Source organism: Talpa europaea (genome assembly GCF_964194135.1).
Source record: "Talpa europaea genome assembly, chromosome: 11".
Classification (NCBI taxonomy): domain Eukaryota; kingdom Metazoa; phylum Chordata; class Mammalia; order Eulipotyphla; family Talpidae; genus Talpa; species Talpa europaea.
Window position 1 is genome coordinate 8459781 of NC_140078.1, and position 144179 is coordinate 8603959.

Consider the following 144179-nt stretch of genomic DNA (forward strand, 5'->3'; position numbering starts at 1 on the left):
CTGCTTGGGATTGTCACAGCCGGGTTTTGGAGACGGTGGAGGCCTCTCCCTACAGGACTTGGACGGCTTGTTTCTGATTTTGAATCGATGAACCCTTGCTGTGCACCTTCCAGCCAGCCGTGACCTGCATCAATCCCCTAAACCACGACAGCCAGCCGCGCTCTCCATATTACCCCCATTCTGAAAATGAGGAGACTGAGGCCGGAGGAGATCAAGGAGTCGTGGCCAGTGGGGACGGAGAAGGGGAAGCAAGAACTTCGGCCCTGGGGCAGCATGAAGTCATCACCCCACTTTTACTAAATCACTGCCCACTTTAATCACAATTGATTAATTATAATCGAAGCTCAAAAATGACTTTTCTGGAAGGCAATTGTAAAACAAGATGTGCTATCACAGAGGGACCAAATTGAATTGCCCTATGAGCAAATGGACCCTGCTTTTCCGCTTTAGAAAACTACCATCCACCAAGGCCCACGAGCTCTATCATGTCCGCAGAGATTTGCAGCTGTGCAGCCCTGGGGTGGGGTGACTCATTTTAATACTCAATTACACGTGGATTAATGCTGCTGGTGTGTCTGTTTCATCACATCACCAATTACCTGAAGTTCACATACTTCATCTTTCTTGCCCTTTTATCCAAGAGAACTATTGGTGAATTGTTAAGCTACCAGACAAATTGTCACTGCTCTGTGTGTGTGTAACAGGAGGCAACCCGGCTGTCTTTCACTGGTAAGAATTCAGAGTAAACACCATCGTTCTTTGAGCTCGCCCATAAGCAGCCCACAGGAGACTGCAATTATGCCCGTTTATAATTCTCCTACCTCTCCATCTAACCCTTGATTCATGATTGTGCACTTTTAGGCGTCGGGCATTAGAATAAATTAGACTATACAATTACGTGTAATTAAGGGGGGAATGGGTACCGTGCTGCAGAGATTAGCCTTGTTTTGCTGAAGTAAAGCATGTCTGTGTCAGCGCACTAGCCCAAGGAGGCAGCATGAAACACAATTAATGTTCTTTTGACTTAATGGGGGTTTATGGTGATGTTTTTCATTATCACAATATCTCAAGAAGCAGAAACAGTTTTTCTCCGGCACAATTGCATTTCTACCAGCATAGGCAGGTTGGGTCTAAATGAAAACTCAGCAGAAGTAACCGCCATGTATAATGTTATGGCTGATGCTGGGATTCGTATTTTAAAACCCATGCAAAACCATCCCCACACAGGAATTCAGAAGTTCGATCCCAAACCCTGAGGGTGATTCTGCAGCCTCTACTGCTTTTGTAGAAGCGAGTTACTGCCAAACGTGTGTGGTTTATTAAAGCCACCTGTGCCCCAGTCCTGTGGCACGTGTTCCCAGGCCTCCTGTCTGCAGCCCTGGTTCTACTTTGAACATTTCTCCTTCACACGCCAATTTGTTTGAGACATGTTAAAAGCTTGACTTTTACAACCCTCATAAAATCCCATCCACTCCAACCCAAATCCAGCCAGAAGTGCTCGGACAATCAGATTGCGTTTCAACCCCTTGATGGTGATAAACACAAAGCAGGAATTTTTTTAATTGTTGCACAGGAGTCAAGGAAATAGAACCACTTTGTGACTTTGCAAGGTAGCTAAACCAGATGGCGTTCTGCATGAAAGGGCCGCCAAGGAACTCTCAGAAGGAGGGACAGAGGCATGTAGGTGTCAAGAGAAAGGTCCCCTTGAGGTTAAATCAACAAGGGGGGAGGGAAGGGAGCCGCGTGAGGAGCCTGAAAGATCCGGTTATCCAGCTAGGACATCAGGGTTGAGAGACACAGAGGAAAAAGGCTGTCCCAGACCATGTGGCTGGGTGGGGTAGGGGCTGGAGAATCAGGGGCCTGAGAGTCCCTAGAATCCTGCTGAGGCCCCTTGCAGGCCCAGGCTGAGGACTGCTAAGGGGGGGGACCTCTGGGCCCCTTTTATCTCCCAGGCAGACACTGAGCTCCTAAACGGAGCTAGCTAGAGTCCCCATCTGCTTAGAAGAACCTCAAAAACTCAGGCCGAGGCCTCAGAGAGTTTGCTGTGAATTATGGGAAACACTTTGCAGACCCTCCGACGGACCTGTGACTGTCTGAGCTAGTGAATTATGTATGTCTGAACCTGAAACCCGATCCACAGCACCTGCCTACAGTGAACTCACACACATGTGCTTGCACACCCACACACCAGCACTCCCACACACAGGCCTGTGCACAGGCACCCGTCTGCACACACCCAGCTCCACACACTCACAGCATCTGTGTCTTTCTCAATAACAAAGAATCAGGGGCAAAATACAGACATTTCCATGTTTGGTCTTGGGACAGCAACAGTGGAAAGAATAAATATCCAAAAAAGATAATCAAATGACACCATCTCAGCCCCGCCTGCAGCCCCATATAGGGTAGGGGATCCTGAGCTGCCTCTCCATGACTCCGGTTCCCTAATAGAAGGATGGACTGAAAAATGGTTGGCAGGACCCATTTCAGGAAAGGTTCTTGAATTTGAGGCCTGGAGGAAGTATGGTTTTGAACTGTTTTGTGGTCGAAATTGGCCCCACCTCTGAAATAATCTCCAGAACCCAACATTTAAAAAAGGAGGCAAAGACATCTCATCCCCAGCAGCTTTACCTCTTTACCCTGCGGGGGGCCCCAGAGTCACCCACAAGGGTTCTGAGGACTCAGAAAATTGCTGCAGCAGGGAATACATGTCCCCAGTAAAGGCACAATCTCCAAATGAGTGAAAATCCCACTTGGAGACCGATGTTGCTCAAGACCCCTTTCCTTTTTAAGCATCGTTTTTCTTGAAAGCTGGTTAAGAGGATTACATGAGATAACTCGGTGGGGATGCTCAACTCTAGACCACAGGCTGGTGGAGCCTCTGAGTCCAACACCGGAGCCCCTAAGCCCGGTGGCTGGTCAGATCCAGATGCATTTTAAGTGAAAATCCACACTGGATCCTCAAGATTTCCTTCCGAGCAAAAGGAGGGCAGATCAGCAACTTCAGCCATGCCAAAGGCAGAGCCAGAATCTTAATTACCAAAGCAAATGCCAGGTTTTTCTGATTTACCCAGCTGGTAAATGGATCTGGGGGAAGTAAGAGGCATTATGGTGGGAGAGTGCAGAACCCCCAAAAGGGTCGGGACATCCATCAAATAAACAAGAGTGTTTTAGTATAAGCGTATCCTCATAATTTGCATTTTTATTTATTAAACGTGACAACCCTAAGCAACATGAAAGAAGATTATAGTCCAGACAAGAGGCGCTGGCTTGGAAAGGAACAGTGAGCTGGGGTTTAAGAGCATAAACCCAGGCACCAAAAATGTGGGGCCAAGCCTTGGGTCTACCGCTTCAAGTTGTGTGGCCCTGGGCCAGTTCCTTGGCCTCATTGTGACTGGCGCGCTACCTCTGCAACAGGGGTGTAATAATTCCTACTTTCCAAGATTGTTATTTGTTTTAGCAAGGCGCGGCTCTTGCAAGTGCCGAGTTTATTTCTCCTGAACAACTCAGCTGTGCTTTCTGCATCTACTAGTTGGTTCTCTGCGCCTCCTGCGCCCACCCCCGGCGCGCGCCGGCCTCCACCTCCCCGGCGGCGCCGGGGGCGCTGGAAACCGCGGTAGACAGCTCCACCTGGAGTCGAATTCCGCCCCTCTCGGGGGCGCGGGGTGCTCCTTTCTCTCCTGCTCCCGGGCCATTTCTGGGCAAAGGCAGCTATTTCCACTGGAGCTCAAGTTCATGTCTCGGGGAGCTTCCGGGGCGCGTGGGCAGATCCCGAGCGCGTGGGCCGAGCCCCCCGCGATCCGGCCCCGGGCGCCGGCGCGCGGCTCCACTTGGAGACGCCGGTAGCGGGAGCAGAGCGCGCGGCTCTCAGCGCGGGCGGTCGGGTGTTTGCAGACCCGGGCGAGTCTTGTGAAAGCAGATAAAAGAAAACATTTATTAACGTGTCACTGCCGGGGAGCGCCGCGCCGGAGCTGCCGCGCGCCCCGCGGAACACGCGGCGCCTCCCCGCTCCGGGGAGAAAAAGAGAGCGGCCAAGAGGCGAGGACGGGCTTCCCTCCAGCTCAGTGGCCCTGCTCCCGGGTCCTCCCGATTTTATTGCGATATTTGATTTATGAGCAATGCCCTCCCGTGTGTGTGCCACACACACGCGCACACACACACACACACACACACGCGCGCACACGCGCGCGACTCGGCTCGCGTCCCTCCCTCCAGCTCCCGGGCGAAGCCCACAGCTGTTTCAACTCTGCGCCTCGGGCGCGCGGGCGGGTGTGGGGTGAGTGTGCGTCCGGGCCCCGGCTGGGTGCGCGCTCGGCGCCGGGAGCGCGGCCAGGCGGGTCCCGAGGCGCCCGGCGAGCGAGCGCCGCCCGGACCCCGCTCTCCGCCGCCGCCCGTCCGGGGCCGGAGTTCGGGGCCAGCGCGGGGGGCCGGGGCCGCCGGGCCGGGCCGCGCGTCCACCCGGGCGGAGGTAAGGCGCGGGCGCTCGGCGGGGAGGGCGCGCGGGGGGCGAGCGGGGGTCCCCGCGGCCCCCGGCCTGGCGCTCCCCGCCCCGCGCGCGCCTCCCCCCACCCCGCGCGGGGGCCGGCGGGCGAGCGGGGGCCGGGCCGGCGGTGCCAAGGGGCCGGCTCCAGCCGCGCGCCGGCCGGGTCGCGCGATGTAAGAGCGGCCCGGGCGGGGCGCGGACCCGGACTTTGGCGCGGGCGGCGCGCCGGGGCGGGGGCCGGGGGCGGCGCGGGCCGCGGGGCGGGGGGCGGGAGGCGGCGGCGGGCGGGGGGCGGAGCAGCGGCGGCGCTCGCCGGGGATGCAGCGGCGTCGGCGGCGGCAGCAGCGCGGAGTCCCCTGCGCCCCGCGGCCCGGCCGGGCTGCGGCAAAGGCAGCGGCGCCCCGCGCGGGCTGAGACCGCCAGGGCCGTGCGCGCCGGTGAGTGGGGCGCGGGGGCCGGTGGGCGGGGCGGGGGCTCCCCGCGGCCGGAGCTGCCCGGGGTGAGCGCGGCGCCGAGCGCCGCCCAGGTGAGCCCGGCTGGTCCCGACCGCGCCGCGCCGGCCCCTGGAGCGCGGAGAGGGGACCCGCGCGGCTGGAGGAGGCGCCGGCCGCCCGCAGGGGGATGACCCGCTGGGCGCCGCGGCGGGCCGGGGCGCGCATGGGGCGCCGCGCCGAGCCCTGGAGGCCGGGGGTGGGGAGCGCGCCCGGGCCCGCCGGCCGCCCGGGAATGGCCTCGCTGACCCCTTTGAGTTTTAGACCCAGCGGACCGGCTGGAAGCCAGACCACGTGGGGCTTGTCTGGGCAGGACGCGGAAAAGTGGTGGACCGGATCCTCAGAGTGACTCCCAGAGAGCGAAAGGGCAAACAGGACTGAAAAGGCAAACTTCCTCCGGACCAGGTCCCAGCCCGTCCTCATCCCTTGCAGAGAGGCGCCGCGCGCCCCGGCGCCCGAGGCTTTTGGAAGTCGGACAGGGAAGCTGCAGCGGTTTCTAGGGGTGCGCTTTGTTTGCACCAGTGTAGCTCATTCATTAGTTCTGCAAGCACTGATGGGGCACCCCTTGGGCCAGGCACCCCTTGGGCCAGGTACCCCTTGGGCCAGGTACCCCTTATGCTCCAGGAAAGGCAGTGAACAGTATCTGGTTCCTGCCTCCCAGCTCTGTTCACTCTAAGGGCAGCCCGGCGAGGAGATGGGGGCTGAGAGTGGAACATGTTGTAAGGGGACGCCTGCAAAGCCCACTTTTGCACAGTGACCCCTCTCTGCGGCTCCCTGCCTGCCTGGACACTGAAGACCAGCTCCCTGCGCACAGTAGGACAGGCCAGGCCTTCCACTGAGCAACCCTCATCCTCCTCTTTCCCCATCCTGCCAGTTCTGATGCATTCCCTGCCCCCTCTCCTTTCTGGACAGTCCTGTTCTAATCACTTTTTGAGTTAAAAGTCAATATTTAATTAACCAAGTAATTACATTCAGCTTACGCTTGAATCTGGGTATTTGCACATCTGTGCATGTCGGGACACCCGCCCTCTGCCCCTCCATCTGTCCCCTGCCTCTTTCCCACAGTGCCACCCGCCCTTCCTCTGGGCCAGAGCTGGGAGCCTGCTCTCCAGAGGGTTCTCTGGACCCGAGAGAGGCAGGTAGGGTGGGCTTCCCCTGGAGGACTCCAGGGTCTCTCCCCGGGACAGGAAGTTTCTCTCATCTCCTACTTAATAGTGAGGGGATTTGACTGCAGCTCTGTGCCCCGCCCCCACCCCCCCATCACAGAACCACTGGAGGGTTTTAATTCAATTAAAGTCGTTGCCTATAGAAAGGGGGAGGGGCAGGCAGAAGCCCACTCACCTCCTCAGGGAGCTTCCGCAGCTTTGCTTGTCCCGAGTCCTGGAGGAGAAGCTTACAGACAGCCGGCTGGTGTGTAATTTAGTGTTCTAATAAGCAGCTCGAGTAAGGGCCACGGTGGTGGCTCCAGGATGCAGGTTGGACGTTTGCACAAGAAGGATCTGCCTCCCTCGGGCCAAGTTTGTGTACATAAATGCTCAGTGTCGGCATAACTGCCAAGGCTCTGGGGTGAGTGGATTTGGTCTTTGGGCTTTGTGTATACTTATTGGATTTTTTTTATTTGAATTTGTGGCTTTTTTTGAAACCCTAATAGCATGTTAAGTTTTCAGACTTAAGGGTAGAGTGATGAGTTGATTGTAAAAAGCCTGGACTTGGAGGACAGTGTGGCTTTGTGTGTATGAGAGACTGTGTGTGTGTGGTTGTCTGTGTATTTGTGATACCGGGGCAGACCGTGTCTGTATGTGTGCGGCTGTGTGTGTATATGTGTGAGAGTGTATGTGTGGCAACTGTATGTTACTGGGGCGGATGTGTGTGGTTATGCATGTGCACATGCCCCAACATATATGTGTGGGTTCCCTGCCCAACAGCTTCATTCACCTGCCGCCCCAAAACCTGGTCACACATCCTGATGCTTAAACTTCAGCTTTTGATGGGGGCGGAAAGTCCCTGTTGCAGGGGGTCTGTTTGATTTATGTTTGGACCCGCCTCAAGGGGGCAGCTCCTGGTCTCGGCAGGTAGCAGAATGGGGAAGATGTCACCCAACTCTGTCAGGTCTGTTCTTAACTTCTCCCCCTCACCAGAGCCATGTCCTACAGAGGAATATTGCAGTTCTGACCAGCTTGCCGCTCCCAGAAAGGGCTTCATCTCAGATGATGCAGAACATTATGTTGTGTTTTATGGGCCAAGCTCTGTTCTCCCATTGACATAATCTCTCATCTAGTCCGCCCAGGAGCCTGTGCAGTAGGCCCTGTGGCTATGTTAGAGATGAGGAAACTGACAAAGGGGGACTCGTGACTTGGGGACTGCTGGTCTGCGGTCGAGTCAGTGGTCCAGAGGCCTGGGGGCTCCAGATCCACTCTGCCCCCCCCCCCACCCGGCACTGTCCTCCCTCTGTGACCTTGGCCTTTTGTCTAAATGTGGGGAAAACACATGAGCAGCAGAAAAAAACATTTAGACAATAAAACTTTGAAAGGCAGAAGCCCCTCAGTAATCCCACTTCTGTCTAAAAACTTGTGTTATTTGGGGATGTCTTTAGTTTGTATTTTGGGTTTTTCTTGGGGGAGGGTCACCCAGAGGAAAACAAGGGTTGCCTGGCCACATCACCTCCTTGCAATCACGCACTCTCCTCTAGTCAAGACACAGAGGGACACATCAAATGGGCTGACAGGGAAAGCCATGAAGTCTGAGGGGAAGGTTTGCACCCCAGAAAAGTGCAATGGTGAGAGGTTAAACTCGCCTGGAAGTGAGCCCTCTTGTGGTTGTTGATGGAGCTGCACTGGCCTGTCCCTGGAGGGGCGGCCCCAGGGGGTCTGAGCACATGGTTTCAGGCCTGGGTAGTGGAGTGGACATGGAGTGTGGGGCCTTCTCCATGCTGACCGGTGGCCTAGGAAAGCCTCACCGGGTCCTGCCTTCCATGGGCCTCCTCATTTCGGGCCCTGGAGGTGGTGGTGGGGGAGATCTGCAGTGCCCCTCATCCGGATTCTAGGCGCTACCTAATTGGAAGATCATTAAGATCATTATAATTAATTGGCATCCTGATAAATGGCGTGATTGCCTAATTGGGGTGGTTGCTAAGGAACTAGGCCTCTCTTGGAGCCAAAGGGGAAGAGGCGGTGTGCTGGCCGCAGTTGGGCGTTAGGGTTGCAGACCCAGCCGTGAATGGTGGGAAGCGAGAGCAGCCTTTGCTCGCATCTGCTGGTGTTTACTGAGCAGCTGCTGTGTGCAATTCACAAATGGAATAGCAGTTATGGACATTTTCCTAGAAGGACTGGAAAGTAATCAGGATCCTTTTTCTTACAAGCAACAGAAAGGAGGGGGGGGGGCACACGGTGAATCTCAAACCAGCATCAGGAGAAAAGAAGGGACTTTGTGACTTTCACACCCCAGAAGCACCGAGGTAACCCTAGCTTTCTACACAGCTGGCATCAGGGCTCAGATTCGGTCGTGAGACTCTGTTCCCGCTCCCTGCTCTTCCTCACACGGGGCTGGCTTCTCTCTCCAGCTCATGGGGCGGCCGGCTCTGGCACTGTGGTCCCTGGGGCAGCATCCCTGACCCTTCCCAGCCTCAGTGTCCTCATCCAGCAAATGACCATGATCGTAGGACCTACCTCCTGGCTTGTGGCAAGGGATGACATGACATGTCACACACTGAGTGCTTAGCGAGGTGTCTGACACCAGGAAGCCCTCAGCAGACTCTGGCTGTTGCCATAATTAGGTGTAGAGCGGTCTTCCCATCCCTGACAGGAAAGAACATGCTTCTTCCTGCTCAGCCCCCCAGCCCCACGCGGCTCTGTGATTGGGTCATTTCGTATCTCATGCTCACTCCAGACCACCAATCCCTGGCCGACGAGATGAGCCGCTGCTGAGGGCGCAGAGCCCGCTCACTGGATCCACAGACCCACGAGCTGGGCCCCTCAGAGCCCTAGAGGACACAGATGGGGGCGCCCCGTGGAGGAGAAGCTTGGTCGCTGAGACCTGTGAAGAAGGGGACGTGAATGTGAGAGACAGCGGTCACCTGGACCTGTCTCCATCTTGGTCAGTCTGGGAGACCTTGGGAGCAGCTGCTGTGTGGATGCCTCCCTTCCCTGTCCGCTGGGGTCAGCAGACATCATGTCTGAAATGTGCAGCCTGACGTTGGGTCTGTGCTTTCTGTGGCCAAGGGCAATATTTGTCCAATCTCCACCGTGAGACTCATGTGGGGGTATTTGTTTTAAAATGCAAAGCCCAGGCCCTGCTGAATCAAACTCCCAGAGGGGCCCCCCACCCCGCCCGCTGCTGGGGAGTGAGCCATGTGCCAGGTGATTGTCCCACATCGGCAGGAGGTTTGGGAAAGTCTCTGGAGTGTGCGTAACTTACCTTCCTGCCTAAAGCAGGGGCTGCTGGAAGGGAAGGGAAATAAAGGCGCTCACAAATGGCTGCACGGTTTCAGCGGCCATTTCTCTGCTGCTTGGCTGCGTGTTTATTGAGCAGCTACAGGGCCAGGTGCTGTGTTAAGTGTTCGATTGAACAAGAGAGAACCCTGCCTTCAGGGAGCTTACATTCCAAAGGGAGTGCAGCAGATTATACGGGTTCTTTCAGAAAGTGACAAGCTCTACTAATGGCAACAATTAACAGATGATGGGAAATGACTACCTGATGGGGTCAGCACGGGGGCTGCTTGGAGCAGGTGGTGAGGGGAGGCATCCCTGTGGATAGGAGCCACACCCTGCAATTTAAGAATGAGCCAGTCCTGGGAAGGTCTGGGGAAAGAGCATTCCAGATAGAGGGAACAACAACGCAAAGGACTAGAAATAGAGGGGAGTAGCCTGTCCGAGACATTTATCCAAAGCAGGTGGAGATCCAGTGGGGTGGAAGGTGGTCAGTAGTAACCACGGGAGAAGGGAGATGAGGTCAGCAGGGAGAAGGATGAGCCATGGTAAGAAATTTAGATTTTATTTCAAATGCAACAGAAAACCATTGGACAGTTAAGCCAGGGAACAACCTACTGTGTGTTTCAAAAAGATCTCAGTGGTCCCTGGAGGGGAATGTGTTGCAGCTTCTCCATGGAAGGGGGCTGTGAGGGTGAGGGCTGTTGGTAGTCTGGGTGGAGCTGACATTGACCTGGCTGCTGGTGGTATCAATGGAGAGGGAGTGAAATGGGTGGATTAGGAGCGATTTCTAGATTGGATGTTCAAAAGGAGGCAAAGAACAGTGGCTCTCCACCAAGTCTGCTTTGCCACCCCCCACCCCTACCCCTTGCCTGGAGGACATTGTGCATTGTCTGGAAACACTGTTGGTTGTCACAGCTCGGGCGGAGGTGCTACTGGCATCTACTGGGTAGGGGTCTGGGTGTTTCTGAACAGGCCCTACACAGAATGATCCAGCCCCAGAGAGCCATAGTCCCGAGGATTCAGAGATGGTTGGACAACCTGGTGTGAGATGATTCCTGAATGGGGGGGACCAGGAGAGAAGGTTTGCTGAGAGGAGAGGGCTGTCTAGATCTAGTCGTGGAAAAACTGGGTTTGAGATGACCCTCGGCCCAGATGTCTGAAAGCCGCCCAGTGGGTGCTGGATATACCGGCCTGGAGCCAACTGGGGCTGGCAACCTAAATTTGGGTGTCAGCAGTGTATCCGTGTTATTTTAAGCCCTGGGACTGGATACGATTGTCTGGAGAGATGTATTTTGTTCTCTGGTGTGGTTTGTGCCCCCTCCACACCATGCCTGTCGTGAACCTATTTGATGAATATTTTTAGTACATCCCACATACCCAACTCTTTATGACGCTCCTGAGAAATTCCTGAAAGCTCAGACTGAGCCTTCCGTTGTCAATCGTCTCACTGCTGAACAATTAACAGACAGAACTAAATATCCATCCCTGCAACAGATGCTCTTGGGGAAATGCATAAGGTCATGCAGGACCTTGGGCTTTGCTGGCAACACTATGTCTCCTTGATAGAACAGCCATTGGCGTGGTCTTCGGAGTGTCATCTCCAGCCCAGGCCCAGACTTGGTGGAATTCCCTTTAACCAGAGACCATCACTGTTTCGAATTCTCCATGGTCTCTTAATATAATTTCAAAGCACATATTGCCGAGTGGCCCTGGCCTCTGGCATGTAGCTTCACCCCAGAAAAAGCTCAGCTCACTGCTTTGCACACCGAGGCCCTGCTCGCAACTTAGATAAATTAAATCCCAAACACAGAGTCATTACGAGCAGGTCTGTGTGTGAGTTGATGGTGAGTTCGTGCCCCTAGAGCCGTGAGCACGCCCTGAGGAGCAGTTGGCCAGGTGGAAGCCAGATGTGCTGGGAAGAATGTTGCCAACAGCCTTTCTTCTTGGCTCCCATTCAGAGCCCCAGCGGGTGGCTTGACCCACCTCAGTGGCCAAAAAAGGACTTTTTGAAAAAAGATTTCAAAAACTGTTAGCCCACAGAAGTTCGACAGATGTTCACACTCTGGTAGAAATCAGATCCCCCAAAAGCTGCGTTTTTGGCCTGGTGTAGAGACAGACATTGTCCACAGACTTCTAAATGCAGGGCATCTGTCTGGACAGTCCCGAGAGAAGGAAGGGTTTCTATGATTCTTAGCGGCTTGGAGTCCTCTAATAATTTGAATCAAGAGGTAATAGAATTCCTGGCTGAAAGTAACTTATGCAATAGAAACATTTCATTCTCACGTAATCAGTGGCAGCCAAAGCAGGAGAATCCGGTAGCCAATTTAACATACAGTGATGTCATCAGAGACTCAGTATTTTCTTATCTTCTGTTCCTGTTCTCAGTATGTCTTTGACCTTCTGGCTTCATGGTCTCAGGATGGCTGCTGCAGCTCCAGACATCACACCCCCATACAAAACGGGGCAAAAAAGCAGTGTCTTGTGTCTCTTCTAATCAGCAAAATCCTTCTGAAAACACCCCTCCCCAACAGACTTTGCTTTATGCTTCATTGGTCCGGCTTGGATTTTGTCCTCACCTTTAAATAGCAAACACTAGCAAAGAGAAATGGGCTTTTCATGCTTGACTTAGCTCAGCAGTCCCCAAAATGAACAGCTCTTCTTGCAGCAAGTATTTTGGCCACATTTGCCTGCAGTAAGCCCATAGATCACATACCTTATCTACATGTAATTTTTAATCTGTAAAATAAAGAAAAGTGATTCATAACTACACAGAGGTTTTGCAGCATGTAGGCACAGCTGGATTGGAAGACAGGGAAACAGTCAGACGCTTGCCGGCGTTGATTGCAGAAGTCTGACAGCCACAGTCACAGCTGGGTATAGGCAGATCTTGCGCTGCTCAGGTACAAGTGGTAGGTCCATCAACACTGATTTTCCAAAATAGTGACCAACTTTCCAGAATTTCCAAATGGAACAAATTGCGTTTGCAGAGTGCTGGTGTTGTGCTGCACCCATCCAGCCCACTCCTCACCCCATTCTCTGTACCTCTAAATTCCAGTTTGTCTTGGGGCCCACGTATCAGTGAGCTCACCCGACACTTGTCTTCTCCATCTGACTTAGTTCACTTTGCAGGATGCCCCGAAAGCCCTTCCATGTTGTTGCAAATGGCAAATGTTCCTTTTTTGTAACTGAATAATGTTCCATTTTATTTCTATAGTCATCTTTGTTCCTCCGTCAGTGGGCACTTAGGCTGTTGCTGTGTCTTGGCTGATGTGATGATGTTGCAGCGAACATAAGCCGGGAGGGACGGGAGGGGGGTGCAGGTGACCTTCAAGACAGTGAATAAATGTGCCCACAAGTAGAATTGCTGGATTCTATGTTTGCTCCGTTTTTAATTGAGGAATACTGTTTTCCGTAGTAGCTGCACCCATTCTTTTTAGCTCTCTCCTTTTGCACCTTAGCATCCTGCATGGCCTCTCCAGCTACTCTGTCCATGGGAAAGGCCTTTGGTCTCCCTCCTGCAGTAGAGGAAAGTCAGCCCAGAGAGGCAGCAGCAACCTAGAGCTCAATTCTCAGCCCCCTGTACTGACCAGCTAACCAGGTCCCCACTCCAACCCAACTCCTCTTTTAGGGCTCAGTGATGCCAACTCAGTAAGCGAGTGATCCTCGAGAACAGAGTCCTGAGCCTGGCCTGGGAGCCCAAGGTGGAGCTTGTCACTGTGGGTGCAGGCGCGGGAGGTGCTTGTGAGTAGAGGAGGAATTCCTAACAGCTCTTAAAAAGAGGAGCTCTTTAAAAACCCGGTGCCCAGGCCACACCCAAGCTAATTAAATCAGCCTCCCAGGGTGGGGCCCAGGGAATCAGGTTATTTTACAACTCCCAGGTGATTGCTGTGCGACTGAATTTCAGACTGCTGAAGCAGGGAGAGAAGGTGCTGGCTGGGGTGCCTTCTGGGCATTTCTGCAATGTTCCAAAATGGGGCATAGGTGGTGGCCTCTGCTTTCTACTAACACCCTCCCTCCCAAGGCCTTTGCACCAGTAATAAAGTCCAGGCTCCTTACCACATACTTTGCCTGCACCACCTGCCTCTGCCCCCAGCTCACTCCACTCCTCTAAGGCCAATCCCTGTAACCTCTTCTCTGTTCTTGGCCGCATCAAAGCTTGCTCCAACCTCAGGACTTTTGTACTTACTGTTCCCTCTGCCTGGGTCACCCTTCACAAATCAGCTTCTGATCCTTCAGATCTCAGGTCTAATGTCACCTCCATGGAATGCCCAAATAGCAATAAGGACCCCCCCCCATTTTATATTTCTAGTACTTACCATTCCCTGGAACTATCTCAATTTGCAGTCTATATTATATCCTAGGGGAATTGGCTCCAGGGTCCCCCTGCCAGATATTGAAATCTGCCTGTGCGTAGCCCGTTAGGTGAAGTGGCATAGTATTTGCATATAACCTGCACACATCCTCCCAGATACTTTAAATCACCTCCGGATTACTTCTACTAGATAATATCATGTACATGCCATGTAAATAGCTGTTGCACTGTATTGTTTAGAGAATAAAACAAGAGTCATTACGTACAGCCATCGTAGGCCTAACTGCGTAGTAGGGTTACAGATGGTCAGTGGGATATTGGTGAAGTCTGCTGGGCCGTGAATACAGAGGGCTGGTTGTGCCTACTTGCGTCCTCATCCTTCGTTTGTTTACCCTCACTAAAGCATCAGCCCCAGGGCTGCAAACACCTTGTCTGCCATGTTCGCTGCAGCATCCCAACCCCTAGCTCAAGCCCCGGTGGCCTGAGTTACTTCAGAAATACTTTTTGGAGGAAGGAGTCAGGAAGAAGGCTGGAATCTACCAGTGGGTGTGAATCTAGGCCTTGGGGATCTTTGCTTGAAGGTGACTGCTTGTAGCAGGGGAATCAGACTGCGTGTCACTTACAGAAAGCAAAGGCAGGAGCAGACTGGTCCCTGCTCCCTCCTGGCACCCAGCCCAGGGCAGGAGCTGGGCTTTGTGCTAACACAACTCGCAGAGGAGCAGCCCTCCCCCTCATGCCACGGCGGACACCTCAGCCCTGCCCTGCAGAAGGGCTGGCAGACGCTCCACTTGTGGCCAGCCTCAGGCCGCCTGGGATGGGAAAGTTAATCTGTGGGATCAGTGACATGACATTCTAACGAGGCTCCTGTGTCAGATTTCTGCATGTGCCCGGGGAGACAGCGCTCCCTCCTCCTGCCCTTGTCCGCTCTGCAAGGAGCTGTCTTAGCGCCTGCCTCTCTCCAGCCTCTCCCCAACCCACACTCCAAAGAGCTCACATTTACTGGCACTTTCTATGTGCAGGCAGCATAGCCCTGAGCTGCGGGCTGCCTTAGTCTGGTTGGTGCTGTGGCACTGGGCTGCCTTGTCAACTCTATTTCTCACACTTCTGGAGAGCTTGGAAGTCTAAGCTCAAGGGGCCGGAGATTCTGGTGAGCGCCCATGTCCTCATGCGGAGATGACCCTTCTCATTGTGTCCTCACATGGTAGAAGGGCCAGGGGGCTGTTTGGGGTTTCTTTTATAACGGTACTAATCCCATCATATGGGCTCTGCCCTCATGCCCTGATCCTTCCCACAGCCCCTCCTCCAGCTGCCCTCATATTGGAGTTTAGGTTTCAACACATGAATATATGGGGGGGGGGGCAAACATTCATTCTAATCCCCATTTTACAGATAAGGAAAGTGAGGTTCAAGGAAATGTCTCTTTGTTTGGCCATCGGTTAGAGCCGCTGGGTAACCAGGGCTGCTCGACTCTACAGTGCTTTGAACATTTTTAAAAGTGATCGGATTTTGAATGGTTGTGAGGTTTCACATTTTCAAAATTAGGCTTTGCAACTTCTGAGAAACAGGGAGATGTGGGCCAGATGCTGGGCTTCTGTGCCCCCTGAGAATGTATTCTCCAATTTGCCGCAGTCCCTCCTACTCCCTACTGTCTCAGGTAGCAACCAAGTTCATTTGCCATATCTCATTGCACTTGCTGTTCTTCTCATTGGGAAGTGCTATTTCTCTGCCCTTATGTCTCTTGAAAAGGGTCAGATGAGCCAGAGAGGAAGGAGCAGGTGGGGGATTTTGTTCTAGTCACCTCACTCCTGGGCATTTCCTGCCTGGCCCCCACGACATTTGCTGCAACTCTTTGTTCATATCAAAAGGCCACACTTCTGGGGACAATGCACTGCAGTTCTGTTTCTAGTAATAGCAAAGTCTAATATCCATGGGCTACTTGGTGACAAGTATTTGGTAATCCCAATGGGCCCTTTTCAGCTGGACCTGTTATTTCCATCTCATAAAGAAGGAAACTGAGGCAGAGACAGGAGCTCTCTAAGCATCCTGGTGATCAGTGTTCAGATCACTGACTGTTAAATCAAAGAATGAATGAGTGACATTCTCCCCAAGGTATTGTCTAATTAAAGCCAGTCCACCAGCCAAGTCCAGGGGTGGTTCTCGGTGGGCAGGACTCCACATTCCTCATTCTAGGAGGGTTCCTGCCCAGATCTTAAATGATATTGGATCTAATTGTGATTTCTTTTGAGCCTTGTGAGCATGCTCACCCAAAAGAGGAGGGGGATTTGAGGCTGGTTCCTGGATGGAAGAGCATGCAAGGTAATAAGGGAACCACCCGTGGGCACAAGAGTGCCCCTGGCTCCCATTCTCCAAGCCACCGTGCACCTGTGCCCCCATTGTGGCCGCCGGGGGCGGCGGCGGCGGTGAGACTGCCTTTCAGAGAAACTGCTCTGAGCGCAGAGCCCCTTTGCCCCACAGCTCTCCTCCCACTTCGGCGGACTATTTCCAGAAGCTAATTAGATTGCATAGCATGCCAGGGTTGGAAATGGACCTGTCATTCGAAATCCTCTCTCAACTCGCATCTCTAAATTTAGCGGATTATTTGGTAAAAGTTGATTTCGACTTCCTCCTCCGCCTATGAGTACCAGCTCCTCAAATGGTAAGCGTCGGGCTGTTTCCAAGGTGAGCTAATGAGAAGCTTGCCTGCGAAATAGCAGGGGCAAGATGGGAGAGGGTGGCGCTGTGGATTGGGTGGAAAGGGAAGAGATAATGGGATTAGAGTGGGCAGTCAGAATAGCCTTTTTTTCCTGTGTTTTTCTTGAAGGAAGCCACCATCTCCACAAACATAAATGCGTGTTCTGTAGGGAGAAACAGAGCTGAGACGTGCAAGGTTAGCATGGGGTGGAGGGCTGGATCACTGCCGTCCGCACCGGGAACCAGCCCACAATTAGGAATGAATAATGACTCTGTTCAGGTTCCACTTTATTGCTTTTGGCCAAAGGCCTTTTGTAGAAATAACTTTGTGACTTGCTGCCAGGGACCTTTTGTCCAGAGCTAAGACAAAAGAACAAAGAACAGAGGTGGGAATTTCTGTACCTGAGTACCATTTCCTCTGAACACCTAGGGAAGACAGCAGGTGTGGCCTGCCCGGGAGGCATGGACGGGGAAGGCCATGTCATCCTCTTCTGTGCCAGGCTGCTACTCTGGCCATACTGGTTTGTATCCTGTCCTCAGTCCTGCCACAGGGCCTTTGCACTTGCTTTTCCCCCTCTGCTTAGAAGGCATTTCCCCCAGAACTGACTTCTCACTCACCTTCCGGTCTCAGCTCAAGTGTCAACTCCTAGAGACCCGCACTAATTTCTATTCTGTCACTTGATGACTTCTTTCAGAGCCCTTAAGAATAGCTGAAATTCATCTTCATCAATTATCTGTGACCCCACCAGAATATCAGCTCCCTGAGGACAGAGACCTGGCCTGCCTTGTGCCCACAGATGTTCTCAGCATCCCACATAGCACCTGGCCCATAGTAGGTGCTCAATAGGTAGCTATCGTAGCTTTGAAGGCTGCAAGTAGACACCTGGCCAAACTCCATAGGGGTTTGGTTTGATCTGCTCAGTGTTTAAATGGCTTGAATGTTTTCACTTTGGAAACGGTGTCTCCAGTGTGGTCCTCTCCCTAATCCAGGCCACGTCACCCAAGTCCCCAGCCTGGCTTCTGTAAGTATTTGAGTTTGTGTCCCAGCTTTAGACAAAGACCACTGCAGACAGGTGTGTCTCTTCAAAGGTGACCAGATACCTTATGGGCCCAGGCCTGGGGCTATCCCACTGGGCTCCAGCAGACCCAGTCCCCTGGCTGGATCCAAGGGTGGCCCTCGGTGGAGCCCCAGGATCCTGCTCTGGATGGCCCTGCCCAGGCCTTAAATGTCATTGAATCACATCATGATCTCTTGTGTGACCTCAAGAAGGGAGCTCCATGAGCCCCTCCTCTGTGGTCTTCAATACCCCTGCTCCCTTGTATGAGTAAGCTCTGCACCCTGTGTGAGCGAGCCCTGAATCTCCAGTCATTGTTTGCTGGTCATGCTGCTGTCCCTTTGTGGCAGGTCTTGCCTGAGAGCTTTCTGCCCCAGCGCACATCTCACAAAGTCTGGAGACATTTTGGGTTGTCACAGTGGTTGCTAGGGGGTTGCAAAGAATGACCTAACCCCAAATAGCAAAGGTACCCAATTGAGACCCTGTTTATGGGCATGCAGTGAGCATTCCCTGTGGAGGGAGAAACCTTCTGCTTAAATAGATTTACTAAAATAACACAGAATGAGCTAAGAGAAATCTGGCCCCAAGGACAATGCTGGTGACGAGCAGAACCTTCGAGATCCTGATGTAGGGGTTGAGGGCACCCGGTTATGGTCAGCCATGGCTCCCTTCCCCTCAACCTGAATGTTTGCTTCACCCCAGAAGCTTCCATCCTGCCAGAAACATCCTGGGAGCTGCCTATAAAACCCCGGCAGCTGAGTCTGGGCCAGGGGAAGCTGTGCTGTCACAGCCCGCGTCTGACAGGTCGGGAGCTGTTCGCAGCTCTCCTGCCCAGCCAGCACGGCTAACGACGTCCCTCCCACACCTGGCCCGGGAGCCCTGGCCTGCACCCCGTTTTCAGGCTCACCACAGACAAGCCAGCCGGCCACACAATGAGAATGATTCCCTCACACGCAGACGCCAGCCCGGGATGGCAGCCTCCCGTCCCGGACAGCTTCCATGTGGACGGTGGCCCCGAGGTCACAGGTCAAAGGGCAGAGCCCGATGACAGGCATTTTCTCGCTTGCTTTTCCTCATGCCTGGAATACTGTGCACCTCTGTATCCGCAGGGCACACTGTTCACCTCTTTCGGGACCCTGCCTGGATGTCCCCCTCAGAGAAAGCTTTGCTGACCCCGCCATTAAAAAATGCAGCCTCCCCCCACCACTGCTTCCTGCCTCCCTCCCTCTCCCGAAGCCTCTTAGGACTCGTCACCTGGTGTGCCTGTTCTTTATTTTGGTGTCCAATCCATGAAAAATTAGTCACCTCTGGGCCCCCAAAACTTAAATAGGGCCCAACACATAGTAGGCAACAGACTAGAATTAGCACCCAGGCTGTGCCAGGGACTGGAGTCAGGAGGACACAGCCTTGCCCAGGGGGGAGCGACGACCCCCCAGAGAAGACACCCAAAGGGAAGTGCAAATACAGACTCCCAAGTTGTAAGGAGAGCTCTGAAGAGAAAAGGGCTGGGTGGAGGCGGCAGTCACAGAGGGAGGTCTGTTTCAGGGAGGGAGGCCCTGGAAGCCTCCTCCACCTGTCAGGCTCCACCCACCTGAAACTTCAGGGAACAGCACTGTTTTTCTTGGCAGAAGAGGAAACTGAGGCAGAATCAGGCTCAGAATTCCTGGCTCCCACACCCACGTTCCTTCCGCTTTTCCATACCACCTTTTGCTTATCAGTTGACAAATAAGGATGAGGAAAGTTTGCCTGAGATAAGGCAGAGAATTGGGCCTGAGCCCAGGTCAGGAGCCGGCAGGGCGCGCTGTGCAGTGTCTTGGATGCCACCTGGGTCAACACTGCCTCCAACCTGCTCTTCCATTTGGGCTCATTCAGCTGCAGGTGGCAGAGAAAGCAACTTGGGGGTGACTGAAAAAGAGATACTGATTCATGTTTCTAAAGAGTCACCAAGTTTGAGAAAGTTGACCTAAAAAGAAAGAGAACAGTGACACTAGTTGAAAGTCATCGATGAATCTCTTGGTGCCTGAAAGGAAGAACCTGGAGGTAAATCTCCTTCAGGCTTGGCTGGATCCAGGTGTCCAGTGTTGTCAAGGGGGAATGATATATTTGATTTCACAGCTCTGTTGTCTTCTTGTGTTGGCTTTGTTCCAGTTCCACGTGAGGCACAAGATGGTTCCTGAATCATCCCTCATGTTCACATTGGGACAGTCTGGAAAGAGGAGTTGCCTCTTCCTAGTCCAAAGTGACTGCACTGCTTTGGCCAATCACAAAGCCAAGCTGATTAGGGACCCTGATTGGCTCAAGTCTGGATCCAACTCTTCCCCATGGTCTAGCCTTGGAACACTTGGGCCTAATTTGAACTGAACGGACCAAGGATCAAGGAAAGAAGCACCCCCAAATGAAAACCAGGCACTGTTCTAGAAAGTGGGGTGACCAAAATCCAACAAATAACACTAGCCAAGTTGTACTGGGCACTCGCTGTGTACAGCTCTGTTCTGAGGCTTCCTGGGCATTAAGCTATGCCATCCTCACACTCTTATGCTATTATTGGCCCCCATTTAGCAGACGAAGACTCTGAGGCCTCCAGCAGTTACTAGCCCCAAGGCTAGTAGGTGGTGGAGCCTGGTGTCGCACCACGCATTTCCTTGCCTGTTCCTTGCTGCACTTTGCCCTTAGCTGTTGCCCATCTAGCTGCTCTTCTTTTTCCACTCTCATCATCAGCAACATGACAGTAGAGACTTTCATCTCTTTTTTTCTCTCTCTCACTGATCACAAAATAGTCCCAGGTACCTAGCAATGCTCTGATGTTGACCGTGTCACTGATCTGGCCTCAGGTGAGGCTGACACTCAGCTTCCTGGGATGTGCTTGTGTCGTTTCTGACCCTCCTGTGAGCTCTCACCACTGCCCTCCTGACAGTCGCCTGCGGTTGGCCCTTCCACAGGTAGCAGGAGGCTTTCAGCTCCAGCTCCTTAGAATTTCCATTCCATGAGGGCAGGGATTCGTCTTTATTCCCTCTATCAACAGGCCAAGAGCTGTGTCTGGCACACAGTCAGGCTTGGAGAATGTCCTTCTGCGTGCAAGTCATACAGGCAACTGGGTCCTTAAGCCCTCTCCAGCCCCCGCATAAAAGAAAGCTGGGGCCTGCTTTGTATCCTCTGTGCCTCCAGATCCTGACCCTTGTCTTGAAACCTGATCATCACTCCCTCCTCCTGCAGGACTCTTCTCATCTGCCCTTCTCTCAGAGCCGGCTGGGCTCTCAGCCTCCAGCTAGAATTCCAAGAACAGGCATGGAGAGCCGCCCCGCCAAGGCCCTGGAGGTGGTAGGAGAGGCTGCGTGAGGCTGGGCCCATAGGTTCTAAAAGTCCCATCCTTTCTTCGACAGTCCTGGAAAGGAGTCGAGAAGTCTGGGAAAAGCCTGGGGCCAGGAAGACGGGGAGACGTAAGCCAGGGGAGTGTAAGGTTTAACAGATGTGTGTGTGTCATCCCCTGTCTAGACAGCTTCTGGGCTTGCGAGCTTCAGGACCACACATCCCCACCTCCCACTCTGCCTGCTCCTTGCTGCTCAAGCCGTTTCTGTCGCCCGAAGCACCCTCTCCTTCACCCTCTTCTTCAGGCCTGCCCAAATCCCGTGGGTTCTTCAGAACTTTGCTCCTCTAAGGCTTCTCAAACTTTTCTTGGTGAAGACTCCTCCAGGCAGCCCTCCCTGACTTCCTGCAGGCCAGCAGTTTCCTCCTTCCTGTTTGTGCCACAAACTCAACCTCAGCCTCTTAGATCAATATCAGTTTCCAACTGCATCTCAGAGTCAAGAGACAGGGCTCTGTGGTCAGAACTTGTGAGCACAAATTTCAGTCATGCTGTTTGCTTGCTTTATCAGTCCCAGGCACCGCAGGAAACAGATGGTACCCTCCAATAAAAGTGTGAGCAGAATGTAGGAAAATGAATAACAGGTTCACGGGGCTGCTGACAGCAGAGAGCATTTCCTGGCGTTGGAGAGGGCCGACCGCCCAGGGGAGCCGCGACCTTCAGTACAGCAACAGAAAGATGTGGTCAGTTCCCAGCCACTGGGCAGGGAGGGTGCCTGGGATGTACCCCAGACTCTCCTTCCACTCTTCCTTCCCTTGGCGGCGTTCCCTTGGCCAAACCCAACCAGGAGCCAGCAAGAATAGAGCCCTTGATGCATCCTTCCCTGGGGTGCAGCGAAAGGAGAGTGGATCAGAGGGGTGGGTCAAGGCACTATATTCAGTACCCAAGTAGCATGACCTTGGGCAAATTCTAGAATCTCAACGTGCCTCAGCTTTCTCGTTTACAAATGGAGCACCCTAACTTATGTTGTTGTGAGGTGACATGAGTTAACACAGAATGGCGAGCTCACAGTAAGCACACCGTAAATGTTATTCTTCGCCACCACTCTTGGGGTGTTTACTGTGATGATCTGGGTGCTTCTTCTTGTGCATGACAAATCAGATGTGCTTATGTAACAAAGGGCACTTATTTGCGCCTATAACTGTTTACAAGGTGCAACGTGGTGGCTACCAGCATCCACTCTCAGGTGTCAAGGGGTGACCCTGGGCTGGGAAGTGCCCCCCACCCAGAGAAAGACAGCTAAAGTCTCTTCTGCAGCCGCCCAGCCTGCAGTTTCTTGCCTTTTTCTCATTGGCCATTGACTTGAGTCAAATGTCTATCTCTGGGGTAATCACTGGAGCTAGAGAGATGAAATGTTCTGATTGGCTCCGCCCGGCTCACATGCTCCAGCCTGCATTCAAACTGTTACCCCAGGGTAACAGTATCTTGAGAGTCTCCTGTGTCCCAAGCATTGTTTTAGGTGTCAAGGACACAGATATGAACAAAGCTGACAAAAAAACCATGCCTTTAGGGGGCTGATGTTCTAGTGGGAGGCCCACAAAGAAAGAAAGAAGTAAAATATCTAGTTGTCAGAGGGGAGAACCCCAAAAGAGAAGAGAGGAGATTACATTTTCAGCTGCAAAGGTGAAATTTGAGCAAAGATCAGGCGGAGGTGAGGAAGGGGCCCTGAAGATGTCTGGATGAAGACTCCAGAAGGAATAGCAAGTGCAAAGGTCCTGGGGTGGGGACATGCATGGCATGTGCAAGGAACATCAGGGGGCTCTTCTGTTTTAACAAAACCCTCTAGCTGCTTGATGGAAAGAGGGTGGATCAGGAAAACCTGTTTAGATCTCTTGTAATTTAGCCAGGATTCTCCTGTCACCTCACACTCTGCCTCCCTCAACATAGCCCATAAAGAAATATTTGTAAATGAAGACATAAGTCGACCACCGGCAGGGTCCCTGGGTCTGTTGCTGGTGCTCTAGCCCCACATAGGGGGCATCTCTGCTCACCCCATTTTCCCCATCTGATCAATGCCTTGTTCTGCCTGTGCCACTTCTTGCCCTCACACCCCATTAGCTTCTTGATGGATCCCCAACTCCTCTCGGCCACTCTGGGTGGATTGAGATCCTCAGAGGAGAACCACCATCTGGGTCTTTCCAGCCAGAGCTTGGTGAGGCCCCCAGCATTTCCTGAAGCCGTGGTTTGAGGGCTGGGGTCAGCAGTCACCCAGGGGCCCTCCCCACTCTGCAGAACTACAGAGAGTTCCAGAAGCAGGAGTGATGTTTCTGAACACTTGGGATCTTAGGCGTTTCCAGCATCTTACTGGGACAGGCCGCCTTTGCTCAGGATGAAAAGGAGCCAGGGGACCTGGAAGCAAATTGATGGGGGTGAGAGGAGGTGCACATGGGATGGACGGAATGTCGGTCGGCCAGTGCTGTGTGGACTCACCAGATGCCGTCTCGGTTCAGCCACTTTGAATCTTCTACCAAGGAGGGGGGGAAATGGAGGCAGAATCCCTTGTGTCATTTTTAATTGATTTCTTCAGCATCCGGACTGAGGCTGGCACAGGTCCAGGAGAAGCCAGAGCCGAGGGAATTCATCAAAGATCAGCCCACTGATGACTTGATCTGATGAAATAATTAGCTCCTGTTATTCTCCAGTCACTGGTCACAGAGCTTTGACTGCCGTCCAGAGGAAGAGCATCTTGGCTGGGGGAAGCGGGGGGGTGGGGGGTACAGCTGCCTGGAGCGTGGTGGGGCACGCTCAGCAGACCGGCAGGGGTGCCAGGAACGGAGTTTGGCTAACCATGTCTCCACCCCCCACCTGGCCTGGACTCCCGCCTCTCCTGCTTCCTCCATGTCATGTACCCAGAGCCAGAAAGGTCCTCAGGGGGTGCATGGCCACCTGCTGCTTCATTTGGCAAGTGAGGAAACGGGCTGGGGCGCTCTCAGCAACTTGCTCAGAGACCTGTCTGCAGGAGACTCTGGATGAGTGGGTGACTCGAGCCTGACAGGGTTCGAGCCCCTTCTCTGCTCCTTCTTTCGCCGTGTGATCATGGGTAGGGGTAACTCTTTCTACCTCGGCTCCTTCATCCAGAAAATGAATGTGATGCCAGCGGGTGGAGATGCAGATTAAATGAGCTAAAAGCAAAATGCACAGAGCCGGGGCGGGAGCATTGCAAGCTCTGGGTCCACGGCTGGGCTGTGGTATTCAGAACGGGGTCGTGTCTGGGGGAGGAGCTGCTGGTTGTGGGCCTCCCTAGGAAATTCCCTCCGCGCTGTTCAGTCCCTCTGCGTCTGTCTGAAGGAGCAGGAATGTGCCTTTCAGGGAGCCAGTGGGCGCGTTGGTTCAAGCACAGTTTCAAGTGCAAAGTGTTTCTCAAGGGGAGACACAGACTGATAAACAGCCCCGTGATGTGGGGTAATTCAGGGACCAATGTGATGGCTGGAGCTGCCCCCGTGTCAGCTCCCGGCCGCCGGCAGAAAGTCTCGGGCTGGTGCTGATGTGCTCCGACCCTCTCAGCCCCTGCCAACCCCCCTCCAAAGGACAGCCGCTGCCAAGGCGGGACAGGGTGCAGCTTGGAGCCGAGCGTCTGAACTGTGGGAGCTGCAGGACCGTGTCCGCAGCGACTTCGCTTGGTCGTCCTGATGGAAGGGCTGCCGGTTCCCCGTTTCCCTTGGTGAGAAGGTTTTCTTTTTAAAAAACACGTCTGTGTGTTTTTATTTTTAAATGAGGCCATTCAAAAAAGCACATGAAACAGATCGCAGCGGGCGGGGCCGGGAAGAAGCCAGGAGCTGTGAGGGGCTGCGAGGCGCTCACCCTGAGTTGGTGGGCCGGGGGCAGAGCTCAGACCCCATCTGAGCCGGTTCCTGGGCGATTTGGGGACAGTGATGAAGCCTCGTTGTTCTCCGCTGTCGATGGGGATGCTGGTCGCTGTGTGAGTGTGGCTGAGGGGATTCCTGCCGGCGGCACGGCACAGGGCTGGCTGCACTGAGCGTGACGATGGTCCCCCGGCGGCTGGCACGGTGAATGGGGTGTCCCAGTCAACCCACGTGGAGTCCGCATCTCGGCTCTCCCGGAACTGAGGCTCAGAGGTGCTCGGTTACTTGCCCAGGGCCACGCAGCAGGTCACTGCCGAGCCCATGGGGCAGCACCACGTGCGTGTGGCACAAAGCAGGTGCCGAGACTCCGTTTGCTGCCATGAGGTGGGAGCTTTAGCAGGAGATGGAGGAGGAGGCGCAGGGGGTGTTCCTGGCCTGTGGCATTCAGTTCCCGGTCAGCTCCCCTGCTCGCTGGCAAGCCTCCTCTCTGCACTCATGTCCCGTCAGAGGGCCCCGGGGAGGGGAGAGCCCGCCAAGGCCACTCCTGCCCTCAGCCTCCCCCGGAAAGTCGACGGAGATGGGGGAGGGAACACAAATTTCAGAGGTGGGGCAGAGGATTAAGGGAGCAAACTAGGAATGATCCAGCGCCCCAGAACTAGCTGAAGGGGTGAAAGGAGGGCGAGATGCCCTCAGATCTGCGGGGAAGTCAGAACCCATTGGACACAAGTAACAAAGGTGCTGGGAGCCACTCACGCAAGGAAGGGGACAGAAGAGGTAATAGCTGACTGTGTGCCGCCTCCTGCCCTGCAGCCACCCAGCAGGCTGCTTCCGACAGACCCGGCCAGAAGTCAGGGCCCTCATCTGCAGGCCCAGACTTCTGGGGCCCCAAGCCAGTGGGGCTGGATCAGGGAGAACCAACCAAGAGCAGCCCAGCCAGGATACTTCCTGGGGTCTTTTCAGTCACAGCATGCCCGAGAACTCAGAGTCCCGACTCCTCCTGGTGACTGGGGAGGGTTCCTGGGGCGAGCGAGGGAGGCCTCTGACCTCTAGACCCAGGTTGTGGTGCAGCCCTGCCCAGCCAGCCTCCCCAGTTCTGCAGAGCTCACAAGACCTTAACCAAACCTCCATCTCTAGTTATCCAAATATATGCCAGACATGCAAGTAGGCACTGGGGAAGGAGCACAAACCCAGTCTCTAAAGGGGAGAACTGGGCAGTCAATCAGGTAATTGCAGGTTGTGGTAGGGACTATGAGGGGAATAAAACCAGTTATAAAATCCCAAGAGTGTCAGCACCACCTTAGATAGGGAGGTCAGGGCAGGCCTCTCCGAGGAGGTGACCTGTGTGCCAAGACTTGGCGGAGGGGAGTTCACCCATCACCCAGAATCTGGGAAGAGATGACCCTGGAGTAGGAATGGACTTGACTTTTCCAAGCAGCAGAAAGCAGCTCATGTGGTTGGAGAGTGATTGAGAAGACCTGGGAGCGGTGGGCAGGGACTGGATCAGCAGGCTCTGGTGAGCCTGGTATGTTTTCCCTGAGCCTGGTGGAGCCAGCGGCGGGTCTGCCCAGGTGAATGACAGGATGAGGCTATAGTGAAGCCTTGCACTTATACAACCTGGAATAAGAGCCCCTGTAGTTTTGTGCCCTGAGTTCTGCTCTGGCCTCGCTGTAGGCCAAGCCCCCTGAGTGATCGGATGGATTCCCATTATAGGAAGATCCTGCTGGCTGTCCTGGGAAGAATGGGGCCTGGGGAGTCTCCCCTGTGGCACAGCGATTGAGCGCTGGGCTGCCAAGCTGCCCAAAGCCTCTGTAGCGCCAGTTCGATCCCCGGCCACCGGCGAGGGTCCCACATGGTGCTCAGACCTCTCCTGCCGCGCCTGCTGCTCCCCTCAGCAGTGTACTTCGTCTGTCTACCTGTTCTGCTCCCCGCTCTGGTGAATTCTCTCACCCTCCCGTGCTTCTGACTGTACCCAGTGCTTGTATAAATAAATAAATAAATCTTTAAAAAAAAAAAAAAAAAAGAATGGGGGCAGGGGGGAGACCCTCCCGCCTTAGGTGCTTTGCACTTGCCAGGAGAGGTGATGCGGCAGCACACCCCCTCTGAGCCCTGACATCAGGGTAGAGGCTGGGGTTCCCCGTGACACAGGGGCAGGCTTACTCCTTCAAGGTCACGGGGAAGGTGACTCAGCCCGTCTCCAGCAAACTTGGTTTCCTCCCAACAGATCTGCTCGCGCCCTTTCTCTTGCTCATTTTAAATAGATGAGACCCAAAGTCTATATCTGGACAGGACTTGAAGGCTCATTTCCCCAGGAAGTAGAAAAATGACCGCAGAGAGCAAAGAGCAGCGTGAGAGGGAGCGCTGCCCGAGCCAGGGGCCCATCCCGCTGCCCTCGGCCGCCACAGCTGTGACCGTCCGACCCCGGGGCGGGGCGACCTAGGTCGAGCGGAATCTAGCCCTCAACTTGGAAGCCCTCAATTTTCTCTTCTGTCATTTTGTTTAACTCCGCAACTGAAAACCAACATGAACAACGTGCCCAGCTATGGGATCCCTGGCCTGGAGGCCTTCAGGGCATCCCCGCTGGACAGAGGAGCCATCTGTGCCACATGTCCCCGTTCTCTTCACGAGGACACCGAGCGTCCTCCCTGGCTTACTGCTGAGGAAGAGGGGCTGGGGGGTGGGGGGCAGCCGGGCGGAGACCCAGGATGAGTAGCTCACCCAAGGCAGACACCACCGTCCTCCAGGTTCAGACCTACCCTGCACCCCACTTGACCTGAGAGCTTGACTGCATCCCGCCCACCCCTGCATCCCCCACTGCAGACAGGAGAGACCAGGAGAAGCCCCCACGCCGGCCTCCTGTCCTCTCTGTTGTCGGTGAACTGGGCCGACAGTTCCGAGCCTGGCTGGTCACTTGGTTCGGTCTCGTGCTGCCACCAACACAGCCGGGTGGCCCCGGGGAGACGGCCGTCTGCAGAGCTGGCCTCCAGAGCCTTTCCTCCCAGCCTGCCAGCTGAGCAGTTGCAAATACTTTTCTTGTAACTGTAGCCGAGTTTGGTCCCCCCGCTGCCATCACAGCCCTCTTCAGAGAGGCCCAAAGCCGCTAGGCGGTCATCACGCGTGTCCAAGCATTTGGGCAGCCTGTTCATAAAGTTGACCGGATTCTTTCCTCCTCTAGATCTGTGAGTAGAGCGGGAAGAGGGCAGAGAAACCAGATCCGAAAGGCCGCTTCAGATTCCTGCGTCCTGAGGGAAGCCCCGATCGGCTCAGACAGAACATGGCGCCCCCGGGCCTCCTGCTGTGCCTGCTGTCCCCGCTGCTTCTCTCCCTGCTGCACGGAGGCTCGGCCTTCCTATCCCACCACCGCCTGAAAGGCAGGTTCCAGCGGGACCGCAGGAACATCCGCCCCAACATCATCCTGGTGCTGACAGACGACCAAGACGTGGAGCTCGGTAAGCACCTGGGCGGGGAGAGTGGGGGTTTGGAGGTACAGCCTCAGCACCAGAGCCACTCAGCTCCCAGTGCACAGGGCCAGGCAGACCTGGAAAGGCCACTTCCGGTGACAGGGGTCCCCAACCTTCTCCCAATGCAGTGCTGTCCCTGGGTTTCTCCATCGTCTCAAGGAGAAGAGGCATTCAAACCAACTTATTCTTTTCATCCAGTTCCTCTTGAGCACCTACTGTGTGTCTGGCAATATTTTAGGGCCTGGGCCTTCTGTAATGAGTGAGACAGGCACCTTCCCCGCTTTCACGGAGCCTAAGGGAGTCAGATATGCAGCACATTTGCAAGTTCTGTAAGATCAATGCCAGAAAGGCCGCGGCTCTGGGGGAATGGCAGGGAACTCTGCTGGGTGGGAGTGCAGGCTACCGACGGCATTAATGATTTAATGGGGTGGACTCCTGCCCTCCAATCTTAACAGTTGCTGCTGGGCTCAGCCTTCCTTGGTGGCATCCAGGGACAAGGCATCGGCCCTCCGGGAAGTGACGTGAGCAGTTCCTAGACATGACGATGACGGAGGGTGAGCTTGGCCACCTCTGGTCCTGAGCATCGACCCTCGCAGTGCTGAGCTCCAGGGAGAGCAGGTGTGGACAGGTTTAGTTCATGGCCACCAATGACCAGGGGCCATAGCCACTATACTCAGGGCCTTCGCCAGCTCATGGCCTTGGCACCTTCCCTGGGTTCTCCTTGACCTTGTGAAGGTCAAGCCACCCCTGCACTACATACTTGACTCCCTATGAAAAGCCTCCTAGACTCCTCCACCTCCTAAGTCCGACCAGGGTCTTCTCCTCCTGAATTGTGGGGTCTTCACTTGCATGAGGCTTTTCTAACCATATTTTCACTCACAATAGGAGAGCCCACAATGCAGCCCCCCAAAATGAGGCCTCCTGAGTCCATCTCAGCAGCTTCCCCGAGTCCAACCCCACTTACATTTCCAGCTCCCCTGAAGGAGGGTCACTCTGAGTGTTGTTCCTTTTCCTCCTTGTCTTGTGTCTTCTCCAACTTCCATGCACTCATCTGCATAGGTTTTTTTCCTCCACATTAGACCAGTGCCCCCCCCCCGAAATATAACGTGAGCCACTAATGCAAGTACTTAAAATAAGTAATTTCAAGTTTTCTAGTAGCTGCATTTTTTTAAGTAAAAATAAACTGGTGAAATTAATTTTAAAAACACTTGAACTCATCACACCCAAATTATTTCCATCTCAACATGTAATCAATATAAAAATCATTAATGCAGGGCCTCCCCTGGTGGCACAGCGGTTGAGCGCTGGGCTGCGAGGCTGCCTGCAGCCTCTGCAGCACTGGTTCGGTCCCCGGCCACTGGCAAGGGTCCCACAAAAAAAAAAAAAATCATTAATGAAGTCTTTCTTTTCATTTCGCTTACTGTTTTTAGCGTCTGGTGTGTATTTTATACTCAGAACACACCTTAACTAAGACGAGCCACTGGAAAGTGTCTCGGTTGCCATGTGAGGCTTGTGGCTTCCTTATTAGACAACACAGCTTTATAGCTTTAGATGTTGATTTCTGTGCTCATCTTAGTACACCGTGCACTCTGAGGATCTGGGGTTAAGCCTTCAGGTGAGGGAAAGAGTATATGCAAAGGCCCCGAGGCAGAATCAGAACCCAGAGAAAGGCCAGAACCCAGGGAAAGGACATAGGATAGAGGACTGCAAGGACAGGATGGAGCCAGATCTTGGAACCTCTCGTAGGTTATGGGAAAGTTGATCAGATGAGTGGTGGGCTTTTAGCCACTTAAAAGGACAACTGGATATTATTTGGGGCAACGCATTTAAAGGTTTCTTGGGTAATGCACCTTGGCAACCAAATGTAAGACAGTGGTGAAGATGTACCTGTACATCGGTGCCCTTTTTGGATCCTGTCATAAAAATATGAATCAGTCTTTTAACTGCCAAGAAAAATTGATTTCTCTAAGTCCATGTCATTCCTAGTAATGATTCGTATTACTGATCACAAGTATAGATTTTTTCTCAGAGAGCTTATCAGCACAAAAAGAATTTGCAGCCAGGAAGCAATCAGAGCTCAGAGCTTTTATTGACAGTTTGACACATGTGATACCTATCTCCCGGGCAGCATTTAGCAGGAGCTGCGGTTGATAAACATGGAGAGTCTGCAGACTGGCCAGAGGGCCATGGGTTTTGTTTCTGGCAGAATTTTGCAGATGAGCGCATCACAGGCAGCCGCTGGACCTCAGAACCCCTCCGTCTTGCCTTGCGTGGTCCTCAAGCCATTTGGATCATAGTTATGCCTGGGAATTCTGAACCCCCTGGACAGGCATCCATGTGTTCAACAGATATTTATTAAGCATTGACTCTGTGCTGGGAACTGGAGACCCGAGAAAGGATGGGTCCAGGTAGAAAGCACAGGACAGCAGAGACGCCCAGCTGGAGTGGTATCTCGGGACAGAAAGAATATGAGGGAGTGGAGAGCAATGAGGCCAGAAGTGCCTGGGGCCAGTTCTGCACACCCGTGGAAGGTTCCAACAGGATCTCTCTGACTGATGTGTTGAAATTAGGTTGCAGGAGGTCAGAGCAGACTCAGGGCCCATCAGAAGGCCAGGGCTGTAATTGGGCAGGTGGTGATGGACCTTGGTCCAGCCAGAAGCAAGAGAATGGGGGAGACATTAGTGGTTGGATGTGGGGGTTAAGGAGAAGATCCTCAAGGGCAATTTCTAGATTTGGGGCCGGAATCCAGTTGAGTGAGTGAATACACGCTCTTAGGAACCTCACATTTTATTGCAGCCACGTTATCCAACTAAGCCTCGTGTCAGAATCTGCTTGTAAGTTTGTACCTGTGGCTCTTGAATAAAACCAACAGACTGTGCAAATATAAGGTGCTCTGAGCATGGTGAGGACTCTGGAGAAAGGAGAGGAGAAAAAACTCTAGCTCATTTTATTTATTTATTTTTTAAAGGTTTCTTAAACATTCCATTGCCTTTTTTTTTTTTTTAAGATTTATTTATTTATTTATACAAGCACTGGGTACAGTCAGAAGCACAGGGAGTGGTGAAAGAATTCACCAGAGCCAGAGCGGGGAGCAGAGCAGGCAGAAGGACCGAAGTACACTGCTGAGGGGAGCAGCGGGCGGCAGGAGAGGTCTGCACACCATGTGGGACCCTCCTCCGGTGGCCGGGAGCAGCCTGGAATCGAACCAGCGCTGCAGAGGCTGCGGGCAGCTTCGCAACCCAGCGCTCAACCGCTGCGCCACCGGGGAGGCCCAATCTAGCTCATTTTAAATGCATAGATTTTATGGATGGAGAGATGGAGGCCCACAGAAGTGAAGTGGCTTGTCCAAGGTCACACAGCTAGAACACGGCTAAACAAAATTTGAACCCCGTGCTCTCCACCCCGGCTCTTAACCACTCCCCTGGGATGGCTCTCAAGTTCTTTCTAGAGTCTTAGTGTGTATATTAGTTAGTTTCCACTGCTGTTGCCGGGAATGGCTTTATACACGCCTCTTTGCCTGCATGAGTGAGTGTTTCTGAAAGAGAAATTCCAGGAAGTGCTGTGGTGGGCTTGGAGCCCTTGTGTTCCGTGGCATCTGTCAGCAACCAGCCCGGAGCTCTCAGTTGCCCAGATCGGTGCCTGCAGTCACCCTTCTACTACCAAGCCAGCCCCTCCAACTGCAGAACCAGCCTTTAAAGAAGGCTATGCTTCTTTCCGGAGGTGAGGGCTGGGAAGGGGGGGCGGGCAGGGAGGTGATAGGCTTTTTATAAACCTCTAGACAGACCCAGATCAATAATGCATGTTCCCAAAAAGGCCAGCACATTATCTCACAGTCTGCTACAACTGGCACACAGAGGGTGGTCCTAAAAAATTTATCATCTGCTATTTTCTGCTCATCCATGCGGCAGTTCTGATGGTTCTCGGGGCTGGAGACTTCTCAACTAAGATCATTCCAGGCTTTCTTCCAGTCTCGGGGTGGAGAACAGCCGTCCATCCTAATTAGGGTCTGGTTGAGAGAATCAGTGCGGGACGCAGCCCAGAATCTGGGCTTGTCCTGGTTCCTCATTGCAAGGGGGATGGGGGGCTGTCTGTTCATCTCGCCTTTCCCTGTGTGCATTTGACACACCTCCCTGACACACCTGCAAGTGTCGAGTGCCCAGGGGTACTGGTTCCAGGGCACGCTGGTCAGTCAATGTCCTCAATACATTTTCAGAGTAATTGGAAAATCCCTGTGTCCTGATGACCGTGGGAGCAACAGGGGTTGAGGTCTTCTCTGCCAGGGGGGCAGGAGAGGGAGGAGCCACATCTTGTTTGGTCAGACAGGCCCTGGAGCCAGTGCCTGCTGCCAATTTACTCGTTTAATTCCATCCAGACAAACGTGGGGTAAGCCCCAAGGGCTCGGACAGGCTCCGAGACCCCGAGATGGGTTAGCCACGGTCCTTGCTGCAGCAAGGGAATTTTTGCAGCATACCAGGCCCATCTGCCTATCACTTGAGATTTTCTTTCACTGAACTTACTTTTTGAAGCTTGAACATTGTTTTAAAAGGAGGCTTTAAGTTATGACTCTAAAATGACAAAGCACTATGGGTGTCTTCGATCAAAGGTCACTGTAAAATCAAGTACACTGTGAACAGCATCAATTACTCTGAAGCTTTTCAATTTCATCAAGATGCTGTCTCCCACAAGACCAAGGCCGGGGTGTCTTTGTATACAGGGACAGGGGCAGTTTTGAGAGGGCAGTGAAGGTGCCCCAGCCCTCTAGAGACATCCTCTTAGCAGGAGGGGAGAAAAGGAAAGTGTGAGTCACAGTTTTTAAAGTTGGGGCCACACTTGGATGGGAACTATAAGGCGGTGACTCTTGTGTCTGGGGGTTCAGAAGAGAGACCCCAAATCCCAGAATTTCAGGCATTGCTCTTTATGACTCATTTTCCTGAGTGCCCACCCCAAGTACAGACATCAGTGGGGGTCATTGAGCAGAGGAGAAGCATCATGTGACCTAAGATTTAATATGATCCTTCTGGCACTTGTGTGGAGAACAGAGTGAAGGGCTGTATTAAGAGCAGGGCATCCAGTTGAGGAGTCTGCTGCAATGGACCAGGCAGGAGCCATGCCCAGTGAGGAGTCTACTGCAAAAGTCCCAGCACAAGATATCCCAGTGAGGGTCTACTGCAGTGGTCCAAGCATGAATGGATGGTGACCTAGACCAGAGTGGGGGAAAGGGTGGAACTAATAAGATGTGCTTACAGATCTGGTTTAGAATGAGAGACAGGAGTCAAGGATAGCAAGGTTTGGCATGAGCAACTCAAGGAGAGATTTTCTGTTTACAGAGATGGGGAGGCCTGTGGTCAGGAGCTCGGTTCTAGACCTGTAAGTTACAGACGCCTATGGAGCTGTCCAAGGACACCCGCTTTCAGAGTCCAGTTCAGGGGACAGGCCCAAGCCCAGATGTGCTGGCAGAGGGGGAGGGAGGAGCTGTATACAGACTGTGTGCCTGTTGGGCTTGCTGGATCCAAGACCCCCCCCCCAGGTTCCTAGAGGGGTCTGTGGTCCTGAAAGCTGCAGCCTGTGGGCTGGAGGGCTGCTTCATGGCAGATGCAGGCTTTTGAGAAAAAGGCCTGGGAGTGTTTCTGGCCAGGCTCTTGTTTTCCACTTTCCATCTGTGAGCGCAAGGAAACCACACCCTGCGCTGAGGACTGATATCCAGAAATCAGTTCAGAATTGCAGGCCTGGGCACTCTGGAGGCGCCAGATGGCTGGGAGCCCAGAACACGGTGCCCAGATCCCGGACACCAGATCAGTGGTAACTTCCAACCCAGCTTCTTTGAGATACCAACTCCTGACATTCCTAGCACCGCTCACTAGAGTTAGAAAAACATGTGGATGCAGGTTATCTCAGGAAGAAGAGAGGTTCGTTGGGACCCACCCTGGTGTTCAACTTGCCAAGCACATTCCTGCAAGATTTTTCTTTTCAATTCAGCAACACTTGGGAGATTTCTTAAATTCTGAAAGCTAAGTATATTGGGATTAGGTTTGGCTGCATGTGAAAGAAAACATAAAATAACAGTGGCTGAAACAAGATAGAATTCTGCTGCTCACGCACATAAAAATGTCTGGAAGTTGGCAACCCAGAGTGAGTGTGGTGGCTTCAAGGTTATCAGGGACACACGTTCCTTCTCTGCCTTTCTGTTTGACCATACCTATTATATACCTATTATATGTCTTTCTTCTTCAAGATCACCTCATGGTTCAGATTGGCTGCAGAAGCTCCAGCTATCAGAGCCACATTCCAGGCAGCAATGAAAGACTAAACAGAAGGGCAAAATGTTTGGACCTTCAAGTCAAGTCCTCTCCCTTTAAAGACCTCGCCCCAGATGTCACATACAGTATGGACAGAACTTAGTTACTGAGCCACATATCTCAGAAAGAAATGTGGGTTTAACTGTTTTTTGCTAATGGGTTAAATCACTCGCTCAAGGCTGGTTATTAGGAAATGGCAAAGTTGGGATTCTATCTCGGGCCTTCTGCCTCCAGAGCCCTTCCCAGCATGTGCCTATGTGACTTAGAATGTCCTAGAATTTCATAGTCAAAAGAAACCTCTTAAAATTGTCCAGGTGCTCAACTTTCACAGAGAGGAAAACAGGTGATTTCAGAGAGCAGGTGATTTATTAAGACAGCACTCGCTGATTCCTGGGTCTTGAAATTCAGTTCTTTGATGCTTAAAGTCTACAGGTGAGGGAGGGCCTGGTGGTCAGTCCAGAACAGAAGCTCTAGCAGCAAGCGCATGTGTGTGTGCAGCACATTTAGCAGTTGCACCATTCCATGTGTGGCTCTAAACACATGAGGGAGTCACTCAGGAAGGCTGGGACCTGGAGAAAGTGTGGGTCATGCCCCCTTCATCCTCAGCCTGCCCCCCAGGTAGCCCCCAAAAGAGGAGAAACCACATCAGAGGGCCCCTAGCAGTTGCCCCTAAGGGGAGAGCATAGCAGGTAATGTGGGGGCTGAAGCTGAGGGGGTTTCCTGCATCTCTAGGTCATCAAAGTAAAATCCATTTATCTCTCTGCTTGTCCCCCAAACCCAGGGCCTGGTTTTTGTGGGGTGACAGACAGGCCTGTAGACCATCCAGGGCCCAGGCTGAAAAGCACACCCGCCCCCATTTCCTAGCAACCTGTGGCCCTTCTTCATTCCATCTTTAACAGAAATGTGATACAAGCTATTTTACCACCTGCTTTTTTTTTAAATAGCAAAATAGTGACCATATATGAGTATATTGGTTTTAGGTGTACCACATAATGATCGAATATTTGTATATATTGTGGATGATCACCACAGTCATTCTAGTTACCATCATCACCACACAAATTTAGCTTTCAGGGTTTACCCTCTTGACCCACATCACCCTCTCCCCTCTGGCAACTACCATTCTGTTCTCTGGAGCTATGGGTTGTGTTTTGTCAGATTCCACTTACAATTGAAATCATGCAGTGTCTTTTCTCCATCATATTTTATAAAACATTCCCTCAAGATCCATCCATGTTGTCACAAACAGCAAAATTTCACCTTTTTTGTAGCTGAGTAGTATTCCGTTGTGTATCTATACAGTGATGTGTCCCTTAGCAGGGATATGTTTTGAGAAGTGCATTGTTTGGTGATTTCATTGTTGTGCAACTGTCGCAGGGTGTCAGTACAGGGAAGACCCTCAAAGTGATGTGACACTATGCCATGTTTCATCATCCACCCTTCCATGGCTGGACACTTTGGTTGTTTCCATATCTTGGTGATTGAATCCACTTCCTTCCTAACGCTTTGTTCTTAAAAATGACAACATGTGTCCAAGATAAATGACAAGGATCATGAGGAGGGGGGCAGAATTCGGGGGCCATAGCTCCCATCTAGAGGAATGACTGTGCTAGCACCAGCTGACCATGCCATGTGGGAATATACACCCAGTACAGACTGGTTTCCTGATTTTTCTCAGGAGAAGCCAGAGATTAAGATTTTAATAAAAAGTCCAATGTTGATTCTTCCATTAGGCCCAGTGGATACAGTACAGGAGTCTCGGGGCCTGTGAAAATGTCTTAAATCCTTTTAAAGTCAGAAGACAAGCTAAACTTTAAGGTTGAAGAAAATGTTTAAATATCTATGAATATATTCATTGTATGGCAATAGTCGTGAAAGATCACTTTTAATATTTCTTTACAAAGGAGGGGGCCCTGAAAGCAAAATTGCCTAAAGCGCCCAAAACTCAGAATGTAGTCCCAGAAAAATCTCCTACTTTGAAGAATGTGGGCCAATAATTGCATTCTTGATGCACTGGGAAAACACAACTCACTTGTGTGGGCAGGTCGACCCGGGGGCTGTCTGAGGGTGACCTTGCATCAAAGTCACTGTGGGCTCTGCAGATAGCAGAGAGTCCTTGCCCAAAGGCCTGCACTGAAACATTCCAGGCTTTATTATCTCCTCCCCAGATAAAAGGCAGAGGTGGGAAAGCAACATACAGAACCTTCGCGGAGTATCTGGGTTTTGGTTTGCGCTCTCCTCTCCCCACACCCCAAAGTATGTCACATGACACACATGGAACAATCTTATTTTAAAAGAGTCAAATAATCCAAAGCAAAGGTAGCCCTTTACTCCCCTTCCAGCGCTCAAACTGCTCACCCCAGGAGAATCCCCACGTACAGTGTTTTCCCCTCTGTGAACATGTCTCTTTGTTTACTCACACACGGTGCCAAGGGGAGCATGAAGAACAAGAGGATGGAGCCAGCTCAGCCCAGCCCAGAGAAAGCCTTGCTGAGGAGGCGGTATTTACAGTGAGGGAGCAAAGTCTAGGCGGAGTGCACAGCAGCACATGCAAAGGTCCTGAGGCAGGCGTGCACTTGGTGTGTTCAGGGAGCAGTGAGGAGGTCAAGGTGGCCACAGCAGAGGGAGAGCAGGGGACAGAGTTATAGGTTGTGGATGGTAGAATGAGCAGCAGATCCCATAGGCCCTTGTGGGCCAACGGGAGGACTTTTATTCTGAACAAGATGGTTAGTCTGTGTGAAGGTCTAAACCAAAGAATGTGATGGTGCGACTTAATGTTTTAAAAGAAACTCTTGGGGGCCTCCCCTGGTGGCGCAGGCGGTTGAGCGCTGCACTGTAAAGCTGTCCGCAGCCTCTGCAGCGCCGGTTCGATCCCAGCCAGGCAGCGAGGGGCCCACATGGCGCAGCAGACCTCTCCTGTCTCGCCCGCTGCTCCCCTCAGCAGTGAATTTCGTCAGTCTGCCTGTTCTGTTCCCCCCTCTGTCTCTGGTGAATCCTCTCACCCTCCCGCGCATCTGGCCTTGTATAAAATACAAGGTTCTTGTATAAAATAAATAAATAAATCTTTCTGAAAAATAAGTAAATAAAAGAACCTCTCAAACCAGCAAGCAGAGACATAGTGTGGAAACCAGCAGGTAGCTCAGGAGTCTGCTGCAGTCGTCCAGGCGGGAGGGAGGGCTCTGAGATAGGTTTCAGTCAAGACCTTGGGTTTACAGCTTTATTTTTCCCTCACATCCCACAATTTTTCCCAGAGAGGGTCCAGTGACACAGATTCAAATAATTTAGCTGTAATTTTAAGAAAACAAACATCAGAAGACTTTATTCCCGGTTAGCCATCAAAACCAGTGCCTTATGCTTCCCAAGCTGGGGGTCACAGGAGTTCATCTTGGGGCTCACAGCTTGCATCTGCTCCAGCTGACAATAGCCCCAAGGTCAGAAAACAGACAAGACCCACCTAAGCCCCAGGAATGGCAAAATTTGGGTCAGGTTTTGAATCTGTAAGTCCCTAGCACCACCTGCTGAGTCCCCACGGGTCACCACCGCCTTGACCCAGACCTTTAGAGCACATTAATCAGCATTTCCCAAAGTGCTTTTCCCCCGACACCGGTAATGCACAAGGTCATGTCCTGTGACGGGCCCACGCGCGTGGATTTTACTACTAATGAACTTATTTTGAGGTGCAGCCAAAAAGATAGCATTTGCATGTCACATCCAGAATTTCATGTCGGTACTTGGATTAAGTTTCATTTTTAAAATCACTTTAAAGGAAAATAGCAAGTAAAACAATAGCACAGGTAGGCACCGAGAGTCACCAGGCAGGTGGGCAGGTGAAGGGGGGCGGGGGGAGCCGCGAACTCGTGGCAGGCAGGTGGAATTCACAGAGAAAGGTGTCAGGGTGATGTCACCCCGGCCCCACGATGTAGGACGGTTTGGTCACGGAGAGAAAGCAGGTCTGTTTTTGTCTGTGTGTCCCCAGGCTTATGTTGGACAAAACAAGTTTGGGTTGGCCGGCCACACACCAGCTCGGGCTCCGTTTAAAATTTGGAAAACTGGCCTTTTTATTTCTGCGCAGCCACAGCTTCCAGGTTCTTCCCTCCCCTCGAGCTGTCCATCTGCAGCAGGGCACGGACGGGTGGGGAAATTAGATCATATGTTTTCGTATTCCAGATGTGGATTTATGGAGCCGCGTCACGATGGCAGTTTTAATAAAGCAGGTCACTGCCCCCGAGGGGAGGCCTGCCGTGCAGGGCGCCGCACACAGCTGCCTCTGCCATTTTGGGGCCTGGTTCAGCTCACTCTCCTAGCGGGCTGACGCCGCTGCCTTCTGCCAGCTTACGTGGGCAGGGGGAGGGCACCGGGCAGACGAGCCCAGGAGTTGCTGGTCAGGAGCCACTGGTCACTCCTTTCCTCTGAAGTGAGTAGAATGAGAGGGAAGCACCTGGAGACCCCCGTGTTGACCCCACTAAAAAGCAAGCTGTCTCCACAGACAGCTTGCTTTTTGCCAACCCAGCATTCGGCGCTGCTGACTGCAGGTGAATGATTCACCAGGTGGTCGCTGGTTGGGTGGAGGCCAGCTTTTCCTTTCCTAGGCCTCTAGAGACCCAGGCCAGCCGAGTTCTCATTACCAGCTACTTTGTCCTTCTAGTTTCTGAAGAGCGAACAAAGGGTTGAATCTGCTTGCAATGCCCTGGAATCATTTATTCCAGGAATATTTATTGAGCACCTGCTATGTGCAAGGCACCGTTCCAGGCCGTGGGACAGTGAGGCACAGTGAGGCACAGCCAAGGGCCCCACCCTCCTGGGGCTGGCATCTAGGCCCGCAGGGGGACAGCGGTGAGATAAGCAAGTAAATATGTAAAAGCAGATGGGGCATTAGATAAGATGCAGAGTTGAATATGTAAAACAAAAAAAGGGGTATGAGATATCTGGGGTGGGGTCATAGCATCTGGAAGGGTGATGGTTCCAAGCTTGGGCAGAGCTGGGGAACAGCATCCCAAGTAGGAGGAACAGCATGGGCAAAGGCTCAGAGAATGGATGAGCCTGGCAAATCTGAGAACAGACAAAGACCCCTTGGCTGCAAAGACTGGTCTTGGAGGGGGGTGTGGATAACCACAGGGACTTTGGCTCCTCCAAGTGGGAGCTTTGGAGGGTGCCAGGGAGCTCAATTTGGGGTGTATGGCCTTTGGGGTATCTGAGAAATAGCAAGTCACATCCTGGGGGGGGGGGAACAGTCAGGTTGTACCAAGCGCCAGCCCTCACCTTCCCAGACCTCCCTGTATCTGTGGCCACCTGCCCCACTGATGGCTTGTTTAAAAACCAACTGCAATTGTTTATTTTTTTAAAGAACAAGATTCCACTCCCCTGAATGAAAGAAGTGAGGATCAGCCGCCCTAAGTAGAAGGAATAAACCGTGCAATCAAATATAAGCTAGCACCGCTGCAGCCTCGCCCTCCCAAGAGATGCCGCTTCTCTCCCAGTTGACAAAGGGAGTTGGGTGTGAGGACTCGGCAGCACCAACCCAGGATGCTCTCCCGAGTGTAGCCAGAGGAGCAACCAGGGGCCACTGCCCACCACCAGTGTTCCTGCCTTTGGTCAGCACAACTAGGGAGCCCACACACTGGCCAGGACGGTTCTGAGCCTCCCTGAAGCCAGTCGGCCACCTGCATAGAGCCCTCTACGCCCTCCCCAGGTGTGTTGCCGCCCCTTCCCACCTGGCGGGAACTGTGTCCCAGACATGAAGTCCAGCTCCCACCTCTTCGTCAGACACCCCTGGGCTGGAGTCCTCACACCCCACTTCCCCGGCTGTTCAGCCCTAACCATCATGTAACTCCCTGTGCTCACGTCCCTTCCTGCTAAACGAGCCATCGGGAGGGTGAAGTAGAAGGCGTGCCGCAGGCCCCGTGCACAGCAGTGGCAGTCACTTTTGTTAATAATCATCGCGATTACTACTGACACCTGGCACTGCCCGTGACCCCAGGGAAAGGTTGGCGCTGTCTCAACTGCTAAGTTGTATGAGGAGTGAAAGGAGATGAAAGCCAAGGCCCTCAGGGAGCAGGCAGGCCTGTGGCTGGGCAGCGCTGGTGTAAGACTATAGGGAGTGCTGCGGAGTGTGGTAAACTGGAGAGCACATGAGCCGTGTAATGCTATTTTAAGTCAGATTTTTTCAAATCCACTTCACAGAAAATACATGCACATCTGTGGATGTAAACTAATAAGGGCTCCTGAGTTATAGAAAGCCAGAGAGGAAGATAAAATTTTGGTATTTTTTTTTTTATGTTTGTCAAGCGCCCACTATGTGTCGAGCATGGTATGAGGCTTGTGAACAGCAGTAAAGTAGGCCTAAATCCCTGGGAATGGGGCAGGCAGCACCCCAGTGGGTGAACTGGAAGTGACTTTAGTCTCAAGGCAGTTCTGGGGACAAGTATGGCAGGGAAGGGGGGCGATGAGGATGCTGACGGGAGGGACCAGGGCAGGCCTCTCTGAGATAATGGACATTTAATCAGTAACCGGAAGGAGGCTAGGGAGGCAGACTCCCAGGCCAAGCGCCTGCCTGAGGCAGAGGCCATGAGGTGGGAGGTCAGGGACTCACCTGGGTATTTTCATTTGTGGTACGGTTTCTAGGTGGAAGGAACTGACCTGGGGCCAGACCAGGCACGTTCTGCAGACTCCAGCCAGTTAGCGCTGGCTGGTTGTGGGGGGCCTTGAAAAGCCCACCTGCTCTGTCTCCAGCAGAGGGAAGCGTCACACCTGGCGGAAACCCTTTGTTGCCCAAAAGTTACAGCTGGGACCTTGGCTGCATATGGCTGTGATGACAGATGTCGGTGCAGTTCCAGGGCCTGACGATTCCTGTCCAGTTCTTTTTTTTTTTCTTTTTTCCTTTTTGTTCTTTTTTTTTTTCTATTATAAATTTTATTTTTATATTCCCCATACAATTGTGACCCCCTTATTTTGACCTCAATCCCTCCCCTCCCCGCCCCCCACCCCCCATAGGGTGTTTCTGGTTCATAGTTTTTTGTTGATTTTGATTTTCACTTTCTTATAGTTATTCATTTTCCTGGTCCCTTATTTAAGTTTTCTAGATTCCTGCTATGAGAGACCATCCAGTATTTTTCTTTTTCTTTCTGGCTTATTTCGCTGAGCATGATCCCTTCCAGCGCCATCCATGTTGCTGCAAATGGCATGTGTTTATCTTTTTTGAATGCTGAGTAATATTCCATGGTGTATATGTACCACATCTTCTTGATCCAGTCATCTATTTTTGGGCATTTGGGCTGTTTCCAAAGCTTAGCTATTGTAAACAGTGCTGCTCTAAACATAGGGGTGCAGGTGCTCTTTGGAATGGATGTTTCTGTGTCCTTTGGGTAAATACCTAGGAGTGGAATTGCTGGATCCTATGGAAGCTCTATGTTTAGTAGGTCCAGAAATCTCCACACAGCTCTCCATAGTGGTTGGGCTGTCCAGTTCTTAACAAAGCCAGCTCTTTCCTCCCGCCACTGCTCGTGACCTAGGCCGAGGGGCTCAGGAAACACACCTGACTCCTGGAAAGTATTCCTTATAAAACTGCCTCAATGCTGGGCTCCAAAGGGCAGGCTTGGTGCCATTTCCTTCATTCAGTGAATTTTTACCAAGTTTCAATTCTATATGGGGGTGGGAGGGGTGAGAAGCAGAACTTAGACTCCCCCAAACGCTTAGTCCAAAAGAAGAGATTGATCATCCACAAGAGAGCCAGTACAGGAGAAAAGTAAAGGAGGTAAATTCAGAAGGAGGTAAATGCTAACAAGAAACAACAAATGCCAGTGTGTTTGGACGTAAACAGGTGGAGCTCAGCCAGATGGGGGAGGTTGGCCAGGCCTTCCTGCGGAGGTGGGGTGGCCTCATAGTCAGACTGGAATGATAGGACAAGCCAGCCAAGCCGTCCTGGGAAGAGAGACCCACAGCCAGTGCAAAGATCCCGGGGCAGGAGTGAGCTTGGCGCATTTGAGGAGCAGTGAGGAGTCAAGCATAGTCAAGTGAGGGAAGGAGAGAGAAAAGACGGTGTCAAAGAAACAGGGGTGGGCAGAGAAGGGCAGTTCTTGAAGAGTCTTTTAGGCCACAATAAGGAGTCTGGGCTTCTGAGCACAGTGGAAGCTGTTGGATGGCTTTAAACAGTAAAGAGATATGATCTATGTTTGCCTCGGGGAAGCTTTAGCTCTTTCCTTCCCTATTTGGCAGAAAGATGGGATACAAGAGCCACATAAATCTTAGCCTTTAGGGACAGAGGGCTGAGGTGGGTCTGACAAGTTGTTTTCAAATCTCTAGGGGTTGGTGGTGATTGCGATCTGCAGCTCCCCGGCCAGAACCCGTGGGCCCTGCATTGATTTCCTATTACTGTGCTAACAAATTGCCACCAACTGGGTGACTTAAAACAACAGAAATATATTCTCTCTGAGTTCCAGAAGCAGAAGTTCAAGATCAAGGTGTAGGCGAGCTGTGCTGCAGGGGAGGCCCTTCCCTGCTCCTGCGGCTCCCCCTCTGTGTCTGGGTCCTCTGTCTCTTATAAGAACACTTGTTAATGGATTTAGGGCCCAGTTCAGAACGATCTCAAGATCCTTAACGACATCTGCAAAGCCCTTTACTACAAATAAGATCTCAGTCGCAGGTGCTGGGGGTTAGAATATGGACATACCTTTCAGGGTTGGTTGGGGTGCCATCATTCAACCCACACACACCCTAAGAACTGCAGAACTGAGGATGGTCAAAGAAGGAGAAGAAAAGGGCTTTCCCCTGACTACCTGCGGAGCGTTGGGTGCCAGCCCTGGTGTCCGGGTGCATCCACGTTGGAATCTTATCGAGCATCTGTCATGTCACTTCCGCGGGGCTGCAGGGCTCAGCACAGTCTCTGCCCTCCTGGTGCTGTCAGTGGTGCAGTGAGCATGAAAGCCCCTGCGCACAGTAGGGCTTCCGCACAGACTGGTGTCCTTCCTAAGCACCTAACTCTGCTCACAGCTTGCTTGAGAAACAAGCGCAGGCATGAGTGTGGGCACCACGAGGCACTTGAGTCCTGATAACATTGTGGCCTGCGTGGTGCCGGCTCAGGGGAGTCTGGGGCAGAAGTGACCCCTGAGGGCTGGCTAGGAGGCTTGGCTGGACTTATGGGTTCTGTGAAGGGGTGGTAGGGATGGGGGATGGAATTAATAGACGTGTGAGGAGTGAGTGCGCAGTTGTGCACCGTGGCTGGCACTGAGCTCCAAGAACGCAGGGGAGTATTTAGAGAGAAGGTGGGCCCAGGGGTTGGCGTGACCAGCTTTCAGTAAGAGCCAGCGATTCTTGGGAACTTTCCAAGCCAAACAAAACATAATCTTCCCTCCGTTTACATAGTCGTTGCTTTCCCAAAAAGTCACCAGTGTATAAAATACCCTGCAAAAAAAAAAAAATTCTGTTTCTATGTAAATCAGAGTTCCTTGCTAGGCTCAGATAACTCATGAACTGGTTTTTACCTGCCCACCCCCACAAAGGCCAGTCCTGTCCCCCTCTGTCCCCAGCATGCCCCACTCCCCAGGCATGAGTGGGTCCCTTTGAGACCCACGCATCCCCTTCCCCCGGGGGTGTTGCGGCCCTGGGGTGCGGGCGGCTGGAAAGCGGGTGGCCCCTCACCTGCTCTGTGCCTGCAGGTTCCATGCAGGTGATGAACAAGACCCGGCGCATCATGGAGCAGGGCGGCGCGCACTTCCTCAACGCCTTCGTGACCACGCCCATGTGCTGCCCCTCGCGCTCCTCCATCCTCACCGGCAAGTACGTCCACAACCACAACACCTACACCAACAACGAGAACTGCTCCTCGCCCTCCTGGCAAGCGCAGCACGAGAGCCGCACCTTCGCCGTGTACCTCAACAGCACGGGCTACCGGACAGGTGAGGCCGGGCGGAGGCGCGGGGGAGCCACCTGCACCCCAATCTCGCCGGGTGTGGTCCCTGCACCGCCTGACAGGATGACTTCAGGTCGTGTGCGGTCCGCTGCAGTTTAAAAGGTGCACGTTTATTTCTATATGCATTCAAAAAATACAGAATGTGTTCACCTATGAGGGTAATAGGGACCTTTGCAAAGGAATTTGAGTTTTTCTAAGAAGTAGGTTCGTGTAAGATATGAAATAGAGTACTCCGAAGCCAGGTGAGTTTTCGTTCTCTGTGAGTTGTTGCCTGAGACTAATGCTTTATTGACTTCAAACTACTAGCAGGGAAGACGGTTCCAGAAGGGCACGGAGTGGTGGTTGGGGGCTACAGTTGGTGTGGAGAATGGAGGGAGTGTATGTGGAGTGTCTGCAGAATGGCCTGGAAGTTGACTTGGCCATAGACTGTCCGCTGTGCCCCTCGCGCCCATTGCTCCTGCGCTGGGGGCTGGCAGTGCTGCATTTGGGGGGAGCTCTACAGGGCTTTTGAATCTCTTTATCTTGCAGGAGGTACTTGGGTGGGTTCTGAAGGCTCATCTGCCAGGATGGTTACCTGGGGCACAATTGCAATACAGTCACTTACCTCCAGCACCATTGCAAAATCCCCCAAGCTCAATTAATTTAATTTGTTTTGATTAAGATAAATAAATACTCCCCACCTTGGGTAAGGAGCCAAGGAGGTTATGAAATCAGATATTGGGGCTTGGGTGTGGTGACGTGGAGAGTTGCTCCCAAATGACAAGGGGCTTGTTCAGGTCAGTGACAAGGGGGATGGGTAGTTGAAAGTGCTTGAAACAGCCCTCCAGGGGGACCACCTCCCCTCAGATCCGCAGCATGACTGGCTGGGCTACGCTGGGGCAGGAGCAAGCCAATGGGGTGTGCGGACTCGTTCTATGACCAGAATCACCCAGAAAGTGGCTCCTGCTGAAAGAACTAAGAAGACCTCAATTCTATACAAGTAACTGGTTGGCCCCTGGTCTCTGCAGAAAGTCACATGTGCCAGAACTCACCTGGCCTAGGTGGAGGCAGCAGGACAGGAGGGCCTGCAGCAGGGTGATGGCACCTGTTGAAGGTTTGTCTGCCGCTCGCTCCAGGTGGTTCTAGCCATTCATGTGCAGGGCTGCCCACCTTTAAAAATTTCCAAACCTGAAATTTTATCTGAAATCTCCTGATTTTAAAGATTTGGCAAAACTGTTTTTAAAAATGTACATGGGGAGCCAAATAGAATGTCTGAGGGCTGAGGGGGGCTTACAGACCCCATTACAACCTCTGGCTGAAAGTTGTGTTGAATTCTTGAGGGAGACCAAAGGACCTTAGGTAAAGTCCCTAAAGGTGTTCTCATCAACCCCCCTCATTTGACAGCCAGGGCAACAGCAACCCAGAATCATAAGTGGGGTGCTTATGGCATAATCCATATGGAAACCAAGGCCTTGGGGGGCTCGCAGGAACTGTGGGATTTGCATCCGATGAATTGAGAGGGAACATGTGTCCTGCCAAAGCCCAGTGTTTCCAAATCATGCAGCCCCTGCAAGAAAAAGAACCATCTCAGGAACAGACATTCTTCAAGATGGATTTCCCAATCTTTATCGTTGAATTTACACAGCTCACCAAAAAAGCTGTTTCGCTGAAGAATTGCTTTCTTCCAACTGTGCTTAATTATTATACCCTCAATGAAGACTGCGAGCACAACGTCAGGCGTGAATCGCCACACAAAGGATATTTACATTTTTTGTAAAACTCAGCGAAAATATGATTCATGGTATTTAGAACGCCCCTCTCTGCAAGGAACTGCGTTCAAACCCCACTTCCAGAACTCAGAACCCTGAGAATGTCTGCTTACTTTCCATTAAATAGCGTGCTGCTTTCTTTCCATTGAACAGCAAGAGCTGTGTGTTTTCACTTTTTGCCTTGGCAGCCAAGAAGCTCAGATTTGAGTTTTCTATTAAGTTGCTGTTTAAAGCAAAAGCATCGTAAAATACCACTGTATGGTATTAGTTGTGCTGGTCATTGTCAGTCAGTGGGAAAAAATGACTGGAAAATACTCATGAATTCAAAATCCTTTTAGTTTGACTTGTCAGGCCCACATCCGCCTATAAGATGACTTCTCAGCCCCTCAAGGACCAGTGTCCATGGTTCTTACTGTCTGCAGGCACCTAAAACCCTGCGTTCTCGTGGTGTCTAGGGAAAGTTGGTTGAATTAGATTTAAGTGTGCGAGAGACCCAAGATAGCATTTATTGTTCTCTCAATTAAAAGTGCCTGCTGCTTTGGTGAGCCTGCCTCACAAATTGCCCAGACCTTCAACTGCTTCCTACCTCTCCTTCCTGCCCACTGGGGAGAAACAAGTCACATGAGAACTCAGATCTGCAAAGGAGTCTGGGAGATAGAGTCTTTATTCTGGGTGACCAGTTTCCCAGCTAAAAATTCTTTTACTGTAGGATAAGAACAAAGTGAATCCTCAGGGGAAGATAAAATCTCCACCCAGTGGATAGTTCTCAACTCTTTGCCTTTTGACTATGGAAGGTCAGCCTGAGCTGTGAAAGATTGAAACAGAAACATTCCTTCCATGAACCATGGACCAGCATTTCATGTGGATGGTGCTTTCAATGTGCTTATTTGGGTATTTTATCTTGAAACTACAAAGTTTTGAAAATTTATGGAACATCTAATGGAGGTTCAGTTATAACTGTGGCTCATCGGTTGATGCTTCGAGCAAATAAATTGATGATGTGTCAGTTGGGGTGAGGTGTAATTAGACAAATTTAAGTAATAGCGCAGTAAGATGTTCTCTGCTTGGATTTCAGTTTTCATGGCGAAATCATAAAGGGTCATTTTTGCCAAGGTGTTTGAGGATTTGATCAGTTTTCCCCGAGGAGCTTTCATAATCCTTTGACATCTGAATCTTCCCATGTGGGGTGCTTGTTCCCTTATCACCGTTTCCAGGGGTCTCTTCACTTATCTCATGGACCAGATTATTGTGTGTCATTGGATTTGCATGTGCTTGGAGCTGGCCTCCGGCTTCACTTTAATTAATTTCACAAAACCTTGCATCTTTTACAAGATTTGCAGTTTCATTTTGTCATCTTGCTTTGTGCTACCCCATGTTTGCAGTAGAGATTGACAAAGGATGAAGTCGGCGATGCTAAGTTTAAGCAGGATAAATATCAATTTGCTCATGGATATTTCTGTGTGTTGTCTCCCTCTAACTTTGGGGACTCAGATCTCCATATAAATACCCTGGAAAGAATAAATTACACCCTCAGTTTTTACAGAATGTACAGTCGTCTTTTAGCATCATCTGCCCTGACTGCACTCACTTGAGGGCAAGGGAGAGCACACCCCTCATTACAAGCCCAGGTTGTGCCAGGACCCCCAGAAAGAGTCATTTTCAGATTTGGCCCCAAGCACCCCAGTTATTGTCTTCACATAGAGCTGGGGTCACACAGAGCTGGGGTCAGCTGTGAACGTGGACTAGTTGACCATTGGCTTCCTTTGCCTTGGGTAGCTCCCCTCACTCGTGGGGAGGGGGTCTGTGCCTTGCGCCTGTCCTGGCCGGATGCATGGGGTGTTGGCGGAGGCCTCGGCACCCAGTTGCCCCCACACGCAGGAGGGCAAGAAGGTATCCCTGGGCGTTTTGGCCTCCCTGCCAAAAGATCCGTGCAGCGTGGGGGGAGTGGGTGTGTGTGTGTCTGCGTGTGTATCTGTCTGTCTGTCTGTCTGTCTTGTTTTTTTCCTAAGGTGGTTCTAGAACCGCAGAGCTGTGAGTGAGGGTGGTGCTGCGGGGCCGCCTCTGTTTTTATGTGGAATCATCCTTAGCCTCCCTGCTCCCCTGACTCTGTTTCCATTTGCCTTGACCGAAGCCCACACACCAGCTGCCACGTCCAGGCATTCAAACCTCTCGCCTCCAAGATGACTCCCAGTCTCGTCCCTGCCCTCCCCAGACACCTTGGTCTTCCCCTTGGCAGCTCCAGTGTTCCGGTTACTCAGGCCAAAACCTTAGTGTTATTCTTAATTTTGTTTTCTTCCTTTCGCATACCATGTTAAGTCCATCTGCCAACCCCCTAGTCTCCAGAATATTCCAGAATCTACTCTGCTGCCACCACCTTCATCTGCTCTCACTGCGGCAGCTGGAGGGATCCTGTCAGATCCAAGGTCAGATCTTATTTCTCCTCTGCCCACAACTCTCCTGTGGCTCCCCAAAGCAGGTCAGCACCCCCCCAAAGTCACCTCAGGGTCCTCACGATCCCCTCTCCTGACTCCTGTCCCTCACCTCTTGATCGCCTGGCCACCCCCCTTCCCCCAACTGCTCCTTCCTGTTTCGCAAACAATCGAGCAACAGCTGGTGGTTCTCACCTAGGGGCCTGTGCACGTATTCTTTCTTTTTCTAGAAATTTCTTCCCCTGTTCATCTGCAGGCCCTGCTCACTCACTCCCCTCAGCAGTTTGTTCAAACATCACCTCCTCAGAGGAGCCTGCCGTGACTGCCCAATCCATCCCATTGCCCCTGTATCCCTTACCCTGATTCATTTCCCTTCGGAGCCCTTGTCACCACTGCCGTCACCACGGCCCCTTTCGGTGGCTTCAGGAACCCTGCTTCCTGCTGTGTCCATGTCCCTGGCCCTCCCCACCCCTGACAGTCTCTTCTGCCATGCGTCTGCTTGGTTGTCTCACTTCTGACAGCCCAATGGCAGCGGGACAGGGTCTGTGTGCTCTGTCTGCTTAGTGTCCCCAGGGTAGTGCCCAGGACAGGTGCCTGTCTGCCTGCCCCCTGCCTTCCCCCAGCTTGTCTAGGTGGTTTCCTATTCCTCCTGCTCTCCCAGCCCCCTCCTGCCCCCTCGGCCTCTCCCTCTGCTCAGTCAGAGGAGAGACACCGCCCCTCCACCGCCCCAGACCCCTGGTACAGCTGCAGCCCTCACAATGGCTGCCTTCTCTCTGCTTGGCTTTTCTCCTGCTTTGCTGCATGCTCTTCCTCCCCCCTCAAGTGTAGGCACTCGCACGCGCACACACACACTGACACACACCCTTCTTCCCTCCGGCCAGCTGCCTGGCTCCCCCTCTGCTTGCCCCCTCCAGCCCGTGGGCATGTCGGCAGGAAGTGGGCCTTCCCCCTGCCCCTGCAGCACCCAGGATCCTGCCTTCCCCACCAGCAGAGCCGGGCATCTAGGGCATCTATCGGCTGGTGCCAAGCAGCCCTGTGCTCAGGCTGATCGGGGCACCCCTGAGGGCTTGTCCCTCCCACACCCCTGTCCATGCTGGATTTCTCGAAGCTCTGAGTCAACAGTCACTTCCTCTCTCCCATGCTGTCGAGTCTCAGGCACTGAGGCTGGAGTCCAGAGAACCAAATTCCTCTGCGACCTTGAGGCAAGACCCGGCCCCTTTGGGGCCTCAGTTTCCCCAGGGGTGCCATGGAAATGCAACACGTGTGTCTAAGTCATCCCGTGCCTCACTGAGGGGCATGTGACCATCCCCACAACAAGGGAGGGGCGTGCCAGAGCCCAAAGAGGAAGGGGCCCCTTGGGAAGAGAGAAGCAGACCGTGGTGCTTCTCAGCTTTTCAGAAACTGGGTGTGAGGCCAATGGGGCAGGTTTCTGTCTCTCCCCAGCCAACCCATTCCAGCACTTTCTCTGTCCGAGTCTCTTGGCTGGTTTTCCCATTTTCTGCAGCTACTATGAGAAAAGTACTTTGAACCAGGGGGCTTAAACCAGCAGAAACGGGCTCTCTCGTGCCTCTGGAGGCCAGAGTCCAAGATCAGGCGTGGGCAGGGCCTCGCTCCCTCTGAAGGTTCTTGAGCAGAGCCCTGGCCTCGCTGTTCCAGCTTCCGATGGGTGCTGGCCCTCCTGGGCCTTGCCGGGCTTCCGGCCACATGCCCCTGTCTCCGCCTCTGACTTCACCAGCCGCCTCCCTCCAGCTCCCTCCTTGCACGTGGCATCCTGCTCTGCATGTTCATGTTCAAGTTTACCTCTTCTAAGGACACCAGTCACCCATCAGAGCCACCCTGATTCAGCCTGACCTCATCTTAACTTGATGCATCTGTTGCCAAATAAAGCCACATCTGCAAGTGCCGGGTTAGGGCTGCAACGTATATCTTAGCCAGTTCTTTCAGGCTCACCACCCTAGTCAGTCCTCATGCTGACAGGGACCAGGTCAGAGCTGCAGAGCCTCAAAGTCACCCTGGAGCAAGCCCTGCAGAGAGTGGCAGGTCTTAGAAAACAGGCCGCCTCCCCTTCCCCACCTGTGCTGTGCTCTGCAACTAGCTCAGCCTACCCGCCAGACCCCGGCTCCCTGAACATTCTGGAAGGCATTAGGCTCAAATGTCTCAGCCCAATATAGTAACCCTTAGCCACAGGGGCCTAAAAATTAAATCAAATTTAGAATTAACATTTCTCGGTCACACTCACCTGGGTGTGAAGATGTGGATGGTGCTGTGGGTGGTGAAGAGAGATTGTGTGTTATGGCCAGAAGTTCTGGTGGGTAGCCTTGGGGTAGAGTTCACGTAAAATCTTTTGGAAGGGTGCGCGCAAACCTTGGAAAATATGACAGTAGCAACACTCATCAAAGGTACAAATTGTTGTGCTTTGCCGTGCCCAGACCTGTGCCATGTGCACTACATGATCGGTCTGTCTCATCCTCACACAAGCTTATCACGGGGGTGCCAGCCCCCTTTATTCCTGGAGGACCGGACCCCCTAAGCACAGTGCCTGCCTCCCCAGACCTTCTGAGTGCACCCGGGGCTGTCATAGGTCAGGGCTCCCACAGGTGAGGGCCCCAGCATCACTGGCTCCAGGCTGGGCCTGCGGCTTCAGGTTCTTGAGCTCTGAGCATCTGGCACATCTTGTCCCTTGGCCAGCAGGTCACATCCAGCTCAGACCTCGAGCCCTTGCAGGATTCACCTGTGCTGTGCACCCCGGGGAGATCAGGTTCCAGGCAGGACTGAGGACTTTGCACACAGAAGCCAAACCCAGTAGCAGGGGCAACGCCAGATGTGCCCATTCGTCAAGGACTGGGCTCTAGAGTTGCCAAATCTCCTGATTTGTCAGAAGTGTGATATCCAGATTTTTATGTGAAATTGCTGAGATTTCGAATGTGGTCTAGTCACTCTTTTTAAAAATAAACACACAACACCTGACAGGTCCAAAGCAAACACACCTGTTGGATAGCTTCCACCCCCAGGCCAATGGTTTGCAAACTTTCTTCTAACCTGGTGGTTCTCCAGGGAGCACACCGCCCCCTAGGGGTTAAATCGATGATGGCATTTCTGGTGGGAATTAAAGCTAGGGGTGGGGCTGCCTCCCCCCATCCCCCGCCGCCCAGCAGAGACCAGAAACCTTAGATCCTCTGCAGGGTTGAGTCTACACAGCCCCCAAATTGCCTTGCATTCCACATGGCTTTTGAGCTTTCTACCAGATCATTCCTGTGAGTGGATTATCCCCCCTCTCCTTAACGCCTTTATTTGTGAAAAATCCACCAAGCTTTAGGTTTCTTTAGCAGCCCCTTTTTTATTTAATTGTTTTAGCTTGGCATTGCAGTGTCACGTTTAATATGCAGAAAACATTTTCCCCACCACCAGCCTGCATATCCCCTCTGACCCTGCCTCCCTCCCCCTCCCTCTTAAGCTCAGGAAGCTCACTTCATTGATTAACATCTCTAGTTGCCACAGGTATTTTAGTCACGTCGTCGGTTGCGTGTGTCACAGAGCAGGCCCCAGCTCGGTCCTGAGAGGTGGTTTCTCCTCCGTTGCTGAAATGTCTTTGTCGTCTGACCTGCCTTCCTGCATGTCCTTCCCTGGAACTCCCTCCATTTCATTGCAAATGGCAACCTTTCGTCTCTCCTTGTGGCTGAGCAGTATTCCAGAACGTGGGTGCGCCATGTCTTCTTAATCCGGTCTGCTATCAATGTGCAGTGAACGGATTCTCTGAGGATTTTTGCTTATCTGAGCTTTACCCCTAAGTCTACTTTCTCTATAAACACTGAAGGTGTTTTGCACAGTTTTAATACACCCTGATGTGATAACTAAATGGAGGACACATCAGACTTGAACGTGAAACTTTTCCAAGAGTCATTCCTTATTGCTGAAAAGCCCCACACTGGTGACCATGGCATGGGGGCATCTGAACTGCAGGTGCCACAGGCCCGTCCCGCTGCCTGGCACCTGTCACAGTCCAGGGCCGCCTACTATGCCACCCTGCCTCCTTGATGGCTGTGCTCGAGAAAGTCCTTCCAAACTTTTTCGTGATTATAAATTGTCTTTTTCTTGTAGACTGCATTTAGAGCATTATATTTGGAAATGATGTGTATGGGTGGCTTTTGTTACCTATAAATTTCCTTTCGGGAAAACAAGGGAGCAGTAACCCAATATTTGTCTAATGACAAGACGCACTCTTTGAAGGATCAGCTTAGTGTCAGATTCCTCTGAGGTGATAATTAAATACCAGTTGATTGACAGCCTCCCCGGGCCTGATTCTAAGGGTCTGTGGTGGATTTTCTCCCCCTTCTCCGTCCATCCTTCCAGACAAAATCACACTTGAAAAGGGGCAGAAAGATTTGCAGAGACAGCCCCGCCCGATGTTGACTCAGCAGGCGATAAAGCCGCGAGCCCCCCATGCCCTGCTAATCGCGTTTCCGGGAAATGGATGCGCTTGTGTCCTCATTTGCTGGAACTGCACGACCCTCCCAGGGACGGGTGGCTGAGGCCTGCGTCTAATTAGAGGCCCAAGCAGGCTGCCCTCCGCGCCTCTGCGCCGCTGGGGTCTCGGGGTCATCTGCCACCCAGCTTTCCTCGATCGCAACAGCCTGGCCAAACACAGGCAGGCAGAACACAGAAGCTTGGGAAAGGATAGGGAGGCGGCCTTCCCTCCAGTGTTGGCTTGTCCCTGCCGCTCCCCATCAATTAGCCATTCCTCCTCCCCACGCAGCAGCCAGAGGAAGTTTTGAGAAATGAAAATCGAACCATACCACTCTCTGCTCACAGTGCTCTACTGGCGGCCACTGCTCTTAAAATAAGCTCAGCCTTCCCGCCGGGGCTGCCAAGGCCTGATGGCCTCTCTGTCTGCATCTGCCTCTCTCCCTCCCTCTCTGACCACATTCTTTGCTGTTCCTCAGTCGTCACCTCGCCTCCCCACACCCTGTCACCCTACCAGGATACCTGCTTTGTGTCCCTTGTAGGATTTACTACCCCCTCGAAATTACTGCAGGCCTTTGAACTTATCTCTGGCCTCCTTTGTTGGCTGCTGTGTCCCCCACCCAGGGGGACACAGTACCTGGTAGGATATTGGAAACTCAGTGAAGAATGAATGGATGACTCTCAGGCCCTAGACTGGAAGCAAACAGAAAATGAGAACAAGATGAAATTTGGATTACGAGCTCCCTTTTCCAGCATTAAGACATACTGAAATTAGTTCAGGCAAATTTAGCTGAGTCCCAGTGCTCGAATAGCGTCATCTGAACCCTGTCTTCTGCTTCTTGGATTTTCTTTTCTTTGGCTTGGCTTTATTCTTAGGAAGCTTCCCCCTTTGTGATGGCAAGTTGGCCCCCAGTAATCACTGGTCACTGGGGGGGGGGGGGCAGGGTAGTGACCTCCAAATGAAAGACAGCCACTTGCTGGTGGCTCCAAAGGTCTTGGGGAGGGCTTTCTTTGGCTCAGCTGGGGTCATCTGTCCCTCCCTTACCTAATCACGGAGGCCAGGTAGATGAGATACTCTGGCCAGGCCCAGATCATGTGCCTAGCCTAGAACTAGGAACTTGAAAAAGCCTTACCTGAACAGGTCATGATGGGGGTGGGGTGGGGAATGTTTCCCTCAGAAGACACATTTACCAAAAGTCAGTAGAATGGATGCTGGGAAAAAAAAAAAAAAAAAAAAAAAAAACCAAAAAACATGTCTACTACAGAAACGTAAATCCAGCGTTTCTCTCTCAGCCCCCAGCTATCCCTGTTTCCAGCACAAAACATCTCTTGGTGAAATTATGCCCCAACTTTCCTCATTTTCCCCCCCACGGTTCTCAACTGGGAAACATCCCATTTCTGGCATCCAGAACTTTCATAGCTTTGATTTATTACTTTGTATAACAATTTGCATGTAGTGTATTTTCAAAAGCTGAAAAGACTCATCTTGTAACCTTGCAGGCAGCCCAAAGTTAAAAGGCTCCAGTGACAGAATATCAAAACTGCCCCAGCCCTAAGAGCTTTAGGGCTCTGGGCTTATTTAATGTGTTTCTTCCCAGCCCTGCTTCCTCAGCCAGTTTGTCTGCCAAAAATACAGAGACTTCAGTCCTGTGGCATTTTGCATCTAATATTTATAGCATTCTAGCGTTTGCAAAAGTGCTTCCTTCTCATTTATTACTTGTTCCTCAGGAGACCCCAGATCCATGTACAGAAAGTCGGTGGGATTATTCTCTTCCGTTCAGACCAAAAGCCTCAAAAGTCAAATCACAGAGGGTGATGGTCTCAGAACCCAGGACCCATCTGCTGGTAGCTGGGCTAGAATCCAAATTCAACCTAGACCAAGCAGCTCTGTTCTGTGCCCCTGGGAGCCAAATTCAGATCTTTAAAATAGCATCCAACAGCCCGAGTCCACACCTGAACCCCAAATATGTTCAGTTTGAGATATAAGGTGTTTCCAGATTCTGCACATCTCAAAAAAAAAAAAAAAAAACCATGATGATGGTAGAAGTCTTGTCAAAGTGGCAGCATTCCTGAGTGGCAGAGGTCAGCAGACTGCAGCCCATGAGGAGCTGCCTCTTGTTTTCATAGATAAAGTTTTATTGAAACACAGCCATGCCCATCTGTTCACCTATGGTCCGAGGTTGCTCTTGCTCACAGTGGCAGTTGAATAATTGCAACAGAGATCATGTGATTGCAAAGCAGAGTCCAGCACCCAGGCCCTCCTCACAAGTACCTGATTCTCTCGCTGGTGCTTTTACCTCTTTGCAGCCACGGGACCTCCTTGGCAGCTGTAAAAGCTGTGGATCCTTTTCAGAATAATATTTTTAAACTAAATGTATAGAAAAAACACAGTTGCAAAGGCAGCCAGTGACATCAAGATTATTACATCACGAGGCTTTACAAGCAGTGATCTGTGTGCTCCTGTCCACGCTAAAAAACCTGATGTGCTGGTTATTTAGCTCGTAACTTCGGCAATTTCAGTGTAATGCTGGCTTAAATGATGTTTCGAGATATCTGTGTTAACTGTAATGTGATATGAAAATCCCCATGACTTCACTGGTGATAAAAAAAAAAAAAACCCACAGGTACCGCTGTTACAGTGATTTGTTGCCTTCATTCATTATTGAAGGAGATGCTAGTTATAGAATAATGAAAATAAATTAAACGTCGTTTTCCTGTGCAGCTTCACAGACCGCAGATTCAGAACCCCTTCCTCAGGGGATTGCATTTAGTTCCGTGGCATTAATGCTCCCTCTCCTGACACACCCATATTCCCCGCCAATTCTGACCTTCCCCTGAACCTGGGGCAGGTATCCAGCCACCTGCCCTGTCTCACCTGGGCATCTAACCAGCACCTCAAGGTGAATGTGTTTGACCTCAGGCTCTTTCATCATTCCCCTCCACCCTAGAACCTGCCCCCTGCCTGCTGTGGTACCGGAGATGATGCTGGGTCTGCCCTTGATGCTTGGGCACTGAAATTGACCTTGACTTCTCTCATTTCTTTCCCACCCGCAGCTGATCCGTCAGCAAACCCTATCAGTTCCACCTTCAGAAATAGCCTGAAACTAAGCAAACCCCCAGCCTCCAACTGGTTGGAGCCACCCCTGCCTCTCTCCTGAACTCGGGGCGGGGAGCCTCCACGAGGCCCACTTCCCCGCTCAGAACTGTCCTCAACCCTGGAATGCAGGCTCCACGGGGTACAGTTTTTGCTGCTTGTTATTTTATTTGGCTTTACTCAGTGGCGCTCCTCATACCTATCCCCATGCCTGGCGCACAGGCAGTGAGTGCTCTGCTGCTGGTTGGTGAAGGGGTGATCGAGTGAGGGACTGAGTGAACACGTAACCTCATGATAAGTAATGTGATTAAAAAAAAAACCAGTAGCAGCATCGGGGGCAGCTTCTCTGCATTTGCTCACTTAAGGCTTCCCATCAATTTCGTCAGCCAGGGTATTATCCTCCCATGTCCACTTGGGAAGCTGAGCTGATAGGTAGACGTTACTGGATTGAAACCGGGCTGTGTCAGAGCCCTAAACCCCACACTTCTAGAAAAACAAATCTTGGTGATGTGTCCAGCTCCTTCCTGGGTTCTCACATTGATGCTTTGGGAAAGCAAAGGGCGCTGGCCCTGAGAATAGCCTTTGTACCCCCACCGTGACCACAGATCTGGAAGGATGGAACACAGGGGCCTCAGCCAGTCTCTTCTTCCTGGGGTTCTGGTAGACAGGACTTTGGAGGTTGAGCCTTTGGAAGGGAAGTGAGCTGACCCTACAGTCCTTAGCTCTCATTCCTGCCTTTGGCCGTGGAGCAGTCTGCTTGCTTGCTGCTTCCGGTCTCCCTGCCTCTCCCCGCCCCCCTGAGGGATAGGAGCTCTCCAGGCTGCTGTGGCCACTCTGTTGACCAGTGGTCTAAGGTTGTAACCCAAAGCCAGACTGGAGCAGACCCCCCAGAACTGCCTCAGCCACTTACCCGTGGTGCGATGTTGGGCATAAAGGGACTTCACCTCTTTGTGCGTCAGTTTCTCCAGCTGTAAAATGGAGACCAAAATAGCATCTATTTCACTGGGTTACGGCAGAACCTCATCACCATCTCAACTAGCTGTTCTCAAAGTGGGGCCCCTGGAGCCCCAGAGCCAGAATTCTTTCTATGATGATATCAAGACATGGGTGACCTGCCTGTGCATCCTCGTTTCCTTAGAGGTGCCCAATGTGTGCTGGAAGGGATATGACACCCCCATAATGATCAGAAAAGAGTTAAAACTCTCCTTCCTTCTCCATGGGTGTATCTGTGTGATGCTGGTTTCTCATCAAACAACCAAAACAACGTACCACAACAGCTTGAACATAGGAGGAGACGGCGCCTCTGCTGTCTTCTCATTGACGATACTTGCAAAAATGTAAAACAATACGGCTCTTCTCACATTTTATTTTGTTTTTGGGAAAACATAGTTCTCGTTTTCAAAATGTATGCGAACAAGTGCTGGGTTCATTACTACTCTTTTTAAATGAATCAGTGTTTTAAATTTCTCAGTTTTCATTTCCAATATGGTTCTCTCACTGGATAGAACCAACATAAGCGAAACTCTCTGGGGCCTGGATGATTTCTGAGAGGACACGGGCGCCCCGGGCAGCAAAGCATTTGAGAACTACCCCTGTTGCCGCAGTTTTGGGGCCTGCTTGGGTTTGGCAGAGCACCCCTGGTGAATTTTCCCCCTGCAGAGGCCACAAAATCAAACAGGAAGCCCGAAATTTAACTGCCCCACTGGGCCCCACAGGTGTTGGGAACCAGAAGCTGCTGTTCCCTTTTCACTGAAGTCTCTTAGGTCAAGAATCAGTCCGGGGCAGAATCTGATAGGCCAACCTCAGGCACGCACCACCCTTGGCTGGGCGTCTTTGTGGAAGGTGCTAGGAATGCAGTGGCTGTGACTGTAACTTGTCAGAAATTGTGGGGCAGAGAGGGGGCACAAAGAAAAAGACTGAGTGTGTCTGTGTGTCTGTGTGTGTCCGTCTGTCCAGTCATGTGTGCATGTGATTGTGTATCTATTGGTCTGTTGGCTCCAGAATGTGGGGTCACTGCCAGATCAAAATGAATAAATAGTTGGCGGAAGGTCAACCATGTGTAGCTTGACTCCGCCGTCCGCTCTGGAGCATTGTGATCCTTAGTTATTTATCAGTGATCTGGAGTGTAGACTATGGGTGGAGACAGTGCAGCTGACACGCACTGAGAGACACCAGTGTCCTTAAGATCATTGACAGTTCCACCCAGGTGGGCTGTGATGCGGAGAGAAAGTCCCCCGGGCTGCAGGTGCTGCGAGTCCCACCACTGCCACTCGCAGGCAGAAGCTGCGGCTCACAGGGAGCCGCCCACCAAGCTTGAACCCAGACAGTCTGACTGCAGAGACAGCTCCTGGCTCTGCTCCATGCTGCCCATGTTTTCCAGCAGGAAGGGGAATGGTGCCAAAAGGTGGCCTTCAACAGCGTCCCCATGCCAGCCCAACTCACTCTTTAGCAGAGAGAAATGACCCCAGACTCCTGCTAATCCCCACCCTCCGCCTCCCCTGCATCCAAAATGACGCCGCCTCTGCCCTCCTGTGCCAGATCTACCACCAGCTAATCTCAGCTCCGGTTGCTGCAAGACACAGCTTTTAAAGACCACAAATTCGATTATTATGAGGCAATTTCCGTTAGATTCAGGGTGAGGAGAGATAACGGGAGGGCCTGATTCTCCCATCAGTCTCTGAATGGTTCCCCGGCAGCACTTAACACAGATTAAGGAGAACGCAGCAGCCTGGAGGGGAAGCAGGCAGCCGGGGCTTTCCCGCAAAGAACCCCCTGCACCCGCCTGCGAGACCCAGAGAGCGGGTAGGAAAGGACTTGGAGGTTACTGATGCCCTCGAAGTGGGGAGGGGGGTGATTCTGACACCTGTCTTTGCAAGGACTTCCGCGAACAAGGTGTTCAAAGAGCAAGAAGGTGGTGAGAAAGGGAGACCCATTGGTGATGATCAAAATAGGTGGGGCTTGTATATTTCTAAGCCATTCACAACCCTGGGGTGTAGAGGCCGTGACTCTCCTGCTTTATAGAGGGGGAAACCCCGGTGCCAAGAGAGGAAATGACAGGCCCAAGGACACGCAGCTTTGACATCGTGACCTCACCGTGAGCTCTTTGCCCCGCATCCCTTCCTCTGGGACATCTTGATCCTTTCCATCTCAGCCGCTTTCCGCCCTTGATATCAGTGATTTAGTTTGCCTTCAACTAGCTTCATCCGGTGCCGGGGAGGCGCAGGGAGTGTCAGCGTCTCCGCTGTCTCCTATGACCTCTGGTTCATTTACATTTGATTTGGGTTTCACGTTTTGTGCAATTTCACCTGCTGTTTCTCTGCCGCTCTTCCACTCTCCTTCTCTCTCCTGACGATCTGCTTTCGTAGAACATCCTGTAGAGGCATCACCAGAGGACCAAGAGGCAACCCCACTTGATGCTTTGCTGTCTGTGCGTGAGCGGAATACAGGCGTGTGATGCCCGTGTCCACACACTTCCCAACTAGTGACCTGATTGTCTCTTGACCTTGCTGGGCAACTGGTTTTTTGCACAGCAGCTGCGGATTGAAGAGCTAGTTGTGATGTTTATATATAGTTGATGCATTTATACTTAACGTACTGTGGCAGCTACATTTGAACCCTCTGATGGCTGGCTAGTATTATTTAACTAACACATGGAACCTGACCGTTGTGCCTGTCAGGACCACGCGAAGCGAGGGCTGCCTGTAACTGGCTGCCCCTGTTCCTGCTGTCACGGCTGTCCTCTTGTCATGTCCTTGTGGCCGTTCCTTAGTACTGTGGCGCCCCCTCGCTGCACTAGCCCGGCTCACTCTACTTCTGTTTGACTGGCATCACTTCCTCCGGGTGACCACAAATGTAAATTCCAGAGGATTGCAATTTCAGAGGGACCCTTCACCCCATGCAGGGAAGTTTGCTTGTCATCAAGGTTTGGAAAACTCTCTGCAAAGGACCAGGTGTTTTGAACTTGCAGTCACATGGTCTCTGTGGGACAAATCAGCTCTGCCATACGCATGCATGCAGCCCTAGCTGCACATGGACAAATAGTGTGGCTGTGTTCCAGGAAAACTTTATTTACGGGCCTCCCCAGTAGTGCAAGGGGTTAAATCTCAGCACTAGGAAGCTATCGCCAGCCACTGCAGCATGAGTTCAATCCCCGGCCAGGGAGCTACCCACAGGGCACAGCAGACCTCTCCTGTCTCACCCAGTGCTCCCCTCAGCAGTGCATTTCAGTCAATCTGCCTGTTGTGTTCCCCACTCTGTCTGTGGTGAGTCCTAGCACCCTTTCCCTGCACCTCTGGCCTGCACCCCAGCTCTCGTAGGCATAAATAAATATAATAAATCTTTTTAAAAAAACTTTATTTACAAAAGCAGGGGGCAGGACTGATTTGGTTTGCCAAGTCCTGCTCCACACTAAGCATTTATCTCTTCCTTGGATCCCTGAGGTGCAGAGCACAACTCAAACTGAATTAACAAATGTGGAGTGGTGGAGTTACTGGTTCCCACCAGCTTCAAACGCTATGGAAGAGGAACTTCTCTTTCTCAGGAACTCCCTAAAAAACCCAGGAATGACTCTCACGGGCCCCCCTTGTGTCACACGCCTATCCCCAAACCCACAGCAGTAGCCACGGGTGTGGGTCAGGCTGCGACAGGTGGGGCCTGAAGTCAGGACCCACCATCGGCCACATGTGCTTAACCAAGAAGTGGTGGTGCCCAGAGGACCACGGTCAGCACCAGGAGGGCAAAGCAGAAACCTTGAGCACCAGGTATAAATTTCCACCCAGGGCCTGGCCCAGGGGCAGAGCAGTGCCCCCTTCTTTCCTTTGCTGCCAGCCTGCCTCCTGGGGCAGCCGCCAGCCAGGCATTGTCAGAGGCCTTTCCTGGCCTGGCATTTAATTCCTCTTATCTGCCTGCCAAGTCGTTCTACCCCCGCACCAGCCCCCGTTTGCTCTTCTTTTTGCACCGTCGTCCCAACCTCAAAAGCTTAGTGACTTCTGGCTCCAGCCTTGACATGGGCTGTATTTTTTAATCTGAATTTTAATTCCAGCTCATTCCAGTGCTGGCTGTATCTCCCAGCCCCCACGCCCCAGGCCCCATGCTAATTTGCTTCTCCCACCTCAACTGGTGCCGGAATAACCATTTTAAAAACTGCCTTGGGGAAATCTAATCAAATGAGAGCAAAATCTAATTTGGCACTAAAAGCCTTTGACTGAAGCCCTGTTTTCTAGGCCCTTGTGGAGCCTGAATAATAAACTCTTTCTGGATTTTTTAAGGGTTGGGGGTTGGAGACAGGAGAGCGAGATGAAAGAGGAAATTCTAGCAGAGGAAACAGCTCTGGACATTTTGCCCCCCAGGGCATTGGACAATCGTGGGCAGGGGTGGGCTTCCAAGGGCACCCCCAGGAAATATCTATCCCACCAGCCGAGCCAAGAATTGAATCTCTTTAGCATTCCAAGCTCAAGCTGCCCGTTCATCAGAAAGACCTTGGCCCAGATCTTCAGGGACAAACCAGTAGGATCACAAGCCTGGGACGAGGGAGACCTGGGGAGAACCTGCTTCCCCCACGAGGAATTCAGAGAGCCTTTTGCTCTGGGCTTTTTCCATTCATTCTTCTGCTGCTTGAATTATTTGTGGTCTTAGGTTCCTTTCAGAATGTGAATGTTTGGCCCGATTTCCAGGAAAATGCACATGACATGCAAAATCTGGCAGGTAACATTTCAGGGAACGCATGGACCCCTTTCTGTTTCCCTGACATGCTTCTGGCAGCTTCTCCTCATTGCAACCTCCAGGACCCTGCAGCTTTGGCCTCTACCCTATAATGTCATCTTCTCCCTCTGCTGGCCTCCTTGGGTTCCTCAAATGTCCACAAGCTTGTTGCTGCCTCAGGACCTTTGCACTTGCTATTCCTGCTGCCTGAAATGGCTTTTCTTCCACCCCTTATTCCTTCTGAGTCATTCTGCTCATTCCTCAAAGAGGCCTCCCCTGACCACTTGACCAGTGGTGCCTTCCATGGTCCTTCTGACATTACCAACAAAACCAACCTTTCTCACAGCCTCCACTAGAATGTCAGCCCCTTGGAGGCTGGGCAGGATCCCTTGGGCAGGATCCCTGTTGGTCTCATTCACTGCTGTGTCTCCGGTGTCTAAGACTGCTCCTGGCATACCATAGGTGCTTAATCAATAGCTGTTGAATGGCTATATGAGTCCATCCATGCCTGAGACAGTTTCGGGCACACCATCGTGATTTTTGCCATGCCCGGGCACACCCATTCTGTAATTTACTCAATACATTTCTCTCAGTTGTTTTACTCTTTTTGCTTCATTTGCTTTTATGTTACCACTGATACTACTGACTGTGATTATGAAGTATTTGGGGTTTATTACTTTGCACCCTCTTCCTCACTGAGGTTCCAAACTAAACAATCAGCAGATGGAAGCCAGGTTTAAGGGCATGGCGTCCTTCTGAGGGTACTTGGGCTTCCAGATGCCAATACCAGAGTTAAGCAGACTTTCAGCTAAGCCAGGTCCACACCTCTCTCCTCCCCACCCCACAAGAGCAATCCCCCTTAAGACTAGCATTTCCTGAGAGAAGCTCAACCCCTAGAGGAAGGATTGGATTACGTATGCCAATTTGTACCTCCAAATTCACCAATCAAATATGCTAGGTGTTGGGCCTCCCCGGTGGTGCAGCGGTAGAGCGCTGGGTTGCGAAGCTGCCCGCGGCCTCTGCGGCGCCGGTTCGATCCCCGGCTGCTCCCCGGCCACCGGAGGAGGGTCCCACATGGCACGCAGACCTCTCCTGCCGCCCGCTGCTCCCCTCAGCAGTGTACTTCGGTCCTTCTGCCTGCTGTGCTCCCCGCTCTGGCTCTGGTGAATTCTCTCACCCTCCCGCGCTTCTGACTGTACCCAGTGCATGTATAAACAAAAAACAAACAAACAAGCAAACAAATAAATAAAGAAAAACATGCCTCTATTTAAAAAAAATATATATATATGCTAGGTGTCAACAGCCCACAGGCCAAATCTGGCCCCCTATCTGTTTTTACAAATAAAGTTTTATTGGCACAAAGCCACACCCATTTGGTTATGTATTGCCTGGGACTGTCATAAAACAGCAAAGCCAAAGAGTTGCGACAGAGACTTTCTAGCCCACAAGACCTAAAATATTTACTCCCTGGACCCTTACAGGAAAAGCCTGCTGACCCCTGGGTGGTGGCAGTCGCCTGCCAGGCTCCAGGGAAAACCCAGAGAAGGCTCCTGTTCCATCACAGCCCAGCAGACTTTGAGCACCCCTCTGTGGTCCTGGAAGTTTCCAGATGGAGGGCCCATCTTACGCTTTGTTGGCCTCAAAGCCCATTCCTCATTTCCCCTGTCTCTTCTTATCTTGGGCCCTGAACCTACACCCCTGGCCCTCACTATTGACCACTGTCAGAGCTGAGCACATCTCTGCCCACAGGATTTCTTTGAGCCCCTTCAGAGCCTTGAGCGCTCAGCAGCACATCTCCAGTGTTTGTCTAAGACCCCTGGTGTCCTCATCTGGAAGAAGCACAGTCGGGTCCCCGTCTCTGTAGAAAAAAACTCATTTTTTCCCATTTCTTGAAAATGGCATCATAGATTACAGTTGTCAAAAACCATACCTGCCCATTAGGAAGATACAGAACAAACAGGTATGACAGAGAACATCCTGTCTGTTCCCTCGGCACCCACAGAGCTTTTGGGTGTCTCCCCTTCCTGGTGAATCAGAGTGATTTTTCAAAGTTGCTTTGTCAGTGGTGTAAGACAGAGACACACGCGGCCCTCAGGGTCCCACTAATGCCAGCCGAACTGCCTACGTCCAGGCAGAAAATAGAACAAGGCCGTCACCCGGAAGCCCCCACGTCCCTCCCACCTGCCTCCTCCATGTCCACAGATAACCACCCTTGCTCGTGACACCGCGGAATCATTTTGCTATTTCTGAGCTTCTCTAAGCGGACCCCACAGCATGCATCTGGCCCACACAGTCGGGTCCTTGAGATATGTCCATAGGACTGGCCCGGCACCACGTTTCCAGGTGGTATCCCTGGAACACGCAGCACACGAAGCTCACCCACCTTCCTGTTGAAGGGTGTGTGATTCGTTCTGGTTACTTGCTGTCACGAATGGTGCTGCTGTGAGCACATCCTGCCGTGACGCTCGAGAACGTACGTTCATGGTTCTGTCGCATCGCTGCATCAGGGGTGAGCATGCGGCCGAGTCAGCAGAGGCGCCAGTTTCCCACAATGGTCGAACCGTTTGCACCCCCACCTGCTGTGACGAAGTTTCCATCGCTCTGCCTCCCCGCCAACACTTGGCATCATCCGTTTGTAACATTAGCCATTCTGGTTGCTGTGGAGTAGGAAGGATTCAAGGATTCTATAAACTTGAGTGGGGAAAAAGGGACACTCCTGATTGCACTAACCTGCCAGAAACCCAGCCTTGGCTGAAGACTGCAGCCCATAAGTGTCGGGAGAAGCTGCAGCCTTGTCTGTAGAAATCACACAGGTTTTAATATGTCCCACTGAGCCCCATGGATACCACCTGAGAAATGCCCAGTTGGGGTTTTCATTGTGGGGTGACCCTCACAGACTGCAAGGATGCAGACCCGGACGGTGCAGGGTCCCATGCACCCAGGGGGATGTGGGCCCAGCAGTGAGGGTGGCCCGTCCCCCACCAGCACATCCTCGCACAGCCTGGGACTGTGGCCGTCCTCCCTCATCGCTGCTTCCAAGGGCTCCTCTCCCCAAGGTCTTGCTGTTTCAGATCTTAAATTTTTAAAAAATGACACGTACCACGAGGTTGCAGAGTGTCCCCTTATTTTGATGCTGTTTCACCATAACGGATTCCCTCTAGTCCTGTCATTTGTCTCGTGCCTGTGGCAACACGGGGCATAGGCCGCACCTGCTGGCCAGGACCCGGCGGGGGGGTGGGTGAGCGTGGGGCGCGCGGGTGGTCTGTAAACGTCTGGGGGCGAGGGGCCAGGCCTAGCCCGCTCCATCCTCACGGCCCCCCGGCCTCCCCCAGCTTTCTTCGGGAAGTACCTCAACGAATACAACGGCTCCTACGTGCCACCGGGCTGGAAGGAGTGGGTCGGCCTCCTCAAGAACTCCCGCTTTTACAACTACACGCTGTGTCGGAACGGGGTGAAGGAGAAGCACGGCTTCGACTACTCCAAGGTGAGCCCCCCGCCCTGGCCTGCGTGGGGGCGGCAGGGCTTCAGCTGTGGGGGGGTCCCCCGGCCGGAGTCCTGGGATGGACCGTGACACTCCCACGCCGGGTCCCGCGCTCCCCACTCTGTCCCCTCCCCAGTCTTACCTTTGTGACTTTTTGCTGAAGCCAAATATCCTTCCGGAGCGCGCCTGGGGCGTGTCCGCGCCCACGAGGCTCCACGCACCGAGCAGGCAGGTGTGACAGCACCCAGCGGGCCCCCCCCCAAGGCCCCGAGAGCAAGTCCCGCGCCCGGGAACCCCTATAGGGGCTCCTGTTGCTCTGCACGCACGTGGGGGTCTCCCCGCGGGTCCCCGCGGGCAGCCCTGCCTCCCCGGTGTGGGAGCACAAGTGCCCCGGGCGGCAGGATCTACCCTCCTGGGTCGGTGGCCCCGGAGCCCTCCTCTGCCCCCAGGAGCGCTTTGCCCCTGTTCAGATCTGCTGTCGCTTCCCTGGTCATTCCACCAGCTTTCCTGCCCCCCCCCCCCCCAGGCCACAGGCTACCCCTCCCCGCATGGCCCAGAGCAGCCGCTTGCTCTCCAGTGTCGGTGCCCGCAGCGGCCTCTTAGGAAACCTCTCATGGCTCCCGGACATGAAGCAGAGAGAGCACCGGCGCTGGAGGGCACAGCGGAGCAGGCGGCTCCTCCCACGTCCCGAGTCCTCCCCGGCCCCAGCCAGCGCCGAGGGGTCTGTCCTTCCAGATTTCTTCTCAGTGCGCAGAAGCTGATGCCGTCCGGGGCTTGGCTTCTCTCCCCCCGCCTCCCCCTCTTGCCCACAGGACCCTCCCTGGGTCTGACCCGCAGCTCGCTCCTTTCCGCGCCCTGCACGACCGTCCACCCGCGACGGCGCCCTGGGGTTGTCAGCGCGGCCTGGGGAGCGTGACGCTGGGGGGCGCGTCCCTCTTGTCCCCGCCGCCGCTCACCGCCTGGCGCGTCAGCTTTGTGGAGGCCCCGCGGCGGCCGGCCCTGTCCACAGGTGTCCGGGCGCCTGGGCGTCCCCGAGCATGTCCGTAGCTACAGGTGAGCTGGCGGGGTGCGCCAGCCGCGGGGGGGGGGGGGGGGGGGCTTCAGCACAGAAGCGCAGTCACCCCCCGCGCTTTCCCCCTTTAGGCAGCATCTTTCTCAACGTGATCCCTGTGGACAGAGCCGCTTCCTCGGAAGCAGAGGGGCCGTTTCACAAACTCATTTCCTTCAAGAGCCGTCAGCAGCCAGAGCCCACAGGGTCAAGGAGAGGCGGGCGAACCACAGCTTCCTGGCCACGCTGTCCAAGCGCATTTCTGCCCATCCCTGTCCCTCCCCTCTCCTCCCCTCCTGCGCGGTGTCCGAGCCCGCCGCCCTTCTCTGGAGCTGAGCGCATCACCCCTGCCTCCAGGCCCCTGCCCGTGCTGTCCCCTCCTCCGGGAACAATTCCTGTACCTCAGTGGTTCTCAAACCTGCACATTGGAACCCCCTGGGAAGCGTCTAAAAGGTCTGATGCCAGAACTAAGCTCCAGACTGATTAAACCAGAACCTCTGGGGTGTGCCCAGGCGTCAGCAAGGCGCCCCGAGGATTCCAGCAGGCTGCTGAGATTCAACCCCCGGTGACAGAGACCTCCTCATGCCCAGATCCTTCTCACCACCACATTGGTCTCAGCACCAATGTCACCTCCTCGAGGCCCTCCCTGACTGCCCCAGCTTAAGTGTGCGCCCAGGCCAGCTCCCAGCTCCTCTCCGGCCCATCTCATGTTACTTCCTTCCCTTGTCCCCGTCTTGGGTCCTTGTTTGCCTGTGCGTCTGTTCCTGCCCCCAGCCAGGGGCTCTGGGGTTTCCCCAGCACCTTGAAAAGACCTCACTCGGGCTTCCGGAGGCCTGGCTGCCGCGCTGCAGCGCTGGGGGACCCTGGGCAGCTCCCTTCCCGTCGCTGCTTTGAATTCCGTTCTGGAAAACGGGGGCTATCAACGTACCTGCGTCCTGGGGTCTTACAAGAATGAAACAAGCCCCTGCAAGAAAACACAGGGCAGCTCCAGGCATCCCTCAGACACTGGAAGCGGGGCTGTTGCTATTTCAGGGTCTGTCGGGAATGAAGGACAAGTCAGCCCCCCACTCTCCTCCCGCCCCTTCCCTGCTCATCCCTCCGCTGCGTGCCTTGCTGTCTCTTGCTTGTGTGCAGTCCCGTCCCTGTGGCCCGTCGGCTCTCTGAGGATGGAGACGGCCTGCCTCGGTCACAGCCGGTCCCCCAAGCCCAGCACGGTGCACAGCTCCTCACAGCGCTTCCTGTCTCTCCTGCCCCCCAGGACTACCTGACGGACCTCATCACCAACGACAGTGTGAGCTTCTTCCGCACGTCCAAGAAGATGTACCCGCACAGGCCCGTCCTTATGGTCATCAGCCACGCCGCCCCCCACGGCCCCGAGGACTCAGCGCCCCAATACTCAGGCCTCTTCCCCAATGCATCGCAGCACATGTAAGCTCCAGCGTCCCGCGGGCAGAGCTGCGGCCGGACGTGAGGGAGGGAGGGTTGAGGGCGCAGTCAGGCACCATCCGTGACGGCAGAGCCCCCAGGTTAAAGAGCCCAGGAGCACATCCCCAGGGCAAGCGGGACACGAGTCCAGCCAGCCCGGCTCACTGGGCAAAGCAGGTGACCACAGCTTTTAACTGGGGGCCCAGGTCCTCCCACCATGAAGGTCTGTGGGTCTTGAGTGTTGGCTAGACGGTTCCCTTGGTAACCCTGTGGTTTCGCACACACTTACATTTTGAGAAGGGCCCCTAAGTTCACCAGACGACTGACACTGACCAGCCTGTCCTCTGCGGGGCCCTGTGCTGCACCCAGTACATGGCAGCGAATGCCCAGGGCCTCCCACTGATGCTGGACGTGTTAGTTGTCTGTGGCTGAATAACACGGTGTGGCAGAAATCAGCCGCCGCAGACACCACTGTTACCTCAACAGCGTCTGGGAGGCGAGAATCTGGGCATAGCCGTGTGGGCAGCAGGGGCTCCCCAAGGTGGCCCTCAGGGTGTCATCTGGGGCTGCCATCACCCCAGACTTACTGGAACTAGTGTGGCAGCTCCTACCCAGGCCAGCTCACGGCAGGGCTGCCTGAGCGTCCCCCAGCATGGCCCTCAGCTTCCTCCAGAGCAAGGCGAGAGGAGCTGAGATGGAGCCACGGCCTGTGTGCACCCAGCCTCCAGCCCTGTCAGTCACACAGACTTGCTCCCACAGCATGGGGGGGACTCAAGTGTGAACACCAAGAAGCGGGGGGCGCTGAGGGCAGTTTGGAAGCTGCCTAGCACACTTGCAGATCCCACTTTACAGATAAGGAAACTGAGGCACAGAGAGGCGAGGTGACTTCCCTGTGGTCACCCAGCTGATAATGGCAGAGCCAGGATTCAGGTCCAGACCCCCTCAGACCTCCCTTCCCCCCGCCCACCCCTCCCTCCTCCCTCCTCCAGCTACATAATGATCTTTCTGGAAAGTCCTGCTTTCCTCTGCCCCCAGCCACCTCCTGCGTCGCGGTGAGAGCAGCCCTAGCTGTGACATCAGGGTGACAAGGACAGGGGAATGTGGAATCTGCCTGCCTGTTTCATCTTCATTATGATCAGAGTGCATTGCCCTCTCCAGCCCCCTGGCTGTAATTACTCTCTGCAGTGCCCGCTGGAAGTGACCGGGGAGGATAAGGCCTGTGTTAACCTTCTGCTCCCTGCTCCTTGGGGAGGAGGACCTCAGTGTCACCCCTGCCCCCCAGGGGGCAGCATCACCTCTGTGCAGCTCTTGGCAGGAGAAGCTCAGGGTCAGCTCAGTCCCTCCCAAGGAAGAAGCCATGGGGTGGGGACACACTTTGCTTCTGCAACTTCCCCTTTAAAAGAGCAGCTGGCATCTCACACACACACACACCACCCCCCCATTCCCCCAAATCCCCCCCCCCCCCCCCGCCCGCCCAAGCCCCACAAGCCCCACCTCCAGCAGCCCTGGAGTTCATGATGAGATTGTTTGACATTGCCTGCTCATTTATTTTCCCTTTGAAATGAAAATTACAGAAATCGAGCATGAGCAACGCCTGCTATTACTTACCCAGAGAACCCCCTTGCCTTATTAGGGGTGTGTTTGGAAGGCTCACTTATCTCTGGGGTATAATCATTTCCAAAACAAAACCAAAAACCAGAAAGTTCTGCAGCTGGGATGTTTAATTATGACAATGGGAGGTGGGAAGACAGAGCCCTCTCTGGCGGGTGGAGGTGGAGTTCCAGATCTTTCCTTCTCATTCCCGTCAATCCTATACCCTGTTCTCGGGGCCTGGGGGTGCTGACAGTGGAAGGGTGTGCTCCCCCTCGCTCCACCTGCCCAGAGTCCTTCCTCCCCGTCTAGACACGGGCACACAGACACACAGACACACAAAGAGGCAACAGGTCCATGCTAACACACAGATAAACACAGATACAGATAGCGTGCCCTCACACACACACAGATGCGCACACACAAAGGTACAAGTAGATACAGAGACACACGGATGTAGTAGACACACAGAAATGCAGACATGTGCACACAGACATACAAATTCACATGCGTCATACACAGAGTCACACCTGCAGGTGCACACACAGAAATGCATAAGCACGCACACAGACATACACACACCGATACACGTAAGTTGTACACACAGAACATACACAGACACACAAACACACTCAAAAAGTGCATGTCACAACCCCAGAGCTCCCTTTGAAGTGTGGCATCTGATTGTAAGTTCACACGCCTCCCCTTTTTCAAGCCGGGGAGCCAGGCCAGCACTTGACAGCCTTGGGGTGGGGTGGCGCCCGCTGACTGCCTTGGGCCTGTTGTGAACACACTGGACATCCCAGGATCCTGGAGGAGGGGGGTCCGCAGTGGCGTCTAGGGGAGGGGAGGAGGGTTTGCAGTCTGTTCAGCGGCAGCCTTGTCTGTGTGAAGGTGCCACCCGCCCCCCAGGGACTGGCCTTAGCAAGCTGGCAGCGGCCCCAGATGGGGACCCCAAAATCCTTCAAAAATCCTGGTCCAGACAGTCTCTAAGAGAAGGGGCTTTAGAAATCGTTCCCGGCCTCTGGACAGGCTCATGGGCAGACTCCAGCCTGCAGACCAACAGAGGCAGGGATGGTTGCTCCAGGTTACATCCCAGAACCATCTCCCACCAGCCACGTGGTGGACTTGGGGTCCAGCCTGAGCCCTACAACCCCTTCCCCACTCCCCAGGGGTAGGAGGCACTGAAAGGGGAGCCGGGCTGTCCCTAGAATGTTCTGCACGTAGGTCAGGCCCTCGCAGGCCCACAGGAGAGGCAGCTTCTCTGCTCACGGAAGGTCCTCGGGCCTGTGAGATTTAGCAGCAGGGAACCAGCCAGGACTCAGAAGCGAAGTCCAGAAAGGATCCCGGAGGCTGTGACGGCCCCTCTGCACAGCAGCGGTCTCCGTAGCCGGCAGTGGCGTCCTCCATCCCGTGGGTGTAGTGATACAGCAGAGGCTGCGGAGTCTTCCACCCCACTCACGGGCCTGTTCTGTCCCCCACTCCCCAACGGGCCTTGTCCCCTCCATAGTGCTTTTGAAAAGTCCTTCCTCTTCAAGCAGTGGAAATTCACCCTTTGTTTGCAGCTTCAGGGAAGGTGGTAAGATCCCAGGGGACTCTGGCCCTCCAGGGGGTGAGGGACACCCACGTGTCGTGGAGGTTTACATGGAGCAGGTGGATTTAGGTGGCTGAAGTCCTGGGACCCAGAATGAGCTGAGGTGGCCAGGGGTGCTCATGGGCTGGGGTCGTCCACGCAGCCCTGTTCACTGGACGTCAGGCGGTCCCCATGGGCTGTCCCACACCAGCTGAGTGTGCAGTCACCCGCTGTGTGAGATGACACCCCATGACCTGTGCACGCTGGTGGGACCCCCAGTCACTCTGCTCTCAGATCCCTGCCCCATCTCCGAGCACCGCGTGGCCGTTATTACTGGTATCTGGAAACTTCCAAGGCCACAGCTGAGTTCACCTGTGTGATCTTGCTGCTTGGTCCTCCCGAGGTGGGTCTTGGCCAAAGTTCTGCCCAAGCTCTCGTGGACTTGAGGGTCACTGACCAGCGCCTGTGACCCCACAGCAGTGGCCGGTTGTGTCCGCCCTCTGCAGACAAGGGGACCCCCTCGCTGGGCTTCAGTTTCCTCATTTCTCGCGCAGGATAGACAGGGCGCCCACTACTGGGCTGTTGTAGTAACTGAGACGCCTGCCCCCAGGTCGCCCCGGGAGCTGGCCCGGGAGAGGCAGGGTCATCACCACTGGTCACTGCAGGGACCCAGCACAAGTCTGGGGCCCTAGGGCTCCCCCACCTACTCAGCGAGACTGTGGGAGGCCCCCAGCTCTCCTGACCTACGTTTCCGCATTAGTGGAAGGACCTTGACAAGGACCTTGACAAGGAGGTCAGGCAGCACAGCCTATCCCAGGCGTAGGCCTGGCCTCAGTTTGGCCTCACACGCGTGACTGTTCTGTACTCAGTTTTTGAATCACTTCCCTTCTCTTTAGAGGGGGACATCCTGTATCTGTGCCTTCCCACGATGGCTGCTCGCCATCGACTGACGGTAACAGCACACAAGTGCAGGGCTGTGGGGTCAGAGCTGAGCCCCCTCCTCCGGAAAGGCAGAGGAGTGAATTTGAGGGGTGTTGGAGGACTCCCCCAGGCTGAGGCCTGGGCCATGATGTGCTGGGCGGCCTGGACTTGCCCACTTTGCAGCTCCAGCTCCTTCCTACTGTCAGACACACGCACACCCATACCCACGCCCGCACCCCCGCATGTGGTGAGGCAGCAGAGCCCCCAGTTCCACCCGACACACCCGATTCCCCCATCTCGCCTGCGGGGGACCTTTCACCCCAGGACGCAGACAATGCAGCAGCTGCTCATCCCAGATGGGCGGCCAGGGGTGCGGGCCCAGGACCGGAGGCCTGAGCCGTGTGCGTGTCCGCCCCCAGCACGCCGAGCTACAACTACGCGCCCAACCCCGACAAGCACTGGATCATGCGCTACACGGGGCCCATGAAGCCCATCCACATGGAGTTCACCAACATGCTGCAGCGGCGGCGCCTGCAGACCCTCCTGTCGGTGGACGACTCCATGGAGACGGTAGGCCCCGCCCCTCCCCGCCCCGCCAGAGTCCCTGCCTGCTCCTCCCCCCGCGGTGGGCAGCTGGAGGGGGGCGCCGAAGACTGGACACCAAGGCCTGTTCTGACCCGAAGGGAAAGGGCCGTGAGGATCCCAGATAAACCCTCGTGGGCGTGCTGTCCCCCCTGCTCCCGGGGTTCAACCCCACGCGCCCCCGACTGACAGGCCCCAGCCAGTGCTGCTCTGGTTTTCACAGGACTGCGAATAGATTTTACCCTGCAAAGAGGCCCCGCAGCCCTTAGCCATCCCCCCAGGCTCCCCTCGCCGCCCCTCGCCCCTGGGCTGCCGCTCCGTGTCCCTAGGACCTGCCTGTCCGCCCGTTTCAGACACCACGTGGCCGTCGTGACACTTGACGTGACCCCAAGGTCCAGCCACGCGGCGGCGCGTATTAACAGCCCCTTTCTTCTGCAGCTAAATAGTGATCCGTTCATGGATAATTATAGCTCGTAGAATTGATTCATCCGTGGCTACTTGAATTTAAATAAATTAAAATACAAGACACTGACAACCCAATTCTGCAGCACAGCCGTGGACGCTGCCGCGCGGTGGCGAGTTGTGCTAGCTGGGCCCGCTGTGGCCTCCTCCCTGCCCCTCCCCCTCCCTCTGTGCTGAATGCCAGCGCAGGGGACAAAGTGACACACGCTCTTCCCCGAGGGCACTTTAGATGCCCTAATGCAGGGAGACAGCCCACAGATAGGGGGACAAGGTAGAAGGTGAGACGTGCCGGGAAGGAAAGTAGAGGGGACAGTGGGCAGGTCGTGGCAGAGGGTGGGTAGGTGGCCACGGAGCAGGGGAGAAGGGCCCAGAGACTCGGGCACCCTGCAACCCAGGACAAGAGCCCAGTAGGCCCCTGGGTACCCATCGCTGTGCCCCCTGTGCCCTCATCCGACGCCTCTTGCAGATCTACAACATGCTGGTGGAGACGGGCGAGCTGGACAACACCTACATCGTGTACACGGCCGACCACGGCTACCACATCGGCCAGTTTGGGCTGGTGAAGGGGAAGTCCATGCCCTACGAGTTCGACATCAGGGTGCCCTTCTATGTGAGGGGCCCCAATGTGGAGGCTGGCTCGCTGTAAGTGCATCACCCCCGCACAGGAACCCCAAGTTCCCAGGGAGGCCCCCCAGGTCCATCGGCAGGCAGATGGGCGAGCAGCCCCGGGCCTCCCCTAGGCAGGGATGTAGCGGGTCAGCCGCCCAGGTGGGATCTGTCGGGAAGGAGGCCGGGAGTCCTCAACTCCTGTGAGGATACTTTGCGGGGCCACCCTGCCAGCCGGTGGGGAGCTGGGCTGCTGCAGGTGCTTCCCCACCGGCCCTCCTTGGGTCTGGTATTGACGGGAGGAAGCCAGGCCCCCTCCCTGCCTCCCTCGGGACCACGTGAGCCACAGCCCTCGGCCGACCTTAGATTAACCTTTAAGGTGACACGTTCTGGCAGCAAAAAAAGCCAATTCTGGGGCTGGGAGAGGGTAGCGCGGCTGGGGGTCCTCGCAGCTCCTCAGATTCACTGGGCACGACAGAGCATGACTCACGCGGCTTTGTGAATGCAGAGAAATCACTACTAAAAGGTTTATTGGGTCCGACTTGCACCTGAGCCTAGACAGATGCAGGATTCCTCCTGAAGGGGCACTGGGGTGGCCTGTGGGGACTGAGGTGGTCCCACCCCTACCTTGGAGGGGCGGTGAACGTTCCAGGAGGCAGGTGCCGTGCGCCCCAGCCCAGCCTCATCGAACCACTTTTCCTGTGACTTCATCGAACAACTCCAGGCCTTAGGAATCTCAGGCCTGCGCCTGGGATAACGGCTGGAAAAATAGAATGAACACGGCTGCTGCCTACATTTATGCCCTTTATGTCCAAGTAGCTTATTTCAGCAGCCCTGCAGCCCTGTGAGGGAGAAGCTGCTGCTGTTATTCCTGCTGTAGATAGAACTAGTGAAACTGAGACGGGAAGGTGCCTGCACCCCATGTCCCTATGGGACGGCACTGGAATCCGAAGCCAGGTGGTCTCTGCTCCAGTCAGCCACTCCTCACGGCCTCTCCGAAACCTCGAATCATCCCACAAGCAGAATTTGACCCAGCAAGGGCTTTGCAAGCACAGACCTTGACGTTTGGTTAGCCTTAGAGGCTGTGAAATGGCTCCTAGAACCCCAAAAAACACACTTCATGTACACAAGAGAGAGACTGATGTCAGGCTTGGGGCTGAAGATACAGAATGTGTCAGCCAGGACTTCTTTAGTTGCAAGCAGAAATTAATCTCAAAATGAATAAGGTAAATAAAGGGCACTTGAAAGTCCATGGCTCGCAGGCTTCAGGCATGGCTGGATCCAGCAGTTACACCATGACATGGGGAAGCTCCTGTTTCCCTCTCTCAGTCCTGTTCCTTGAATTGGCTCCATTCTCAAGCAGTCGTCTTCTCTCGTGGTGGCAGACTCTCAGCCATCCAGTGTAGGAAGCCAAACGTAGTTTGAGAGAAGCCCACGTGGCCATCCTTGATTATCACTGTGGCCAAGGGTCAGGGGAAACCTTGGGTGATCAGATGGTGGGCTCTGAAGGGGCCTGGGTTGTTCCTCCAGAACTAGAAGCTGGTCTGGGTGAGGGATAGGAAAAACAAGCGTGCCCATCCCACCCAGCCTAGGGGAGCAGGGCTGCTGGACAAGGTCAACCAGCTTCTCGCTAAGTTTCTGCCCCCTATAGTCATCTCCAGCTCCCCCCACAGCTCCCAGCTGATGCTGCCGCCCACCCCCCCCTTCAAGCCCCTCCCCAGCACTTCTGCCTGCCCAGTGTTCACAGGTACTGATCTGGGCAGAGGGAGGACCCCAAAGAGGGTTAAAACCCTAGGACACGAGGGCACTAAGTCACCTGATGGAGGTGTCCATGGGACCATCCTTTATTCAGCAGGCGCTGGATGTGTCCCTAACTCACCTACCCACCGGGAACACCACCCAGTAGAGGCAGGAGACAGCTGAAAGGTGGACAGTAGAGATGAATAACAAAGTGCACTGAGCTAACACTAAGCACCTACTGTGTGCTCTAAGTATAAAAGTCTTGGGGGTACAGATGTGACAAGCCCTTCCACTTAGATTCTCATGGGCAATAGACAATAAGCCAGAAAAATATGTCGTGAATGGAGGAGCAGGTTAAAGCAGAGCACCCCGGGGCTGAGTGCCCAGTGGGCTCTGGGGAAGGGCTTTGGGCCGCTAATCTGTGCTGCCTGACAGTCACTGCAAACTTAGTTTCTGTGGGTCAAAGCCTGGCCCAGCTCAGCCCTCCACTGGACTGAAATCAAGGTGCCCTCCCCTGAAATCAAGGGCTGTGGCCCCATCTGAGGCTCAACTGGCCAAACCTTCTTCCCCACCCACAGGATTGTCGAGTACAGGAGAGGCTTTGAGCTCACGGAGCCACCTCTGGGATAGCCACACAGCACCCTACTGGGGGCGGCAGCCAGGGGAGGAAGAGCAGGGCCACGCGGTCGGAAGGCAGGGTCACATGTCCGTAACAACCACGGGGGACAGGCCTTATTTTATTGGTCGGTCCACCCTTGAAGGGGAGGGGACCATACTTGGGTGTAGACACAAGACAAGGGTGGGGCTCACCAGCCTCCTGAGGGGTTGAGAGAGTGCCATGCTGGCATCTGGAGGGAGAACATTCCAGGCAGAGGGGACAGCAAAGGATCAGTGTTTGCCCCAGAGGGCAGAGAAGTGTCCTAGGATTTGGGGTGCCCTTAAAGGTAGGTGTGCTTTGGATAATGGGCAGGGAGGGCATTCCTGGCAGAATAAACAGCCAAGCAGAGGCCAGGTACGGCTGGCGAGTCCAGTGTCCTGTGACCTGTCTGGTGGGCACAAAATTTGGGGGTGAAGGAGAGCAGGGCCACTGAATTGGGGCCCCCAGGGTGCAGGAGAGCAGCTTCCCCACCCTCAGGGCATCAACCCCTGGCACTGCCCTCCAGCTACCCCTCTCTCATGGAGTCCCTGGTCTCCCCACCTCCCCAGGAACCCCCACATCGTCCTCAACATCGACCTGGCCCCCACCATCCTGGACATAGCAGGTCTGGACATCCCCTCGGACATGGACGGGAAATCCATCCTCAAGCTGCTGGACACGGAGCGGCCGGTGAATCGGTGAGCAGGGCAGGAGCGGGGCGGATGCTGGGGAGGTGGGATGCCAGGCTCCCAGCCGCCTGAACTTATGGCCAGACCTTGCGGGCCTGAGAGGGGCGGGCCTCCAGGAGTCAGGCGCTGGGGTTACTTGCCTGTGTTAGGACAGAAGGACATGTCCCCTCAAAGACTGCATCTTCCCATCTGGAATGTCCCCAAGGGGACTAGTGACGACCCTCTTGGAGCTAAAATTACATAAAATTTGAAGTAATAACAGCAGCGCCAGGAGCTGACACTGCCGCGCTGGCGGGGCCGGCACCTGCACCGAGCGCTTTGCAGAGCTTTCGCCCTCAGGAACGCAGAGGCTGATGTGCTCATGATCCCCTTTGGCCAGTTTGGAGAGCCAGCCCGAAGGGCCGCATGACCTGTGGGTGGTCACTGGGCGCTTCCTGGCATTCAGCACTAGCCTGCAGGCTGCACTTCCAAGCAGTCCCCGTGCTTCATGGCTCGAGTGCCGCAGGCGGTGATGGGAACACAGTCCCCAGCGTCCCGGAGGCAAAACTGGAGCAGGTTTGGTGAGCTGGACAGGGAGGGACCGGCCAGCGCCTCTGGCGTGGCTGCAGCGACACCTAGTGGCCACCACTGGAATGACCCCTGGTTAGGCCACCCCTGAGGCCCCGTTAGGACCTCCAGTTTGTTACCCGCCCCCCAGCTCAGATGGTCGAGCCCTGGGGCACTGGCTGCCCACATCTGGCTGCACTGCCAGGGAACCACCTCCATGGAGCCCCCTTCCGCCAATTAAGAGGCTTTATGAGCTGGATAAACGGTCACTCCAAGCCCACCAGCTTGGGAGCCAGGACAGCCAAAAGTCTGGGTGCAGCAGGGAAGCCTCCTCTCTCAGCCTGGGCCTGTCTGGGACTTGGAAATGGTAGCGAGAAGCTGCATGAAAGTCACGCTGCGAAGCATCAAAGGAAAAGAATCCCCCAAACAACACAAGTAACCCAGAGTCCAGACACCCGCTCCTTCTGGTGCTGAGCTAGAGGAAGCATCTCAGCCGAGGAGCGGCGGCTGGACCCGGCTCTGCCCTTGGCTGAGTGGACTCAGCGCGACCTGACCCCGCTCGCCCCGCCTGTGTCTTCACACCCGGGACGCAGCTCTGCCCGGGAGCGTGGGCGCCACGGCCTTTGCAGAGCCCCCTGCACCCCCTCATCCCACTGCCCCCGGGAACTTCGGTGTGTGCTCATTGTCATCCAAAGTGGGCTCTGCGCTCCCTGCCTCTGGGAGAACGGGGGGACATGCGAGAAAATGGGGATGTGCTTTTTTTCTCCCTAGGTTTCACTTGAAAAAGAAGATCAGGGTCTGGCGGGACTCCTTCCTGGTGGAGAGAGGGTAAGGGACGGGGCCGGGGCCTCCCTGGACTCAAGCTGGGCCCAGCAGGCACCCCCAGCTCCCGGCCCCGCCCCTGGCAGTCCCACTCACGCCCCGGCCATGAAAGAGCTCACCTCGAGCAGCGAGGAGAAGGTTGCTCTCATGCTCCTCTGACGGTGGCGGGCAGCGCCCCCGCGCCCCCGAGGCCCAGGGAGACCCGTTCTCTGCTCCCCTGGCACCGCTGAGCTGCATCCTACAGCCACGTGGGCCCTTAAGACACGCCCTGTCCTGCCTGCCCGGCGCCTCCACTGGTTGCTTCTCAACTTACTGCCAACTCATGCGACTGTGGGCATAACCATCAGCAGATCCCCCAGGCCGCGTCCTCCACTGGGACACCCCCCAGGGCCGGGTCCCCCTCAGCCAGGCACACGCCCCCCCAGAGCTGAGAGCAGCCTTTGTCCCTCTCCCTGCCCCACAGAAAGCTGCTGCACAAGAGGGACAGCGACAAGGTGGAGGCCCAGGAGGAGAACTTCCTGCCCAAGCACCAGCGCGTGAAGGACCTGTGCCAGCGCGCCGAGTACCAGACGGCGTGCGAGCAGCTGGGGCAGGTGAGGGCTGCGGCCTGGGCGCCTCCCCAGGGGCTGCTCTCTGGCCATGTCGCCCCCAGGGTGAGGCCGGGGGGTGCAGCAGACCTCCTGCCTCCCTGGCTCCGGGACGTCTGCCTGAGCCTCGCGGGAGCGCAGCCGCCTGCCCAGCGGCAGTGACCACGCTGGCTTGATGTTCATTTATTCCCTCCACGCGCTCGCTCTGGGGCTGCTTCCCCTCCGGGAGTAACAGGCAATCGCCTTTTTAAAGAAAATTTAAGTCTTAAAAAAATGAAGTTGCTTTCACAAGAGAGAGGAAGGAGATAGAGTCCAGGTGCGGGCGAGCGATGACCGGAGCCCCGGCTGGCGCGTGGGAGCGTCTGAACCGAGGCCTGGAAGCCCAAGGGTGCGCGCCAGGACCCGGTGAAAGGGACCACAGGAGGCGAGGCTTGAGGGTGGGCTGGGGGGTGAGGGGAGCACCAGCCTCGTCTCTGGGCTGGGGCCGAGCTCATCCCCAGGGGCCCAGGCCTGGAGATACGCCTGATTCACCGATAAGGCTAAGCGAAAGGCAGGGCCACTGTACCCCCTTCTCAGCTGCAGCCCCGAGGCTCCCAACGTGGGGGCACACCCAGTCGGGGGGCTCATTGGCTGCATCCAAAGCTCCCTGACTCAGAAGTGGTCCCCACCTGTCTTCCTGGCTGTGTGCCCCCCTCCATCCCACGCTTGTCTGTAACCCCCCTGCCCTACCCCCAAGCTGTGGGGGTCGTCTGTACCCCCAGGCGAGAGCTTTGGGTCACACTGCAGCTGCTCTGGGCTCTGCGGTGACAGTCGCGGACCCCTTCGTTAGAAAGCCCGGCCCTTCGGGGCTGATGTGTGCGAGAGCTTGGGTTTGTGTTTATACTGAGGCCCCAAAAGTCTGGAATTCAGTTGAGGCCGGGGGTCTCTGTGCCCCCGGGATGGTAGCCCACCCCCACCCCCGCCTTTCTGCACATCTCTCCCTGGTCCCAGCCTGGGGCTTGGGCAGGGGGCCAGGAACCAGCACTTTCAAAAAAGATGGGGGGAGTGCACCCCTTAACACACAGGACAAGGGCGCTGGGGGGCTGGGGTCTAGTCCAGCTGTGCCCCCATTGTGTCCCTGCGCCCCCGCTCTGCCGGCAGCACCAGGGCCTCAAGGAACCCCTTCCCGTCCCCGCCCACAGTGGGCCGCCCCCGTGCCTCCCGCAAACGCCCCATCGTGAGCCAGCCCGGGGCTCCCCTGGGCAGGGCGTCCTCCTGGGGCTCCCGCTCAGCCCTCGAGAAACGGTCACCCTCGGCTCCTTTCCCAAGCTCCCGCTATCGGTGGCATCTACATGCTGACCACGGTGCCCAGGACGGCGCTTCTGGGAGCCGGGGGTCCCCGTGCAGGCCCCGGGGTGGGGGCGCCTGGGTGGGCGGGCGGGCGCGCCGGGGAGCCGGGCCTGAGCCGAGCGTGTCCGGCAGAAGTGGCAGTGCGTGGAGGACGCCACGGGCGCGCTGAAGCTGCACAAGTGCAAGGGCCCGGCGCGGCCGGGCGGCAGGGCCCTCTCGAACCTGGTGCCCAAGTACTACCGGCCGGGCAGCGAGGCCTGCTCCTGCCCCGGGGACGACAAGCTCAGCCTGGCCGGGCGCCGCAAGAAGATCTTCAAAAAGAGTAAGTGGCGGGGCTGGGGAGCAGGGGGTGCGGCGGACCCCACCCCCCCGCCGGCCACCTGTTCCGGGGTGGAGGGCCACCGGGCAGGGAGCCGGGGGTGGGGGGGGCGCGGGGCCTCGGGCCTTGGCAAGGCTCACGCCAGACCAGGAGCTGGAAGCCTGTCCCGGGCCGTCCCCGGACCACGCCTGCTCTTTCCCGGTTCACGGCGACGTTTCGATTCGATGTTTTCACATCCACCTTCCTTTTCCCCATTTTCCATCATTGCTGTGTTCGCCCGTCACACGCCCCCCGAGAGAATGCCACTCAGAGGCGCTTCCAGTTCTAGCCCTAAAACACCTTCCTCGCCCCAAAAGGCACCCCCATGCCCAGGAGGCAGTCACGGCCCGCGCCCTCCATTGGCCGCTTCACATAAACGGAATCGCTGTGGCCTTGGGGTCTGGCTGCTCTCACACACCGGGCTTCTGACCTTCCCCTGTGCACCCCTTAACACACAGGACAAGAGCACGGGGGGGGGTTGGGGTCTAGTCCAGCTGTGCCCCCACTATGTCCCTGCGCCCCGGCTCTGCCGGCAGCTCCAGGGCCTCAAGGAACCCCTTCCCGTCCCCGCCGACCAGGCCGCTGGCCCGGCGCGCTGCAGCTCGTCTCTCCGTGTGGGGCTCTTTCTTGAATGATCCCGAGCCAGTTCCTAAGCGAATCTCCTTGAGGTCCTGCCCCCGGGGTACACCTCATGCGCCCCCGAGTCTCGGGCAGCTCGCGTCTCTGGGCGGCGTCTGCGGCCCGGTGCGCCGGACCAGCCCTTCCCGCCTCCTCACCCCGCCGCCCCTCCGACGCCAGAGTACAAGGCCAGCTACGCCCGCCATCGCGCCGTCCGCTCCGTGGCCATCGAGGTGGGCGGCGAGGTGCACCACATCAGCCTGGACGCCGCCTTCCAGCTTCGCAACCTCAGCAAGCGGCACTGGCCGGGGCACCCCGAGGACCAAGACGACAAGGACGGAGGGGACTTCAGTGGCACCGGGGGCCTTCCGGACTACTCAGCCCCCAACCCCATTAAAGTGACACATCGGTGAGAAGTCCAGGCGGAGGTCGGGTGTGGAGGGGCCCCCGCGCTTCTCAGGCCCCGGCTGGTGTCCCCTCAGGGCGACATGTGGTCCCTTTCTCGAGCAGGTGCTACATCCTAGAGAACGACACGGTCCAGTGTGACCTGGACCTGTACAGGTCCCTGCAGGCCTGGAAGGACCACAAGCTGCACATCGACCACGAGGTGGGGTCTGGCAGGGAGCAGGTTCTGCCAGGGGGCACCCGACACAGCGGGAGGGTGACGAGGCCCAGACCCTCCACTGGGGACAGGGCCTCAGTACCGGGTCAGGCGGCTTCCTCGACGCCAGAGGGAGGGCGGCAGTCGCCTCAAACCATGCTTAGTCCTCCCAATGGCCCGGGGGAGACAGGGACGTCCCCAGGGGCTGGCCTGGCTCTGGGGCGGGACAGGACAGGACGAGAATGGCTCGGGTTCTTTCACTGAAGCCCGGTGACTTCAGCAGGGGCCCCCCTCAGCACCCACAGATGCAGGCGCTAGCCCGAGGCCCCCAGGGACACAGGCTGCTGCTGCCGCTGAGCAAGAAGCAGGGCTGGGGGCGCAGGGGTCACTACCAGGCCCGGCCCCAGAGTTTCCAAGTCTCCTCCTCTTCCCCTCCCCTCAGATTGAAACTCTGCAGAACAAGATTAAGAACCTGAGAGAAGTTCGAGGTCACCTGAAGAAAAAGCGACCAGAAGAATGTGATTGCCACAAAATCAGGTGAGGGGCAACAGGGCGCCCAAGGAGGCCCCGTGCTCCTGCAGGACCTCTCCAGGGGACACAGCACCCCGTCTCCTCCCTCAGGGTGAGGGTACAGAGGTATCGGTAATAACTCACATGCGGCGCCAGCCCCGGCCACACCACCCCTCAGTGAGTAGGGTGCTCGGCACGTGGACCTGGTGCCCAGAAGGGAGACGCATCGTCTTCAGGAATTGCCCAAGGCCTGAGGCCTCCATCACCAGTGCAGGGAAACCCTGGCCCGGGGGTCTGCCCTCAGGAGCAGCCCTGTCCAAGGAGCCCCCGCTGGTTGTTCCTGTGCTGCCCAGCAGGGCACCACCACAGTGGCTGCAGAGCCCTCGAAGCACAGCCGGCATGAATGAAGAGTAATTGTGAGCACTAACTGTATTGAATAATCAGTACTAGTATTCAAGATGAACCCTCCCCAGGAGGCTGCCGGGTACCGGACCGGACAGCACAGCTGTAGAGTCTGCCACCTTCCCCGAAAGGGCATGAGAAATGGGGGTTCCCCCGCTGCTGGCCCTGAGTCGGCATGCAGTGGCAGGGCCTCGGGAGCAGCCTGGAGTGGGTGAGGCTGAGGGGGGCCAGGCCCAGCCTCCAGTCTTCAAGACTGACTTGGCCTGGGACCCACTGTCTGGCCTGAGGCTTCAACCAGGGTCTCCCAGCGCCCCCTTGCAGCGGAGCCAGCAGGAGGCTGCTGCCGGGAGTGGTGCCCTCCCCAGCATGGCCCCAGAGGCAGGCTGGCTCCCACAAGGTCGCCCTGAGACCGGGGTCGGGGTCTGTTGCAGCTACCACACCCAGCACAAAGGCCGCCTCAAGCACAAGGGCTCCAGCCTGCACCCTTTCAGGTGAGAGCCGGGGGCAGCCCAGGGAGACGGGGAGGCCCCCGGGAGGAGCTGCCCTGACTCGGGCCAACACAGAAAGGAAAGGAGGCCTTTCCCTGGGAAGTCGGGGGCAGCCCTGACGCGGTCTGACCCCCAGGTCCGCCGTGAGCGGTCTCCAAAGCCGGCCTGTGGCCGGAGGGGCCGTGTGGGCCAGGGCCGGGCGGGTCTCGCGCAGCCTCCGAGCAGGGGCCGTGGGCGAGCACCTTCCCTCAGAGGCCCCGCTGCGGTGCCCGCGGCCCCTTGGGCAGGAGGAGCGGAGGTTTAGGGTCATCCATCACTAGGAGGCCCGGGTGGGGACCCGAGGGAGGTATGAGGGGTGTGCCCCGTGTGCCCTAGGAAGGGGCTGCAGGAGAAGGACAAGGTGTGGCTGCTGCGGGAGCAGAAGCGCAAGAAGAAGCTGCGCAAGCTGCTCAAGCGCCTGCAGAACAACGACACGTGCAGCATGCCCGGCCTCACGTGCTTCACCCACGACAACCAGCACTGGCAGACGGCGCCGCTCTGGACTCGTGAGTGTCCTTCAGGCCTCGGTGCCCGACAGGAATGGGGGCCTGGGTGGGCCTGGACAAGAGTCCCCAAGGGCGGCGCGCTCAGGGCTCTCCCCCCTCCCCCCCTGCAGTGGGGCCCTTCTGTGCCTGCACCAGCGCCAACAACAACACGTACTGGTGCATGAGGACCATCAACGAGACCCACAACTTCCTCTTCTGTGAATTTGCAACCGGCTTCCTGGAGTACTTCGATCTCAACACAGACCCCTACCAGGTAAGGAGGACCCGCCGGTGAAGCCCAGACTCGAGGTAGCAGGTGCCCCCAGGGAGAGTAACGCGTTCCCGGTGTGTCATCCGAAGACAGGAGGGCAAGGGCTCTGGATGCCTGGCTGCTTCCTCTCTGCCTCCCTCGTCTGAAAGCCAGCTCTTGAGCAGGCTTCATAGGAACTTGGGGAGAGGGAGAACTGTAGGTTCAGGGCTCCCGTGGTCGGGGAGCGCACGGGTAACAGGCAAGGCCGACACCTGCCCAGCTCTTTCCTCACTGCTTCCGCATGTTAACTCTCCTGCACACCCACATCACCTACGACGAAAGGAGCCAGTCTCTGGCGGCCGGGACGTGAGTCCCTCTGAATGCAGAGGGTTACCACGCCCGGTGTCGGAGCCTCGGCTGCTCAGTAGGGCAGCCCCGGGACAGCCCAGAACCCGGGGTTCCAAGGAAATCCTGATGGTTTTTCCCTGAACTCTGATTTTTAAATGCCAGCAACTCCACTGCTTTGTTTTAATCACCACAAGCTGCCGGTCTTTCTCCTTAAGTAGGGGGTGGCCAAGGGGGATGTGGGTCAGTGGGTCCCGGGCGGCTCCTGATAGGAGAGGACCCAGGTCGCTTGCCATCCCTCCCACCCCCCGCACCACACGGCTGCTTCCCTTTGAGAAGAACCAGGCAGGTACAAGCGAAGGTGCTAGAAACGGGGCTGGGAAGAGCTGCTTCCTTCCGAGGCCTGGTCATTCCCCGGTGGCGCCCCCAGGAGCCCCGCTGAAGCACACAGGCGATCTTTCATGAGCTTTCTCAGGGGAGTGGAGCTGGTGGGCCTGGGAGCAAAAGGGTGGCCTCAGAGATTCCAAATTCAGGCCTTTGCCAGAGGCTGGCATGAGCAGGCCACCGTCCTCTGGCACTTTCTACCCCCAATTCGCCTGAGATTAGCCCCTGGTTGGTAGAAGAGGCTGGGGAGGGGGCCCTACACACAGCTGCCGACAGCCTCCTTCCCCAACCAGCTGATGAACGCCGTGAACACGCTGGACAGGGACGTGCTGAATCAGCTGCACGTACAGCTCATGGAGCTGAGGAGCTGCAAGGGCTACAAGCAGTGCAACCCCCGGACTCGGAACATGGACCTGGGTGAGTAGGTGCCCCAACACAGGGCCTGCCGAAAGCGGGGGAAGTCATGTCTAGTCTGAAGTGTGAACCTGGAATCCCCAGGAGCCCGGGGTGGGATGGCTGAAGACCAATCACTGGGTTGGGTCTGGAGGCCCCATCCAGGCAATTGGCTTTCCATGGGCTGTGGTTCCTCAGAAAGGCCTCTGAGCCATGGGCAGAAAACACATGGAATTCTTTCACATTTTTCCCTTTTGTTCATTTATTCATTCAACAAACATTTGTTGCGAACTTAAACTTGGAACCCTACCAGAAGGTGCACGTTTGCCACGTGAGAGGCAAACACTAGTAGGGACAGGTCTCTTGCTTGTGTGGAGTGAGCAAAACAGGATGTGATAGTGTGACAATGGGAGGGGGTCAGGGGTGGCTCCCTCCAGGAAGTGACCTTTGAACTGAGTCGTGACAAAGCAGCAGATGTCAACCAGAGAGAAAAGTGGGGGGCTAGCCTTAAGAGATTTGAAGTGGAGACTCTGAGGCCTGTTGAAGTTGCAGAAAGTCTGCAGCCAGAGCCAGGAGGGTGGTGGCAGGGCCTGGTGGCGGCAGGGAGGCCGGGGAAAGGGCTCGAATTCATAGTACTATCATGCAGTCAGATGCAGGGTTTCAGCCAGGGAGTGAGATGCGACACTTGCCGAAGGGGACCGTGATGGGGAGTCGGGAAAATAATACTTACCTGGGAGACCTGGCGGGGGGCTGGACTCTGGTGGTAGCAGTGAGAACAGAGCAGATGCTTCTCTCGGTGGGGAAGCCCACAGAACGCGGTGAAGAGGGAGGGGTCAGAAGTGAGGGGTCCGCCAACTCACGGGCTTTATGTGGCGTAGGCGACATCGGAGACTCCGCTGAAGTTCAGGATGCCAATCAGATACGAAGACGGTTTTTAAAAGCTAAAGGAAGCTATTTACTAGCCACAAAACATGCACAGGGAGCAGCCCTCCAGCCTGCGGAGGGCCTTGAGGAGCGCTGGTCTGTATCTCGGGCCCCTAGAGCTCCTCTTGGGAAGAGGCCAGCAGCCTAGAAGAATCGCGATGCTGTCGTCAGCTGGTTACAAACAGGCCAGCGCTTATGCGCCCACGGACCCCGTGGCAGAGAAATGCAGCTGGAAAGGGGGGCTCATCATCACAGCTCTCACCAGGGCCCCCCCACCGTGGTCATGGGGGGACTGCAGTCCTGAGTGCATCAGGCGTTCATGGGTGCACACCAGCCTGACCCTCCCGGTGCCAACCCTGGGGGAATCAAGTCCTTGTTTTGTGAATGAGGAGCGCGAGCAGGCGGGCCGGTTCCAAAGCCTGCGCGCTTGGTCTCACTGCCGTGGCCTCTAGGAAACCTGCCGGGCGTATGCGTCCAGAAGTGGGCTCTCCCTTCTGCCCTGCTTTTCCCAGGGCCCCAGCCTGCTGCTGCTTAGGGGTTCATGCCCATTCGTGCCTCCCCCACAAGGCCAATGCTGAAAGACCAAATCAGGTCCTGAAACTGGTCAGGCGAGCCCAGATTGCAGACAAGGTACAAGGCTTGCTATGGGTGCTAGGAAAAGCTCACCTCATATGCCACCATCAACCAGGGTTTCCGATAAAAAGCTTAACGTATCTTTAAAAAAGGCAAATGGGAAGGTGGAAAGTTTGTCATGTGCCGTTTTGTCCTAAATCACATTCTATTTTGTTCATCTCTCTCGTTTAGGACTTAAAGATGGAGGAAGCTATGAGCAATACAGGTACCAGTTTTGTTTTTAAAGCCTGAGGCAGGCCCCACATCTTGGCCCACCTAGTCTAAACTCTGAGGCTGCATGTGTTCCAGGGAGACCCAGCCCTTATTCGGCTCTGCCAGGGGCTCGCTCCCCCAAGAGTTCTCCTTTGTGTAGCTCTTTGGGGGTGACTTACTTCTCTCTTGGTGATGGTTAACACTCATTCTCCTTTTGACACCTGAAAACTTAGGCAGTTTCAGCGTCGAAAGTGGCCAGAAGTGAAGAGACCTTCTTCCAAATCACTGTGAGTTGAGGAGCCAGCTTAGAAGTGTAGACCTGGCTCCTGCTTGCTTGTCTTGCCAGGCTGTTCTGTGTGCGTGCGGGTTCCTAGCATGTCGCGTGCTCCACTAACCCAGAGGAAGCCTGTCCCATAACATGTTTAGACCGATGCCTTGTCTAACACTGTTCTGAGACAGTAACCGGTGCTCAGTAAACTCCAGGTGTTCCTTGGAGGTGGAGCAGCGTTTAGATCCATAAAGGCTGTGGCGCGTGCGCGCGCCTCGGTTCAGAGTGGAGCAGGTCGGCCAGCCTCACTCGCGGGTATCGAAAACATCCAAGCTGCTCTCCAGCGGCCAGGGTAGGGGGGTGGCAGTGGAGGTGGCGCTCCAGTCTAAGAGAACCGCACAAATGGGGCTGCATTTTGTCTAGTTGAATCCTCTAAATCATCAAATCATTGGAAAAGCAAAACCCGGAGTTAGGTTTAAACAGTGGCAACTAATCTGCCGCTAATTGCCAGGCAAGCGGACCTCATCCGTGAGCTGCCATCTGCAATCGCTGGTCTACCATTTCTTTCTTCATGCGCCTATAAACCCGTGTGGCTTTAACAGGACAGTAAGCCAGCTAAGTTTCTCTGGTGCTCCCTGAGTGAAGGCACATGATCTTTAAATGCCAGTTAACTGGGCATGTTAAGCAAAGAACTGACAATCCAGCTCTTAGGCGGTAACAAGCCCTTCCCGGGTGACCTAGAAGTATTCTAAGCAGCATGGCAAACACTGAGATGAGTCTGCTTTGTTCTACAGGGGACAGCTGTGGGAAGGCTGGGAAGGTTAGGAAGCACGAGGCGGCCCTCCAAACACAGACATCGTCTGAGCGTACAGGCAGTGAGACGCTGCAGATAATTCCATCAAGCAGGCCTACACGTTAGCCAGGAGGTCTGAGAGACAACTCGCTTTCAGTCAACATGGCAGATTCTGGAAGAGAACCATCAGGAGTAGTGATACTTCAAGTTCATTTTTGCCCCTGCTTTTGCTTTGGATTATACTTCACCAGCTGCACAAAAGGCATCTTCATACCCAAGTCGCCACTAACCCTCTCAACAAGGGAAAAACAAAATTTTTCTTGGAAATCTCCCCCAAAGGGTGAAAGTCACTGGAATTTTTTTTTTTTTTAAATCATAGGGGAAAAACAACCCCGTTTTAAATCCTTGTAATTTCTGGTTCATCACGAACTAAGCAGCAGGACAGAGGCAACTTACCGATGCCGGATCCAGCGCAGACTCAGCAGTGAGTCCGGAGCACAGAGGCAACCTCTCTCTAGCTGTGCGCTCCTGGTTGCCTCTGAAGAAACTGACTTCACTGTATATATGTGACTATTTACGTGTAACCAGCGTGGGAACTTTTAGGGGAATCTGACTAATAAGAAAACCCAGTTTTCAAGCGTGGTGGTGTCAATAAATGCTCAGTGGCCAGTGTAAAAGAAAACTCCTTGCAGTTGTGGCCATTTCTATTCCTGCCCGGCTATCACCTCCCCAGTATTCATTCCTTTGTTACCTGTTCCAGACCTGATGTTTTTTAAAGTACTGAAAAGAAATGATGTATGTCCCAAGTTTTAACAAAATTGTATTTGTAAAGAAATTTTGTAGTCTATTGTCATACAATGTTCAAAACCGCAGCCAATGGCCAGCAGTTGGTATGAGGTAAATTGACATTTTGTAAAAGGCCATTCTTGGGAGTCTTTTGGTGTGTTTGGTTTTTTGTTGTTGTTTTTTTTTTTTTTTTTTAAGGCTACCAGTGAATACCTTCTTGGAAGCAGATGCCTTGGGTTTAGAGGGCTTTTTAAAGGGGACTAGATAATGGGCTGTAAATTAATGATTAAAATTTACCACACTTCAGGGGCCTCACAGGTAAGTCTCTCAGTCCACTGTATCAAGAATTTCACTTTTTTGAGGAGTATTAATCAACTGCACAGCAATTCACCTCAACCAAGACAAGCCTTCTTTGGGCCAGGTGGTCTAACCTTGTAAAGACAGCCGTCAGAATTCCAGAATGGAAGAAGCAGGAGTCATCGCCCCAATAACAAATCCGGAGGCGACCCCAAGCACTCCTTTTTGAGTAAGTTCTGCGTTTTCAACGCCCCAAAGCCGCCTCATGTAAGTCTGCTTTTAACCTCACCGAAACTACTATCAACATTTGATACAGACTTGCTTATTAACCTTTTCTTTCACCCTTAGTCTAGTAGGGAATTATATTTTAAAAAGAAAAAGGCAAGCTCTTAAGCTTCAATTTTAAATAGAAACCTTTATTTACAACGACATCCAAAAGCGATCAGCGAAGCAGTCATAGCTTACACCCAACCATCTCATAAGTTATCCCACCTGATTTGGATTCTTTGCATTGTAAAGAATGATTTAGATTTTAAGCAACATTTAATGTAAACTTGATTGAAACTGAATTCATTCTCAATACTGTAAGTCAATTCCTGAGAATTTAAATATTGCTCTCAGAATGACATTTTCATTCACTTCGAAATTCTACACACTAGAGAGAAAACACCCTGCTCGTTATTAAACATCTGCCTTTAGCTGAACAGCAGCTCTTATTCCTCTGCAGCAGGGGGAACTCACCTATCTTAGAGGTTTCACGCCTATGAATTTCCCACTTGTCAACATAACTGATGGCTTCTGCAAATAAAAAGGGAACTGGACAGGCATCTGGGGAACTGGCAGTTCTGTCTACTCCCCAGCTGCACCTATTTCTGGATCAAAACTTCTAGGACAGCAAGTCAATTATGTTCTATAATATCCTACCCCTATACACCCCAACTCACCTTAGACATTAAATAATGATTAAGCAGTCCTGGATTGATATTTACACCATTCCATCACGATGCACAATTTAGAAAAGTGGCATCATAATATGAACATTAACAATGAATTCCTATTATTTCAAAGGAAGAAACATGTATCTCCTTTATATCATTTTGATCTTTATAAAATATATATTTATATTTATATATCTTTGGATTCAGCAAAAAAGTAGGTACTGGAAATATCTCACATTCTAAAAGCAGATGCAAAGATTAGTTTACCCAACAGATACCAAGGTTTAAAAAAGTGGTGGGAGGTGACGAGAGGTAGGCAGCAGGAGTACAAAGAGAATTATCCAAAAAAGATAAAAGGGCAAAAAGATAAAAACAAATTATCTCAAGACTGCGTCTATTAAAAGAAAATCAAAACCTTAAGTTTGCACCAATAAAATGAAAAAGTAGAAAATATAAAAACATAATCACTTCACTTTTCTTCCATATAAAAAGGGAGTGCTGCCTTCCAGGTAGCCTGGAGTCAGGACTGAGGAAAAGAATCATAAAACTTTGTTTTGTTTTTAATTTTTTTAAAGGAAAGGTAAGAAGAGCACCATTCTACTCCTCCCCACACACCACTTACAGGGAAGTCCAGCTCCACACTGCCACTACAGAGCCTCCGAAGACACTGACTCGGCCATGCGTCTCCAGACAGCAGAGTGTGTTGTCTGCAAAGTGCAGGCCACTGTGATGGAAGTTTATGGATATACAATCTAAGGTTTACTTTTAACAAGTGGGGTGTGGGGAGGCTGGTGTCGAACTCGCATCTACTCAAGTGGTAGTTCTGCAAATACCGGATCTCACTTATAAGAAAGTCAGAAATTAAATGATCTTACCTTCAGAAACACCTTGAAAGACTGGCTAAATGTGTGAAATTAAAAATTTAAAAATTAACTGGCTCTAAGTTATTGCTAGAAAATGACACCAAGGCTAGCCAGAAACATGCGAAAAGTCATATGTATTCCCAAAACCCAATTTCATTCAACTGTTGGAAACCGGTAAATAAATCAAATAAAAGGAGTGAAACTCAGTATTTCTCCCTATTCTCAACTTCGTCGGACCAGCATCAAGGAGTAGCAACAGCAGAACAGGCAGAGGGCTGGAGAGGGGGCACGCACAGGCACTCAGCTCTGAACTAGGACAACTTGGCTGTTGTGGGGGGCAAGTGCCCTAAGAAATAACCACGACACTATTCTAATTCTCAGGGATGGAGAAAGGATCACATCAGTGGAATGACAGGACAGTTGAGCCAACACGGAAACCACACATCAAGGATTCTTCTCCTGAGATCTCAATGTGGGATTCTGGTCTAGCAACCAAAACCTTAGAGCACGCCTGAAGTGGATGAAGAGAAAGCATATGCAAATTTCTTTTTAATACCATGAGTTGCTACTGTTTAATTTATGGACTGCTTAAAATCCCAAGGTTCTTTTTTAAATCAAACTGCTTGATTTTCAAATTCTTGATAGCTATTTTTAAAAGTTTTCCCCCGTATCTATTTTTCCCCCCAAATTAACAAAGTGCTTAGTTCTGGCAGAGGAATTTTTTTAAAAAAATTAAAATGCCTACATCTAAACAAACAATTTCTTCAAAAAGCTTTGAGACGAGATTGAAAAGAGCGAGGCATCTAGGGTGGGGGAGGGAGAGCTGTGGACCACTGCCCCTCCGCCAGGCCACAAAATTCAGGTGACGTCTCTGCCGTTTGTAGCCTCGCCGCATTGAGCTCATTGAAATCAACAATGTTAAATATTTAGCTTCACAAACTCTGTAAAAATGAGTTATGACCTACAAAAAAAAAAAAAAAGTATGTACATATTTTACATAATATCTTAAAGGTCATATTTACAAAAGAAAATCTATTCACAGAAACACTTCGAGATTCTGATTCAGAATGCAGTACCTGGCCTTGGTTTTCTGCAGTTTATTTTCCAAAAGCATTATTGCTCTACCATATAGGCAAAGGGTGACACCGGTACTTTCAACAAGAAGAAGAAAAAAATCACAGTTCTTGTCCAACAGATTAGTTCAGACAAAAACCAGGAATGTGGTTCATCATTCCTCAAGACCTCGATAATATTGCATTTATCCATTACTTTTTAAATAAAGTGCACTCAGCTGCACATTAGCATGTGAAAAATTGCTACTGCTGCAATTAAATACTGTCATTGCATTTTCCTTTCTGCAAAGCCATTTGACATCAAGGACAATTCCTGGAGGTGAAGTATAACAGTACATTTGGAGCAGATGGAAACACTAGTGAGGAAACCACCTAGGACAACCAACAGCAGTGACAGCAGCGCCACACTATCACTGAAGGACAAGAACTCAGAAACATCCATCCCACAGGACAGGGGTCAACACAGAACTACTTGGTGGTGACTAAACACATGAAGGCTGGGACTGTGCTCTTTGCCGAACACTTCAGCTAGAGAAACCAGGTGTTCTAGTCTCCCTCGATAGCCCGTGTCCTCTGACCCACCTGCACTGATATGAAAGACTGGACAGCCAGGAAGAAAGAAGTGACAGTTTTGTGATCAGTAACGCTGTTACCTCCAGAATCACAGCCCTAAGAGGCAGAAGGCCAAAATTATTTGAACACCGTGGTACACATACACAGGAGGGAAGGGGGAAAAAACAAAACAGGTAGATATTGCGCTTCAGCTTAAAATCCAGTCCTGCTCAAATGACGTCACTTGGAATACCCTGATGGGAGATCAAAGCCGGTCCTTTCTTCAAAGCCCACGCATCTGAAACAATGACTTCCCAGTAATCCTTGTGCAGTGTCACTTGTGCAATGATTTCCTTGGAGTTTCTGGTGTAGATATGTCAGCAGTATTTCTGTGAATGAACAGAAGAAACAGGAATTAAGGTACATGCTGTGCACAGCTCAGAGCAGCCCACAGCTAAGCCCGCGCTCATGGCGTGGCTCTGGCTGACCAGTCAGGGACTGACAGTACTCCCCACCCAAGCTTTTTCAGTGACTATTTGTATGTTATACATCCAAGCTTAAAATCTACCTACGTTCTACCTAAGGCTTTGTTTCTCTTCAGAAAACATGGAAAAAAAAAAAATCTGACAAAGGCAAAGAACAGTCCCATCTCGCCCCGTACCTGGTCAGGACCCATGGGCATCCCCGACATGGGCATGGAGTTCATGGTCATCTGCCCCATGGGGCCACCGGCGCCATTCATGTGGACCATACTATACGCAGCAGGGCTCCCCTGGTGGGTAAACTGCTGCTGGGGAAAGGAGCTGTAAAGAAAACATGAGATTACCTCCCAGGTCACTGCAGTAACACAGGACACACGCACAGACAACAGCACGACTCTGTCAAATGCTCTTCATCAAAGAACAACATCACAGAGAAGACTCCCCAACAACCTGCCTTCTAATCCTCACAGATGTCGTCTCAGCACCCTTAGGTACACACACAGTAAGAAAGATTATCAAGGTGGAACAAGCCGAGGACATTTTCTAATACAAATCCATTTGCTCTCCAGTCAGGACAGGCTTAACTAAAAAAAACATGAATTCCCCAAACTTTTGGCACTAGAATACGAATAACTTTTTAAAAGTCCCCGTTCTTTACCTGTTCCTGGCCAGGTTCCCTGATGGCCAGCCCTTCATTTCTGAGGACTGATACATGGGCGTGGCCTGAGGGTGCTGCATCATGGGATTCTGCGAGGGGCCCATTCTTGATGACATCATTGTATTGGGGGGACTAGACACTCGACCAAAGGCTGGATCTGGTGGTTGTCCCATCCCTTTAAAAAAGAAAAAGAAATTACAGTGCTCAAATGCTTCTTAAAACATCAGCTTTCCACAATAATTTTATATTCATTTTTAGGAGGGTAAGGTGAGTGCTAAGTATAAGATATAAAGTTTTACTGGAAGATGTTACCTTCCAGTTATTTTTGCTTTTCATCAAGATGACAATTAGAGTAGAGGATTGACTGCAGAAGGTTAGTTACTTGAAAGGAAGTTACTTCCGTGAGTTTTCTGTATGAAAAGGACTCCATTTCACACCATTCACTTCACTCCATCCCTCTTGAGAGAACAGATGAGCTACTGGCCTGTCTGGCAACAATGCACCCTAAAACAATCTCCCAAGTGGATGCCTCTAGTCTCCCATGTTCTGGAACCTTTCAGTGACTGACTTGAAAAGATACATTATTGTACATGCTGTTATGAAAATATGTCCAGGTCACCAAGAAAAAGAACTCCAGAGCCCACATAATGCATTCCTCTCGCTTACTTGCCCAAGCATTCAGAGAACACAGAGTTCTATACTAGGCCATAATTAGGGGGAAGAGCCTTGCCGTCTTTCTTCCAAATTATGGTATGAAGAGCTAAAAAATACACTCGACTAAGTCAGGTAGAGCTACAATTATAACTACTTGTGTGCTGCAGTAAAGAGTTTTGTTATTTTCATTAATTTCACTTTTCTTGTGAAATAAGAAGTGAACAGTATTTTTGGTTGTTTTTACTATTCAATAGATAGGGTGACTGGGTGACTCTTACATCTCCTCAGAAGCTTACTTTGGCAAAGACCTTTTCACTGTCAAATTTACCATAATTTGGCGGGTATGGAAACTGCTGGGGTGGAGCTTGCGGCATGGCAGGTCCTGCCAAAACCCCGTCCATGCTGGGGGAAGCAGTCACATTGGGGGGTGGGCTGAAGGCCTGAGTTTGTTGTTGCTGCTGTTGCTGTTGCTGCTGCTGCTGCTGCTGCTGTTGCTGCTGTTGCATCATCATGGCCACTCTCTGCTGTCGGAAGTGGTGACTGAGGAGCTCTCTGCTGCGCTGGGCAACCATCTGGGCGTTAAGAAAACCCTGCTAATAGCCGAGAGAACACGTAATGACACATAGTGAGAAACAGTCAATTTCATATACATGTGTGTGTGTGTGTGTGTATATGTGTGTATATGTGTGTGTGGATATATGTGTGTGTGTGTGTGTGTAGCATATGCCACATTAGTTATCAAAGGGGGGGGGGAATATAAAAAATACCCCCTGGCTCTACTTTCAATCCCAAGAAGGAAAATGCACAGTTCTCATTTGGGTGAAGGTCTGCTGGTGGGGGAGGGAGGTCATGTGCACTATAGGAGTCTGGAAATTATCTGGGGGGCTAGGAGATGAAAGCAGACAAATGTTCAAATTTTGTTAACATAGTTAGAAAATGTATCAAAGTGAGAAACATTTAGAGGAAGAATATGAGGAAAAACTTTGAAATAAAAACTACAAGGGAACAAAGGGCAGGGCTGAGAGTGTTTGGAAGAGGGGGGTTGAAACAAGATGTCAAAAAATAAAAAAAGGCTGGGTTATACTCAGATAAGCAGGAATCTATCCACCACCAGCACCCCAGCACCAAGAGGGTCTTGCCATCTCTTTAAAACCTTCTGAGAGAGGCCGAGGAGCAGAAGTTGTATGCAGGGTAGGGGGTGACATCTGATCAAGGCCCTGAACGGCTGGGAGAGTTCATCTCCAAAAACCGAAACTTTTTGGAGAGCATCCTATCTCAGCTTATACAGACATCCAGTCATCAAAAAACCACATAGGTTTCCCAAATGGGCCTAAGACAGTGAAAATTGGGCAACTTTTTTTTCCAAATAGTGATTATGAACAATATTTCAAACCACAATGATATACTTGTGTACTCATCTGGTTCGTGCAAACTAATACCTTAATACAATCTCCACTGTGGGCTGGAAGTAAAGAACTTGAATATCATCCCTCCCACTATGAGAAGTCATCTCAGGTTGTCACTAACAGTAGGATTATTGTACTAATTATTTTATTCTTCATACTTCTTATATTTCAAATTTTAACCCATGAGCATGTGCTTTCATAAACTAAGAACAGAGAAAAGTCTATATATTACTTTAAATTCCTAAAAGTGATGGCTATTTACACAACAAAGCAACTGGTCACAAACGGAACTTAAAAAACATGAATCAATGATTTTAATCAAAGCAGCTCTCCTCAGATTCTTCCTCATCACCAGCAAGGAGAGATAAAGTGTGATGGGGCCATGGATGATTTCTTAGAAATTATGTGTTAAACCAATAACAACTGAGCGCCCAACCACTGTCTGGGAATGTAGCAGTAAAGATGAAAAAGACCTGAGGTCTCACCTGGGAGTTGACTGGGGGCTGCATCATGGGCCTCATCACCGCAGCCCCGCCAGCAGAAGGGTTTTCCATTTTCATTTCAAGTGCCTGACGGCTCTGATTCAAAAACTGGGGAGAGAAAGGTTGGTTAGGATGCAAATGGAGCATGTCAAAGAGTCCAAAATAGCTTTCCAAATTCTCAGCACCACCCAGTAAAGTCATGATCTCTCCAAACACATTAAACAGGTTAAGTCACATCAAAGCTGAACTGGTATATTTTCACACTTTAAAAAAGTTCATGCAGCAAAGTCCATGGTTGGCGTACGAAGAAGCTTTACTGTTTGGAAGCTGGAGGAAAAGCACAAGTGCAATTTTGCAGTTCAAAGAATATCTACAACTCAAAACTCAAAAGAATTTATAAAGTCAGACTTTCTCGGACTCATTTAGGCCATTGGGAAAATAGCTTTAACTTGATCAGAATAATAGTGAATAAACAACTTCTCCTATTACCTCGTTTCTAGAAAACTTACATGAAAAGAAATAGTAAAAAGTAAAATGATCAAACACAGCTTTCCCCAGCACCAAAACTGACTTTTGGGAATAGTAATACACTGAGAGTCTCTGGTTTGTTGGAATCTAAACTCTTTCACTTGTCTTGCTTATATGGTTCAGTTTTGCCACCTTTTGTAACTCAGGACACCCCAGACACAAATCATGTAATTAAATTTTAAAAGGTGTGTTGAGGAGTAAGAAACAATGGGAAAAAATAGAAGTCTTACCTCAGAATATTAAAAGAGCTCAAGTTCTATAAAACATCTAGGAAGCAGAGATTCCACTAAAAAATAATGCTTAAATCAGTGTTTTAAATATATGGCTTTAATGTTAAGACTTTTCAAAAAATACAAATTATCTACCTTTAAGACAACATACAAAGCTATCAAAAAACATTTTTCTTTTCCTCTAAGAAAAATCCCCTCAACGATTTTTACTTTTTAATCTATACAAGGGAATGTTCTTACAGAAAGGTACCTAATTATACCATGACGACTCCCTAACAAGGAACCCTCTGAACAAATAAAATGTTGTTTAGAAGTGGAGAAAAAGGAATTCCTTCAGTTCAGAAAGGACAGAGAGCCAGTAGCAAGAGCTCTGAAGAACAGTCTGAAAATGAAGTAGACCAAAGGGAAATCCACTCTGGGCAAAGCAGAGTGTGTGACAGTTACCTGTTGGCCCTGCAGCCTCTGCTGAAGCTGCATTCTAAGTTGCTTAGGGGTGTTGGTCCGGGGTCTCATGATGTTGGCCCTAGGGTGCATTCCTTGGAGAGGAAAATTGCCTTGCTGGTTCATCTGATTCATCATAGAGTTGAACGATGGTGCTTGTCCCTGAAGGTTAAAGCCTCCCTGCATTGGAGGCCCCTGAGCTGGGTATGTCTGCCCATATAATGCTGCCTTTTGATCCATCATTACTGCTGCTTCTTGGCCTTGGAAAGCATCCTGTTTGGGCTCCAAAGCTTGCCCCTTAAATATCAAACACATGAACGAATAATGAAATACATCTGGAAATACAAAAGGTGTCTCAAGCTCTAAAGAAGGTGGGGGGGGGGGGGGAAATCAATATACGTGAACAATATTGCTGAAACTCTGAAAAGCAAATCAAATTTATCATCTAAAGTTCTAAGAGAGCATAGTTCATGCTCTGCCTTGTCTTGGCTGTGTTCTAGTGCTGAGGACAAGGAAGGTTGCACACAGATAAACAGTCATTATCTAGAGCGTACTAAGTACCTGGAGAATTATTATTTGTTTCAGTACAGAAATCTGGACCTTGTGGCAATGTGGACAATCCATGTCAAGTATAAAATAAATTAAAATCAGTATAATCAATGAATTCTCATGCAGTTTATACAAGAATATTTTTCAAGGTGACAAGAAATGATTTTTGGCAGAGAGAGCTAAATCAACAAAAACTCATCTGCTACCGTGTATTCGTATCCGTGTGTGGGGGGGGGAGACCATTTTTATTAAATGCCTGTTAATGTGCTAAATCTCCCTTCTCAACATGCTAAGGATGTGTACAAAATATTGGTCAGGAGGTGACAGAAAAAGAGGCTAAGAATGACTATTCTGAAGATGGGAAGGGCCTGTCCGGTACTGCATTCACCTTTATTTTCTTATTCTGAGCCCAGAGCACCCAGCCAACATGCTGGCCTCGCTCACTGTACTTGATGCCCCACTCCCACTCTGAGTAAGGGTCCCGTCCCTTTACCAGGGTCTCATTATCACATGCCTTTCCTTGAGGCCTCTATGACATCATGTCTACTTTATCTGTGCGGTTCCCTGCCTGGTGTCTGTCTTACCCAGTGGGATGTAAGCTTTGGAAGAAATAATTTGCTCACTAGTGCTCCTCAGCCTCGAATAAAAGACCAATTAACATCAGAGGACAAATATTTGTCAAATGAAGGAATCAAACAAATAACTAAACATATGCAAAGTACTGCTGGAGATCAACAAAATAAACACCATGAGAAAATTTTTTAAAAAATCTAAATGACGGGTCTCCCCGGTGGCGCAGCGATTGGGCGCTGGGCTGTGAAGCTGCCCACAGCCTCTGTAGCACCAGTTCAATCCCTGGCCTCCAGCAAAGGTCCCACATGGCACACAGACCTCTCCTGCCATACCCGCTGCTCCCCTCAGCAGTGTACCTCGGTCCTTCTGCCTGTTCTGCTCCCCGCTCTGGCTCTGGTGAATTCTCTCACCCTCCCACACTTCTGACTGTACCCTGTGCTTGTATAAATAAATAAGTAAATCTTTAAAAAAAAAAAAATCTAAATGACCCCCCCCAAAAAAAAACATGTTTAATCCTGCAAATCAAAAAAATGTAATTTAAAACAAGAATCTCTGTTGCCTATCACACCGCCAAAGATTTACAAGAACCATGGTCGGTATTTGTCGCTTGCTCACTCACGCTGAATGTGTTCTTCCATCTACCCAGTGAGCCACAGCAGGACTACGCTGGGGAGGGAGGACTCGAAACAACACATTCTGTTGAGGAAAAGCAGTCCTGTGACCTTTCAGGAAAACAACCTGAAAGCTGAACTAAAATATGCTCTTTTAACCCAATCATCCTTTCTCTTGGATTACAGCTAAGAAAACAGACTATGAATAACCTGTAATTCATAGAATTATTTGATCGAGAGTATCTAGGAACAATTTAAATTTTCATCAGTAGAGAACAGATTAAAATAGTGTTCAATGTAACAGTTCTATTTGGCCATTAAAATTAAAGGTATGTGAAACTGGAAAAAGACTGGTAACTTTCCTAAGTAAAACAGGTGTGTTAAAGTCTACTCCTATTTTTTAACAATGTATTCAAAAGTTTGAATGATTCTCTTTTTGTGCCGGGATTCCAGAAGGTTTTTACCCTTTTTTTCAGACCCATTTTTTGTAATTGTCAGATTTTTATAAAATGACCACTAACAATTTTTATCATTGGACAAGAAAATCTATTTCTACCTTAAATAAAATTTTAAGAACAGTCCAGGATTTTGGGTCACTGTGTAACCCTGACATTCACTCCCAGTCACGTAAGACACCATTCCTCAGTTCCAGGGCCATATGGACTGGTAAACCTGGAAGCTAACATTGTTACCATCTGTGTTTCCCACCCTTCCTTTAAAAGGTTCTGTGAAAGTGTAATTGCTGATGTACACATTTGTCTCTCTCCAATACTCTGAACATCTTTCTCCTGTTTATTACCGAATGCACAGACCTACACAGCAGACCCCACCCTCCCACACACACACACACACACACACACACACACACACTCTTTAACTAAAACAGCTGCTAGAAAACATACCTGTTTCAAAAACACATATTTATGGATGTTATATTTTCATAAGGCTGCATAGGTAATTGGGAATAGGAGATGACATTGTTAGGACGTCACAAGCTTTCTACTATAAATAAGTTTTGTTTAAACTAACATTAAAAAAAGCTAGCTTCCTCGGCGTATACACTGTTTGACTGGGCACCAGAGAGGTAATTATAAAAAATAGGGCATCTAATATAAATAAAAAGTAGCATTTTTAAAACTATAGTTTTATATCATTTCTATGTTTGCCTAACATTTGACATCTTTATAATGTTATAGGTTGTGGGAAGTAATGTCATAATTATAAAGTATATTTTCTAAATTTATTTTTTTTAAAGATTTATTTATTTATACAAGAACTGGGGTACAGGTCAGAGGTGCAGGAGGGTGAGAGAATTCACCAAAGACAGAGCGGGGAGCAGAACAGGCAGACAGACCAAAAGCACTCCTGAGGGGAACAGCAGCGGGCGAGGCAGAAGAGGTCTGCTGCACCATGTGGGATTCTCCCTGGCTGGCCAGTAATTGAACCTGTGCTGCAAACAGCTTCACAGCGTGGTGCTCAACCTGCTGAACCACCAGGAAAGGCCCATATTTTCTAAATTTAAAGCTGTTATTCATGAATGAAATCATATAATAGGAAAATACACATACAGGCACTTTCACACATGGCCTCAAGGATGTGCAGTTAACACATGTCTACACACCTGTATGTGTGTACACACACACACACACACAGACTCTCATGCAGTCAAGTTAGACACCATTCCTCAATTCCCCAATTTCCATATTAATGCTACCTACTTGATTTACAAGTTCAGGGATGCCCAGAGCTCTGTCAATTTCTTCCAGGCCTGTGGCATCTGTGTTGCTCAAGAGAGTGTGCAGCTGGTCCAACAATGCTCTTTCATCACTCTGGCCTTCTAGGTTAGAAGGTGGCCCAAGGAGATCATCCAGGGTATTCCTAAGAAGTGGCCTAAAAAGAAACTTGCTATCAACTTCAATGGAGCTTTTTCTCTCCCCAACAAAAGACAACACACTAACACATGCACAATAATTTTGATATACTCAAATACGGTAAGTATAAAAAACAATAAACCAACGAAGCAGAGCTAAATGGCATCAAATTGAACTTTAGGCCCACAATTTTAAACCAGGCCATCATTAACCACCAATCTAGCTTATTCTACCCCTCAATCCTACCACCAAAATGTATTGATAATTCCTAGACCCCTAGGCATTAGGAGGATACCAGAGATTGCAAGGATGGAGATTGGAAGCAAGGAGAGACTATATGCTTTTTAAGACTACCTATAGGAATAAGTAGTAACAGTTATGATCCTTGAAAGATGGGAAAATCAACAAAAGAACGGAAGAAAGGATAGAAATACTGGACTATCAATGACCTGAGCCTGGGACCTGCCAAAATTAATTTTTCTTCAACCTGGCCTACAGAACTCATGTATCAAGTATAATACAAACTCCACACCCACAGCAAGGAGCCACAGTTCTCCAACACATCAAATAACATGGGGCTAGACATTATCCTTCCCCAAAAAGATTCTCTGAAATTGAAACTGTGTTCTCGAGTGCTCGGAGAAGCACTCAGGTTAGTAAACTCATGTAGTTAATAAACTCATTTTGCTGCCTACTCAATATATCGATTCACTTTCTTTGCTTAATTTATGATGTAATTCAAGCTAGAATTGATCTCTCTTTCATGAAAATGAGTTGCTGACCAAATCAAGTCTAAATGAAAGACACACATGAACCATAATCTTTCTTTTGCAAAAATAAGAGTACTACTGTTCACTTTCACCATCACCTAAAATATTTTAAACAATTTTAGGAAAGAATTCCCCAGTAGTTAAAAATTAATTTTCCAGAAAACTGAGGCCTAACCCTCAGAACATCATTTATCTTGTTAAACTGGTGCTAATGTATTACTGCATTATGAAATTATTACATTATAACAGAGAATCATCTCTCATATAAGCTATCAATGGATCAACAGCTGAACAACACAGTTGTCTCTCCTTCCTCCACCATGAACACCACTGCTTGCTGTTTCAGACTCATTTTGACACACAGCTGAGAAATACTCGGAAAGTAATCGAATATACTTAGAGTTTCTCTCATTCTCTTTTGGGTTTGTATCTATGCTCTGACTCTTATCTAGATAATCCAAAATTAACATTTTCTACATAAGCAACAATAAAGTCCCACCTGTTTTGAGTTCCATGAGGGCCTTGTTCCATGGATAACATGCCATCTGGCCAGGAACCAGTTTGGTTAGATGGTGCCGCTTGGCCATAAGGACTAACCCCCATTCCCATGGGAATCTCACCAGGTCCTGAGGAGAAAGACAAAAGGATAAATTTTCAAATAAGCCAGTAGCAAAAATTACCCTCAGACATCTGATTTTCTTCCATGATGGGGATGCGTACGCATTTGTAGCATCTGCTGATGTTGCTGCTGATGATGATGATGTTGTTGCTGCTGCTGCTGCTGCTGCTGCTGCTGCTGCAACATTGGCCTCACTCCCGGAATGCTACTGGACCGAAGAGGCATAGGAGGCATTGAGCCACCCATGGCTGCTCTGGGTAAAGCCGCATTATAATCTGCTCCTGGCCTTCCCATGGGATTTGAACTCATAGGATCCAGTCTGCCAGCCTTTGAGTTTGGTAAGCCCCAGTCTCCTGAGGAAGGGTTCTGATTCACAGTCACATTTCTGCTTGGTCCACCTAAACAGGTAGAAATGATTAAGTCTTTCCCATAATATGATGAAATCTCTCTTGAACAGTTACTGTACACAAAATCAGTCCTGACCAAAAAAAGCATATTGCTATCTTAACAATAGAGCTGACCAACTATGAAGACACTTTTGATTGGCCACTAATGTCAAATATCCTAACAGATTAGAAAATGTCTTAGACCAAAAGTTTCCTGAAAAGCTTAAATAATAAGGACACAGAATAAATGAAGAGTACCCATGAAAGAAACATTATGCTGCTCAAAAACCTATTACTGGTCCTCCCCGATGGCGCAGCGGGTTGAGCACAGCTCCATGAAGCTGTCCGCAGCCTCTGCAGCACGGGTTCGATTCCCGGCCGGCCAGGGAGATTCCCACATGGTGCAGCAGACCTCTCCTGTCTCGCCCGCTGCTCCCCTCAACAGTGCTTTTGGTCTGTCTGCCTGTTCTGCTCCCCGTTCTGTCTCTGGTGAATCTTCTCACCCTCCCATGCCTCTGACCTGTACCCCAGTTCTTGTATAAAAATAAATAAATCTTTAAAAAAAAAAAAAACCCTATTACTCCCAACTGTTTAAATGACTAAGTATTTTACATTTGTTTTACCCAAAAAAAGTTTTAATCATACATATGAGAAAACATACCCATATTTGAGCCATAATTTTCCTGACTATCCATCATTCTTTGATTCCCACCCAACACAGGTTGCTTTGGTAACATGGGGAAAGCACTGATATTCTTTACTGGAGGACTTGAGCCAACAGAAACAGGGCTATCTAGAGACGCCGCCCGGTTATATGGAGGACGAATGGGCTGCACAGACTGTGGGCTCCTCAGACCTGCTGAAACAGACACATGATACAAGAATATCCTGATGATTCAACACAAAAATAATCAAGCACAAGTCATAAAAACCAGTATCACCTTCCCAAGTTGTCTTTCTCATTGAAACAAACACTGTCTTTCCTATACAAAACAAACTAAGTATGCATGTGTGCGTGTGCACACACACGAAAGGCCGCAAATTCCAAATAAAGTAGGAATAAGAGTGGCACTGTTAGCTGAAGTATCAGGCACCGTTCTTGAGCCCGATATGGCAGTGAAGTGACTACTGCTTCACTTTCTACTGAATGGTTTACCAACATTTCAAACTCCTACATTCTTCCATATGTATATGTAAGTGGCTTCTCGGGTTTAAAATTGTACCAAATGAGATGCCATCTAATAAACACAGAATGAAAGGTAAAATTTCCTCATAATTTGTTTGATTTTTTCCAATCTGTTAGATCTGAGTATCCATTTCAACACAGGAAATTTTCAATATCACTGGATGATTAACCACCATCCTGGAAAATTGTGAATTATGTTTTTTATTGATGCATATATCCTTACTGAATTGATGACAGGGAAACACAGAGCTACAGGAGAAAAACTGGGTAACACCAGCATCACCAAGGAAGAAAAGTCTTATAGTAAAGGATGAGATTAAGTGTCACAGGACAAATTTGGATCTATAGCTTTGGTTGCTTTTTAATACAATTCTCTGTGTCTAAGAAGAACATAAGCACTAGTCCTACAAGTAATCTGAAACAACCAAAAACCAAAATTTTCCTGTGTCATGATTACTGATAATACTCATTAGAATGGGGAATTTTAAAGAGAAAGCTTTTTTAAACATACACTACATATGAGTAAGAAATTGAGAGGCAGAGTGTATGTTTTAAAGATATAAATGCTAGTTTGATCCTGATTTTAGTTTAAGAGTACATACAAGTATGCAGAAAAACTTAAAAGGCCTTAAAAATAAAACCTAGTTGTTTCTTACCCAGAGAACTAGTTCCATGAAACATTTGTTGCTTGGTTCCCATATTACTACCATTTGTGGATATGGAATTATTGTAAAAGTCAGAACTAGTCAGATCACCAAGAATAGCATCCAGATTATCCAAGTCTCCAGGTCCCTGAAAATAAAGTTTTAAAAATTAATCTGTGCATCAGATACAGAGGTATAAACAAAGTCATGAGAAGAAACTATATGACTCGGGAACAAATAAACCACAACGGTTACCTGAAATGGTAATGCCCAATTTAAAGCTGACTTCATATGACTCCCACACTCCCACCTGCCCCGCCCCTAATATTCATCCCCAAGGGTAAGAACAGTTTAAACTACTTCAAAAGGGCACTTTTTTTAATTTGCATTTGTACATTTAATTCTCAAACATAGAATGCTTTCCAGCTAACATTCAGGACCATTAGCTGACAGATGCCTGAATCTACAAATAACTTCTGAAAACAAGTATGATTAATAATAAAAACAACGGGTATGATTAATGATAAAAGCAACTCTCCAAGAAGACAGTCATAGATACACTTTAAGAAGAGGTTTTTGTTCAATACATTTGGAGAACACTAGTTTAAAAAAGAGACATTCTAAGCAGAAGGCTTATCCAAGACTTTAATTTGCTCAGGCACATTTACCAGCTCCCAAGAGGTCAAGAAGAGTTTGCGAAATGTCCATGTAGAATGCAAACATGTACACGAAATTTGGTTTTTAGTAAAAATTCTGTTTAATGCAAAAGGCTTTTTTCCCCATTTCTTTCTACCATATCCTTAATAGTCCAAGCTGCTCATTCCACAGCAGCTTCAAAATGAAAATTTTCAGGTTGGCTACTTAGTAGTTGCAGTCACATTTAAAAACATACAAAACTGCTATTTCTAAATTGCATCATAATACCACTTTACTAGTGCCCAAAAGAATTACAAATAGCTGGGTTAATTTCCATTAAGTAAACCTAAAATAAAAAATAAGAACTTGTACAGCACATTGTTTTCTAACACAGAAATGTAATGATGAAACACAAAGACTAAGATGGGATACACAGAAAAATTACCTCTTCATTTGCTTCTGTCTTAATTTTAGAGTCTTTCTCTTGACTGGAGCTGGGAATGGCAGAGCTGCTACACTGACTCATCTTACTATCCAGTCCCTCCACTTTGGGCTGGAGTTCTTTAGAGAGGGCATCACTGGGATCATCCCTGTCCAGCAGGTATCTAAGCAGTGCATTGTTCTCCTTCTTCTTAGGACTCAGTTGCTCCTGCTTGACATTCCCATCCCCACAAGACGTTGTACTACTGGTGTCTTTCCCAGTGGCTTCTGCAGTGATTTTTGCTACTTCGGCTGGAGAATTCCCATTCTGCAGCAACTTGTGCAAAATCCGGTGCTTCTCTTGCAGCAATGACCCATGCATATTGGGTGTGGAAGACACTCCTCCAGAGGTTGAAGAGGAGACCCCCGAGGGGCTAGTGACACTGATAGAAGCATCTTTACAAGTTGAATCCAAGGGGGAGTCAGTCAAGGAGGAATGACCTCGGTCATCAGAAGAACAAGTAAGTAGCTGCAGTAATTTTTTATGACCTTTGCTTTCCAATTGACCCCGCTGAATCTCTGATCCTTCAACATTGCCCTCCTTATTTTCTTTGTCATTGAGGTGATCCCTACTATTTGACTGACACATTGAACTCTCCACTGGATTCTGGTCACAGAACAAGCCTAGGGGACTCTTGGAATCCTGACTACTGACTTTACTTGGTTGGGTCATATTCATGTTGGGAGAGTTGTCCAACTTGGGACCTGGTGAAGAGAGCGTAGACAAAAGAGAAGTCCCCACCCCCTCACTAATAGCTTGAAGAGCACTGAGAGAGCTGCTAGAAAAGCTGTGACTTCCAGTGTTGCCAGAAGATCCCATGGGAGAGTGCACACCTGGATTTGGAGAAAAATTAGAAAAACAATTAGACTAACAGATGTTACAAGAAAAGACCAATTAACTCTTCAAACTTTTACTATAAAATGAATTCACTTTTCAAGAACTGCAGTAGTATGAAAAAAATTACTGAGAAAGGAAAAGGAAATGTCAACACAAATACCTGCAACAGGAGAGAACTGATGTGAGGCCATCTTTGGACTCCCACGATTACGAGGAGAAATCATGATATTCTGCTGGGTCGAGCCGAGACCAGGACTCCCATGAGGGGAGCTACTCCTGTTGAGACCATAACTATTGTTCTGGTAGGAAGACGGTGACTGCATGCCTGGCCCAGGGTTCACTGCAGGCATGTTGCCAGCAGCCCCATACCTGGCCCCACTCATCTGCCCTGTGGTGCCGGAGTCAGTCAGGCCATAGGTTCTGCTGTTCAGCATCTGTAATCCTTGGTTTGGCGACATGCTCACACCACCTACAGAACTGTTGCACCCAGGTGCCGGAGGTCTTATGCCTTGTCCAACAGGATTTGGGTTTGGTCTGTACCCATTCTGTTCCCTACAAAAATAAAGGGGGAGGGGGATGATATTGAAGCTACTAGAAAATTTCAGGCACATGAGTTAAAACTTTGAATTAGATTTTTTTTTAAGAGTGAAGTGTCTAGAAACTTAATGTCTAAGCACCATTCTAATACCTAATGACAATTTCAATGTAGATACTAATTGCCAACCCAGTAACATTCTTTAATTAAAGTTGCAGAATCTAAACAAGTGACACTACCACAGCACAGTGAAGGAACCCCACCTCCCTCCCCCCGGGGTTTTACTAGAGCATCTGGGGTTAAGCTGGAAGTGCCTGAAAAATCACTCAAGGTAACTAATGGATAAATATTCCCCTCTGTCATACGCTGCTCACATTCCATGTAGCAACAGCAGCAATCCTTTATCCTTAAAGTGTATCTTCAAAAACTGTTCCTTCAATCCCTAAAAGCAATGTAATCTATTACTAGAAATGAAAGATAACAAAGGTAAATGGATTTTATGTACCTTTTATCCACTGGATTTCCCATTCCCCTACTTGCCTAGGAAGCAATTACTTAATGATTATTCATTTTCCCATAAAAACATAACTTAAAGGGCCTCCCAGGTGGCGCAGTGGTTGAGCACTGGGTTGCGAAGCTGCCCACAGCTTCTGCAGCGCCGGTTCGATCCCCAGCCACCGGGTGAGGGTCCCACATGGCCGCAGACCTCTCCTGCCGCCCACTGCTCCCCTCAGCAGTGTACACTTCGGTCCTTCTGCCTGCTCTGCTCCCTGCTCTGGCTCTGGTGAATTCTCTCACCCTCCCGCGCTTCTGACTGTACCCAGTGCTTATATAAATAAATAAATAAATCTTTTAAAAAAATAAATAACTTAAAGAAAACCTATAATCCAAGAATCTAAACTCACTTCAGCAAATCAAACAATCTTCCTCCTTTTACTCTCATTAAATTTTCCCCCTTTCACATTAACACTAAGGTATCCTGAAAAAACTTCTATGTTTAGTAGAAAAATATATAGTAATCAGTCATTACCGCTGAAGAAAATGGGTTGAGACAAAGCCGTGACGATCATTTGTTCCATGATTTAGAAAGAGTTTGCTTTTTGTTTGTGCAGTCACAATAGTTCCATCAGCCAGAGAGAACCGATATACTGGGGTTTCTGCATGACCATGGATATAGGCTGTTGGGGGGAAAATATCCCATTACTATTAACTACAACTGACAAAATAGGTAATATAGGATAAGAGAAAGACAAAATACACTTCAAGTGAAATGCTTTCAAAGAAAAGTGAAAAGACTAGACCTGCACCAAATTATGAACAGGTTGAAATGAGAATGTTTGGTAAGAATCACTTTCCTAGACACTCACAGAAACTAACAACTCCAAGCAAAGTTGTGCCCAGGGCTTTACAGGAAGCCAAACACAGTGGCAGACAAGACCAAGAATCAACCCCAAAGTGCTTTACCTTCTTGATAGTGTCGTTTTTGGGACCATGACTGCCCATCATTAAGACTGAAAAATCTCTGGATACACCTTCGAATTATATCTTCAAAGCCAGGCCTCATTGAGGATCTCAATGAATTTGTATCTATGGTGACAACTTTTCCTATAAAAGAAGAGAAAAAACAACCCACAAATATTTACTGGTTGAACACTGCATGACAATAACAATGAAGGATAACGACACTAAGTCTTTGCTCCACCTCCTCTGTTAGAACAAGTTTCTGCTATATCTAGACTTTTCTTTTTAAGGACTTAGCTCTGCAGGATGTTTTTACATCCAAACAGTCTGCTGCACAGACTTTAACAGTGTATCACTTGACTCCTACTTTTCCATTGTACAAAATACAACCTGTCCAAATGATCTCAGGTTCATTTTCACTTGAAGAAAAATAACATCTATTATGAGAACTATCTGAGAGTTGTCTGTCCCTGCCACTATAAAGCAAGACACACACAGTCTTTTACCTGAAAGGTCATGTCTGGTAATAAAGCTCTCAGGGTTGGATGGAAAGGCTCTTTCTCCTGTAGTGATGCGGCGTGCCACACAGATCATACAGGATTGCAAGTCTACAACAAAATATTTAACCAAGAAAGGACTGTGTTTAACTTTTGGTGATAGCCGTTCGACAGCAGAGTAAGGACATGGAATTCAGTGGGAAGGATTACAAGAAATAGAAATTATAAGTTTGGCTGTTGTTTGATAAACATCACAAATGTGATCACCATTACCTTCCCCCTCCTCCATCATAGCGCGTGGCTGGGACAGGGCAAAGCACTGCATTGTTTCATAGCGCTGGCGCATTTCAGGACTAGTGTTCATGTCTTCCAGAATATCATGTGGTGTTTTCATCAGCATGCGGCAATTAAATGTATGGCTTTTTTGTCTCTGGGTCTCATTTGTCCAGGCAACTCCATTAACTTTGAAAAACAAATTGAAAGGAGTTTTGAAAAGACTGGCAATTCCAGCAACGAGTATCATCAAGAATCCAAGCTTTATGTTCCTATTACACGTTCTTGACAGTAAAATTTCCACTATTAGATATTAGTATACTGTAGAAAGGCAACATATAAAATGTGAAAATAATTTTAATTTCAGCAGAAATCTCACTGTATATTTTGTAACTCACTTTATATTTTGGTTCCATGAAATGTACACCAAATCCTAAATTCACCAAAGTTATATTTGAAAATTTTGCTATTAACTACTAGCCTTTGTATACAAATTTGAACACATGGCTATCTAAAGGGTACATTTAAGTTTCTAAGAAGTGAGGTGATCAGAATTTAAGAGAAAAACTAAGTAGTCTAGAAATTTGTTTGACTTATTTAGAAAATATACAATACATTAAAGGCCTACCTGTAGATTTCGGTAAGTTTTTAAGAAAATCCTTTCTGTCGTCTTCATGCAAGATATTGTAGACACTTGTGTTAACCAAGTCCTCCTGCTTATATTGCAGGTATTGTGTGACATTTTCTGACACAAATACAATGTTTCCATCGCGGTTCACCACAAACAGGAAACCATCCAGCGCCTAAATGGGATATGTTGGTATTGGTTGTTATGACTGAATTGTATCCCCTAATGTGACTATACCTGCAGATGGGGTCTTTGTGGCATTCACTAAGATTACATTACATGAGGTCATAGGATAGGGCTCTAATGCAAAAATGACCAGTGTCCTTATAAAAAGAGAGAGCTCTTTTCCTGCAGTTGCCAGTTGCACAGATACTGGGGTGCATTCAAGATTCTGCTCCCCTTTAACCCACTGCCAAGGCTAAGGAGGACATTGCTGCTGGAGTGTTTAAGGGACTGTAATATTGCTTTACAATAAGTGCCAAAGCGCATCCTCATTCAGAATGGCCTAACTAGTGGAATTCAATAAGCTTCCAAAGCCTCAGATAAGCATCAAGCCCTTTTTTTGTGCTTGGCTCTAACTGTGATGAGCTTATGTATGTCATGCTGGTGGAGGCCCTTTGTGTTGAACACCAAATCAACCTAATTAAAGTTGATGACAACAGGAAATAAGGAGGATAGGTAGGCCTCTGTAAAACAGAGAGAGGGACCCCGGTAAAGCAGTTGGATGCAGTTGTGTGGCAGTTAAGAACTACTCAAAGAATCTCAGGCCAAGGATGTCACTGAGGAATACTTTGATGCAAGACCTGACCATGTAAGAAAATCTGGTTATTGTTAAAATAAATAAAAACAGACATCAGGGAGATAGACACACACCAAATCATGTTAAGATATAATAAGAAGGCAACCAACTGAAGTCAAAAATAAAGAAACCAATCCTGCTGACCTTGATACCTTGGTATTGGACTTTCACATCTTTACTGCTTCCCAATTTTCCATTTGATGCTAAGACAAGTTATAGGAACTATGCTATTCCCTAATAAGAATTTACAAAGTGAACTGATCTAAAAGTAATTAAAACAATACAGTTGAAACAATAAGCTGACAACTGAACTTTATGAAGGGCTTCAGACTTGCCTTAATGGAAGAGAAATATGCTATGAGTACTGTCAGTTAATCAGACCTATTTCAGACAACTACTTATAAAACAATGCACATTTTTAAGTCTTAAAAATTTCTCATAAATATAAAAGTATAGTGCACCATGTGATCAATCATGCAAAATATGCATTAAAGATACTGAGTTAAAATTATGCCCCAATATTACCTGTATTAGTTACTTTTGTTAGATACTGAGTTACCGATCTTATTTTGTTTCTTTATGTTTTATTGTGTATGCATGCTTTCTCAGTTAGCAACTATATTTTCTAAGGACAAGGGCACTCCTCCATTATGTTATGTTGTAAATCTAAGAACATTTTACCATCACATTCAGAATAGTGAGTTCTGTCTCAAAAAAAAAGTTCTGTTTCTTTTTTGCTCCCAATTCTCTACCAAAACTTCATTTTTTTAAATCAACACAACTGTTTAACTACATAGTTTAAACCTTTTACTTGCCTGAAGTAAAAGTGGTCCTAAGGAGTCTTTATCAATAACTCCTTGTCCTGTAGAAGACACATCTGCTTTCTGAACATCATCGTCGGCTGAAATAGTTTTTCCTGGAAAGACAAAAGGCAGCATGACAAATAGCACATTTACTAGTTATAGATTAAATCCAGAGATTACTTACACACACACACACACACACACACGCCATTTACTGGTAAGAAAATGTTGCTACAATTCTGAAGTGCTGAGTTAAACATCAAAATTAGCTGAAAGGGCAGAGGGGTGAGCAACACTTCCAATTCTGTAAGCTATTTCCTAAAAAGTGAAGCTGGTCTGCTCATCTGTCCATTCCCCACATAGGCTATACTCAATTAGCATTGGGCCCCACCCAAAAAAGGAAAACACAAACAGTTAATAAGTTCCTTCGGATAGGCTTACTTTGTCATTACCTTGCTCTTTTATTTGACGTATCTGTCTTACTGTTTCCTTTAAAATTGCACATTTATCTGGTTTGACATTGAAATTGTCAATATCACTAAAATTAGCAGATATCAGTTCAGCCAATTCTTCAATATATTTACTCTCCTGCTCTCGTCTCCACTTTTCGCCACTGCAGGTGAGACTAGGAAGAGAAGACAAAAAGCCGTGAGTAAATACTACTAGTCCCAAAAGAGCTGCATCACTACATGCGGTACTACCTTTATATGTAAACAAACTAAAGTCAGTCAATAAAAAACTATGAAAACACTGTCTTGGAGAAGTAGTACAATACAGTAGAAATGCATGCAAACCTAAATTCAATTTTTATTAGCAGGTGGTCTTGGACAGAGTTACTCTCAATTTTTTCATCTGGAAAATGGGGATAAAATAGTTTTTACTGCATGGAGACAGTTAAACAACTAAAAAAATTAGTAATAACTACTAATAATGAGGTTTTATGAATTGTAGATGTGTTCCTATTAAAATTCAAATGGTAACTGCTCTTAGCAAATACTAAAAAGGCCACAGATGCAGTATTTTCTTTCTATTTTTTAAATCTCTAACTTTATTTAGGGAAAGAATGATGAAATCTCACACATGTTAATTTATTACCTTGTAACATGTGCTTAATAGAAGTCAAAGTTCTCACTTGTAAGAGCCTTGGTTACCTTCCTAGTGCCTACTTCATCTGTTGAGAAATGCTTCTTTCAGAATCACAGACTTAGTATAATATTCTCGCTTCTATCTGAACCAGCAATAACGCTTCTCTTACAGCATACGGATGTCCATATCATCACTGTGCCACTCTACTTCCTACTAAGCAAAATCACATTTAAGCAAAGCCAAAAACAAAATAGCCAGAGAACACAAACAAGATGCTGAAATGTTACTTTTAAAACCAAGAAACAAAGGCAAAGGGAAGAGACCTTGTAAAGCATCAGGAAATAAATCACCCACCCTTGTCCTGGAGTATCACAGGGCAATTTGCGTTTTCGTGAATCAGGGGCCAGTGGATCCAAGGAGTTTTCTCCTAACCCACTCATCTTGAATATACATGAGCAACTGAAAAAGAATAACAAGATAAAAGCATAAGGTAGCCAAGACTCCATAAAGGTTTAAGTTTGAAAGACTGCATCTAACTCAGAACTACTTTCCCTAAAAGGTTAGGTAATTCTCAATTCTTTATCATAAATAAGTATTCTGCAGACAACTCAGAGTTCATGTTCATTTAGTTATGTGACTGCGCAACCTCAAGACAAATGTTTCTCGAGTTATACTACAAGTGTGCATACCGGAATGCACACAGAACAAGGCATCTTCTTCATATTTAATACAAAAAAGAGAGACCTCCAATTCTCCCATTGATAAAATGCTAAATTTTATTTATACCCAAGTAAGCATAAATAAGAGCTTATCTTATAATTTGGGAAAGAGTCTTCAAATGATAAGTCTAAATTATTCAGACTATTTTTTTTTCAAGGTGACACTTTTTTCCTTTCGACTCTTTCATTAATATTTATCATCCAATGTGTTTTTTCTTTTGTTAGTTCAAAATAAATCTTGATGTGCAAATAAAATTGCAAACCCCACTGCATTTCACACTGAAAGTAGATGTACAACAATAAAACTCTAGTGGGCGAGGAGGAGGCTTGACGAGATCTACACATCAACAATCATTTTAATATTAACTGAATATAAAACACGTTTTGGACAAAAGTATAACTGACAAAGAAAATAAATGGAGAGTACTTGTTGAAAAAAAAAGAGTAGGTTTTAATCAGTAGCTTGTGATTTTAAGGTATCTTTTAAACCTTCATTTAATTAAGAATTTTATTTTTTCTAAACTCTTATTTAGGACAAGACAATCAATGAGCTAAAGAATTCCAAGTCAACCAAGAAATTAAAACATTCCAAAGTATTTTCCTTTACCATGTTATTGATAAAATGCAGCTTGCATTCTATTATATTCTATGAGACATACATATTGAAGGAATAAATTTCCACTAGGTGGCATAACACTGCCAGGAAGGGAGACAGAATTCATACAAAATACTGATCAAGCTGAAAATATGTAGTTTTTTAAAAATTTAGAATCACATGATAAAATAACACCATCCAGCAAAACACCAAAGGCATTCTTCACAGTAGTCGAAGAAACAATTCTAAAATTTATGTGAAACCACAAAGGACCCCAATAGCCAAAGATACTGAGAAAAAAGAACAAAGTTGGAAGGATCACACTTCCTGATTTCAAACTACACTACAAAAGCACAGTAATAATCAGATCTAGATTATGGCATCTAACTTATGAAACCAGGATGTTTAGGTGTGAATTATATACCAACAAAATTCATTCCATTGTAATTCTGAGAATGAAATGAAAAGGCTGAAAAGCTAAGATGTTGTGAAGACTTGGTAGGTTTTTTTTTTTTTTAATTTCAAGACATAAGTTAAAATAAAATGATTTTAAATAACTTCAATCAAAAGTGCTGCATCAAAAACCTCCCCAAAAAAAAAGCCCAGGACCTGATGGATTTACAAACAAATTCTACCAAACATTCAGAGATGAATTGGTGCCTATCCTTCACAAACTCTTCCAAAAAATTGAGAAGGAAGAGACAATACCAAACACGTTCTATGAAGCCAACATTACACTAATACCAAAACCGAATAAGGACAACGCAAAAAAGGAAAACTACAGGCCAATCTCCCTAATGAACACTGATGCAAAAATCCTCAACAAAATTTTAGCTATCAGAATCCAACAATGTATCCATAAGATAATTCACCACACCAAGTAGGATTCATTCCAGGGACACAAGGATGGTTTAACATCCGAAAATCAATCAACGTTATCCAACACATCAACAAAAAGAAATATAAAAACCATATGATGATATCAATAGATGCTGAGAAAGCTTTCGACAAAGTGCAACACCCATTCATGATAAAAGCCCTTGAAATTCTTGGGATACAAGGAACATACCTCAACATCATAAAGGCCATCTATGAGAAGCCAACAGCCAGTATCATTCTCAATGGTGAAAAGCTGAAAGCAATTCCATTAAGATCTGGAACAAGACAAGGATGCCCACTCTCACCACTGCTTTTCAATATAATACTGGAAGTCCTAGCCAGGGCAATAAGACAAGAGAAAGACTTCCAAGGAATCCAAATAGGAAAAGAAGAAGTCAAACTATCACTATTTGCAGATGATATGATAATATACATAGAGAACCCCAAAAACTCCACAGAAAAACTAATTCAACTAATCAATCAGTTCAGTAAAGTGGCAGGATACAAAATCAACACACAAAAGTCAGTAGCCTTCCTATACACAAACAATAAATCTGAAGAAGAAGAAATCAAAAAAACCATCCCTTTTATTATTAATAACCAAAAAAAAACCCAAATATTTGGGAATAAATCTAACAAAAGAGGTAAAGGACCTATACAAAGAAAACTATAAAACACTGTTAAAAGAAATAGAAGACACAAAGAAATGGAAAGACATCCCCTGCTCATGGATTGGAAGAATAAACATTATTAAAATAGCCATCCTACCAAAAGCAATATACAGATTCAATGCTAGTCCAATCAAAATTTCAATGTCATTCTTCAAAGAAATAGAACAATTACTGATGAAATTCATATGGAATCACAAAAAACCCCGAAAGAAGGTAATGGAGGCATCACACTCCCAGATTTCAAACTATACTACAAAGCCATAATCATCAAAATTGCATGGTATTGGAACAAGAACAGACACACAGACCAATGGAATCGAATAGAAAATCCAGAAATAAACCCACAGATTTATGGTCAACTAATCTTTGACAAAGGAGCAAAGACTATGCATTGGAGCAAAGAAAGTTTGTTCAATAAATGGTGCTGGGAAAATTGGGTTGCTACATGCAAAAGAATGAAGCTTGACCACTACCTCACACCATACACAAAAATCAACTCAAAATGGATTAAAGAACTAGACATAAGACCTGAAACCATAAAATATATAGAAGGATATATAGGCGAAACACTACATGATTTGCACATCAAAGACATCTTTACAGATACATCACCCAAAGCAGTGATAGTGAAGGCAAAGATAAACAGCTGCGACTACATCAAATTAAAGAGCTTCTGCACAGCAAAAGAGACAATAACAAAAACAAAGAGAAACCCCACTGACTGGGAGAACATTTTTGCACCCAACACTAATGATAACGGACTGATCACAAAAATCTGCAAAGAGCTGATGAGACTCAACAACAACAAAGAAAATAACCCAGTCAAAAAATGGGCAGAAGAGCTAAAAAGAAACTTCTCTGAAGAGGAAATGCAAATGGCCAACAGGCATATGAAAAAATGTTCAACATCACTTGTAATCAGGGAAATGCAAATCAAAACTACCATGAGATACCATCTTACACCAGTGAGAATGGCACATATTAAAAAAACTAGCAACAACAAATGTTGGCGAGGTTGTGGAGAAAAAGGAACTCTCCTGCACTGTTGGTGGGAGTGCAAACTGGTCCAACCACTATGGAGAGCTGTGTGGAGATTTCTTGACCTTCTAAACATAGAGCTTCCATATGATCCAGCAATTCCACTCCTAGGTATTTACCCAAAGGACACAGAAACACCAATTCCAAAGAGCACCTGCACCCCTATGTTTATAGCAGCACTGTTTACAATAGCTAAGCTTTGGAAACAGCCCAAATGCCCAAAAATAGATGACTGGATCAAGAAGATGTGGTACATATGTACCATGGAATATTACTCAGCATTCAAAAAAGATAAACACATGCAATTTGCAGCAACATGGATGGCACTGGAAGGGATCATGCTCAGGGAAATAAGCCAAAAAGAAAAAGAAATATACCGGATGGTCTCTCATAGCAGGAATCTAGAAAACTTAAATAAGGGACCAGGAAAATGAATAACCTTAAGAAAGTGAAAATCAAAATCAACAAAAAACTATGAACCAGAGACACTTTTTGGGGGGTGGGGGGTGGGAGGGGAGGGATTGGGGTCAGAATGGGGGGGTTGCAATTGTATGGGGAATATAAAAATAAAATTTATTATAAAAAAAAGTGCTGCAATTATGATTTTAAAGCATACTCAAATTTCATAAAATTCTGGAACACCGACTATATTCCTCAAAAATGACAGTATCATATATCATAAAAGAAAAATGTGTAAATACCCTGGAATAAAGAAAGTTTAAGAGAGATGAAAATTAAATGCAATATTTGATCTATACTGTTCTAAAGGATGGAAATGCTATAAAGGACATTCTTGAATCAACTGACAAAATTAGAATATGGATGAATATAAACAGATATATAGATGTTAAATTTACTCAAGGTTATTTCTGAATTGTGGTTATTTAAAAGACTATCCCTGGGCCTCCCTGGTGGTGCAAGGGGTTAAGAGGTAGCACTATGAAGCTATCCACAGCCACTGCAGCACCAGTTCGATCCCCGGCCAGGGAGGTAACCCACAAGATGCAGTAGACCTCTCCTGTCTCGCCACTGCTCCCCTCAGCAGTGTATTTCAATCAATCTGCCTGTTCTGTTCCCCACTCTGTCTCTGGTGAATCCTCTCACCTCCCACACCTCTGGACTGTACCCCAGTTCTTGCATGAACCTTTTTTTGATAGACTATCCCTTATTCTTAGTATTTAGAGCAAAAGGGCGCTTATGTTTGTAAATAACTAATAATTCATGGGGGGTGGGGAATTATATGTGAGTGGGGGGGTAGGGACAAAAGGGAATCAAATGTTGACACTTGGTGGAGGGTGGAATTTCTTTCAATTCTATGTACTATTCTTTTTCTTGAGACTTAGCTTTAAGTTTAAAATTATTTCCAAGTAAAGTTTTAAAAGTACATTCAGGTTTTTTTCCCCCAACTTTCATACTTAAAAATAACATCACCCAGCAAAACACCAAAGGCATTCTTCACAGTAGTCGAAGAAACAATTCTAAAATTTATGTGAAACCACAAAGGACCCCAATAGCCAAAGATACTGAGAAAAAAAGAACAAAGTTGGAAGGATCACACTTCCTGATTTCAAACTACACTACAAAAGCATAGTAATAAAAAAAAGTTTGGCACCAACACAGAACAGATATATCCACTATACATAATAGAGCCTATCCAAAATTAAATAATACTGATATACATGGTGAGGTAACACTCAACAGAGCATAGATTGCCCAGTGGGTAAAGTATAGTCTGTCTCTTCAACAAACGGTGCTAGGAAAAATGGAGGCACACACAGACAAATGAAACTGAACCCCTATTTCACACAGCTCACAAAAGTCAACTCAAAATGGATAAAAGACTTAATTTAGCATATGACATAACAGCATAAAACTCTTAGAAGAAAACCTAAGGGGGAAACTCATTGATATTGATGTTTGGATATAATGACCAAAACACAAAACAACAAAACCCAAATTCAACAAATGGGACTATATCAACAAATGGGACTGTATCAAACTCACAAGTTCTGTACAGCAAAAGAAAACGAAATGAAAGAAGTGAAAGAAAAATTTTATAAACCATACAGCAGAAAAGAGGTTAATATCCAAAATATATTTTGTAAATTACTTAACAAAAAAAAAAAAAAGACAATCCAAATTAAAAATGCTCATGGATGGGTGAGATAAAATCAAAATAACTATTCTTGCCCTAAAATGATAAACAAGAAAGAGAAGATTAACACGGCCCCTGTGCAAGGATGATACTCAAATTCATTAAGTGGCCCATTATTTTTTAAAGCTTCTGTACAATGAAAAACTACCATTAAAACTGAGTGGGGGCCTCCCCAGTGGCGCAGCAGTTGAGCGCTGAGTTGCGAAGCTGCCTGCAACCTCTGCAGCGCCGGTTCGATCCCTGACTGCTCCCCAGCCACCGGAGGAGGGTCCCACATGGCGCGCAGACCTCTCCTGCCGTGCTCGCTGTTCCACTCAGCAGTGTATTTCGTCGGTCTGCCTGTTCTGCTCCCCACTCTGGCTCTGGTGAATTCTCTCACCCTCCCCCGCTTCTGACTGTACCCAGTGCTTGTATAAATAAGTAAATAAATCTTTAAAAAAAATAAAAATTAAAAAAATAAAACTGAGTGGGAGGGGCCTCCCTGGTGGCCCCACACTATGCACCACACTATGAAGCAATCCACAGCCTCTGCAGCATGAGTTCAATCCCTGGCCAGCCAGGGAGAAACCCACATGGCAGGCAGACCTCTCTTGTCTTGCCCGCTGCTCCCCTCAGCAGTGTACTTCAGTCAGTCTGCCTGCTCTGTTCCCCACTCTGTCTCTGGCAGATCCTCTCACCCCCCACATTTCTGGCCTGTACCCCAGCTTTTGTATGCATAAATCAATCTTAAAAAAAAAACTGAGTGGGGGAAAATATTTATACCTAATACATCTAACAAGAGGCTAATATGCAAAATCTACCAAAAAAACTCAATTTAACAAAATGAAAACAAAGACCCAAACAAAAATTGGGCAGGAAAAGATAAACAGTCACTTCTCCAAAGAAGATAAACAAATGGCCAACAGTCACATGAAAAAATGTTCATCATTTATCAACAGAAAAACAAATCAAATCACGAGATACCACCTCACAACTGTGAGAAAGGCCTATATCAAAAAAAAAAAAAAAAAAAAAAAAAACCCACAAATGTTGGTGAGGGTGTGGAGAAAAAGGAGCTCTTGTACAATGTTGTATACTAGTCCAGCCTCTACGGAAAACATATGGAGGTTCTTCAAAACATTAAAAATAGATATACCATATGTCCAGCAATTCCACTCCTAGGTATAAACCCAAAGAATATAAAATCACTATGTTGACTGCAGCACTGGTTATAATAGCCAAGTTGTAGAAACATCCTAAATGCCCATCGACTAAGCAGTGGATTAAGATGTGTTATATATACACAATGGAATACTTAGCTTAAAAAAAAAAAAAGATGAACTTGCCATTTTAACAACATCGATGGAACTGGACAGGACAAAGTTATAAGTTGAAGGAGGAAGACAAATACAGCATGATTTCATTCACATGTAGAAGAGAAAAAAATGAACTGACTAAACCAAAACAAGCCTAGAAACATGACTGCAGAATTTTGGCCGTGCGGGGTGGGGGTGGGAGAGAAGATGTTAGAAATAAAGGAAGGAAGGGGCCCAAAGGCTCAGAGTAAAGGACTATGGATGCTTTGATGGCGGCATGGTAACATACATCTGAGGCAGTGTGACTCTATTCCCCTAAATCATATACAGTGCTATAAATCAGTATTACCTAAATAAAAAGGAATAACTCCAGCATATAAAATAACTAACATAATTCTGAAGCACAAATGACTATGACAAACACCTTATGCACAGTATTAGGTGTTAATCTTAATTACAAACATAAAAAATTAAAAATAGCATTTGTTTCACTTGCGAGAACTGTTGTCTGCTTTTCACTGACAGATTCAAAGGGAAAATAATATATAGCACAAGAATAATAGTATTTTTGATTGTACGGATAGTCTCTTAATATCGATCCTTCTTAAATTCTGACTCCCTACAATTAAAGAGTATTAGTAGCAATTGAGTAGAAGAGAAATTAGGAACATAGTATGTTCCTGCCTACCCATCCCCCAAGTCATCTGTGCTCCTGCCATAAATCCAAGTCAGGTCATTCAAACATTCTGCAGTTCCTGTTGAAGAAATGGGTCCCAATTTATTGTTAAACTGGAGATAATACCTCTTTTGCACTTCCAGGTAGAAAAGAATCCAATCACAATTGCTTTTTCAAGCACCACAGTATAGAAAAGGACTAGCATGGAGAACTTATCATTGAATCAGAACACAAAGACACAAAATGTAGTCACTTTTTCTATATGAACTCAACCATCCAGATCCTTGAGCCATTTTTACAATTCTCTCCTTTTTTGGACATAGTTCACTGAAGAGTTCTCTTATATACCACTTAAATATATTAATATGACAATGTATAATTTAAGTTCCGATTACAATTTAAGCAAGGTAATCTGTGCAATTACTTCAAATATAGGACAGCATCAATTTAAAATACTTTTCAGAGCTATCAAAAATCTACTTCTATATTATTTGGAAAAGTTGACATGACAAATCAGATAAAAAGTCAACATGATAAATCAGATTTAAAAGTAGTTAGAAGGGCCTTTCTTGTGGCTCAGGGGTTAAAGACAAAGCGCTATCAAGCTTTCTCCAGCCACTGCAGCAAGAGTTTGATCCCCGGCCAGCCAGGGAGCTAACCCACATGGCACAGCAGACCTCTCCTGTCTCACCCACTGCTCCCCTCAGCAGTGTATTTCAGTAGATCTGTCTGTTCTGCTCTCCACTCACTCTGGTGAATTCTCTCACCCCGCCCCAACCCCGTACCTATGGTTTATACCCCAGCTCTTATATGCATAAATAAATAAATCTTAAAAAAAATAAAATTAGGTAAGAATTGTATAGCAATTGGGTAGAACATCTCACTTAAATACTATAGAGGTTTTTACATAAACAAGATATGGGACATATTTGAGCTTAGACATTCACAGAATACAATAAATTGCTAGAAAATGAACATTCCTGAACTCCAATTAATTCATGTTAAAAAGTACCAAAGAATCATACTTTCCAGCTCAAAAGATATGGAAATTCTGGTATGTGCATACCTTAACAGCATAACTAGCTTTCCTTTAGTGTACTGATGATTAAGACAAAAGGGGAAAATCTTGGTTGTATAGAACAAAATAACCAGATGGACAAAAATACAAGTACTCAAAAGGAAAAGACATCAATTAACAATTTTGGAGGTTCCACTGGCAAATAAATTATTTTTGGGGGTTGGAGGGACTTAAGAACCATCATGGCATGCCAAAATGGGGTAGAGATAAGTTATCCAATAAATCTCAACTGGCATAGAGACCAACTAAAATATTTCATTTTTCCCCAATTAATGAGAGTGAGGAAATAACTTCTGTGGTCATAGAGTATGAGGCATTATCACATATCCATGCAATTTCTCACAATGATTCTCCAAGGTAGGTACTATTACTCCACTTTCCAGATAAGGAAACGGCTAAATAGTTTTCCATTAGACCCACAGATATAGGATGACAGAGATGGGACTATGATATTTTCAAATTTTATAACCACAAAACATGCATCAAATGTTCCTCAGGCATTTTATTGATCCCTCAAAAAAAAAATTCACACTATCTCCAATCAGCTGATATTTTCTGAGCTCATCAGTCGATACAGCAAAAAGTGGTGTCAGAGGCTTACATTACTGGGGATAGAGGCAAGGAGGTATTCTGGTTCAGCAGGCACTAATACAATTCCTCTCTAGCCCCTAAACTAACCAATACTCTACAACTCAGCAGATAAACTGTCCTCTAAGGAGGTCTCACATTAACTACGGCCCTTTTTTCCACTTAAGAGAAAGTCCATGGCTCACAGAGCAAGAACAGTATAACACCAGAAAAGCATAAAACTATACCTTCAAATAGTTGTCAAGGATTTTTTTTCTAAGATTAAATGCAGGAGCCAAGAATATTTGACTATCCCACCAGTAATTTAGTTTATGTCAGGTTTGTTTGCCTGACTTATTCAAGGTATGATTAAATATGCTAATTAGGTTGTGTTTCTGGTGTCCTCTGAGAATCACAGCAACTTCAAGAAACTTTTCAAACTGCAGGTTTGAATTGATTTATTGAAAACTACTTGAAGTTCTATGTAAGAGCAGAGACTGTTCAAGCCAATTAGAAGGGAAAATTCTTTTGGGGAAATTTTGTAAGATATTCACACACAAAGGCACAACTTGAAAATCGAGTTCTATATTAACCCTCTTAGTAAAGACAATTTAAACTAATGCTGACTATATACTAAAATAAATGCTAGAAAATTATATTTTCTAAAATACCAAATTAAAGTTTTTATTTCTAAATGCTATGTGGAGGAAAAAATTAAATGAACTATAATCCGTGTGCTTGGAGGTGGGGACAGGAGAGACACACATAGCAGGAAGAAACCACTGTGAAAGCTTCCTCATCAACTGGATGCCTCTTCCAGCAATGATTTCTTATCCTTTAAGCTTTAATTCAATCCTGGTAAAGAGGACAGGCACTGAAAGGAGACAGGGAGGAAAGAAAAAAGAAAGGTTTCAAACAAAAACTGGCAATATTCTTTTGTTGTTGCAAATAATCTGCTATGTTTAGTAAGATGAACTATAAACCACCTAATCCAATTCATTTATTAATTTAATTTCAATTCAACTCAAACACTTGCATGCCTAGAATCATTTTAGGTCCAGGAAATAGAGATAAATGACAAACTGCTAGAACTCTGAGGCTACCAGGAGAGGGTAACACATAAACAATTACAACTATAATCAGTAAGTGTAGAAATGAAGGCACTGGGTAAAGTATGGTGGGGACACAGCTGATAGGAAACCTACCAGCCTACAGTTTTTTAAAGAACAGAAAAGGCATATAAACTGCATTGATAATAAACTACCTTGGTGGAGATGTTTCAGAGAAATCTCCATTTAAAAAAGGGGAGATTTCATGTTCTCTGACCCACCTAAGGAAAGGTGGGGCTGAGCAGCAAGGATATTTACAGAGAAGATAGAGAAGATTTGGGAGAAGATACAGGAGGTGGCACATGGAACAGATGTGTGAAGTCCCACCTGCTTTTCAGCCTGAGACTTCCACCCAGGGCTTGGAGGATGTGAAAGGAGTCATGTGGGGCCAAGACATGTAGACACAACTGGAAGAGACATGGGTAAAAGCCGTCTGTAGAAGAGGCTGGCAATGGCCGCCTTTATCTTGATTTGTACTTTGATTTGTTCCTTTCATTCCAGACTGGACTGGCTCCTTCTGACCCTTTTTGTGGTTCCCCACCAGAGGTGCCTTAGAATTGTGGAAAGCTTTTGGGTTTCAGGAACCCCATCTTGGGCCAACTCTGTTTGGCTAGGCATTTACCCACAAGAGGATAGGTATTAGGAAACTATTATCCTTTCTGTTCTTCTCTGTATGTATACTATTCTATCAAAGGTCTTTCATACTAAGACAGCGGATGGCAGAACCCACTTAGAATGTGCAAGTTTGGTGGTCCCAGAGTGACCAGGAGTCTGCACATGCCCCCACAATGCTGTAACTGCAGGTCTTGGTCATTCTATTCCTCTAGTTTACAATTCCAGCAAATTTGGAAAGGGGCTAGCAAGAACACAAAGTAGAACATTCTATTTTTAATATGTAAATTGAGCTGAAAATCATCTGAATGTAAATTAACCTGTATTTTATCCATAGGTTTCTTTCTCCCTTTGTATGTCACGACTTCTCATTCTCAAACTACAGGCTGACCTCAAAGCCCCCTCACATTTATGTTCCAGTTTAAAATGAAGAAATGAATTCAAACACAAACTCCCTGGAGGTTCTAGTAGCAGAACTGGGCATACCAATTAGTCAAGGCAGGTGTTAGCTGCAACTGGAACCTTGTTGCCCAGAGACTTCTCAACCTCTACATGAGCAAGAGAGTTAAGTTCACAATATACGTTGTGCTGAGGGAGTGAAGTAAGCCAATTCCACCTAAATCAAATCACGCTTTCCTGACAGCAGGCTAACTAGCTAGGTAATATTTTAGTTGTTTCAGAGGTTGCATGGACTCCTACAATATAATGCACTGTATCAATCTCACACACAAGAACAGGCCTAAACCTGAGCTTCATAAACCCAGTTTCAGCTTCATTCTGAATTATGCACTATCAGTTGTGTATCCTCCTCATCACCACTACCAGCAGTCACCAAAAAAAGAGCTTCGTGTGCTAAAAGACTTGACAAAGGATGATCACTGAAACATTTCCTTGTTTTTTAACATTATTTGTTTTTTTAAGAATCTTCCCTACACTCCTCTTCTAGCTAGAATACTCATAACTCAAACTTTAAGATCAAACTGAACTGTAACCTCCAGTGAAACCATTCCCAACCCCCCAGAGACAGAGTGGAGTGCAGAACTGGCAGGTTGACTGAAATACACTGCTGAGGGGAGCAGTGGGAGAGAAAGAAGAGGTCTGCTATGGGTTAGCGCCCTGGCTGGGGATCGAACTTATGCTGCAGTGGCTGCCTATAGCTTCAGAGTGCTGAGATTTAACCCCTTGTGCCACCAGAGAGGCCTGATTTTTGCTTCTTTTGCTTTGGTACTCTCATTCCAAAATTTACAATGTCTTCCAGCTGCCTATCAAAATAAAACTCAAAGATCTGAATCCTCCCACTGAACTACTAGGATACATAAAAAGGCCATGGTGCTCTGCTGGAAGCTAACTGGAGAACCAAACCTCAATTTCACCAAAAGATACTTTCAATCTGTAAAAAGACTATCAGCCTGTAAAAAGCTATTCTTTTTACAACTCCTGCATTCATGTTTGTTGTGAAGAATTACAGTACAAAACAAGGACCTGGCACAGGAAATAAAGGGGATCCCTCTGAAGTATACATGGTACTCAGAAACAGACTTTAATTTTGTCCTCATTTGAAAAACAAATAGCCGCAAATACCCTATACATCAATAAATGTAAAAGATTCAGACAAATTAGTAAAAAGTATTCAGGATGTTTTCAACTTACAGAGAGCTGACCAGAATTCAAAACATTTCCACTGAAATATCATGAGTGACAGCTAATATGAAATCATGAAAACAGAACAAAATTAAAATAGTCATAAATAAGAAAAATAGTTGTAGTTAGAGAATAAGCAGGTATCTTTTGGAAGATCCTAAAGTTTTCAACCAGCTACCTTCAGGGTAATAGGTAAAGCACAGGGCCTCCCCGGTGGCGCAGCGGTTGAGTGCTGGGTTGCAAAGCTGCCCGCGGCCTCTGCGGCGCCGGTTCGATCCCCGGCTGCTCCCCGGCCACCGGAGGAGGGTCCCACATGGCACGCAGACCTCTCCTGCCGCCCGCTGCTCCCCTCAGCAGTGTACTTCGGTCCTTCTGCCTGCTCTGTTCTCCGCTCTGGCTCTGGTGAATTCTCTCACCCTCCCGCGCTTCTGACTGTACCCAGTGCATGTATAAACAAAAACAAAGAAAGAAAGAAAGAAAGAAAACATGCCTCTATATATATAATAAAAAAAAAAAATAGGTAAAGCACAGCTGGTCTTTTTTACAATCTCTTTTTACTTCTGGATTTGTGGTTTAATTTTTTTGACAGACATAAATCTCAACATCAAAAATATTATTTATACCTAAGGTGGTCCCTTAACACGTAATGAAAATAAGCAGCAGAAAAGAGAAACAGAAATCCTAAATTTTTTTAGCCCCCACGAGGTAAATGGTAAAGTCCTGGATTAAGAGAAGTAGTAGGGGGCCTCCCCGGTGGCACAGCGGTTGAGCGCTGGGTTGCGAAGCTGCCCGCAGTCTCTGCAGCACCAGTTCAATTCCCAGCTGCATCCCGGCCACCGGAGGAGGGTCCCACATGGCGCGCAGACCTCTCCTGCCGCCCGCTGCTCCCCTCAGCAGTGTACTTAAGTCTGCCTGCTCTGCTCCCCGCTCTGGCTCTGGTGAATTCTCTCACCCTCCCGCGCTTCTGACTGTACTCAATGCTTGTATAAATAAATAAAAATAAATCTTTAAAAAAAAAAGAGAGAAGTAGTAGGGAGTTAGAGTGGTGTGTTGTGAACAAAGCAGAAACACAATCTGATAAAAATTTCATAAATAAGCAATAAAGATGTAAAGGAGATGATCACAGCAGGTGCCTTATTCTTGCCTATTCTTTCTATCTGCCTCAGAGAAGGAAATAAGGTATTAAAAAAAAAAGTTAAAACTTAAGGATGGACAAAATGAGCTGCCTGTCAACCAGGTAGAGCAACAAAACTGCTAAAGGAAGTCACACTAAGCAAGTAATGACTGAAACAGGGAATGGTAACTGCGGGTCAACCACAAGACAGAGCGCCCTAAACTAGAGTGCCTGCAGGGTGAGGAACAACACACCTCCCCTTTCCCACTGAAGTCAGCCCTGTCCTCCTATACCAGTAAGAAAGCAGCTACAATGGTTACACCCGTGACACTAACATTACAAAAACAACGTGGAATGTAAGGCATTGTAATAAGGCAGTTTTATTTAATTTTTCAAAGAAGATACTCTGAAGGTGATAAAGGAAAATAAGATATATGGGGAAACTAGGTAGATGTCCTTCTCTGAAAGCAAAGAGAAGATGGTGTCTAACTCTAGCAGCACAATATGGCAACTCTGACTCATAAAACTTTCTGAATAGATCACCATCTTCTTGGCAGGTTAGTCTGTAGCTCAGTCCCTGCTGTTTCCGTGTCCTTTTTCTATTTCTTACCCCACAGCTTGCTACTCTTCAGCAATTATAATTGAAAGAATTTTTTTTGTTAAATGTTTCCATAACCCTAGAAGTTACATATATGTTAACAGAATTAATCTCTCCCCCAAAATCTCCAAAATTATCAATTTCAGAATGAAAATAAAACAAGTGATGAATGAGAATTTACATATCAAAGTCCAAGAAGAAAGTAAGAAAGCATTCAATATCATTTACCTTCTAGAAGGTGGAGTAACACTGGTAGAAATGCTGAAAAGTACTAAAGTCTAAGATGGAATTAATCTAACTGCCTTTCTACTCCCCTCCAAAAAATATTAATATACTATGTTGAGCTACAATTCTGTGCCACTAGATCATGACTATCCCAGGAAGGAAGAAATCAGTAGCAAGTTGAAAATATGAAATACTGAGCAACAGAACAAAAACAGCATTAACGCTATTTAAAATAAGATATAGCTTGGCTTTTTGGTTGCTGTTCAAAGGTCAGCTTCATGATTCATAACTTCAAAGAGCTTCTTTCTGTATTTCACAAAACCTGCCTATGCATGTCTAGTAAATGAAGATGGGGGCATCTCATTATTGTTAGAGAACATTTGAGGCAAAAATTTGATAAGGAAGTCTTGTAGGGCCTCCCCGGTGGCGCAGCGGTTGAGCGCTGGGTTACCAAGCTGCCCGCGGCCTCTGCGGCGCCGGTTCGATCCCCGGCTGCTCCCCGGCCACCTGAGGAGGGTCCCACATGGAGCGCAGACCTCTCCTGCCGCCCGCTGCTCCCCTCAGCAGTGTACTTAAGTCTGCCTGCTCTGCTCCCCGCTCTGGCTCTGGTGAATTCTCTCACCCTCCCGCGCTTCTGACTGTACCCAGTGCTTGTGTAAACAGAACAAACAAACAAAACAAATAAATAAAGAAATAAACATGCCCAAAAAAAAAAAGGAAGTCTTGTAAAAATCACTCATACAACTGCTGCGATCTATTGAAAGTCAGCCCTCGACACAAGGGTTTGAAAAAGAAAAAAAAAAAAAATCACTCATACAACTAAACCCACTTCAGAAACTGTCTTAAGGGTGGTCACTGTTCAACATATTGGGTGTTGCCCAAACAGACAAAGGAGATCACATGTGTGATGCACTGTTGATTAAAACACAAAAGGATTATTTTACTTCAACAAGCTGATGACCCACTATTAGGGATCAACAAACTAATACACATACACACACACACACAAATTCTATCTTGTGCTATGAAAGGTCTCTGCTGAAAATGAACATCTTATCTGTAATTCAAAAGCAAGAACAAATGAGTGCCAGACACAGCACACAGTTATACTGCTGTTGAACACACTGTCTATAGCCAATGTGGTTCTCACAAAGAGTCAGGTTAAGACAACTGCATGTCCTTAAAACTGGACAAACATGTAAGCTCAGGCCACTTTCATGGTTAAGTAGGACAGAGACAAGTGCAGTAGGGAATGGTTATTCTACAAATATATACAAGAATGTAAAAGGTTTAAGTCAGATGTTTCTTGAGTTCTGACCAAATTCACCAGAACAGTGGCTGTCATTCTTTTTGATATCAGCATTCCTTTACTTCTTCAAAACTGGATGCTCCAAAAGCTCTTTTTTAATAAGAGGCAGAGTCGGCGGTATTTACCACATTGGAAATTGAAGCTTTGAAAATTAAACCTACTTTAAATAAGCCCACTATACATTTAACATAATTTTATGAAAAATAAATTATGAAAAAATTTAACAGATGAGGTGGCATTGTTTTATACTTACACAAATCTTATGTCTGGCTTAGAAACAGATCGATTCTCTTACCTACTTTCATTCAATCTTTTATGTTATTTTGATTAAAACATATGAGGAACATCCAGGTGCAAAGAAACATACTTGTAAAAAGAAAAACTGGATCAATACCCTTTTACAAATAATTGTGGCTATTTTTCCGTGATTTCATAAGAAACAAGGGATAGTTTCTTAAATGTTAGTTGTAACATTAGCTGTAACACAACTAACATGTTAGTTGTATATTATTTTATAACAAATATTGGTAATTTGGGTAATATTTAGTTCACTGATTAGACAAATCTTCAAATACTGACACATCCCATTATATAATACCAGAAAAATCCACATTCATTACTATCACCACCTAGCTCATCTACGAAGTTTGTAAGTACTACACAGTTTAATAAGTTTATTAATGCTATAGTTTTCACTTAAAAACTCATTTTTTTCGCTATTAAATACCATCAGATGTTTTCCCTAAAGTAATCGATTCACCTTACTCAAACTTAGAGAAAAAGCCAAATACCCAAGTTTCAAGAACTATAGTTTCTCAGGTTCTGTCAAGTAAAAAATGGTACTCCATGAAAAAAGTTGCAAGATTAATTTACAAGCCGATCACATAAGTGCTTTTCCTCTTGACGACAATCATACTTTGATTTTTTTTAAAGATTTATTTTATTTATGCATACAAGAACTGAGGTACGGGCCAGATACAGGGGGTGAGAGGATTCACCAGACAGAGACCGAGTGGGAAGCAGCAGTGAGGCAGGAGAGGTCTGCTGTGCCATGTGGGTCAGCTCCCTGGCCGGGGATTGAACTCATGCTGCAGTGGCTGTGGATAGCTTCACAGTCTGCGACTTATCCCGTGTCACCAGGGAGGCCCCAACAATCATACTTTGGTAAGCAGACATGCTTTCCACAGATTTTCCAATTCCACTACACAGAGTATTTTAAAAAGTTATTAAAAATAAAGTAGAGGGCCTCCCCGGTGGCTCAGCGGTTGAGTGCTGGGCTGCAAAGCTGCCCGCAGCCTCCGCAGCGCCAATTTGAACCCCGGCCGCTGGCAAGGGTCCCACATGGCGGGACAGACCTCTCCTGCCGCGTCTGCTGCTCCCCTCAGCAGTGTATTTCATCAGTCTGCCTGTTCTGTTTCCCGCTCTGGCTCTAGTGAATTCTCTCACCTTCCTCCTGCGCTTCTGACTGTACCCAGTGCTTGTATAAATAAATAAATCTTTAAAAAATAAAATAAAATGAAATGAAAATACAGTAGGGCCCCCCTGGTGGCGTAGCGGTTGAGTGCTGGCCTGCGAAGCTGTCCACAGCCTCTGCAGCACCGGTTCAATCCCCGGCCACCAGCGAGGGTCCCACATGGCACACAGACCTCTCCTGCTGCGCCCGCTGCTCCCCTCAGCAGTGTACTTCGTTGGTCTGCCTGTTCTATTCCCCACTCTGGCTCTGGTGAATTCTCTCACCCTCCCACGCTTCTGACTATTCCCAAAGCTTGTATAAATAAATAAATCTTTTAAAAAAAGGTAATGAAATGTTAAGATTTAATGAAATGAATGGGTTTTTTCTGCTTTATCAAGGACAAGTCTAAGTGGAAAACAGGTGGTTTTTTCCCGCTAACTCTAAGTGCATGGCAGTGAAGAAAATGGTGGCTGTTAATGCAGTCTGGTGGACACTAACTAAGCCTTGATTCATGCCAAGATGCCAGCAGTTCTATGCACCACTGCTTTTATACCATCAGTACAAACACCAACAGAATTAAAATGGCAAATACCATTATAAAGAGAACAGTTTTAGCTGTGTGTGTGTGTGTGTGTGTGTGTGGACCTCCTAAAAGGTTCTCAGGGACCACCACCACCCCCCTCCCAAAGATCCACAAACCATACTTTGAACACCACTGTACTAGTTAAGGTTGGGATTGAGGGTTACAAGATACTCTACACATTCGTCCAATAAATATTTTATCTACTATCTATAGGTCTATGGAAATAAGCCATGTTGTGGGATCAAAAAAAAATATTAAGATGACATAGTGAATTACTACTTTTAACCAACCATATTCAACCCCCTTTCTCCAAATAACACAATGACAAAGTATGTATTTTAGTAGATTTTAAAAGATACAGCCATGCCCAAACATTACAAACATGTCTCTGAACCAACACAAAGAACGAACACACAGCAAATTGATTGCTCCATGAACCCATTGAGCTCTAGGGATAGGGACTGGTAAAGACAGCCAAGAAATCAAATCACCCACAAAAGAACAAGACCAAAAGCAAGACTCATAGGTAGAAGCCAAATAAAAAATTCCAGAAAGACTGGTGATGGGGAAGTCATTTTCAATAGTTACTGATCATATCAAACTTTCAACTGCAAATAACATAACAGTAAGTCATATAAACTCTGAGTTATGCATATCTCTGATATTGCAATAATACTTCAAAACAGAATCCTGGACCTAATCTGAAGGGTATGATAGGGATGGGTAAAGGCAACAAAAATAGAGGTAGGAGAACTCGGGACAGAAGCAAAGGCTATACATGGAGGGCACCAAAAGAAAAGAAAAATAAATTTCCCACTCGAGAAGCAAATCATAAACTGAAATCTGCAGGCATATTGAAAAACTGAAGAAAAATGGTCACGAAATTCACCAATCTCTGGAGACTTAAACACCTAACAAAATGAAATATGAAGTAAGTTTAAAATAAATGTGTCTGATCCTTAATGTGATACAGAATTGACATTTAAAGAAAAATTAATGGCTGTGGGAAAATTCAATTATAAACCTTAATAAAGAATTTTTTTTAAAGAGAGTAGTATCACACTTTATCTGACCACCAAATATCCAAACTCTAGATAGATTTGGTTGGCATAAGGTACTCTCTGCAATTTTTTTAAAATATAACGACACTAGCAGTTAAACCTAAATTTAAATTCCTTTCACTGTTCATTTTTCTTAGTAAAATGGCTTCCTTTTCAATTGTCAAAAGGAATATGAGAAGGAATGGAACCCAGGCTCCTTATATTTCAAGTGGAAACGGAGAACAGTTTATATATTGCAACATCCACAATTTACATGGTACCTTCACAACACAGAACAAGCTCATCTAAAGTAAAAGGAAAAATTCTCATACACACAAAAAATTAAATTTCAACTTCCTTTCTAGGCATCAAACTACTAAATCATGTCTGGAAATAAAAAGACAGTAGGATTACAGCTGTGCATGGCCAATTTATCTTCTGAAGTCAAAGCATGTCTCCAGTTACCTTGCAGCAAGTCAATTGTGATCTGCATATCAATAAATTGAAGAGCTGCAATATCTGAAACCATACAGCCATAAAAGCTGTTATTTTAGCTAACAAGATTGCCAACATATTACAAACTTTGCAGCTTTATTCTAGAATTCTTAAATTATCATAAGCTAATATTAATGAAAAATCTTAAAATGCTAAGAATTACGAAAAACATGCAATTTCAATTCTATTTGTTATCCTCCAGGAAAATAACCAGGTCTATAAAAATCTTCAAACAGAAGAATGTTACTATTGGTTGATTCAGAAACAACTAAATTTCTAAAATTCACTTTTCTACCTTAGGTCCAAATTTTATTAGTATGGGAATGAAAGAAATGTCAAATCACACATTATGTAATGGGAGTGTTACCTGGAAAACATTAGGTACATTTTTACTTTTAATAATTTATAAAAACTATAAAAGATCCATTCCAAGTGTTGCAATGGGGATAGAAGGAGACACACTATGAAAAAGAATTCAATGGAACTATCCAACAATTTTGATGTTTAGATGCTTATATATGCATACAAGTTAAACATAAGAAGCTTATTAAAGATTGGTGTTTTTTTGTATTAATAGGAGGCAATACATGATGGAAATGTATTTAAATCTTAGGAACACGTTTTAGCATGTGTGCACATGCAAAGCAGCTTGAAATTTTGCTTTAAAATGTGAAATTGTAAGGCTTCTGTTTATCCTTGATAAAGGTCAGCTGTTACGCATTCATGTCCAATACAATTTTTCACAAAGCAGAAACACAAAAGAGCAATTTTGAATCCATGTGCTACATGTAATGGTTACACATATAACAAATTCTATGGGGGGAGGGGGCTTCAGAAGTTTAGAGATTTTCAATATCAACATCAAAATAATGTAGGCTTTGTATGTTAAATATTACATAGACTCAAAAACATTAAAATTGTTTTTGGGAAAGAATCATAAGAAAGCAATTACTGTAACCATTTGGCACATGAGCAATAAGGTCATTTATAACTGACAAACTGAACTAATTGTACAGCACTTCACTTTTTAGATCACTGAGCTGCTGTTTAGGTCAATTATACTTTTAATGAAGTTACAAAATTAAGTACCACAAGAGCTATATTACCACCTATCTGGTGACTTTTATGCCTTTATTTTCCAAGTCAAATAAAAACTGTCCTTTTCATGAACCCTAACTATAAACAATCACTGAAACCTATCTACATCCGTTTTCACGGGGGCTTGGCGGGGGGGAGAGACAAGAACACCAACTATTTGGATTAATACAGTGGTTTAGTTTGTTACTCATCTCAAAGATGGATCTTACAACTTGACAGTTTTCTGTACATATTCTGAAACTCTCATTGTTAAAGTAAACCAGCTTAACTTTTAGTTTTTGACTTCAAAAATCAAATACAACTATCAACAGGAATTTTCTTTTAAAAGCAATTCTTTGTAAGATCTGTTTCCCCAAAGGTTACCTTTTGAAGGAAACTGCTGTGTGATGAACATTAAGTTCAAAATATTTGTTTTTAAAATTATAGATGCATTAACATTTTCCTTTATTATCACCATAGAAACCAGTTACCCCAGCATTTTACACATAATATTAATAGTCAGTCTTCCCTCCATAGAGGAGACTTAAATAATTTAAACCTACAAAGTAAATAAATAAAAAGAGATAACGGACTGTGGTAGGATCACTTCCAGTAAATAACTTTGGTTTTTCCACTTGTAACCACAGTACCAGCAGATCTACCAAACTTACGACTTTTTTAGTTAACTTTTTTTAAACTGCTATTATAAGCATAAGGGCAAAAATTGATTTGGGGGGGTTACTGTCACAATATATCCATAAACATCTAATAAACATTTAACAGACAAATAGGAAGGTGAAGATAAGAATGGGCAAGACTTACAAGTCAATTAATTTGTTTAAAGAAAAAATTTTAATATAAACTTTCTTAACATATGAAAAAAGATACGGTGGTAGTATTAAAATTAATCTTATAATTACAGGTTGACTCTATAACAAAGATTGAAAAGAATTTTAGAAAATTTGAGGTGCATTCAATTAACAATTAACATTTTTAAAACCCAGAAATATGACATAGCAAATTTTTTGAGATGTCATGAGAAAAATAACAGTATCTTTCCATAAAATTCCTTTATGGCATTATAGAGCTCTTACTATTCCTAAATACTTCAGTTATATATATATATATATTTTTTTTTTTAAAGATTTATTTATACAGGGCCTCCCCGGTGGCGCAGCGGTTGAGCGCTGGGCTGCAAAGCTGCCCGCAGCCTCTGCAGCGCCGGTTCAATCCCCGGCCACCGGGTGAGGGTCCCACATGGCGCGCAGACCTCCCCTGCCACCCGCTGCTCCCCTCAGCAGTGTACTTCGTCCATCTGCCTGTTCTGCTCCCTGCTCTGGCTCTTTCACCTTCCCGCGCTTCTGACTGTACCCAGTGCTTGTATAAATAAATCAATCTTTAAAAAAAAAAGATTTATTTATACAAAAACCAGGTACAGGCCAGAGGTGCAGGGGCTGAGAGGCTTCACCAGAGACAGAGTGGGGAACAGAACAGGCAGACTGACGAAATACACTGCTGAGGGGAGCAGCGGGTGAGGCAAAAGAGGTCTGCTGCGCCTTGTGAGTTTCTCCCCGGCCGGTGGGGATTGAACCCATGCTGCAGAGGCTGCGGACAGCTTCACAGTGTGGCACTCAACCGCCTGTGCCACCAGGGAGGCCCACTTCAGCTATATTCTTAAACAGCACTGATTAAGGGGTAGTTCACATACCATATACTTGAAACATGACTTTTTGTACATTCAGAGTTGTAGAACAGTCAGCACAATCAATTATAGAATATTTTCATTATCCCAAAAGGAAACTCAACGCCACTTAGTGGTCACTCCACTAACCCTCCCATACTACAAACATGCACACAAACTCTCCCCTGTACCCTACCTAGGCAGCAACTAGTCTACTTTCTGTCTCTATGGATGTACTCTGGCCTATTCATACAAAAATGAATCATATACTATCAAGTCCTTTGTTACTTCACGCATCCTTTCCAGTTCACCCATGTTGTAGTATGTATCAGTACATCATTTCTTTTTATTTCTAATTAACGGCCTTTATAGCAACACCATATTTTCTCATCCACTCCTCAGCTGATGGATATTTAGGTTTTTGTTATTTGGAATGTTACTATGAACATAACATGCAAGTTTTTGTGTGATCACTTGTATTTTTAAATAAGAAATCAAGAGAACTAATAAATGAAAACAGATTATGATGACATGTGCAAAGAAGTTTGATTTCTAAATTTTGCTAGAAAACAAAAATACTGTAACAAATGAAGAATGTCTCTGATGGGGTGATCAGCTGATTATTTAAGTCAAAAACTAAAAGTTAACCCTTTGCACCCCGAACCATTCTGGACATTGGCTACCAATGTCCCCTGAGAGGGGACAGCGGAGTGCAAAGGGTTAAGCTGGTTTACTTTAACAATGAGAGTTTTAGAATATGTCAAGAAAACTGTCAAAGTTGTAAGACCCATCTTTGACATGAATAACAAACTAAACCACTGTATTAATCCAAAGTTTGCAAGTAAGCAGGAAAGAAAGCAAGATTCTTTAAAAATGTCTTAATAAAATTGGAAACCAGGGCCTCCCCAGTGGCGCAGCAGTTGAGTGCTGGGTTGCAAGGCTGCCCGCGGCCTCTGCAGCGCCAGTTCGATCCCCAGCTGCTCCCCGGCCACCGGAGGAGGGTCCCACATGGCGCGCAGACCTCTCCTGCCGCCCGCTGCTCCCCTCAGCAGTGTACTTTGGTCCTTCTGCCTGCTCTGCCTCCCGCTCTGGTGAATTCTCTCACCCTCCCGCGCTTCTGACTGTACCCAGTGCATGTATAAACAAACAAAACAAACAAACAAATAAATAAAAACATGCCTCTATAAAAAAAAATTAAAAAAAAAATAAAATTGGAAACCAACTGTGCAATTTTAAAAATTAATATACTAAGGGCTTTAATGGAAAAGGTGGTAAACATACAAGAACAGGTAGGTAATATAAACAGAGTTGAAAACCCTAAGAGAGAACTCAAGGGAATACCAAAAATCAAAAATACTGTAACAAATGAAAACCATCTTTGATGGGGTCATCAGTTGACTAGACGTGGCCGAGGGAGAAAAATAATTGAGTTTGAAGATACAGGAATACAAACTTCAAAAAAACAAAACACATAGAGGAAAAAAAGAACAGAATACCTAAGAACAGGAGAACAACTACACAAAGTATACATACACGTAAGGAAACTGCCATTTATATGAAACTCAAGGAAAGGCAAAGTGTAGTGACTTAAAGCAGACCAATGGCTATCAGGGACCAGCAAACGGGAATACTTATACAGGGGAACAAAGGAACTTTAAGGGATGGTAGAAATATTTGATACCATGACCGTGGTATGAGTAACATTTGTCAAAAGTTAAACTATAAATTTAAGGTTGCTTATTTGTACTGTATGTATATTAGCCATCTTTTAAAACTAAATATTCAAGTTATATAAGGAAAATGGGAATGCATATCACTAATCCTGTGATAAATAACAAATGACTAGTATGAGACAAATCAGCTAGAGTCTTTTTTACACCAAAAACACAGCTCTTTAAAGCAGATGGCATGGGCCTCCCTGGTGGCGCAGCGGTTGAGCGCTGGGTTGCGAAGCTGCCCGCAGCCTCTGCGGCGCCGGTTCGATCCCCGGCTGCTCCCCGGCCACCGGAGGAGGGTCCCGCATGGCGCGCAGACCTCTCCTGCCGCCCGCTGCTCCCCTCAGCAGTGTACTTAAGTCTGCCTGCTCTGCTCCCCGCTCTGGCTCTGGTGAATTCTCTCACCCTCCCTCCCGCACTTCTGACTGTACCCAGTGCATGTATAAACAAAACAAACAAACCAGCAAACAAATAAATAAAGCATGCCTCTATTAAAAAATAAAAAAAATAAAAAAAAAATAATAAAGCAGATGGCAGAAGAAGATGAAGCAATTACATGAGACTGAATGAATCAGTGAGGAAATACACTGCATTAATATAAGATTATTGTTGTTTAACATTGTTTTCTATTCCAAGGGAAAAAAGGTTTAATACAAATATTGAAGATTCACAGCATAATAAATGATCAAAATTAAAATATCCTCTTGATAAAGTTTTCCTTTTTGCATTTTTTTTTCCTATTTATCTTGTCATCTAGTAATAATGCTTTGATACCACAAAGTAAATGGCAAAGCCTTGAAGGTAGATGTGTGTTGTCAGATCCACAGGGTCTCTTCCATCCTCTTCCAGGGAAATGTGAACCTTCCCTCCCTTCATATAGCACTAACATTATGTTTTCTGATTGCATATAAGGAAGCTCTCTTTCTTTGTCATACATCTCTAGCCCTCAATTTAACAAAATACACTTATACAAATTGAAAAATTAACTGGCATCTGATTCTATCACCTCAAATTGCAAGAAAAAATAAGTAAAAGCCTGAGTGTATTTTGCATGTCAATAATATTAATGCTTTTAAAACCAGGTTTAATAAAAATCTGCCCACCCATTTAAGTATTGTAACCAAACAATCAAGATCCTATCTTGAATGTTCTGAGAAGGATTTCCATTTACTCAGGCATAATTAAAGGCATAAAGATCACCACTAACAAAACTGAACTTTGTATAAGTCAGAGCCTAAATTGAGACTGCCACCTGTTCTTGGCTTATGGGACCAGTCTGAAAGGTGGGAGGTTACTTCCTCACAGGCCTGGAAGTAAGTGACTCTGGGGAACCTGGAGAAGAGATGACTGTACATACAACTACAGGTACCCCAAGTGAAATCTGGTGAAGAATTTGGGTAGGTTTCCTACTCTCAAAATATAAGAACACGTTCTATGAAGCCAACATTACACTAATACCAAAACCGAACAAGGACGACACAAAAAAAAAAAAACTACAGGCCAATCTCGCTAATGAACATTGATGCAAAAATCCTCAATAAAATTTTAGCTATCAGGATCCAACAATGTATCCATAAGATAATTTACCACGACCAAGTAGGATTCATTCCAGGGACACAAGGATGGTTCAACATCCGAAAATCAATCAACGTTATCCAACACATCAACAAAAAGAAATATAAAAACATATGATAATATCAATAGATGCTAAGAAAGCTTTCGACAAAGTGCAACACCCATTCATGATAAAAGCCCTTGAAATTCTTGGGATACAAGGAACATACCTCAACATCATAAAGGCCATCTATGACAAGCCAACAGCCACTATCATTCTCAATGGTGAAAAGCTGAAAGCATTTCCATTAAGATCTGGAACAAGACAAGGATGTCCACTCTCACCACTGCTTTTCAATATAATACTGGAAGTCCTAGCCAAAGCAATAAGACAAGAGAAAGACATACAAGGAATCCAAATAGGAAAAGAAGTCAAATTATCACTATTTGCAGATGATATGATAATATATATAGAGAACCCCCAAAACTCCACAGAAAAACTAATTCAACTAATCAATCAGTTCACTAAAGTGACAGGATAGAAAATCAACACGCAAAAGTCAGTAGCCTTCCTAGCTTTCCTATACACAAACAATAAATCTGAAGAAGAAATCAAAAAAAAATCCCTTTTATTATTGAAACAAAAAAAAATCAAATACTTGGGAATAAATCTAACAAAAGAGGTAAAGGACCTATACAAAGAAAACTATAAAACACTGTTAAAAGAAATAGAAGACACAAAGAAATGGAAAGACATCCCCTGCTCATGGATTGGAAGAATAAACATTATTAAAATGGCCATTCTACCAAAAGCAATATACAGATTCAATGCTAGTCCAATCAAAATTTCAATGTCATTCTTCAAAGAAATAGAACAATTACTGATGAAATTCATATGAAAAAGAAAGGAATGGAGGCATCACACTCCCAGACTTCAAACTCTACTACAAAGCCATAATCATCAAAACTGCATGGTACTGGAACAAAAACAGACACACAGACCAATGGAATCAAATAGAAAATCCAAAAATAAACCCACAGATTTATGGTCAACTAATCTTTGACAAAGGAGCAAAGACTATGCATTGGAGCAAAGAAAGTTTGTTCAATAAATGGTGCTGGGAAAATTGGGTTGCTACATGCAAAAGAATGAAGCTTGACCACTACCTCACACCATACACAAAAATCAACTCAAAATGGATTAAAGAACTAGACATAAGACCTGAAACCATAAAATATATAGAAGGATATATAGGCGAAACACTACATGATTTGCACATCAAAGACATCTTTACAGATACATCACCCAAAGCAGTGATAGTGAAGGCAAAGATAAACAGCTGCGACTACATCAAATTAAAGAGCTTCTGCACAGCAAAAGAGACAATAACAAAAACAAAGAGAAACCCCACTGACTGGGAGAACATTTTTGCACCCAACACTAATGATAACGGACTGATCACAAAAATCTGCAAAGAGCTGATGAGACTCAACAACAACAAAGAAAATAACCCAGTCAAAAAATGGGCAGAAGAGCTAAAAAGAAACTTCTCTGAAGAGGAAATGCAAATGGCCAACAGGCATATGAAAAAATGTTCAACATCACTTGTAATCAGGGAAATGCAAATCAAAACTACCATGAGATACCATCTTACACCAGTGAGAATGGCACACATTAAAAAAACTAGCAACAACAAATGTTGGCGAGGTTGTGGAGAAAAAGGAACTCTCCTGCACTGTTGGTGGGAGTGCAAACTGGTCCAACCACTATGGAGAGCTGTGTGGAGATTTCTTGACCTTCTAAACATAGAGCTTCCATATGATCCAGCAATTCCACTCCTAGGTATTTACCCAAAGGACACAGAAACATCCATTCCAAAGAGCACCTGCACCCCTATGTTTATAGCAGCACTTTTTACAATAGCTAAGCTTTGGAAACAGCCCAAATGCCCAAAAATAGATGACTGGATCAAGAAGATGTGGTACATACACAACATGGAATATTACTCAGCATTCAAAAAAGGTAAACACATGCAATTTGTAGCAACATGGATGGCGCTGGAAGGGATCCTGCTCAGCGAAATAAGCCAGAAAGAAAAAGAAAAATACCGTATGGTCTCACTCATAGCAGGAATCTAGAAAACTTAAATAAGGGACCAAGAAAAAGAATAACTATAACAAATAAAATATCAAAATCAACAACTATGAATCAGAGACACTCTATGGGGGAGTGGGGGGGCAGGGAAAGGAGGGATTGGGGTCAAAATAAGGGGGTTATAATTGTATGGGGAATGTAAAAATAAAATTTAAATTAAAAAAATAAAATAAAATCACTATCTGAAATACTGTAATGTTATCCGGAAAGAACAATAAATCTAACCACTTGAATGTCTAGATTACATGCACATGCACACACATTTCAAAGAAAATGTCACCATTGTCCCTAAGTCTATATTACTCTCTTGATTGTATAGAGAGGACTTTTTTTAATCTGACTACCCCATTCAAAAGATAACATTTCCTTTCGCAGTGAAAAAGTCCTAAAAAAAATATATATATAAGAACAAATATATATGACTTTAAAAATTAAACCCTACATTCCTTTAAAAAAAAATAAACACTTCCACGCTGAAATTAATCTTCTAGCCTTAAAAGCTGTTCAATAAATAGCCTCAAAGAAGCTTATGTGGTAATAAAGGCATTCTTTCCCATCTATGTAATTTTAAATTTTAAAAAATGAGAATTTTTTTCTTTAATAAATTCAATTAGCTGTGGGACTTCTACTTGAGAAACTAACAGGATCCATCCCAGCAAAAGCTGGACAAATTACAACAAACTACATTCAGATAGAAGAAAACAAGCAGTGGAAAACTGTGGTTCCTGAGATTAGAGAAGCTGGGGTGTGCACAGGAGGAAGAAGCCTGAGATAAGAGATACTGGGGCGTACACAGGAGGGAAGAAGGCAATTTGAGCCCTACCACAATCCAAGTTTTCTACCAGGAAGCAATTTCCAGATCACAGCACAGGGAGATGAGGAATCCAAACAGAGCCTGGTAATCTTACTGAACTTACTGACAAGATAATTACCAAAATGGCCTAACTGGCTAGATTCCACAGGGCTGCTACTCAGAGTGATTAACACCATAGTAGTGACTGACAAACTAATTCAGAAATTTGTATCAAAAATTTAAAAGCCCTAAATCAGCCAAACAGAGGGGAAAAGCTGCCCACACTACCTAATTTCACACCTGTAGTAATCAGGACACTGCATATGGAAAAATGGATTGATACAATCAATGGAACAGAAAAAAAAAAAATCAGAAAGAGATGGTGTTGTACATGATTCGTTGATAAAGTTAGCAAGGAGATGCAATGAAGGAAGAGTCTTCTCAACTAACAGCCCTGAAACAGAATGTCCATATTTTTGAAACTGATCCTCCCTCCCTGGTAGCACAAGGGGTTAAGTCTCAGCACTCTCAAGCTATCCCCAGCCAGGGAGTTAACCCACATGGCATGGCAGACCTTTCCTGTCTCACCTGTTGCTCCCCTCAGCAGTGTATTTCGGTCATTCTGCCTGTTCTGTTCCCCACTCTGTCTCTGGTGAGTCCCTCTCACCCTCCCGTGCATCTGGCCTGTACCCTGGTTCTTGTATAAATAAAATAAATCTTAAAAAAAAATTATATCAAATGGATCACAGACCTAAATATAAAGCTTAAAAACTATAGAAGTTCTACAAGAAAATACAGAAGGCAATCTTCATAAGGGTAGGGCAAAGATCTCTTTGTGCATAAAAATGCACTGACCCTAAAAGAAAAAAATTGACAAACTATACTTTAAAATTCCAAAACTAAGAAAAAGGCAAAGATTACAAATACTCTCAAAATGCATCTGAAAAATCCAGATTAGTATCTAGCATGTATTTAAAAAAAAAAAAAAACATACAATATAAAAGCAAAACACCCAATTTCTAAAATGTACAAAAACATCTGAATAGACAATTCATGAAAGTTAATAAGTTTAAGGAATTATTCTCAGTATCAATTAGACATCACAGAAATACAAATGACATCCACAATGTAATTCCACTACCCCCATTAGAATGGGCTAAAATCAAAGACTGACAATACAAAATAGGAAAGCTGTGCAGCTTGGACTCGAAAATACTGCAGATAGAATACAAAACAGTACAACCACTTGAAGAAAACAGTTTCACAGTTTCTTTAGCACACACTTAACATAAGACACTGCAGTTGCACTCATGGGTATTTGCCCAAAGGGGGAAGAAAAAAACCCACACAAAAGCTGTGTTTGAATGCCCAAATCTACATTCATAGAGAGCCAAAATCAGTAAACACAGATTACATAGACACACACCAACAGAATAAAAGAATAGCAATAAAAGAAGAAACACTGATACCAGCAATAATGTGGATGTATCTTTTAAATATTTATGCTGGGCCTCCCTAGTGGCGCAAGGGGTTAATAAGCACCACACTGTGAAGCTATCCCCAGTCTCTGCAGCACAAGTTCAATCCCTGGCCGACCAGGGAGAAACCCACATGGCACAGAAGACCTCTCCTGTCTCACCCACTGCTCCCCTCAGCAGTATGCTTCAGTCGGCCTGTTCTGTTCCCCACTCTGTCTCTGGTAAATCCTCTCACCCCCGCATCTCTAGCCTGTACCCCAGTTCTTGTATGCATAAATAAATAAATCTTAAAAAAAATAAACTGAAAGTCAAGCAACCAAATAAACCTAAGTTCATTTCAAATAAATACCATAACTAAATTATGCAGAAAGTAAGAGAAGATATAAAAGTGAAGAGAACTAATTCCAATAATTTAAGAACACAATTTGTTTTATTCTCAGTCTTGAGCAGAATGGTTAAGAGAAGAGTACTACATACAAATTCTCCAGTCATTTTAAGTTCCCTGGCTGGGGATCAAACGTGTGCTGCACTGGCTGGCAATAGCTTGATAGTGCTGAGACTTAACCCCGTGCTCCACCAGGGAGGCCCCAAAGGAATGTTTTTAAGAAAGTTTTCTTAAAAAATTTCAAATATGGGCCTCCCCGGTGGCGCAGCGGTTGAGCGCTGGGTTACGAAGCTGCCCGCGGCCTCTGCGGCGCCTGTTCGATCCCCGGCTGCTCCCCGGCCACCAGAGGAGGGTCCCACTTGGCGCGCAGACCTCTCCTGCCGACCGCTGCTCCCCGCAGTGTACTTCGGTCCTTCTGCCTGCTCTGCTCCCTGCTCTGGCTCTGGTGAATTCTCTCACCCTCCCGCGCTTCTGACTGTACCCAGTGCTTGTATAAACAAACCATCAAACAAAACAAATAAATAAATAAATAAAACATGCCTCTTAAAAAAAAAAAGAAAAAAAAATTTCAAATAGGTAGAAACAGTAAATAAGCAATAAAGGGACATTTGAACAAACACAAGGAGACAATTATGGGGTTTTGGCTAAGAAGCTAAAATCAGTAACAGAAAGCAGAATAAATCCAAGTGACATGAAAACAGAAAATCAGATAAGGCCTATTTTTTAAAAGTAGTGAGAGGGGGAAGATTTAAAAACGGGGGCCTCCCTGGTAGTGCAGGCGGCTGAGCGCCGCACTGTGAAGCTGTTTGCAGCCTTTGCAGCATGGGTTCAATCCCCGCCAGCCGGCGAGAATCCCACATGGTACAGCAGATCTCTCCTGTCTCGCCCGCTGCTCCCTCAGCAGTGTGTTTCGTCAGTCTGCCTATTCTGTTCCCCATTCTGTCTCTGGTGAATTCTCTCACCCTCCCACCCATCTGGCCTGTACCCCTGCTTGTGTATAAATAAAATAAATCTTTAAAAAAAAATTTAAAAACAACTCAGATTTCAGGTTTAGTTAAATCAAGAAAATTATGATATGACTAACAGAAAAATTTAACTACCTAAGCAAAGCATAATTGCTTTCTTGACTATCAGACAACTTTCTCTATTCTTATTTTTCCTTGTCTGGTGCAGTAATAAAAGTTAGCAGAGGAATTAAGATGAAATATTACAGGTCAGCATAAGCAATATGGGAAAACAAATCTTAACAAGGTGAAGTAGTAAAAATAGGTGGGACTGACTCAGACTTTGACTAAATTCCAATAAAACTGGGAAAAAATGGGCGAGAGAGCAGTCTCCTACGTACCTGTAGCATGCAGTTTCCCTCCTCCTCAGAAAAGATGTTTGTATGTATCTGTACTTACATGGACATACACCTATT

The 144179-nt window shown here is 48.4% G+C and overlaps 2 protein-coding genes across 6 annotated transcripts; one reads left to right on the forward strand and one right to left on the reverse strand.

The window, feature by feature from the left end:
• Nucleotides 1-27894: 27894 nt before the first annotated feature.
• Nucleotides 27895-87466, forward strand: SULF2 (sulfatase 2; the record flags this gene model as incomplete). Of its 5 annotated transcripts, none has more annotated exons than XM_084247311.1 (20): nt 27895-28069; nt 44028-44267; nt 65046-65197; nt 67501-67670; nt 72171-72321; nt 73262-73437; nt 76348-76476; nt 77785-77841; nt 78299-78428; nt 79884-80073; nt 80908-81136; nt 81235-81334; nt 81771-81865; nt 82672-82731; nt 83104-83273; nt 83384-83526; nt 84525-84648; nt 86353-86386; nt 86607-86660; nt 87436-87466. In XM_084247311.1, 20 exons carry the CDS (start codon nt 27895-27897, stop codon nt 87464-87466), a joined length of 2610 nt encoding a protein of 869 aa, XP_084103437.1. The 5 variants fall into 5 exon arrangements, with proteins under 5 accessions (XP_084103437.1, XP_084103438.1, XP_084103439.1 ...); XM_084247312.1 differs by having other exon boundaries at nt 81238-81334; XM_084247313.1 differs by having other exon boundaries at nt 81238-81334; nt 86362-86386.
• Nucleotides 87467-92511: 5045 nt separating this feature from the next.
• NCOA3 (nuclear receptor coactivator 3) lies at nt 92512-112509 on the reverse strand (the record flags this gene model as incomplete). Its single annotated transcript, XM_084246611.1, has 20 exons — nt 92512-92746; nt 93084-93258; nt 94066-94330; nt 95629-95733; nt 96828-97121; nt 100276-100447; nt 101698-101824; nt 101919-102215; nt 102865-103059; nt 104046-104181; nt 105115-105983; nt 106148-106539; nt 107553-107700; nt 107987-108127; nt 108490-108591; nt 108754-108942; nt 109382-109556; nt 110996-111096; nt 111436-111608; nt 112424-112509. 20 exons carry the CDS (start codon nt 112507-112509, stop codon nt 92512-92514), a joined length of 4377 nt encoding a protein of 1458 aa, XP_084102737.1.
• Nucleotides 112510-144179: the final 31670 nt, after the last annotated feature.